The sequence below is a fragment of the Condylostylus longicornis genome, unplaced genomic scaffold (genome assembly GCF_029603195.1).
Source record: "Condylostylus longicornis isolate FDR11 unplaced genomic scaffold, ASM2960319v2 ptg000044l, whole genome shotgun sequence".
In the NCBI taxonomy this organism is placed as follows: Eukaryota; Metazoa; Arthropoda; class Insecta; order Diptera; family Dolichopodidae; genus Condylostylus; species Condylostylus longicornis.
Window position 1 is genome coordinate 250685 of NW_026578013.1, and position 144179 is coordinate 394863.

The 144179-nt window shown below is 25.0% G+C and overlaps 5 protein-coding genes across 5 annotated transcripts; 3 read left to right on the forward strand and 2 right to left on the reverse strand.

Annotated features, from left to right (window-relative positions):
* Positions 1-209: 209 nt before the first annotated feature.
* On the reverse strand, positions 210-10219 carry LOC129610370 (protein scarlet). Its single transcript, XM_055522935.1, has 9 exons — positions 9903-10219; positions 5478-5527; positions 4172-4308; positions 3575-4101; positions 3291-3501; positions 2988-3215; positions 2681-2922; positions 672-772; positions 210-385 (listed from the first exon to the last, which is right to left on the reverse strand). The coding sequence occupies exons 1-9, from the start codon at positions 10217-10219 to the stop codon at positions 210-212; spliced, it is 1989 nt and encodes a 662-aa protein (XP_055378910.1).
* Positions 10220-22385: 12166 nt separating this feature from the next.
* LOC129610198 (proton-coupled folate transporter-like) lies at positions 22386-26386 on the forward strand. The gene is made up of 8 exons (XM_055522650.1): positions 22386-22516; positions 24434-24637; positions 24701-24875; positions 24989-25284; positions 25349-25687; positions 25760-25952; positions 26042-26171; positions 26243-26386. Exons 1-8 carry the CDS (start codon positions 22496-22498, stop codon positions 26376-26378), a joined length of 1494 nt encoding a protein of 497 aa, XP_055378625.1. The 5' UTR covers positions 22386-22495; the 3' UTR covers positions 26379-26386.
* LOC129610199 (solute carrier family 46 member 3-like) lies at positions 22388-29897 on the forward strand. Its single transcript, XM_055522651.1, has 8 exons — positions 22388-22516; positions 27751-27939; positions 28013-28187; positions 28273-28568; positions 28643-28981; positions 29056-29248; positions 29344-29473; positions 29545-29897. Exons 1-8 carry the CDS (start codon positions 22496-22498, stop codon positions 29678-29680), a joined length of 1479 nt encoding a protein of 492 aa, XP_055378626.1. The 5' UTR covers positions 22388-22495; the 3' UTR covers positions 29681-29897.
* A 339-nt stretch (positions 29898-30236) lies between these two features.
* Positions 30237-43268, reverse strand: LOC129610459 (elongation factor-like GTPase 1). Its single transcript, XM_055523057.1, has 3 exons — positions 43243-43268; positions 42910-43094; positions 30237-30520 (listed from the first exon to the last, which is right to left on the reverse strand). Exons 2-3 carry the CDS (start codon positions 43087-43089, stop codon positions 30332-30334), a joined length of 369 nt encoding a protein of 122 aa, XP_055379032.1. The 5' UTR covers positions 43090-43094; positions 43243-43268; the 3' UTR covers positions 30237-30331.
* A 9040-nt stretch (positions 43269-52308) lies between these two features.
* LOC129610264 (protein giant-lens) lies at positions 52309-109790 on the forward strand. Its single transcript, XM_055522783.1, has 4 exons — positions 52309-52443; positions 108067-108857; positions 108917-109082; positions 109397-109790. Exons 1-4 carry the CDS (start codon positions 52375-52377, stop codon positions 109607-109609), a joined length of 1239 nt encoding a protein of 412 aa, XP_055378758.1. The 5' UTR covers positions 52309-52374; the 3' UTR covers positions 109610-109790.
* The last annotated feature ends 34389 nt before the right edge of the window (positions 109791-144179 follow it).

The following is a 144179-nucleotide window of genomic DNA, read 5'->3' on the forward strand; positions in this document are numbered from 1 at the left end:
AGAAAAAAAAACTTTAAATTCTTTATCTAATAATAATAACAATAATTTTATTTAAAATGTCCCTACATACGAATAAACATATGTTAATATAAAATGAAACATTCGAAAAAAAGAAAAAGAAAACAAAAAATTGAAATTCTTACAAAATAACAATAAATGCACTTTCACTTGTTTTTTTCCCTTAATAAATTTTTATTTACCCTATTTTATTAAATTCTCCTAGAGTTTCTCCATAAAAATAAATAGCCTAAAGTATGTAAACCCAAATATAGCATAAACATTGCAAAAATATTCCAATAGAGATGAAATTCATTAAAACTGTATTTGTCGAGAACATCTTGACCAGAATGTAAACATGGTAGATCATTGTTATCTTGAAAGCATGCTAAAAATAAAAATGAAAATGAGAAAAATTGAAAAAAAATTTTTTTGTTTTTCCTCATTGTTTATTTGTTTATATTTCGTATTTTTTAGTGTTGCTTCTTCCATTAATCTAATCAAATTTCATTATTTCACTAGAACTAAATACAAGAGAAACCAAAACAAAAAATATTTTTCCGAAATAAAAATTTCGAAGCAAAACAAAGACATACAAAACGAAGTAATTTTTTTTTTCACTCATATTTAAAGAGAATGCAGAGGAGAGAAGGTGTAAAAGAAAATAAACTTACTAATATTTTCGATTCCGACCCATTGTACTATACTCATTACTTCATTCGCATATAACATCCATGATAGATATTGTGTCCAATAGAAAATTGCTGGGATTGTGCTATAAAAATAAAAATATAAAAAATTAAAAAATATTTTATTTGAACAGACTTGTACTATACCTATATAATTATTAATAGTTGTTAATTAATTATAACACAGGGTGAGTCACCCCGAAAGCTTTAACAACAGTTGCAGCGCACCCTTTACAAATTCGTTGGTAAATTTAATAAAACAAAATAAATTTTTTAATGATAAGTTCGAATTTTAGAATGCATTCTACAAACTCTTCGAAAAAGTTTGTCTAAACAACAAACTGTATAACTGAGAATTGTGGGTAATTAAGGGCAATTTTGCACAATACTTATTTCTCCATAATTATAAATAAAGTATGAAATTTTTGAAAACAAAGTGACACTTCCATTGGCAAACATAAAATACAAGTAATGATAAGTAGCAGGTACGCAAACAATTAACTGACTTATGAAAAACAACACTTCAACTAAAAGGTACACGTGTTCAACTTTTATTTATCTAATCTAACATTTTTTTATTTATTTTTATTTTTTTGTATATAGGGTGTAAAAAATCATCGAAAAATAAAAATAGGCGGATTAAAACTGTCATCTGACTTATCAACTGTGAGAGACTTAAACCCAAACTAAAACTCACCTCGATGGGCATAAACTCCCAAAACTCGCAAAACTGATTAATTATTAATTTTGCTTTATCGTGTTTTTGTGCCTACATTCCATGAATGAAGACACGAAAGTACTGTCCACTTTATACAAAATTGAGAGGTCTCGTTCGTTTCAGTCTTTTTGTTCAAACCCTCTCACCTATAAGTCGGAAGACCTTATATTAAACTGATGTTTTAAAATCAATTTCTTATTTTCAATTATCGGCATCAGCCTTGCTAACAATAATTTTTAATATTTTATCGGTATCAGCCTTATTAACAAGTACTAATGAATTTTTAATATGTTTTTGTTTTTCTTTAGAAATCTTTCAACTAATATACAGGCACAGGCTTTGTTGCGGAAAAATTAATTTGGCTCATCCATCCAGAAATTTCTTGATTAAAAAAAAAACGCCATTTAAAATAAAACATTCAACAAACAAAATATAAAATGTAATTTATGTCACGATTTACGTCTTGTAGACCATCTAACAGTCGGGGGTCGAAATCTAATTTACATAAAATCAATAGTCAGCTGTAATTAATAATTACCTAATTTGTAAAGAGTTAAAACTATTTATATAAATTTTAAAAATATTTTCTTTAAATGCTAAAAACTTTAAATTGCCGACATTGTATTCCGGAAAGACTATAAATTTAACTAATAGTTTTTAAGCCATATTCATATCTATAGATATATTTTGATTTATACAAGAATCTTGACGCATAATGGTCCTTATTCTAACATAATAACACTTGGAACTAAAAATAAACTTTCGTAACTTTTCTGCAATCAAGAATGGATAAAATTTGTTAGAAAGTCGAGAAAAGAGAAAGTTTTTTTATAAGTTGTGTTGGTAAGGAAAACTTTTTTTTCTTCTTTCATAAATATTTAAAGTCCTTTACTAGATGTGTCGTTTCACAAGTTCTATTATATTATAGCAAGTACCATAGTTAATAGAAAGTTATTTCAAAATTATGTACTTGTTTTGTTGTTTATGTTGTAAGAAAATTAAAAGAAGGAAAAAATATTTCCGGATATTTTCTTAAAATTCTAAAGAAATCAAGAAAATTCTAGAACTCAAAAAAAAATTTCAATATTTTACGACATTAGCATAAAATCTGAGAAAATAATTTTAAACTTTTGAAACTATTTCCGAGAATGTTTACTAAAACAATTTGCATACTTGTAACCGCAGTACATGCAGGGCAAAAAACAAAAAAAAAAAATTGTGTAAAAAAGTTTTAAATAAAATTTTTATATTTTTTTTTTCCTTGTGTCCCACTTACCTTATTTTGATGAATATACCAGAAGTAATCATAAAAATGTAATCAATTGGTATTAAAAAAGTTATTGCTCTTGCAACCGAATTGAATGCTGTTGAAAACATTATACCACAAGCAGTTGATACATTCATAACAAGTATAACACATATTGTTGTTATACCAAATGCAAAAAATGTTGGTTTTAATCCAATTATCCAATAACAAATTATAACAAATAGAAATGGTTCAATAATTAGTCCAGGTAACTTGAATAGAAAAAAATATTTATACATATTTGATAATTAAATTCTAAAATTGAAAAATTTTATACCATTGCAAGTACATTTGAAAAATAATATTGTGCTGTACTATAAAGACCGGAACTTTTTTCTCTCAAAAATAATGGAAAACCACGTGGAAAATAATCCAACATTGAATACATTGCATTAAATGTATTCTCTGATATCATTACAAACAGAGCACCTTGTACAGCTTGTATTCCAACTTGTGTTAAATTTGTTGTACCGGCAAAACATAAACCTATTACAAGAGCTAAAACCTGTAATAAAATATATTTAGTCTAAGGATAGTCTTCATTCTCCTATATTACAAAAATTAAACCAAAAAAATTTACCATTTTTTGTAAAACTCTTAAAACTTGTACTGTTGGATCTCTAATTACTATTAGACTATTTCTATACCACAACCTATAGAAAGTTAATATCCAAAATGGTTTACGAAAATCAATTATTTCCGTTTCATATGGATAATCAGATGATTCGGCCATATGAAATTCTAAATTAACTAGCATATCGCGTTGTTTTGCTGCTTGACTAACTGCAAATCTACAATACAAAAAAAATTATATTATTATTAAATAACTTATAACTTTTCTTCCTATAGCATTTAATTACTTACACATCACATAAATATTGAGCTGCCCTTTCTGATGCTCTTTCATGCCCAGGATCCGTTGCTAATACACCAATAAGAAAATCAGCTGAATTATATGATTTTGGACAATGATATCCGTTATCAGCAAAAAATTGTAATGCTTGTTCTGGTGAACCAGTGAAAGCAACACGACCATCCGCTAATAATAAAAGATTATTAAACATTGAAAAAAGTTGACTTGATGGTTGATGGATTGTGCATAATATTGTTGTGCCACTTTTTGCTAATTCATAGAGAGTTTTTACAATTTGTTGTGCACTATATGCATCTAAACCAGTTGTTGGTTCATCACAGAATAATATAATTGGATTATGTAAAAGTTCACTTGCAAAAGCTAATCTTTTTTTTTCACCACCAGATAATACTTTTCTTTCATCACCCGAACCAATTCTTGAATTAGCACATCTTAATAAACCAGTTTTTTGTAATAATTTGTAAATTTTTTCTTTTCGTTCACGTCCTCTAATACGACGATCAAGTCGAAAATTTGCCTTCAAAGAAAAACGTGATTCAACAACGATCATTAGTAATATTACTATTATATAATTTTTATTTTATTACCATGAATGTTAAATGTTCTAAAACTGTAAGTTGTTCAATAAAAATATCATCCTGATGTACATAACCGCTTATACGATGCATAAATGGTCCAATTTTACGTCCATTCACAAGAATATGTCCCTGAACAATTGTGCCACCTATGTATAAAAATAATCTGATATAATGCGTGACAACAAAGAATTCTGACTTAAAATAAATATTATAAATTTAGTTATGACAGTTGAAGTTAAAGTTTGGCTTCTCATAGTTGTTTTGCTGGATTCTACCAGAAAGATTCTTTAATTAAATAAACTAAAATAGAAGAATAACTATATGTGCCCCTAAAAATTGATCAGCTGTATCCCTCTCCAATTTAGCGTTTAGCACCCATAAATGAAAGTTCCGATTTTATAAAAAAGCTATATGGGCTCTTAAGTTGTTTTCCAAACATCCGCTACAGGATATAGTGCATCAACTTTTAAAAATAGTCACAAGCAAAACATTAACCAAAACCGCGGTATTGGCGATCATTTTTGAAAAACTTCGAAAGAATTTAACACAGAACGAGTTTGTTAAATTATATTTCATATTTTTTTAAATATAATTTAGCCAAAATTTTGAGAGGCGTTTCCCAGCTTCAATTTGACCACATTAAAATAATGTGAATTGTACACGTATTATTAAATATCGGTTTTGTGGTGAGTTTGCGATATTGTTGCAATTTTTTTTTTATATAGCCTATAATATGATAACCTGTCATTAGAGTTACAGATCAATAAGATTTCTTTTACTGTCAACTCTAACCATAATGGTAATATTCAAAACTTTGGTGTATATTAAATTTCTCAAAAAGTTTTATACTATTTATATTAGTGACCATTTTTGCAGAGAAACCATATCAATAATTTCATTGGCACTCTTATTAAATAGCCGGTCAAAATTCATCTATTATTTTATCCTACAGCTTGTAAATCAATTCAACCACAATTATTTGTTATAGTATGACCATTCTATAAAGTACTGAAATAAGAAATAAAATTTTAAATATTTTTAAAATAAATTCAAATAAAAAATAAAAATTTTGAATCGCTATCTCTAACGTGATTTCCCGTTTCCAAAACCCAGCCATAAGAAGTTTACCACTACAATACAAGACGAAAACACGAATGAAAGAAGAATTACAAATACCAGATTTTGTAATGTGATACACGTATCGATATAACAAAATAAGATTATTAAACCGAATTAGAAACTTACTTTGTAGTTACAGATCTTAATTTTAAATTAATTTTAATATTACAATTTTCATATATTAAGAGTATATTACCAGGTTGTCTGTATGCTAACGCTGACATTAATGTTGTCTTTCCAGATCCACTGTAAAAAAATCAAAAGAAATAAAAAATTATAATTTTATATAAAGGCATAATACAAGAATATCAAAAAATTTGTAATATGAGCACTTGAGAATTGCATATTAACTGTAAATATTACGATATTAATTACAGTTTCATTTTCTTTTTTTAAAAACCTCAAATACAGACGTATTTGAGGAATTGTAAAACATTCAATATTTTGTATTTGAATAGATTTAAACTAATTGAAATGCCAATAAAAATTAATTCCAAATCAATGGAGTTGTACATTATCCTATGTGCATAGTGACATATAATTCTATGGTAATAGCCAATTGTATAAGGTGAGTAAATCGTGCCCAAAAATAAAGCTACAACAAAAACGAACAAAATTTTGCTTTAATAATTAATTTTAGTCCGATGGATTTTTACACATTTTTTGTTTAAAAATGTTAGACCTATCTTCAATCGAAACCATATTTTAGTCAATGGCAAAATCAGGGAACATTATTTTGTAAAATGAAAATTATTGCTCTTTTACTGTGCACATATTGCTCTGATATTGTAACAAATGAAATTGCAAATTAATAATACCTTCTAAACCTAATCCATATAATTGAAAAATGGCTGTACCACTAACATTATAGTATTTAGAATCAATTCGGCAAATATTTTTATTAATAAATTTTGCAAGATAAGATTAACGCAATATATTGGAAACAAAAATAACCCGTTTATGCTTATGTGCCTACAGTACACATATACCATGCTAAACTTTCCTCATTATCTCAAATAATCATATTCGATTGGTTGTATGTATGGATAAGAATTTATAGTTAAATTTTAAACATTTCTATCACATATACTTGCACATAACAATAACGAAATTTTAAATTTAATATTTTTTCATAATTCTGTGGTTTAAAGAAGAATTTATGTAAGTATAATTAGCAAATGCATATAACCTACAGCATATAACCGACCGCACGGTATGTTGTCTAGTTTAGTAAAATTGTTGCACAAAAATATGAAAATTATGCCTTTTAAATGCTTCCTTCCAATTGTAACGAAATTAGTAAGCTTTTAGTTCATATACCTAGAAAAGTTTAAATTTGGCTCATAATAGAATTTCGTTTTGTGCCACCTGAATTCCCTTAAAAGATTACAAGAACTCAAATATCAAATTTTAAGAAATTCCATTAATCCCTTCCGTGTATATGGTAAAAAAAATAAAAATTGGTGATCTAGTAAAAGTTCAGTTTTCGAGCCACTAATATTTTCAAAAAAATTTTCAAGTTCATTGTTTTCACAGAAATTCAATATTTAATTTCAAAGAAATTGATTGGTAATCGTTACTCGCGTAAAAATGTAAATTTGGCCTGTAGTAGAAATCCAATTCTCGAGACCTAACATATTTCAAAAATTGGTCAAAGCGTCTCACCCTTAAAGTAAACTCATATTTATATAAAATTTCATTAAAATCAGTTCAGCCGAACTTGAGATACTGATCTGGACTCATAGACCAACAGACATCTCTCTAAAAATAAATTATTTACGCTTCCCTAGCATTGAGAAACGTATTTCCGTCGGTAAAAGCCGCATGTGAAATTAGGTGCCATCAACTTACCTTCTCTGTCGAAGGCAACGCGGTCGGTTAAAAAAAATATATTTGGAATAAGTTTAGTTTAAAGTTCATATTTACTGCAAAAACTAATTTTGTCTTTTAATATTTATACCCAAACTTATCGATACTAAATATGATGCAAGTACGCTAATTAAGTTTTGGCAGAATAAAAAGTTCCACTAATAAAAATTAAGAAAGCTCACTTCAAAATTAAAATTCAAAAAATTATTAAATTTAATTCAGAAAATTGAAACTAAAACTTAAACGTATACATTTAATTCTTACAATTTTGTCCAAAAATAAACCTGACAAAATCGGGAACTGTCAGGTTCACAATTTATTGATATTCTCATTTATTTCTTAAAAAAAAATTATTTAAAAATGTTACAAACTAATTTTGCCCTAAAATAATTTCACTGAATTTACACAAATTTTAAATTTATAATAAAAATTTCCAAGAAAATGAAAAATATATTGCCTGCGTTTAGGCTGAAAACTAAATTTCATGGTAATTCAAACTGAGTATATTGTATCTAATATTTTAAATTTAATTATATTAGTTTACAATTTGTGAAATTCAAAGTTAGATAAATGAGGTACAGAAAATAATCTGAATTATTCAAAATTTATGAATAAAAAATTTATCAGTTTTATTATTAGAAAATTTCTTGCCAATTGAGGAATTTTCCATGGCAAGTTTATAGCAATAAATTAGCCATATATAAAAAATCAAATGTACTACTTTTAAAAACAAGTATAATCAGAAAAGATTTTGTAAACTTTTAATTTAATAATCTTGAAAACAGTACGTGAGATTTCAGTTGGTCATAACTTTCATATCAATATACGTGACATGTTATTGCTCTACATTAAAAAATCAAACAAATATTTTCAACAAATATTTATACAATAAATTTTGTAGCACTCCTCCACAAAAAAAAAGTACCTCCACTTTACAAATAATTCAGGTTATCTAATCATTAAAATTTAAATTGGATATTCTAAATTCTATTTTTGGTTTACATTATTAACTACGAAACTATCATAAAAAATAAAACCATCTAAAAATAATATGTCACAACAATTTACACTCCTACGTCATTATTAATTTCGTCGGTAGTTTTAAACAATAATGATAAAAATTTTTGGGAATTTATAACCGAATAAATAAATATACGTGAAATTATGAATGTCATCTATAAAATCTAATCTCGTTTTGTTTTTTGTGAAAAGTCTATTTTAAAAATTAATTTTCCGCTTCATTAATTTTTTTTTACTAAAATACACACCTATGGTTTAACACTAATACAAAATGCATACAAAATGCAATTTATTATTTCTTTACTTTAAAATTTAACCAATTTCGGAAATTTAAACAGTTTCAAGTAATTGAACTGACGATATAATACTAAAAACCAATATTAGCTCAAAAAAAAAATAAAATAAAATTTTTTATGGTAATTAAAATAATTAACACTTTTACATTGTTATTAACACATTGCATTGAGCACAAAAAAAAATGTTTGTTATATGAGCAGAACAGAATCTTACAGACTGTGTCATACATTTTGTCAATTATAATTATAATATTTAATAAAATACTAACAGATTAAATCCGGGCTACTATTTACCAGACAATTGAACTGAGAATGTATAAAACTATTATTCAGCCTGTACTAACATATAGCTGTGAATCCTGGGTGATAACTAAAAACGATGAAGAAAATCTTAAAATATTCGAAGGAAATATACTAAGAAAAATATTTGGTCCCAAAATAGACGAAAATCATGAATACAGAAAAAGAACCAAAAAAGAGTTGGAAGAATTAATAAATAGACAAAATGGAATAAAATTTATAAAATCACAAAGATTAAGATGGGCCGGTCATTTTCTGAGAATGACAGATGATAGAATGTCTTAAAGAATATATTCACGTGACACCGCACAATATTAGAACAAGAGGCGGACCAAGGTTTATATGATTCAATGAAATAGAAGGAGATTATAGAAAAATCAGTGTACACAGATGGAAAGCTATCGCTCAAGATAGATCGAAATGGAAGAAGATTGTGACTGAGGTTAAGGCTCATTCCGAACTGTAAAACCAAGAGATGATGATGACTTACAAAACTAACCAAAGCAGGACTTCAGAGGTTCATTCAAAAACAAAATATTTACACCTTCCAAGGAGTAGATTTTCCTAGTTTTTATAATTCACTTTGTCGCACCGTTTGAATTTATAAGTCGAAAATTTCTGTACAGCAAATCTAAATCCTACAGAGCGAAATTAATTTAAAAAATTTTAATAAATTTTCCTCCATTTCGACTATTACTCGTAACTCAGACAAAAATGATCATAAAATGCATGAGTTGTACTAGTAATAACTGAATTATACAAATGCACTCAATATGTAGATCAATTCCATGAGGTATAAATAAATTTATATCTGTCAAAATCTGACATATGAAATATGGCACCAAAACAATACCAATACTATCTTTTATACATAAACAAAACAATCAGAAAAATATTTGTAATAATAACAAATTTTTTACTTCAATCCATAAAAGAATACACTTTTGAAATAATGGCATTATTCAGAATTATTCAGCGTATAGCAATGGTGATACAAAGTATTAAAGGATATTTTTTATTGGAACAACAAAGAAAAACTTTTACAGGACGTGAAAATATAGAATATTCACAATATAGAATTGCATATAAAATCATAAAAATATATAACTATATATATATATAAAGAATATACATACCTTGATCCCATTAGGGCCATTAATGAACCTGGTTGTATTGCACCTGTAGAATTATTTATTATACGTTTTAAATCACGTAAATCCGATTGATTATGTCCAGTTGAATAAACGCATAAATCACGCCATACAATTGTTGCACCTTGTTCACTAGGTGACCATTTATTATAACTTCGTACTGGAAATTGTGTACCATTATTACTATTTTTATTATTACCATTAACATTTAATAATGATTCATCGGTTCCATTTGATTTTATAATATCCGTTTCATTGATTATTGTTTCATTTTTAAATTTTAATAATTCCAAGTCAGCCATATTGCTTTCTTTTTAAATTTTTATAATTAAATTTTTTTTTTTTTTAAATCATTTAAAATGCAATAAAATATTAATTAAAATTTTTTTCCAATTAAAAAAAAATTATTTTCTTTTCGATGCGTTTTTGAAGAATTACCATTATTAAAAACGTCATTACCGTTAAAAATCACGTAAAAAACTAAAATTTTATTTCATGCAATGGAATTGAATTTTTTTTAAAACAAAAAAATTAAATAGAGAAACGAAACAAAATTTGAGGTTCCAATGTATTTTCTTTATCTTCTCTCTTCTTTTTTGTCTCTTCAGTCTTCATAATTAATAATAACAGTGTTTATTTAAAGGTGGTAAACATAGTTATGGGACGAACATAATAATTATAATAATGGTATGTACAGAAATCTTATTGTTCCAAAACAAAAAATTTTTATTTCGAATCATTGTAAAAGTTGTCCGTTCGTTCTTTATTATAAAAATCTTGTTCTAAGAAAGTATTTGACACTGAAAATAAATTTCTAAAGCCATACAATCTTGTAGTTAGCGTCGTAACCAAAAGTCTCACATTCTCAATTATAAAAAAGCTCATACCGTAGCTGGTTCAAAAAGTTGAATCACCAGACCTTAAGCTTCGAAGAAGTTTTCAAATATTTCAAAGTTTTTGAAGAAATTCTAATTTTCGAATATTTCGAAGAAGTTTGAATTTTCGAATATTTCGACATATTTAAGAATATTTCTAAAAATTTGGAACATTCGAATTTCGAATTTTTATAATATTCAGAAATTTTTAAAATTTTTTCGAAATATTCTGAAAGTTTTATTAATCGTTCGAAAATTTCGAATTTTTGAAAATACCGCAAATTTTTGAATTTTTTTTCAAAATATTGAACTTTTTGAAAATTTCGAAAATTTTTGAATTTCCGAATATTTTGAAAACATAATACAAAAATTTTACCGAAAATTTATTGAAAAAATTTTTAGTAAAAATTCTGCATTCATTCATTCTGCAAAATAAATTTCTGTGAATAATTGAACTAAAACTTGTGAATAAAAATTTAAAGCTGAAAATTTACAATCAAATGAACGAAATTATTTTAAACATTCTGCAAATATCTTTTAAAACAAAATAAGCTTCATTCGTCTCGTCTGATCTGTGAACATAGGTAAAGTTGTTTATATTTCTAATACCTTAACACAAACTTTTCTTTTTGTAATTTTATTTTTCTTATATTTTTTTTTTCTTTAATGATTTATTAGTGTTTAGTTTTCAGAGATGTGATAATTTTGATAAATAAATTAGGGAAACTTATATATAAAAATAAAATGTCAAGAAAGTTCTTATCTTAATGATTTTATTTTTATTCAAAAATTTTAGAATTTTTAAATAGAAAGTAAAATTTTTTGTTTTGATAAAAATAAAAGATTTAAAATTTTATTTAAATTTACATTTCTACTAAAAATATAGACACATCCATGCATACATAGTACATCGAAATTTATCTAATAAAATTATTGTTATAGAGCTTACGAGTAACCCTTACATCTCTACTAACTTTAACAATATAAAAGCAATGCCATAATAATTTTTACTTTTTGAAAAACGAAATAAACAAAGTATCTATAGCTTCCTAAAATTAATACTTGAATAGTGTGACCTCTTTGATAGGAACCAGTAAATAAAAATGAACAACTTCAATTAGAATTTAAGATGTGAAAATCCCTTTCAGTAACATTGATTTAGAGTTAACTCCTTTTTTCGAGAATGCAAATTCTAGTTTTTACGATTTAATTAACTGGCTTATCTTAAATATAATATGCATTTAATTTTGTCCTGAAAATTCTTAGAATTGCAATTTCGTTTTTGTTCTACAATTAAGTTTTATTACGTTCTATTACGTTCTATTACGAGTATTCATTGAAATTCTTAAAAAATTACAAACAAAACGGAATTCTGTTATCACAAGCAAAAATTGCAAACTTCGAATTTTACCATATACTCGAATTCCCTAGAGTTTGATATATATTTTTTCAAAGATTCACTTTGTTATAAAATTCCACTTTGTTATGAAACTATAAGTATAAATTTGACTATACCAAATAGAATTCTTTACGTTATGTGTATTCAAAATTATTTTGTTAAAATAACAACTATTTTTTTTTAATTTCATAGCAATTTTGTTGCACCTTCCAATAACATAGCGTTATAATTGTAAAATTTAAATGAAGAACCAAAACATGTCATAATCTACTCTTCGATATTTTCTATGGCAAAAACATAATATACATATGTGTTATACTTTGGAAACATTAACCTGAGAACTTCATATTAGAGTAATAAAATTCAAGACAATTGAAAAAACAAAAACTTAGACAAAAATATCAAATTTCCTTGCAAATTTCTACATTAACATTGTTCAAAGTAATAGTTTAACACATTTAAATAAACAACTGAATACACATATACATAATTCAAATGGTATGTATGTAAATATGCAAAAAAAAAGAAAGAAACCCTTCAAATGTCAGCACACTTTTACTTTACTTCGTTATGTTAAAGGTATATAGAGAAAATAGTTACATACTTACATACTAAATAAATAAATTATAATATGAAGTAATTAATTTATAAACTGGAAATGATATTTTTTTCGATATTATTTCTCTCCCTCTCTTTTTCTCTCTCTCTCTTACACAACATAACCCAAAGTAAATTTATTACCCATAATATTCGTGCATCATTAATTACAATAAAAAATTCTTCATTAAGGGTATGATTGTTATGTTTAAATATAAAGTATGAAAAATCTTTTCCTCATTCAAATTTAAGAGGTTCATTAAAGGAAAATAAAGTGTTCCATAATCTGCGAAGAGATGAAAATTATAAAATTTGTGATTGACTGAAATTAAGATAGTTATTTTGATTCTGCTAGAATTTATTTCTTATGCTTTTAAAAAGAAATTTTACAGAAATTCTTAACTTTAAATTGAATATTAAATCAAAATTATCCGAGCTCAATTTTATCTACAATAGGGTAAAGAAGAGTACAATCTTTTGTAGTAATAATTCAAAAAATGTATTCAAATAATTACAAAATTTGGATAAATATTATTATGAATAGCATAAGACTCAATATAATTTCCTCAAATCCACATCTTTATTCAAATTCATCGTATATCACTCGTATTGAAAATAAATTTCTTATAACTCTACTACGTAAAGGTATAAAATATTTTTCATTAAACTGGAATTGAAAATTTTCACATAGCAAAAATTCTTTTTAACCTTAATGTCCTACTATACCATCACATACATAGATGGAAATATTTTCATTAAATTTTTATAATAAATCTAACATATCAATAGAAAATTTACTAGAGCAGCTAGCTTTCTAAAATATAATTGTATTTCTTATATAACACTTATATATACATAATATTCTGTATATTAAATATTTATATATATATATCTATACATATAATATTTACTTGTAATCAATAATTTGAGATATGCAAAACCATAAGATATTTAGGTGAAAATTGTAAAATTATACAAATGAAAGGTATTGAATTTCCTTATTAGTTATTACTTATTTTATATATAATTTTAAATATTCAAAAATATCTGCATTTTCATATTCATCTATAGAAAGAAAAAGCATTTTGAACTCTTTATGGATAAATAGAAGAAAAATTGAAAGGTTATTCACCAACAACTCCATTCATTGAATTGGAATTCTATGAAACTATGACCACATATTTCTATTAAAAATTTTGTATACTATTATTCCGTACAGTAATTACAAAAAATTTTCAACAAAGTTTTTTAAGAATATAATAGTTTTAAGTCAAGAATTTTAAATAATCAAATCTTAAATTTAAATCACTGGACAAAGCTTATTAAACACGAAAATTAACTCCACTTTGGCAGCATTATCACCTTCAACTTGGCTTTAAAATCCAACCTCAGTTTTACTGGTCATTGATTTACCTAGACGGTGGCCAGAATGCTACAGTTTTTTCTTTACACTAAATATTGAAAGTTATTGATATATGTGCTTATTTTTGTTGGTATTCAATATTCAATATACTGGATACGTGGGCGATTGTCCACACGGGCGATTTATATTAACATTTTCTTTTTATTTTATAATATTATATATTAAGCTATATATTATTAAGTACATACATATATTATAGTAACGTGACCAGATTTTGAAACCGAGGCCCTTCGGTTATGAGGCCGGGGTCATAACCGATTCCTGACTTTAGCACCATTATTTAAATTTTATATTGTACTTTGTTTTATATAAAAATTTTGGATAGCAGCTAATCGCGGGAAAAATTTGAAAAAAAAATGTTAAAGTATTCGAATGACTCATACTTGCAAACATATAAAATCCTTTTAATATATTTTTGTGTTTGAAAGAGGGTTTTTGAAATACTTACATAATTAAAAAATATTAACAAATAAAAAATATTATTTCCAAATATTAATTACTAGTCACATATTAATTAATAACCATTTCTTATAAGTTACACATAAAATTTACATTCTTAATAATTCCAAATAATATTTTTTTAAGTACAACACATATACACACATTCATGTTTAATAATATCCTACTTAGCAGCCCAATATACATGCTATTAATGTAGTAAATGTCACAATGAATGTTAAAATACCCAAAACTTAGCGAACTTTTTGTTTTCCAATTAAATTATTAAAAGAAACATGAATTTTATCTTAAATTTTTTATTACTAAAATATTTCACATGTTTTACTTTTATTCAACATTAAAATTGTAAATACGATAAAAATCATTTTACTAAAAGAATATTATCTGACCATTTTGGTGCAGTGGTAATGGCACCGGTCCTTTAACCGCAGAATCTTGGATTCAAACCCCGGTCAGGTCACTATAAAAATTATATTCAATTTAATAATAACTTAATTAATATATTTACAATATACTTATAAATAAGTATTATATTTATAATTTTTAATTTTAATAATATATTCAATAATATTCGATATTTAAAACTAAGAAAAATATACAATAAATATAAATATAAATTTATCTAAATATTTAATATGAAAATAAAACTGCGGCAGGCTAGTCATCTGCTTAGCTTGAAACTCTATAACGATATAAAACTAGGGCATATGATTGATTATGCACTAGTCCTATGCCTCTCCTAGGAGTGAAGAAAGGAAGAAAAAAGAATATTAAATCTAATTTAAGAAAACTGCAAAAAAAAGAATGGTAAATTAGATCTAATTAAAGGTAATAACAGAAATTTGTGAATACAAGGAAAAGAAATTCATCACTTCATGCTAATTGAAAAACAATTATATTTGTGGGTAAATTAGCCCATGTGCAATAGGAAAACGGACACTTATATTTTCACAAACCCATTTTATGGAATATCTTAATTTTTCCTATGTATGTACTTAAGGAACAAGAAAAGAAATTGTCATTTACTCAACTAAATTTTCATACTAAGTAAAGTAATTTATATTATGATTATGGAATAAATATTGAAATACAAATACAATTATTATAACATATACGTACATACATATATGATGTGTTTATGTGTTCCTTTATCCTCATAAAATTCCTTTCAAATAAGTACATTACTTCATTTTTGATTTGCATGCGTTTTTTCTTGAATTTTTAACCTGCTTAAAATATTTTAGTACAAATAAAATAAATTTTTATTTAAATTTGCATACATTTAGGCGAAGTTAAATCTTCTTTTCTGCTGATTTCATCTACAAATTTTTAAAAAATTTCTTATTATAAATTTCTTTCTCTTATTTCTTATAAATTTCGATTTGAAGTGAAAATAATAAGAAACCGATGAGAAGTTTACAAAATTTAGAATTTTATCTACATAAAAATTTTATATAAAATTTCTGCATTTAAATAATTCCTAATGCTTAAGTCAAAATCATTTTAGTACGCTGCCATTTTATATGAATTAACCTACTTAAATTATTTATTTTTCATCAACATCACAAATTAATTATGATGCTGAAATAATTTCATGCCATTAAAATTAAAATTAGTAAGTAACGTATAAAATACCTGTACAGTTTACACGAATTTATTAGAAAATATAGAATAATTTTATATTATTTGCAACATAAAGTAACTATACTAAAATAACTCTTTATCTCAATACAATGTCTTGATTATTAAAAAAATTTTTATACATAAGAGTCGCATTATTATTAATAATAATTTTTTGGGGTACAATTAAAAATTCTCACGTACAAGATAAGAGGTTTAATTGGGGCACTTAAATCAATGCATAAATGAATTGTTATCAAAATTATGGATTTAGATTACCACCTTTTTTATTTCTTTTCTTATTATCATTATTATTACTATTATTTAAAATTGTTTATTTTAATCAAACAACATTTTAGACTTTGGTATCTACGGGAAAATTAATAAAACTTTTACACATATCAAATAACAAAGAAATATAAAAAAAAAAATGACTTTATCAACTTTCGGATACTAGCTTACGTAAATTGCATCTAAATGCCATGTTTACGAAATTTTTATGTTTATTATTTATAAAATTTATGAATTTTTAAATAAATAAAGTTGGGTGAAATCAAAGGTTTGTATTGTAGCACTTTTCCCTTTGGCAAGTGAAAATACTTTTAGAAGCAATAATTCCGTGAGTTAAGAAAAACATATGTTTTAATGACATAGCATTTATCCTTAGCTTTCTGCATTTATACAAAATTTGGAAAAGCTTACAGTTTAGGAATATATTCTAGAAGAAAACCGATATTAAAAATTTGTAAAAAACGTATTTCACGGCCATTTTGTGTTTTTAAAGTTCAATTATTGCATACCTCAGTAGAAAAAGCTATTTTTATGCATTTGCAAAAATTGAAAATAGCTTACGGTTTCGCGGCAATTATTAGAGTTTTGGTATACTATAAGTTTTTACGAAGGGGAGGTGGGAGATAGATGAAAATTTCTTCTGCAGAAACAAGTTTCTATTAAAGATCTATGTTTAAGAGTGTTGAAGTTTTGTAAACATGTCCACGGATGGATGGTCAGATGGACGGACGTAAAGAGTGAGACATTTTTTTTTTCAAAAAATTTTTTGATAAATGCTTAAAATTATGAACGTAAGAATAAACTTTAATTATTCTTTTGAAGTATACTTGAAAGATAATTAAATGTACAATAGTTTTGCATGTTCTAAAATTAATTACACAAGAATTAAATAATAAAGTTTAACTAAAGGTTATTTTTGTAAAATTTATTATTAAAGCTATTTAAGAATTTAAATATACCAAATTTTTGGTTAATAATTTTAATGCTACCAATTTTATTGAAATCATAAAAGGTTTAACAAAAATTTTGAAAATTTTATTACAAAAATAATCAATAGAATTTTGTAGCTATATAGGAGTTTCAATCTATAGCCTCAACCTCTTACTTCTTTAGCACCTTTTGTATAGCCGCTTTCAAATTAGAATTTATTATAGGCTTTTCCAAATATTTTCCTGGCTTTAGTAAAATTGCTCATTTTTAATGTTATACTAAGAATTTAATTTATTATAATATTGAGAATTTAACGACCAGAAGGATATTTTTCGTAGCATATTAATTTTTAGGTAAGCATCTAGTTAAGCCAAATTTTAATCAATTTTAACTCTTTGAATTTTATTTATGAAAAACAACTGATTAAACAAATTAATACTATTTATCAAGATCTTCTTCATAACTGCATCGTGTATGCTCTCAAATCCTAATCATCACTGAAAAGAAAAGAAATGTGCATATCATACAATGTAATTTTAACCTAAATTATCGCTAATTTTGTTTAGATTTTAAAATAAAACTTATACAAAAGCAAAGATTTTAGAGCTCTATATAATTTTCTTATCAACAATAATTATAGTATTAGAAAAAGTATAATAAAAAATATATACATATATAGCTACAAGCCACTTCGGAGATCATTCAATAAGAAGATACCATTGTCAAACTAAACAATCAAAATAAATAGAAAATATAGTAATACAATCTGCAGAGCTTAATAAACGAGACCTCAATGAAAAAAAAATTTTTGATATGGTCAACACATGACTGATCATATTTCATAACTAATTAATTTTAAAGTGTTAATTTTAAAGTACAGTTTGACATAAGAATTGGCGATAGAATATGAAAATGCATTATAAAAGGTTAACACCAATAATATTAAGATAGGTGTAGGCTGTTATACGACATTATTTATGATAAATAATGTAAGATTGCCGATTTGGCCATGCAATTGACAGGTATTTACAGATTAATTTTTAAAAATTTTAATTTTTTTTTTTTATCAGGAATTGTAAGACTAAGATAATTTTCAAAAATTTCGTAAATTTTCATTGTCCTGCATGTTTCTTTACATACAGGTTAGTAATGACCCCAGTAAAGATGCAACTGTATTCTTTATTATTGTCTTGAATTTCCAACCGGTCACTATATACTGATTATCCAGTTACTGGAATCCGACTTGGATATCAATAGTATTTAAAATTTGTTTAGTCGAATTTGAATTGCACACAGACCAACATTTCAATATAAACATGTACAGTTTATTTGCTTTCGATTCTATTTCGAAATTTCGATTTGTGGTAATCACAATACCGCCCTTAATATAAACAATGAAGTTATTAAAAAAGAAAATAAATGAGATTGCAAGTTTTAGATAATTTAAACGCAGAGGAGAGGAAATTTGCACATAGTATTAAAAAGACATTTCATTAATACATGTTTTATATTAATTGACAAAGTGATATCTGTAAGTATGTATAGATGTACGTACGCATATTCATTTAATATTAATAATAATAATTGAGAAATACTCAAAAGAACGAAATATATTTTTGATTAGTCTTTGAAGCGGTTTCGGAGTGATCAGTTCAGAAAAATAAAATATTTCTGAAATAACGGTTAACGTGCTCGATTTTTTGTCGCTTTTTATTAACTGATAAGATTAATTTATAAAGAAAACAGAAAAGAAAAAATAAATTACATTACTCGACAAGTCTCGTGCGGTTTCATCTGTAATAAGCGTCTATAAATTCGTAATTATTATTTGCATTCGTCAATATTTTAATTTTTTTTTTTTGCAACTTCATCGAAAAATTTTAATTAGTCTGCTGTTATTTTAATTATTAATTATATAATTTTGTTTTGATTTTAAAAATTAATAATTTAAGTGCCGCTTAGAAAACTTTGCAGAATTTACCAAAAAGGTATACTTACTGAAATAAAATTAAATTGAAATATAAAATTATATATTATATAAACATAGTTACTAAAAATAAATTAAATTAATTAAGCAATAGAATTATAAATATAAAAAAATATAATTTTGAATTTACATGCGTGCTGTGCTATCAAAATCATTCTAATTGATATTAAGATTCGATTTTAAAAAAGTGAAAATCTTTGTTGAATATTTATTGCAAATAATTAATAACAATGCATAATTAATAATACATTAATTATTTGTTGCCATTGCATTTTGGAAGTCATCAAATAATTGTTACTCTGGAAATTACTAAATAAATAAGATTGTAGCACTTTATTTTTAAACAGAATCAGAATATTTTTGAACTAATGCATGATATCAGAGATTATTGATGCTATTTTAATAAACCGAACACATCTATTTAACAGTAAACATAAACAATACAGTCAATGACATCGCAAGGTCATTCAAAATTTAATTGATAAATTATGCTTTTTAAAAGAAAAAAACATGAACATCAAAATTAATTTATAAAATTGTATGATAAAAATTAAAAGTCTTTGGTGCTTTCAGAAATAATATAACAATATTAATTAAATCACTTATACGTATAATAAATTATTAAATATATTTATTAATTTTGTAAACGATATTAAATTAGTAAATTATTGAATCTAATATGATTTTTATGAGTGTATAACCGACCGCAATTTGCCGGTTAGTTCTGTTATTAAATAGAACTCAAATATTAAATTTATATAAAATTCGGCAATCGGTTCTTAAGAGAAATATCGGCCTATAGCGAAAGTTCAGTTTCGGAGTTTTAAAACCTCGAGTTAAAATATTAAATTTCAAAGAAATTTAATAAATATTTCTTTGACCAAATGCAAAAGTCCAGTCACAGACACCTAAACTCGTTCTAAAGCTAGGCGCCTTATCGAATTCCCAGAATACATTTATTATGGAAAATTTAAAATTTCAAGTTAATCTCTTTAATATGTTCTTAAAAATGATCAAAAATGTAAAATTGGACCGTTGTAAAGGTCAAGTAGAATAAATGCTAAAATCACATGAAATTTTAATACAAGTACATACATAGGTGGGCAAAATGTTCCATATAATATATATATGTGTTAAATATATAACACATATAAATTATTCCCACTATTATAAATTGAATAATTATGTTCATAGTTAAATTAATTAATTAATATTTTTAAAATAAATAATGTTTTTTTTTAATTAAAAATTGTAGCCTATAGTCGAATATGTCATCATTTTACATATTTTTCCGATAGGTGCTTAATATAACAGTTATGTTCAACTGTTATACGTACACTTATTATTTTATCATCTAATAAAATTGTTGTCAGCAGGATAAAATCATTCATTCCATAATAAAAATTGTGCTACAATAACAAAATAAAATTTCTCAAAAGAGAAATAGAAAAGCACGTGCTTTTCTTTAAATTTTTCTCTTTAATATACATTTTACTCCTATTCTCATTGTTTTGACAACGATTTTACCCAATTTTATTTGAATTATTGCGCAAATCATTAAAACATACTTATACTCAAATAATATTTTAGTCTGTGTTATTGTTGTTTAAATAAATACTACTAATATTGTACTGCGCAAAGAAAATATATCTCACGACCTTCAGAGAATATACCATTTAATATAAATGGCTCTTTATATGTACATATGTATGTACCTACATGTAACGCTACTTTAATAAAAATACATACTTGTTTTATGTAGTATTGCTGTTGAAATTTATTTTGGAGTAAATAAATAAGCACTTTTATAAACAAGGTATATGGGGGTTTTCGTTTCGTTTTTGATAGAATAACTCTAGCTTGTAGGTCATTCGAAAATTCACATTACGAGTACATACAAAAAAAATTTTAATTTCATAAACAATGTTATTTCTGTTATTTTCAAACAAAAGATTATTTAGAACTTTCAAAAATTTGTAGATTGCGTAAACAAAAAAAAAATTACGCCACGGCTTAGGACTTTTAGTTCTAAAGTAGAAGTTTCAACGCAGCGTGCATAAACGAAAACCCCATATGTATAGTGAAAACTGCGCTTATACTTTATAAATAAATGTTGTAAATCTAGTTTAGTTATAAGCACTCAACTAATTTAGTGAAATTGTTATGAGTAGCACAGTTAAGTCATACGGACTATTTTCCTTCAATAGAGTAAATTATCAAAAATGTATTGCATGTTCTAATATTAGTATATAGTTAGATCTCGTATTTATTTTGTTATTTTCGTAAATTTTTTGTAAATTTGGTTTTTTCTAATATTTTTTTTACATAAATTTCATAAAAAAAATTCTTTTACCTATTTATTTCATTCCAATACTATTATAATAGCACTTAAAATAAAGTCGTTTCATAACAATGTTTGTGCTAACTCAACATACGCCATACTATATAAAAACGTTATATGAAATATTGAACTCAAGTTTAAACGCTAATTCAACGCTGATTCAACTGCAAATTAAATCATCATAAGGCATAATAACAAAAATTATAAGCAACTCACTTTGAGCCCAGTAAAAGATTGATGTATATCCTATTATTTAATAATAGTTTTATCACTACAATTTCTCAGTTAACACTCTCCAATATAGTTAGTAACAAGTGCCACATTTTAATATCAACTTAAAAGAAAATTTAGTTTAATCAATTTAATAAAATTTTAAGAGTTAAAATGTTAAAGTTCTATGAAATTTATTATACATAAACGGCAACACTTTATATTATTATAATTTTCTCTTTTCTCTCATCAAAAATTTGCTTTGTATCCGTTTGTAAACATTTTAATTTTATTTCACATTTTTTTTTTCATTTTAGGTTAAGATTATCATGGAAAGACGACAGCTAGCATAAATACGAGACTTTTTTTTATCAATTTATTTTTCATCCAAAACATCTTAAAAATTTAATTTTATTTTTATTATTTTTTGTTAAAATTAATTTAAAATGTCTACAGATATTATAGAGGTAAGTAAATTAAATCCTTTTAGTGATTTCTTAATTCATAAAATTAAAAAAAAATTTTTTTGATTACTTAAGCAAAAAATCGAATTTTTTTTTTTACCCAATGTTATCTAATTGAAAGACTAGTATTTATATTTATGTTTGTGTTTGTGGTTGTGCGCATTATATGATAGTGTTGGTAGAAATTCTCACGCTTTAAAATGTCAAATTGTTTACAAACAAAATGTGTTATACATTATGTAGAAAAAACAGTAGGGAGACGAACATAACATTGTTTTGTTGTTTGTTTACTTTTATAGAGTTGCATTAAGAAAACATCGGGAATTAAAACAAATTTATAATTTCAAATTGAAAAAAAAAGCGCGAAAATTTAAAATTAAATTTTAATTATTTTATTTTAAAATAAGTAAATCAGAAGCACTTGTAAGTGTTGTCAATAAATATTTTTTTTGAAAAAGAATTTGTGTATAACAATATAAGAGTTTTTTAAACTTATATACGAAAATATAAAATAAAAATTATTGTCTCGCTTATATTTTAGAAAAATGTTGTATGTGTGTTTTTCTAATTATTGTGAATTTATTAAAAGTGTCTTATTAATCTTATTTAAATTAATTATAATATCCAATATAATAAAATTCAATGTGTATAGTACTATTGATGTGTGTATAGCACTGTAGATATTGGCTATAGTGAAATAAAGTGATTTTGTCTTGTACATATGTAATTGTACTTTGTCTGGTTGTATTCTGCCATGTGCGTACATCATAGGTCGTATATCTAACATATCAATGCAGATTTTAATTATCAAGATATTGGAATATTCTGCTTCTCAATATGACTCCTAATGAAATTTCAAATTAAAATTTTTTTTTTTTTTAAATTATGATTAAAATTTATTGAATTATTTCTAAAACCAATTCAAATCATGTAAGCTGTACAAGAAAAATCCGACCATGTTAAGTTTTCGAATTTTTTTGCAAATGCTGTTCTTAACGTTAGAGGCACAAAGCCAGCACAAAGCTTAACGGACAAATTAAATGTAAAGCTATAACCTTAAGAATGGCATTTTTAGAAACACCCTTTGAATACATGCGAAAGGTTTTTTATTTGATATAATCCGTTTACATAATATAGTGTTCCATCACTTCAATTATCACATTTCAGTTGCCAGTTACATAACAATTCTATAAAAATTATTTTAAAGTGAGGTTTGGAAATCAAACATCGTTCACACATTTTTAACAATTAAATATATAGACGTTATTAAATCAGATAAGATTCCTCAACATCCTTTGATAATATTTTTTCATTAGTCCTGAACTGACTATTGTTTTAATAGTCCTACACCTGACTTGTTATTCAGTCCAGGACATTAGTTTCATTATTTTATCAAAAAATAAATGTTCGAATCAAAATAAAGGAGAATGCATATTGTGTGGTCAAACATTTTATAACAAAAATTTTTTTTCAATTTTACAAAAATTAAATAACAGGGCCTTGCCTAAGCATCGTATATAAAATGCTTGTGCTATTTTGCTTTGAAGTATTATGTGTAAAATATTTGTTCAACAAAAGTTAAGTGAATAAAATAATTATGCAGACATAGCTGGTTATTGTCAGTCGTTTTTAAACAGTTCCGACAGCCATTTTAATAGAAATGAGTTAAAGTTTTGTGCTATTTCAAGTTCAAAGATGTTCAACTATAAAATATACAATAATGCTAATTACATAAACGTTCTATTATAATTTAAATGTGAAAAAAAAAATATTATTTAATGGCAATTATCGTTTATGCTTCTGAAAAATTTTTAATTTGTAAATTAAATCTTGGGCAAATGTAAGCTTTTATTCATGTCAATTCAAAAATTTCACTTACATATTTTGTGAACTAATTTTTGTTTTCCAAAAAAATTTCAGGTAAAATGGTATAAAAAAATTTTACAATGGTGTAAACTTATAACAATTGAACCAACAATGTTTCTTTACATGTTTGCTATTATGTTCACATCAGTTGTTGAACAGGCATTTTTTGTAAGGAAAGCATGTCTTGTAAATCATAATTATACAGTTGAAATATGTGATAATATTGTACATCATGAAGAAGTTAATATAAAAGTTCAAGTAAGTTTTATTTCTAAAAAGAAATCAATTATGAGTGGAGCGGTAATGCGTCCAATATTTTAGCATACAACTTCAAATTTTTTTCAATATGAAAGTATAGCTGCACATATATTTCCTATAATATTGGCTTTATTTCTTGGAGCATGGTCAGATAAAAGAGGTAGAAAACTTCCATTATTATTAGGATTAACTGGAAAATTTATATTTTATGTAATGATGATTATAAATGAAAATCAACGTAAGTTTTGTTTAGTTTTTTTAATGAATACATGTACAATTTCATTTATAAGGTTATTTCTAAGATTCTATATGTATTTCTTTTATATTTTAACAAAAATTTTGATTTTGTAGCATCATGGCCACTAGAATACGTAATATATACAGCAACTTTACCATGCTCTTTAACGGGAGGTGATATTGCAATATTTGCTTCAAGTTTTGCATATATAACAGATGTGTCCACATTACAAAGTCGAACAATTCGTGTTACAATTTTAGAAGCTGTAACATTAATAACAACACCAACTGGAGTTGCTCTAGGATCATATTTATTTCATAAAGTTTTAAATAAATCATTTAGTTGGATGTTTGCAATAACTGCCATTATGATATTGACTGCAATTCTTTACACATTTTTAGTATTAAAAGTTAGTTTCGAAATAAAAAAATTAATAAAATTTTCAAAATTATTTTCTCTTTTATTATTTTTAGTGGCAAAGTAATCCAAAACAACGATCTCTAAAAGAATTGGGATGTTGTGGAATTTGGCGTGATTATTTCGATAAGCAACATGTATTCGATTCAATAAAAGTATTAACAAAACGTCGAACTCAAAGCCGAAGATTATTTTTAATATTAATTCTATTCTCAATGGCACTTTATACATTTGTAAGAGATGAAAAAGCATATCTGTTTCTACATACACAACATACATTTGGTTGGGATGTACAAGATTTTAGTAATTATAAAACATTTCAATCATCAGCCTATATTGTGGTTCTATTCATTGCTGTACCAGTTATGAATAAAATTTTTAAATGGAGAGATACTGTAATAAGATTTGAAAAATTTTTATAATTGAGAAATATTTTATTTATTCAATTTTTTTTTCTCTTTTTTAAGGTCATAATTTTATTTGGATGTATTGCACATGCCATTGCACGACTTATTTATTTCTTTGCTGATACCTCACTTATTTTCTATTTAGGTAGTATTGTTTGTTCATTTGGTCCAATTGCTGGACCAGCACTAAGAGCATTTACATCAAAAATAATACCGGTTGTAGAAAGAGGAAAAGTTTTTGCTTTACTTTCTGGTAAGTTTTGTACTGGTCAATATATTACCTTGATCCTTAAATACTCCTTGATACTATAACGTTATTGATAAAAATATTTTTATTTTTAGTTTGTGACAATGCAGTTCCATTTATTAGTGGTGTTCTTTATACACAAGTTTATAATGCTACACTTGGTAGCATGGCTGGATTATTTTTATTAAGTTTTAGTTTTTTAATACTAGCTATTTGTTTAATCTCGTAAGATGAAAATTCAATTTAATAATTCATTTTTTTTTAATGAAAACTTTTATTATTTAAATTATTTTTAGGATAATTCATTTTAAGCTCGGCCATGATCCAATTATAATTACTGAAGAGATTTTAGATAACAAGAGTGAATCAGTAGCAAGTTTAGTTTCAGGAAATTCACCTAAAACCAATAAGGAATTGAATACAAAAACCTGAATAGATTTTCAAAGAAAATTTATAATATTTTTTAGGTTTAATGTTGCAAAAATGCAAATTATTTTTAAAGTGTTCAAATATGGAATGAAATCTTGAAATTTTTAAATATTTATAAAAATTGTGATAAGAATTTTGTTTTTTTGTTAAATTTTTTATTAATTGTTAATTAAGTAGAAACAAAAATGTTTTGATTTACATTTAAATAAATTAAGAATTTTGTAAGAATATTTTAAAAAGTATTGTTAAATGTCAATATCGTAATTATATAACATTGCCATATAATAAAATTATGACACTCACTTTATAGATTCCCCATTAATTTTCTTTTAATGACATAGAGAAATAAAAAGAAAATTTCAAATTCTAAATTATTTTTTCATATTTTTGCTTTATATGAGACTTCAGAATCGAAAAATTTGTGCTAAAAACAGAAAAGAATTGTGTTTAGTTGCTAAATTAAGAAATTATTTCATACTTAGTCCTATACGTAAGCATTCTATTTACTATATTATGTTCATTAATTAAATTAACTTACATGCACTATTTTTAGTAACGAACGCGTCCAATACTATTAACAATATTAAATTAAAAATAAGGTCTCCTGCTCTAAATTTGTTACAGCACATTTTAAGGAAATCTTAAATCTTTGAAAATTACTTTTCAAAATAGAAGGAAATTGGCATATTGTTGCAAGACTTTTAAGTAATCTAAGAATTGATCCAAAAACGTCAATATTATAAATTTTTCTAACGTAAAACTACAAAAATACTAAAGTATACTCAAATTTTAAGATGCTTTTATTTGACATTTTCAAAATTCTTAATTATTATAAAACATTTTGGATCAGTTGACATTTACAAAATTCTTCAGTTTACAAATTGAATCATAAAACTTTGATCAATGCTTGCGTTTTACATCCAATTTGGATGTCGTAGAAATTTTACGATATTTTGCAATATTTTACGATAATAAGCTCAATCAATAAATCTGTCATCTATTAATATTAAAGTTTTAACTGATTAATTAATAATTGACAAAATTGATTGACAAAACATTCCCTTAAGTCATTTCCAGATTCAATAATCAATCAAATTCATGTCAGTGTCAATATTTGAGCATTAACATTATTGTTACATTATTGCTTAACCGAATAAAATGTCAAAGATTATAAATTTATGACTTAGATAATGCTATCAAATCGTATATTAAAAAATTTCTAATTTAAAATTAATACAATTTTAGTTATACACAAAATATAACAAAAACATAAAATTTGATTATTCTTGAATTTCATTTCATGTAAATAATATTATTGAAATTTTTGAATATAATTATGTATAATAATTTATGTTTCTAATAATTTTTTTTTCAGAAAATTAAAGAATGGATACACTCAATTACTGTGGAACCAACAATGTTTCTATATATGTTTGCTTTTATGTTTACGACGGTAGTTGAACAAGCATTTTTTGTTAGAAAAGCATGTTTAGTTAATCACAACTATACAGTTGAAATATGCGACAATATAAAAGATTATGAAAATATTACAAAAGAAGTTCAAGTAAAATTTTTATATTTTCAAATTTAATAAAAATTTATTGAATTCATATTTGAAAATAAATTTATATTTATAGGTTACAACCTCCAATTTTCATCAATTAGATAGTATCGCTGGTCATATTTTTCCAATTATATTAGCATTATTTTTGGGTGCTTGGTCTGATAAAAGAGGACGAAAACTTCCATTATTATTCGGTTTATTTGGAAAATTAATTTATTCTTTAATGATTATTGTGAATGATAATCAACGTAATTTTCTCATTAATTTTATATATTAATATTTTTAGTTTTGTAATAAATTTATAATTCAAAAATTTTACAATTTAAATTTTAGCTACATGGCCACTAGAATATGTTATATTTACTGCTACAATGCCTTGTGCCTTTACTGGTGCTGATTTAGCTATTTTTGCATCATGTTTTGCATATCTTACTGATGTTTCAACATCCGAAAATCGAACTATTCGTGTTACAATTTTAGAAGTTGTTTATTTAGTAACTGTACCAACAGGAGTTGCATTGGGTTCATATATGTTCAATAATGTTTTAAATAAATCTTATACATGGATGTTTTCCATTAATGCCAGTTTATTAATTGTGTCAATTATTTATACATTTGTGGCATTAAAAGTAAGAAAAATTATTTTTTTTTTTTAAATATTTTTATTTAATTATTTTATATTTATTAATAAATTTTATTTTAGTGGCAAACGAATCCGCGACAAAGACCCTATAGTGAATTAAATGCATGTGGTTTTCTACCAGATTTTTTCGATAAACAACATGTTTTTGATTCTATAAAAGTTTTAACGAAACATAGAACACAAAATCGACGATCATTTTTAATAATAATAATGATAACAATGGGTTTATATACATTTGTAAGAGATGAAAAAGCATACCTTTTCCTTTACACACAATTTAAATTTAAATGGGGCGTCCAACAATTCAGTAATTTTAAAACATTTCAATCTTCAGCTTATGTAGTCGTTCTTCTGATAGCTGTTCCAATAATGAATAAAGTTCTAAAATGGAGAGATACTGTAAGTTAAATTCATAGCAAAATAAAATACAAAAATATTTTTTATTAATCAAACATTATTAAAATCATATTTAGGTTATAATTTTATTTGGTTGTACTTTTTATGCAATGGCTCGTCTCATTTATTTTTTTGCAAATGTTCCATACGTTTTCTATTTGGGTGGTATAGTATGTGCTTTTGGTCCAATAGCTGGACCAGGAATAAGAGCATTTACATCAAAATTGGTACCAATTAGAGAGAGAGGAAAAGTTTTTGCTTTACTTTCTGGTAATTTTTAAATCTATAAGCATTCAATCCAATTCATTTTCCTTGAATGGTTGACAATGAAATATGGTTAATAAAATAATTTTTTTTTAATATAGTTTGCGATAATGCCATTCCATTTATAAGTGGTGTACTTTATACACAAGTTTATAATGCAACCGTTGGAAGGATGGGCGGCATTTTTCTTTTAAGCTTTAGTTGTTTAGTTTTAGCAATATGTTTAATGACGTAAGCATGCTTAAATTAATGTATTAACAAAATATTGTTTTATAAAAATTAAATTATATATTTTATTTTAGAATTGTTCAATGTAGACTTGGAAATAAGAATATTGTGGTCACAGAAGAGGATCCTCCAACTGATGATAAAGATTCTGTTAGCAATATTATCGTAGAGAATGAAACTGAAAAAGATATTCAAAATAGAAAGATTTAATATTTGCAAATTTATGCAAAAATATTGTAATAATATTAAAATTTAAAAGACATGAAATACAAGGAAACTAATTAACAAAATATTATTTTGGCATCAAAAAGACATTGTTAAAATTTAGAAATACTGTAATTAGTTATTGTTAAAATTTAGAAAAAAGAAAAATTTGTTTTAAAATTATTCCGACATTTCCATAAAATTGTTACTCAAGGCACATGTATCTCATAGAAATTTTATAAAAATTAAATTTTTTTAAAAAAAAAATTATCAAAATTGTATTCTTATTTTTTACTGAGGTGATAACATTTTCCAAATTAAGACAATCTATCTCAAACTATCAAAACTAGAGCTATGTACCTGACTTTAATAATAAAATATTCTTTAATCTTTAGGAATAAATTCTCTTTAGTTGCTCAAGAATCAAAACTTCGTAAATCGCTTCCTAACTTTAAAATTCAAATTTCCATATTTCCATTAAAAACTTAAAAACTAAGAAAAAAAAAATTACACCTAATTGTTCTATTGAAATATAGATGTCACTTTTAAAATTTTTATGAGCTACTCCTATACATATGCAAATATTTTTAACAATACAATTGATTCAATTTTTATTGTGCAGCATTTTTACAAAGTTCTTCTGTCGTTTTACAAATTTTATTTATTTTTAGATAAAGTTCTTTGTTTTTCAGCTTGTTCCACAATTTTTTCTTCAACAAAAAGTCCTTTGCGACGTCTAACACTATCCATGTATAAACGTGCACGATTTGCAGAATCAGCTTTTTCACCAAAATGCATATATTCCTCTTCAGTTGATGGTACCCAAAATGGATCAATGTCGATTATCTAAAATTAATAAAAGAAAACAAATTCAAATTTTAATTAATCCTTGATATAATTACAATATCAAAAAAGAAACTAGTTAATAAAATACAGAAGTGTTTAAAATCGCAAAGCATAGAGAACGCTCGGAATTATTACAATTTTTAGCCAAATTTGAAGATCGAAAGAATCAAGAAAGAAACCCAAAAGAGAGAACCCAAAAAATTTCTATTGGTTACTTAGTAGGTATAAGAAAAATATTGAAAACCGTAAAGATAGTGTCAAAGTAATAAATTGCCTTAATCGCATAGATTTGTTTTCTTCTTCACCAAAAAAATAAATTAAAATTTTTATTTTTCTTCCGTTCACTTTTTTCATTTGTTTCCTGTTCTTTCAAATAACTTCAACTTAAAATACTAATATAGTAATATGAAACCTTGATATTATAAAAAATTCCAGAATATTTTTAAAAATTCTCTTTGGTTAAAAATTTATACATTCAACAATGATCTTCACATACCGAATGTATCTATAAACGCATTAAATTGTAACAGCAGAGCGTATAAAGCTTAAAATTAAAAGTTGAACCCAAAATTTCATTTTAAGTCTACGATCATTTCTTAGGCATATTATGGCTTAATGATTAAAATCGGTAAAATTAATTTTCTGATCTTCATGTATACTATTTCACTATAAAACAAGCCCTGTTTGATGTTACTGGTTAATAAACTAAATTAAATTTTGTGTTAATTTTAAAGATTCCGCATGTAATTATTGGACTTCCCAAAAATTTATCATTAGAAATAGAGATGAAATTCAAATTATACTAGGGGGCATCAAATTATAAAGAAAAATAAACTTATTCAACTGACACTCGATTAGATTACCAGCAATTTTTTATGTTAATTTGAAGGCTATATTATGTTAGACTGTCATTTAATATTCATATACATATATATATATAATATATACATACACACACATATAAGTAAATATCCACATTATAAAATTCGTAGAAGAAAAATCGAAATGTTTTACATGGGTAATTTTTAATTCTGATTTCTGAATAAAAGTAAAAGACAAAGTTGTTAGCAATAATTAGTGATGATGGTTAAAAGTTCCAGCATCTTGCAAATAGAACGGTAGGTTTAAATGGTTCTTCTCTTTCGCAGTAAATAATTATGATGACCAATAAGAAATTTATTAAGAAATTTATAACCGGAAACGAAATATAAACGAAGAGTAAGTATGATTTTCTCATAAATATTTTTGGATTCCAATTTAAAATCATTTAAATTTAAAATAAGTTATTTAATTAAAATATAAATAAAATCTATGAAGGTGAACAGTTGGTATTAAAAATTTGAATTTGAAAAGAAGAGCCTTAAAACATAGTCTAGAACTGAATTTTGAATTTAAAGAAAACTCACGAACGTCATATAAAACTTGTATCCCGAATTGAATATAATATTACAAATTTTCTTTTTTCTGATATTATAGTACTCTAAAATTTACTGTTACATCAGATCCTATTAAGAATAAGATGAAATTTCCATTTAAATTCTAATTAATCTAAAATGAATTTCAATAGAAAATTGTTCATTTTTACTTTAATTTTCCAATTAAAATATCACAATATTTCTCGAAAAATTTAAATTAAACTAAATTTAATCTATAAGATCTAAATTAACAAAATGCAATATACTGAATTTTGTTGAAAAGCTTTTGGATGAATTTTCCAAGTATTAAGTGAAATTTAAATGAAAATATCATTGCCATTTTGAATCATAATTTTCTTATAAAAGATAAAAATTCAAAAATTCTTACAAAATATTAAAAAATTTTCCAATTTCCACTGGTATTAGTCATTCATTTTCATTAAGAATATTTTTCCATCCAATATGATTGAAAATCTAAATTAATTTTTATTTTTTTAATAAAAACTTTGTTCATACTAGCTACTTATCTTTTTATAACATCTTCCAAATGAAATTTCATGCTTATTACTAATTATACGTATTTATTGAAAAATTTATACAGAATGTCTCGTATCTAAGTCGACAGTCCCACATAACATTTGTATAGGTTTTTTTTTGGAATTGTTACAATTTTTGTTTTTCTATAGAGAAAATCTTCACAACTCAATTAATTGTGAGTTGCAAAGACTTTTACTTTTTGAAAATTGTAAACATGATTCTCTTTCCGTATTAGATAATCGTATGGTTGCATATAATTTGGAAACTTGAGAACAAGGATTTTCTCAGGAATATCTATATTACTTATACCAGTCTCATATTTCGGAATCCTTATGACTTTAAAGTAATTTTTCATTTTAAAAAAAAAATCTTAATTTTTCATGTGACATAACATTGCACATAATTATGTATAGCAGTGCACTTAACAGCAGATATAAGACATTCTGTACATCATGTTTATTTACTGTTTATCATATAGATTTCTGATTGTGGTGACAATACCTTATCAACCTCTTTGACTCTTTTAAACTTTTAACTTAAAAAAACAATTTTCCTTTTACAAACGGCAACAATCTGTGAATTTGTTAAGAAAAACAGGACTAATTTCCAATAAGATTTCTAATACACTTCAAATGCAAGGTGATATTTAACACCCTGTACCTAATTATAGGATTAATATTTAGTGTTGTTCAATTACTAGAACTACCCAGGCACTTCTTACTTAAGCTTACATTTTAGTCTATTTAAGAATTAAAAGTTTCTTTTCAATTAAAAATTTTATAATATGCAAGTAATATAGAAAAAATTGCTTCCCTTTATACAGAAATTTCCTATCTTAATTTTTAAATTTAAAAATCAACCAAGTTTCTCAAACTAATAATGTAATTATATGATCTTGTATCTATGTTCGTACTATTTTTTTTTTTTTGTTAATTAAAAATCTCATATAATATTATAACAAAATTTTTTAATAGTCTGACTGTTGCGCCTCTACACAAAATATATAGCTTTCTGTACATACATAAAAATTAGGACTGCCTTCAAAATCCGATCGTAGTATTTTTACTCTAATTTTGTGCATTATTCTTTTGTGGACTCAAATTGCATTTTATATATCAAGTGTTCCCTTTTTATTATTTCGTATATAACACAAAATATTTTGCTAATTGCCTTGTAAAAGTTAGAAGATCTTTTAGCAAAAGAGCTGTAGCAGATAACGTGGCATTTGTTTTAAAAACCAAGTTAATATTATTAGTGAACGCTTATTTTAGAAAACATCAAATTTTTATGTGATGCATACTAAACAACATTGAATATTGTCTAAAATTTTCTTGCAAATGCATAAATTTTCCTGACAAACTAACAAACTGGAGATACATTATTTTATACACCGCATACTTTTCTTGTTGTTGTTGATTTTAATTTTATTCCTCGATTAATTGCTAAATAACTTGCAAATTAACGAAATAAATTTCTGTAATTTTATTTTTGGGTTTAGAGTCTGTATGACTATCTCTCTGGAAATACTCCTACTTTAATTAATTAAAAAACCCCGCTTCCAATATATCAAACGGCAACTCTGATATAAAGACATAGTAAATCTGTAAATCCAAATTTGGTGAACCAATTATCTTGAAGGAGAGAAAAAAACCAATTTCCTGAAAGCAATTTGTTTTCATTTTTAAATTTAAAATAAAACAAAAAAAAAATCTCCACATACAGAAAATAAAAATTTTATTTAAAGGGTTTTTATAATCCATTCAAGAAAATATTAAAAAAAAAAAAGTAAAAAAATATAGGATTAAAAAAAAAATAACAAAAAGCAAAAAACACTTTTAGCCGCAGAAAACGATTAAAAAATAACTTGTAATAAAAAAAAAAAAAAAAATTTTTTTCTTAAATAACAATAAAAATCTACAGTAGCAAAACTTTAACAGAAATAATTTAAAATTTTTTTAAGACGTTTACCTGCCACTTAAGTATTTTCGCGATCGCTAAAATTTTATTTCTGTTTTTATGGTCTTCCTATACTGTACATACATACTTATGTATATATGTATAATATATATGTAAATATAATTATGTTTCTACATTTTCATGTTCATTTATTTTAAATGTTACGACGATCTTTTTAGCTGGTCAAATTGTTATACTTACATAGGTATACTGTGTTATTCTAGATCCTACACATACATACATAATATGTTTATTTCAGTTTAACTATATGAAAAAGAGGCTTTCATTCTTGAACACTATGGGATAATGATAATTAAGTGTAAATCTTTTAATTATAAAATTTAGAAATTGCTTGCTACGAGTATCTTCAGTTTCGACTCAAAATGTTCATTTGACAAAAAAAAATGAGCTAGAAAGGATTTGATTTGCAACATTCAAGATTCAAAATTTTGATGAAATTTCTAAAGTAAATTTTATTATATTTGAGAATGCAAAAAAAAAAACCGTTTGCAGTTCTAACTTCGAGAGATCTTATTAGTTAAAATTACGCTGCACTGCAATAGAACTATACTAAAGTATCGTTGCCAACAAAAAACCCTAGTGTAATGTCAATAACGTCTTCCTATAATTTTTCGACATTCTCTACTAATTAAGCATATGAATATAAAAACAGAAAAAAAAATTTTATGCTATCGATTTGACAGAACATCTTTTGCAATTTTACCATTAAAAACTGAATGCTGATTGTAGCAAACAACAAAAACGTACTACCAATTGTAGATCTTTGTTAGAATTTTAAACGCAAATTTTATTACCAAGATGGTTATTCTATGTCGCATGGCTCCGTATTTATAAGAATTTGCAGGAAAAATCCACAACCTTTTTTTTCATCAGACTGCAACTCGAAAACGGGCATACCTGCATTCCCCAACCATGAAATATTTCACTGGCAATTAATTAAAGAATCATGCCTGAAATTATTTGCTACCTTATGTGAATGACCCTGTATATTTGATAAGTTGAATATAATTCAAGTTTCGATTTTCCTAAACAAATTTTCTCTACATATCCTGCTTTAAATTTAATCTATTGTAAATTTTAATCGAATTTCTTAATTACAATTTTACGTTCTTAATACATCAGCCAATCAAAGAAGAATCAAGGAAGTTATTTGAAAATATCCGAGAATGAAATTTATAATCTCATTATCATAAAAGTTAAAACATTTTACCTTTAAGGCTCTAATATTATCTGATATGTCCCGATAAATTAGAATTTTTTTAAAAGTTATATTTTAGATTAAAATAAATGTGTATACAAACTGAAAAGAAAAAATTCCAGAAGCAAAATGTATGAATGAATATTTTGTAAAACATAAAAATATACACATATAATACAAACACATAATATTCATAAATTAACAAAATTTCAAGGATCTGACACTCTTAATGTCGTTTCACATCACATACAACTGATATGATTGCTCTCGGACTCATGTTAATGGGCTTTTAATAAAAGGTTTTATCATATAATATCCACATAGGTTCAAAATCATCTTTATTTTATGTTTGGTGTTATGTTCTGCTCTTATTATTGTTATTTTTCTTGTTATATCCTTTTGCATAATGAATTTTAAGATTTATTTTATTTTATGTCTTTTAGTATTTTCATTTTTATTGTTGTTGTTTATGTTGTTTTAAGTTTTTAAGTATAATTTTTTATTTTTTAAAATTAATTAATTCAATCTATACTCTAGTCAAAGAGAAATCAAACTCAGACAGACAAAATACGTAGAAGAAGAAACGTAGACCTGCAATTTTTATTTTTTTATTTAATTTTTCATTTTGTTCTGGGGGGATTTTTAAAAAAATTAAAAAAAAAATATCAAATGGAACCGGAAATAAAAGTCTCCCATCAAAATTAATTATAAAAGCGAAAATAAGAAAGAATGGAAAAAATACAAAACTTTATTAAATGAAATTTTTAAAAATTTCAAATTAAATTCGAAATTTGTAAGGAGTTTTTAAGGAACTGGAAATGGTAAATTAAATGGAAAGCAAATGTGATCAGTGAATTAATAAAAAATAAAGCTGTTGTTAGGGATTTTAATAATTTACATTGTTTGTAAATTTAAGAGATAAGTGAACAAAGGCGTTAACTAACATTTTGAGGAAAATTGAGCAGCTCGGATAGAACATCAATAAATTTCATATATTTTCAACTGTTATTAGTCTAATAGCTAGAAAGTTAATAGAAGACAAGATTGGCAGTGTACATAGGACTTAAATAACAAAATAACAAATAATATTATTACAATTTGTTGATAAAACAAAATGTGTTAAGATGCAAATAAATGTAATTAAACCCCTTTGTCCAATTACCGCTTCAATTTTGTGTTATTTGAAATTTAGTCCTTTAAAGCTCTATTTTTGTCAGTCTAACGCCCAATTTGAAGTAAATTTTTTCCAAAAATTTTTAAATTAAATTAAAAATTCTAAAATAAAAAAAAAAATTTTAAACTTTTTGAAGAAATTTCAGAGATTGTTTTAAAAAAAACTTAAAACTTAAATTCTTACACGCCTCATTTGCTATAGATTCATATTGATCATCATACGTCTGATTCAGATACATAGATTCAATCAGATTTCGGAGCTCATTTTATATAGTCACCGGATGAACATCATCTATTCATATTTAGTAATGCTTTATTAATTTTGTTAAAATGAAAAAGAGAATTAAGAAATGGAAATTCGAATATTTCTTATTTTTCTCAGTAGGATTTTTTTTATATAATCTATGCAAAAAAATTCAAAATGGAAGCTTAAACTTTATCACCATCGCTACAATAAAATTACTGAATTTTTCATCCGGCAATTGAAAACTTGTTGTTATAAGAGGGTTCCAAACCCTATTGAACATTCACCATGTAGAAAATGATAATATTAACAAAAAAAATCTCCACTAAGTTTCGCAAGTTTATGTATTTAAAATTGAACGAAATTTCTACACTTGTCGGTAAACAATTACATTTTTTATAATAAACATAATTATTATATTAGATCTGGAAATATTTAGCATAGATAGATCTGGTACCTATTAAATCTGCTAAACTGAATCGAAACTGTAATTACTAAGTTGAATATTAGACTAAACTCGGAATTAAGTTTTAATATTAAAGGAGTTAGGAGGAGGATAAAGGAGTTAGAAAAATTACTCAAAAAACAAATACGGGGATTTAAGAAACAAATTTGAAGAATTAGTAGAACTCGAAATTTTTTTCTAATCACATGCCCTATAATACCAGAAGCCTTCGACAATTAATTATTTCGATTAGTGATTTGGAATCTTGGGAACCAAAATACCAAAAGTAGTTTTTATTTTCATTTTCTATACCTCACATTTTACACATATCGGCCTTCGTGTCGGTCACTAATATTTTACAGCAATTTTATTATTTTGTTAGGCGAATAATAATTAAAAACAATAAAATTAATGAATTTATTTTTTTTTTAAATTGCATAGTATGCAGTCCGTATCTTAAAATTTCCTCGGACAACCATAATATTATAAATATACTATTTTTGTAATAATACTGTTAACCAAAATATAAATTTAATAGAATCATAACTTGTTCAACAAAAAAATAATAAATATAAAAAAAAACAACCGTCTTATTCATATTATGAATAAAAAAAAAACTACTCCGTACACCATAATTACATGTAAGAAAAGAAGAAGACTCTCGAAATGACCTAGAGCATTCATTTCGCTGTTCTTTAACTTATACACCTACCTACATACAAATGTACATAGATCATAAAATCATAAAAAGGAAAAAGCTATATACAACAACATTAACCACAAAAGATGAAAAACACAAAACATTAAAAAAAAAAAGTATTTTGAAAATAAAAGAAACCCTCATTTATTTGTAGTTTAGTTGATTCTGAAAATTGCTACTGCAGCCAGGCACACGTACACATCGCGTCATTTTTTTTGTTTTTAATTTGAAACCAAATATCACAAAAAAAAAACCAAGAAAAAACCCAAAAAAAAAAAGGAAACTCCAAAATTTTTATTTTTTTATTCACGTACAATTTTTTTACTGAAAGTAACACACAATAGTCATAAAATATACCAAAAAATAAAAAAATTATATTATAATAACTGACAAAAAAAAAAAAAAGTAAAAGAAAACCGGGCCTATAACTAAACTCGAGATTATTTATATTTAGCTTAAGATACACTTGGTTCTTATATTATCATTATTATTTTTATTTTTATTTTTATTATTGCTATACGTAAGAATATGATGAGCTACAATTATACTCTCCAGCAGCCCCATCGCAGACAAAAAACTTTGAAGTAAGAGTTTTCATTAAAGTTTATACTATCTTTATCTGCATATGTACAAATATATGTATATGTTAATATAAATTGTTCTCTACTTACACACATATAATACCATTACCAGGGACACAGTAACCCTTTATGTCATATGTATAATATCATAATTAATAAAATAATTATAATTAATAAAAATGTAATTTTTACCTAGAGCAAAATAGTGATTTTTCCTGGAAATCATCTAGTTTACAACCGAATTATCTGGGAAAGGGACATCGCACAAAAAAAAATTAATAAGAGGTAATTTGAAGACCGACTCGAAATCTTTTAAATCTTTTAATTAAAAAAAAATATTGTTTTGATTTATTGATTATTGCGGCCCCCCGAATGATACACATAGACCAACTAGGCCCGTTGTAGTACCGCCGGATCTCTCCCTTTCCACTCCTAATCCGAACCAGCCCAAGCTCCTCAAAAATCGGTTCAAATTCCTAACGCTTACATTCGTTGAAAAGCGTATTTTTTTTAAAAAATTTAAAAAAAAAAAATTTAATAGGGTAAATTTTTTAATAATTGACCACTTCGTGAAAAATTTGACATTTGTTTTTGACTTATTTCCTTTACGGCTTCTTCAGTAGTGCCTTAAATGACCAACAGTTTTGTCTTAAATAAAATTATCTTAGAGAAAATTTTAGCTTTTCATTTCATATTATATTTTTTTTGAATCGGTCAATTATGGAAGTTATAGCCACTTAAGTTGGTACATATTTCTGTCGAAACCAAAAATTTGCAATTTAAATTTGGGAGGTTAAATTTTTTTTGCGGCTCTCCTCCCACGGTTAATGTTTTTCATAAAATTGTCCCATCTTTCTGCAATCGAGATTATACCACGTTACAGGTTCTCCCATGAAAAAGCATTCCTCTAACTACGAGTACATAAAAGAAAGGAAACACTACTTCATGAAAATATGGAAAACAATTTGCTAATAATTTCTTTATCCATCTGTAACTCAGTATATAAAAAATAAAAAAAACTCAAAATAATTTGATAATGCTGATGTGCATTTTTTGTTTTATCTAAAATTAATCAAACGCCCCTGACTAATATATACTTTTTGGCTTCTACTCTTACCCGTGTATGCAAACACATTTCATTTAACAAAAAAAAAAAATATGAGTAAAGGTAACACAAAAAAAACTACATTAAAAAAAAGAAGAAACGTGGGGCATAAACAGATTAAAAACATGTCGAGACTCAAGAGTAATTTACGAATTGGCTACTGAAATACGTAGAGATTATTATCTTCTTCTGTTTTCATTTTTATTTTTTCATTATTATTATTATTATTATTATTATTTTTGAAGAGCCTCATCATTTCATCTCGACAGCAAATATCTTATGAAGAAACAAAAAATCATAGCAACAACAAAAAATCACAACAAATTAAATAACCAACTAAAATATCAATAATAAAATTTTAATCGATCTTTCCGACTAATACAATTAATTGCAATTTATATTACTCATTTCCTGTTTCATTTAGCAAATTTAGAGCTTTTGATAAATTCATTGAGACCCTCTGCATTTGAATTCGCCAGACCCGTAGCTTGCAAAAAGAAATGCGAATCAATTTATCTCCTCCTTCGTAAATCACTTTGATGCAGTCGTCAAACGAATGTAGAGTATCAATCGGAATGGAATGGTGATATATCGCAAGGGTCTTTCAGCGCGAATTGATTCGTCTTTGAATTTTGCTTACTAGCTTCAAATTGATATACATTTTCTGCGATAGGCACCATACTGAAGCACAAGTCACCACAGTGAAGCACCGTACATTAGCACGGGTCTCGTCACCATCGCTTACGAGTTAAAGTTAAAAACTATTATGAAAAAGAAAGAGGAACAACTACGGAACTTAGCAACATTTCGATGTCCATATAAAATATTCACATACACATTTGTACGTCTATGCATTTCAGTTGCCATTTGTCAGGCATATGTCTATGCATGATCGTTTATCTTGGTAAACATAAAATAGATTGGTAGATTATTTTGTCAGCAAAAAAAAAAATCTCGTCATTTAGAAAACAATTTCTTACAAAAGGTTTTTTTTTTAAACCTTGGAAAGAAACTCGAATTTTTTTATTTGATTAAAATACGTCAATATGCAATATAACAGTTTGTAGAGTCGGACAAAAATATTTGCCTAAAATTAATAAATATAAAAAATCCCTATTAAATACTAAAATAATGGTAACAGTCAATGGCAAAAATAAAAAATATTAAGAATATAAAATGAAAAAATAAACCAGTCAGCAGTCCGAATAAAATCTTTATGTATAGATTTCAAATCACAGGGTGACACTTTATAAATATTGCGGATACATTTATTTTGTTGAAAATAAAAAAAAACAAAAACATTTTTTTTAAGGTTATAATTGAACAGAAATTGTTGTTGATGATGGAATACAAAAGCCTTACAAAAAAATAAGAACAAAAAAATAGAAAAACAATAATAAATACACAAAAAGAAATGAAGATAAGTTTACAGGTAAAAATATACAGGTATATTCTTCAATTTCTTCTTTTGATCGTATTCTTCTCGCTCCTTTTAAAAAATTTTATTTTTTATTTTTATTATTTTTTTTTTAAATAAAGAAAAAATATTGTAAATCATTTCTTTTCAGTTCTGTTCAATTCTTTTTTTGTATAAGTTTTTTTTTTTTGGCTTGTTTTTCTTGTGTTTTTTTGTCTTATGAAGTGGATTTCAGATTTAAGGATTTAAAGAAAACAAAAAAAAATTTATTTATTTTTTTATATTTTTTTTTCTCAATTCTAAGGATAATAAAATAAATCAGAATATTGTGCTGCAATATAGCGTGACTTTCGTTAAATGAAAATCTAAATCATGTCCATCCGATACAAGAGTATAAAAGTTCATATTGCGTACATGTTGTACACTACATACACATATGGGCTTAGGCAAGCATACATATGTATGTATGGTAAGAGAAAAAAATAATAATCGTTAAAATATAATAAAATAAAATTGAAAGATTAACGCAGATCATGTGTGAGATGATCTTGAAATGAGAATAAAATTAAAAATCAATATGAATGGAATTGAAAAAAAAATTATGATGATGAATTTTAAAACGTGAAAATAATTTACATATGTATATGATCATTATTATGCACATGTTATTCACAAATCTACTTAAAATACTAAATTTTTTTTTTAATATTTATTAAAGAATCAATCATATTTTCAGAAGATGTAAATAAATTTAAATTGGATGGATACCAGGTTTTCACTCTTCAATAATTAATTTAAGGAGTTATTTTAATAAAACAAGGCAAAAAAAAACTCTTCTCTATATAGAGTTCTTTAGAGATTTTCTAATATTGATGTGTCGATAAAAAAAAAAACTTTATTATAACTAACGTCGCAATACGTTAGTTATTCGCATAACACCAACCCTAGGTCAAAAAGGAGGCTTATTGGAATCCAATCCTAGAAATCGGCAACCCCTCCGAAAAATCTTATCAGCAACCCGTGCCAATAGCGATATCCGATAATTCATCCAGCTTACAAAAGAAAATTCAACCAAAATATGCGTCTCTTCTTCCACATCGAGAACGGACCCTCGTAGAGAATCCTATTCACATCCTAAACCGCAGGCCCAAATCACCTCTAGTATTCGAAAGTAGCGATCGAGGCCTTATATTATTTCTTACATCACATAACGACCGGAGAACCTAGTGATAAAACAGATATCCTTTACACGAATAAATTTCTTTAATGGCCGGAGAGCAGACCAGTCTATTAAGTCGCTCCTTCCACCGGTCACCGTCTTTCGAACTCATCAGTTATCAAACTCATACTAAAACGAACTGCCTTTTGTACTCTTATAGCCATTTGATCTTCCAATTTTGTAATGTAAATTAAAAAACCTGCTTAAAGTCCGTGATAGAAACCTAAACCATAAACAGATCTACAAAATAATACAGGTAAATTTAGAATGAACTAGTTTCTCTCAAAAAACTTGAAAGTTATTCCTTGGACACTTGTGAACGCTCTACTAATTTTCAACGTATTTAATTTTTTTTATATTATTACATTATTAATTTACCTCCCAATGACTGAATACCAACTGTGGACATGCTAATCCTGATGTTTGTTTACGTATCTCTTGTGCAAAATTAAAAGATTCAATAACAGGAAGTACAGCTGTTACAGAAAAATTACCGCTACCGTGTATTAAATCACCAGCTAATATTCTACCATGACGTCTTCCAATAACTGCATACATTTTGCCTAAAAATAAAATTGAAAAAAAAAAATGTTAAAATATTGAATAATGAAATATAATTTGAATTTGATCAAATAATTATGAATAATTTTATTTGATCAAATCACAAAAAAAAGTGAAATTTTTACTATTTAAGGACTCTTCATACGTTACTTTAAGGTTAGATTCAAAAGCCCACTTTAAGGTAGACCTAGGCTATATACGAGTATGTTCGTTGGGATATCACTTGATTCCCATATCCCTATTCTAACATGAGCCAGTCTAAGTTTTAATAAAGCGTCGCATATAAAAGAAAACGTGGTCCTTTGGCATTTGGATTCGCAAGGTTCGTTGTTTAGAAAAGGAATGCACTCCAAAAAAATCTCCGCCTCACCTTTGCCACCTTTGGTAAACGAAGCTATTGGAAGGGAAATGTTTCATGCGTACTTGACGATGTCGCAAGAAATGACAGTGATAGTGATAAACAATAGAACCCAATATACAGTTCTTTTAATAAAATTTCTGAATTATAACTTTTATCGAAAAACAGCAATTAATAATAAATTATCTTTCCGACTATTTTATCATCAAGATACGTCTTGTTATATAACTGTAAAAACTGAAATTTCAAAATTTCTTCTATCAATGTTTTGACAGCAGTTTATATTTGCATAATCTAGTAAAGTAAAATTTTATATGCATACATGCATATGTACATATGTATACTAAAACTGTTTACAGATTTTTTTATTTTTCATATATCCATCGAATCATATCATTGTATATAAAGGGATGACATTAACAGAAAAAAGAGAACAATACAAAATACAAGCCTATATATGAAAAATTTTTCATTTTTCTATAAACGAACTCAAAATATCTACAAGGCAGAAATATCAAGCCCTTTTTACGCTCAATTTTCTCTAGTGCTCTATTATGTGTATAAGAAGTTATTGGTCAGTAAAGTGTGTACGCTGTTTTACGCTAGACAAAATCGAAAAATTTGTCTTCGTTGCTAACCCGGGAACATGCTTAATTTGATCCAATACGTACTCGCTAAGCTCTCCAAACATACAAACATAGATGTAATAATAATTTACCACATGAAATCGTATACGGTTTTATGCATCGAATATCATATAGTAACGGTAAAACTGCAACTACAACGTCTTTCATGCCACCTCTGGTGTGACAAAAATATTTTTCTCTAAAACTCTGACGTCATATCTGGCGTGACAAAAATATTTTTCTCTAAAACTCTGAAGTCCCCTCTGGCGTGAAAAATTAGTTATTCATGCATGCGCAATTCAATTATTGTTAGTATTAACATACGACATCAAAACCAGAAAAATTAAATCAGAGTTGGCCGAGAACAAATCAGAAAAACAATTATAGTGCAAAGATTTAAAGAATGCAATATTTAAGATTTTTTGAACTACATCTGGAAAAAAAAGGGAAGATATGCATGAAGGTGAAAATTTTGTTCTAGAAAAAATAAGATCTATTTGCTAATGTTACAAGAATAATGAATCCAAAAAGTGGCGTAAAAGGAAATTTATAATAGACCTATTTCACACTTTTTTTCTCTCTGAGTGTCCACACCAGAAAGTTTTGTCATGACAAATTAAGAATAGCATTTTTATTTTTTTTCACATTTTTATTTCAAAATTCAAAAATATTTGGTAGATAATATTTTGAGTAAAATTTCTCTAAATATTCTCACAATGTCACCGCCATCAAACACATACAATTCTTGTTATGCCTTGTGTTTTTGTCATGTAAATGTGAAATTTAAAAAAAAAAAATCTATTTTCTCATTTGAAAATTTCTACCGAACGATTCACAACATGATCTTCAAACAAAAATATAAAAAAGAAGCAAAAAAAAAAATCAATGACGTTTAATTTTCATGTTCCATTCTTGAATTATCTTGTTTTGTTAATACAAATGCACACAAACAAATGTATACATGTGTGTATGTTTTGATATTATGCTCTCATTTTCTAAAATATAATAATAATAAAGATCATTTAAAAATTACTCATTGTAAATGTGAATGTGTTTTAATAATAAATACTCAAATATAACTATATAGCGATGATAAACTAACACTATTATTTATATAAAAGTTGTTTTTTATATTAAAATACACGCACACAATCATTCATACATTCATATGTATGAACATTAATTCATTAAAATATATTTAGATTTTTAGAATCAATTTTATTATATAATAATGGGTAGTTATATATATATACATATGTATATTATGTACATACGATTTTTGTATTTATATATAATATATACGTATATATGTATATTTTCATCTTCATATTAATTATAGCATACACAGTATATGCATGTGTATATTTATTAAAATAAACAGAGTACATACTCGTATATTTGATTATTGTGTGTATTTAAAATGCATGTACCTATTCATTAATAAAATAAATATTTGTATGTAGGTTTATGCAAGAATAAATATATAATATATACATACATACATGTTAATACTATAGATACAAGTTTAGAAATATATTTCCATATATATGCATTCGTATACATTCAATATACATCATTATTATTAAATGTATGTACCGTGATACGAATACATACATACATTTTCATTTACGATATACATAACATAATATTTTATAGTTAAACCAAATGTATGAATGAATATTTTAGAAAAAAAATAAAGAAAACAGAAACAAAATAGAACAAGAAAAAATGAAGAAAAATGAAAACAAAAAATAAAAAAAAAACTGTTGTTTTTACTCCTGTCCTGACACAAGTCTTTGCATCTGTATTAGTGTTTCATTCAAGTCAAGTTCTGCTGTTGTTGTTTGCTTTCTGTTTTGTATTTTATCATAATATTATTTTGTTTTTATTTTTATGTTTTTTATCCATCCATCGTATTATTAAACACTATATAAGTCTGTTCGGTTGAAATTAGTTTGTTTGATCAGTTCGAAAAGTGAAGTTCCTTATTTTTGTAAGCGAAGCGTGTTGCGCACGTTTATTAGTTAAAAAACAACAGAAGAAAAAAAAAACAAAAAATAAAATTTTAAATATTTACTCACTTGTATTCTTTTTTTTTTCATGTACAATATTTAAATTGCAAAATAATTGTATATTTTAATATTATTAAAAAAATTCTTAGTGAATTCGAGAAAAATTATAATATTGAAGTGTGTGTAATTGCATTAAAATAAGTGCTTAATAGAGTTACAAAAAAAAATAATTATATAAAAAGGAAGAATTATTTATCGTAAATATAGAAAAAATACACCTATAAAAATATTTAAGAAAAGTGTGTATCATTTACATATTTGCATATATTGTACATACATACTTACATACTCTTGCGAATACACGTACATAAATTTGTATGAATGTACCAACAATATAAATTTAAATAAGAAAATTCAATTCTTAAGACGGTATGTAATATTCCTAAGAACGTTATATAAGAAAAAAAAAATCACTAACAAAAAAAAAAAAAAATGTAAGAAAAATCAAAGTAAAGGTGTTGTTTTTTTTATTATTTTATTTTCTCCAAGAAGTTATTAAAAAAAGTTAAAAGAAAAAAAAATTATTATTTTTTTGTTTTATTGTACACTCATCGTACTTCAACCTCATCTTCATTTTCTTATTTTTCTTCTTGGAATGGATGCTGACCTTTAAAAGGTTTTCTTTAATTTTTTTTTGTTTTTTTTTGTTTTTGATTTTTCACATTTACAACACAGAAAAATATTGTAAAGATTATTGGGGCTGATTGCGGTATAAAGATAGCGTAATAATGGTGACATAAACAACAAAAAAAATACGATACAAAATATTGTTACTTACAAACCATTGTAAACCTGTTAGTTAGTTATGCACCCAAAAAAAAAAACCGTTATAGATCCGTTGATTTTATGAACACATAAATTCGTCGTTTTTTTTTTTTATTAATTTTGGAATGTTTCCTCCAAAAATTTCATTTAAAAATGCATAAATTTTTTTCTTAAATGAAAAATATACTAACATACATACATACATAGCATATACAGATATGCATAATATGGGATTTACGATAAATATTTACCTGCCTATATAGATTTATTTTTTGTTTTTTTTGTATGTATGTCAGTTTGGTATTATGTGTACGCTTATATTTTTCTATATGTTTTGAAGATCTGTATTGAAGATTTTATATACGTATATCGATATGTATATGTATGTATGTTGAGTAGTGATAAGAACATGAATGAACCGGAAATAAAATCGAAAATATTCATTGATAATCTTATTAGTTTTTTTTTTTTTGTTTATTTTGTTTTTTTTTTATTATTATTATTATTTTTTTGTCTCCACGTTTTTCAGATATAATTATGATATTATAGTGAATATTGAGAATTAAACAGATATATGCAGGTATATATGTTTATGTAAGAGCATTTCTTATATATATATACATAATGTATATTAAGTATTGTAAACAATTTTTCAATTATTTATTTGTTGAGTTCTCTACATAATATACATATAAGTAATATAAATATAAATTTATGCAATTATTTCAAATACAGTAATCTCTCTCTTAAATCGGTTTTTGGACAGAAAAAATTACAATTTTAAACAAAATGACTCAAAACGAGGAAATATGGGTAGATACAATTAAAAATTTTAAGAGATTTAAGTACTTAATATCGAAGTGTAAATTACTTTACATATAATGATATCGATAAAATATAATAATTAAGTAATTTTGCAATAATTTTAAATTTAAAATAGAATGAGAACGTAAATTTGCATAAATTTCTAACTATACAATAATTTATAATTTAAAGCTCAAAATTTTTTATTGTATGTATGTACGTTATACTAATAATTTTAATGAATAAAATTGCTTATTATATCCGATATAATAATAGATCATATGAACATAAGTACCAAAAACAATATATCGTAAATTCGTTCGTTTATAAATTTTTTTAAAAATTCATCTTAAAAAATAATTCTGCGTTATTATTACAGAAATATTAAAGAAACTATAAACTTTTTTTTCGTCAATACTATTTAAATTTTAATTGATATTTTATTAGTTATATCAGAAATTTACATATTTTGAATTTATATAACTATAGGAATTTAAAATACAAAATAAGGATTTGATATAAAAATAATATCAGTATATAGAATTTATATGTTGTATACTTCATCTCCCTCTTTGACAAATAAAGTAAATTTATGCAGAAGATTTTACAATGAATATATACTTACAAAATATACTTAACATAATTATACCTAAAGTAAAACAAATATACCTACAACTTCACAAAATACATGTATATATAGAGATAGTTTTACATTATACATCATATGCATATAATTTGACATTGAAAATAATCAAAAAATAAAATGTTTTCAAAACTACAATATTCTTTCAATTAAAAAAAAAAAATGATTTTTATTTATGTAGCAAATTTTACATCACATATACCAATGAAATTTTAAATTATTAAATAAAAATTGCAATACTTATTGCATCTACTTCAATATTCATTAATCAAATATGATTTTCAATATCTCCTATATATATAAAATTATTATATATGTATAAGTAATATAAAAATATTGTATAAAATCTACGATATAGCTAAATAAAATTTATAACATTTCAATATTTAAATTGAAAATATTCATTGTTAAATTGCTGATACCTATATAACAATTTATTATACATATATTTGTTACTAATGTCCCCCCCCCCCTCGCTATAGTGTCATTTAGAATTTTATTTCATTTTATTTTTCATTCTTTTTCTGTATTCTTAATGACTTTTAATAGTTATTTTTACACAATTACTTATATACAATATTGAAAAAAAATATGAATAGGTGGTTATAAAAGTAGTTAAACTTATATACAATTTTATTGCCAGTATATAGTTATATAGGTATACGTGGATATGTGGGTACAATTGTTCTTTCGTAAAAGTATGTTTGAAAAAGCTAAAGTAAGAAAAAATCATAAATAACATAACATGTTAATAAAAAGTTAACAAGCATTTCAAAATAATTGCATAAGCACATTATATATACATTATTATTAATTAGTTATCTATATGTGCATATCTTCATGCCATGTCTAACTAACTAACTAACTAACTAAATGTTTAACTAAGTACAATATTTAATTTTTATAGTTTTAATTGACTTTGAAAAGACTATAATTCTATATTGAATGTTAGTTTAGTAGAGAGACGACTATCATTTTATTTTTTTTTTGTAATGACAAATTTAATAGAAATTATTTTCGATTGATTCTTTTTTTTTTATTTTTTAGTTAATTGGAAATTAAATAATCAAATAGTAAATAAATATTCTTATAATTATAATATTAACATGTTAATTTATATAGATAATTATGAACATGTTAAATAATTATAAAGTTTTTATTATCTTATAAGTACTTAGATGAAAACAAATTAATAGATATTCTTTGATTCTAGTTTGTGTAAATTTTCGAGTTTTTTCGTAATTTCTTGTTGAGATATTGCGGCTCTTTACAGGCGTATTTGCTTAAATAATAACATTTATTAATTTATAAACAAATATTAGAATAGATCCGTTTTCACTAAAACTCTTGCAACTCAAGAAATGTCATTTTCTAGTTAAATATGAAAATTTTTTTATTTCATCTTAGACAAAAACCATATTGATTAGGTAAAAGAAAACCGTGAATGTGCTGATTTCTTTCAGTATTACATGCGTTATTAGGTTTTTCATCTTACAGGGTTTCTTTTCATTGGAAGTATAGATAACAAAACGTTCAAATGTTAAGTCTTTTGATATTATTTTGTTATAAACTGCAAATTATCAATTTTCTGTATAATTCGACCAAAAAAATTTTGAATTGTTAGAAATTTTTAACATTCGAACCATACATACCTATAAATAAGTATAAATGTAATCGTTTTATGGAGTTAAAGTTTTTTTTTAAATCAAAGAAATATGGTATTAGTTGATTGTTATCGTAAAAATTACTAAAACAAATTTCTCTAATTAAGTATTTATAATCAATAAACACCAAATTTTGATTCATTTTCCGTACTCAAGTGACTTAAAACACTAAATTAAAATTTGTATCGGAACTCTAATTTTGTCTTCCTTGCATATTTAACAATTAAAACTTACAACTTCTTTCAACAACAATAAATGTAATACAATAGAATCTGCATATGGCAAACCGTTATATACGAACTCTACTATATACTAAAACTTAAAGTAGTACATTTTATAATATTAGGAATATCACATACCGCCTTATAATTTTTTTATATAAATGTAACAACTTAAATAAATATTTTATAAATTATTAAATTTCATGTTCCTTGTTTATTCATATAGAACTTAAATTTCTATACAAGAAGTATAGAAAATTCTTTAATATTAAATTAAAGACCGGTAGATATCCTTTAGAAAAAAAAACTGTTAAACAAAGAAAATCAAATTAAAAGAAAAAATTTAAAACAAAGACTACTAAAATATTAAATTACAAATAAAAAAAATTTAACATAAAAAAAATAAAATTAATAATTAACAAGAAAAAAAAATATTAAAACACATTTTACTTGCACCTCACTAACATCTTAAACAAAGAATAAAAATATAAGTATATTACCTACTGAATTCGTACAAGTTCACCACTTATGTGTATAAAACAAGAAAACAACAAATCACAACTAATTCAACGAGTACAAAAAAAAAACAAAACAACAAAGAAACAACAGCATTAAAAAAAAACATAAAAATTATAAACATTGTAGATAAAAAAGCGCGCCCAAAAATAAGATTTTCACATTACGGTATTGCCACATTAAGTACAAAGAGTGTACACATGCAAGAGAACGCATAATTTTTGTTTTATACAAATACTTTTATATATACCTGTCCGAGGGTATATAATATGTATAATAAAATATAACAATAAAAAATAATATTAAAACAAAAATAATAAAAATTAAAGCAATATACAGTGAAGCCAATTATTTATAATAAAAAAAAAACCAAAAACAAAAAATTCAATTTTTTTGCTCATTTTTGACGTGTCAACCTAATAATAAAGTTAATTTATAGGGAAAAAATATATACAGGTAATATAATAATACTTATATTAAACCTACACTACTATATATACACATCCATAACCTGTATGACAGTTATATATACCTGTTGAATACAAACACAAAATTTTTTCAAAATCTATCAAAGAAAAGTTCAGTAACTGAACAGCTGTAGTAATTTAACGAGTTCACAAAGTAAATGAAAAAAAAAATATTCATATATCTCATACTTAACAAATAAATAATATACGTATTATTGTGTGTATGTACATATAAATATCAAGAACATGTGTGTTGAGCAAAATCTTAAACAGTAAATCAAGGTTTAAATTTATAATTAAATTTTTCTTTTAATATAAAGTTGTTAGCTTTAAAATAAGTCAGTGTATAACATTAATAATATTGTATTACATATTACACTATATATATTACATATAATAGTTTAACATTCATATGATTTTTTATTTAATATAACTATAATTTGAAAAACAAAAAGAGAGGGGGAAAAATATAATATATAAGTGTCATAAAGTTTTAATAAAATTCTGTTATACTATATAATATAATAACAGTAAAATACAACATAAAATTTATAGCTACATTTTAATGTGTACATACATTTTTATATACGTTTATTCACATAATATATAAATTAATTTTATATTTTAATTATTTAATTGAATTAATTAAAATAAAACCAAATAAAATAGTGGCGAAAAAAATACAAATAATTGTATAACACAAATTTTATCATATTATATTATTATAAACTTTAAAAAAAAAAATTTAATTAATTTTATTTTAATAATAACAATAATATAAAATATTTAAAAATGTATAAATTAAATATAATAATATTTTCAATATTAATTTATTTTATTAATAATTCATTTGGTACAAATTTATTACCACTTGAAGTATTTGAAATATCATCAGCTGCAGCTGTTGTACAACAAACACAACATCAACTTTTTAATGATAATAATAATAATACAAAAATAAATAATAATATTAATGATAATAACAATAATAATAATAATAGTAATTATAGTAGTAATAATAATTTATATGAAAATAAAAATTATAATAAAACTTATATTAATATTAATTTATTAAAAACAATTTATAATAATTTAATATCAAATAAAGTTAAAGTAGAACATCATAATAAAAGATCTAGTCGACAAATGTTAATTAAAGAAAAATTATTAAATGATGAATTATTAATGCCACATCGTATATTATATCAAGTTGGGGTAAGTATTAATATTTTATTTAATTTCAGTTTTTTTATATTAACTATTCTGTACTTAAAATATTTTTTATTGTAAGTATATCAAATTTATATACATTTAAAAAATCTGTATAAATATTTTTAAACAAGCGTTCGCTTGAATTGTTTTCTTGGATCACCAAAAAAAAATTCTGGTCATTCCTAATCAGCAATTAAATTCTTGATTTACTGAAAAATGACACTAGGATGGTTAACTTTTATTATATTGTAATTTAACGAAACAGATTACGTCAGGTGTTAAATATGGATTTGGACAAATTTTGGTTGATTGTTTTCTAATTGACCTCTTACCCATTAATCGATTGAGTAGTGTTTTTGGCCGTAATCCTTATTTGGCAGCTGATTTTCGAATACTTAAGTTATTATTACGGATATCTGCAAAAGCTTTAGCTAAAATATCTGCGTTCATTATTTAAACAAAAACAAGGGAATATAAACAATTGATATCTATAATTATTAATTTTTTCATTATTCACATAGAATATTCTAGAAATTTAAATCCATAACTATGTATAATAGCAAAATTTCTAAATAAAGCTTAAAAATGTACTGAAAACTAATTATTGATCAATATTGTATACCGAACGATTCCCAAAACTTTCATATAATAATTCCTTAAATCTTTATTTTTCTTGATCCCTTCCAAATTAAACAGTACTCTATTATTTTCTAGGTGAATTTGAACCAACTAATTAGCTTTTGAATTATCACTAGGACGGACGAACAGACCATATACTGACAAAGTTCATAATAAATGACTATATAAAATCGACTCAAAATCAAATATAATTTAAAAGTGTTATACATATACATCTGTAATTATATATATAAGATATTTAAATACCTATATAAGACCTATAATTATATAGGAGCGCTATCTTCTTTATTCGTTACAAACGAAATGTAAATTAATTCTATACCTTATTAGCATATTTCGTATGGGCATACTAGTTAACTTTTAACCTAATTAAATTATCAAAATTACACATAATTTACGAAAGATAACTTGCAATTGATATACATATATTATCTTACACCACACTTATATAACATATTATAGTAAATTTTTCACTTACGATGGGAATTTTCTTTTATAGATTTGAACTTAATTTAAATTGATAAATAATTTTATGTAGCTATATGTCAATGCCCATCAGATAAGTTAATGACATCAATAATCTAAATTTACTTAATTATATTAGAAATGCAATTATTATAACACAACCTTAAGAACTTATATAAGTAATTTATGGGACAAAGATAATAAGTGTGAGAAGATTATAATCAAAATTGTCTTATTGATTTAATTATAGGTTGAAAATAATTGTCCTATTTTTTTTTTGATATTTCCTATGACAAATAATGTACAAATACAAAATGATTTAGAAAACATTAGCTTAAATCTAAGTAATAAGTAAACATCTACATTATATGTTGAGCTAACATAATGCAAGTATAAACGTTCTAAGATGCAAGCATGTTGACAAATTGACTTATTGAAATTGATAATTTTTTTCCAACAATATTAAGTAACAATTTATAATAATTGAGAAACCGAACGCTTTTAAAAAAATTTATAACAAGATTATGATTTATATGAAAATGAACTTTTGATTTACAAAAGAGCTGCGAGCATAAAGAATAATAATTAAATTATGGCCTAATTTACTAGCACTCATAATTTCCTTTTAATTAAATATCAATAAAATTTAATTAAGAAGAGGCAAATGTATATATATGTATGTACTTATAGAAAAATTTATGGAATAAATTAAAAATTATACTGATTCAGCTTTTTCATTTCAAATTTATTAGAAATAATAGCAATTTAAAGAGCAAGAGAACAAAGCTTGAGTAAATTATAGAGATTTTATTACTTAGAATGGCATCTGCGAATCTTAGTTAGAATTGCAATGTGTTGCAAGTGAATCAAATGAAAATTATATGTGCGACTCATTATCAATTAACTGGATTTAATTACTTTAAAAGAAAACTTTGCAATATGGGTACTTCACTATGGAATAGAAAATGGACTTGGTTTTGCACATTCAAATTAACCGAATAAATTATCCACTTTTCATCAAAATCGTCTTCGAATTTCGTCAATATAAGTTGATATACCAAATTGAGTATAACACAATTTTATATCACCAACTGCAGCCAACGATTACATAATTAATTTATAATTACTTTGAATGCAATCAATTTAAATTTATTATTCATTCAATTAAATTAAACGAAAACCTTTTTAACAATATTATTTTGTCTGTCTTCATTTCAATCATATACAAAAATGTAAATTCATACATTTAAATTTACAATGTGTACAAACACATGTATAACACATTTTTAACTTAAATTACTTAATCATAAAACTGTAACTAACCTAAATAGTTTAATTGAAAATAATTGATAAAAAATTATTAAAAAAAAAAACAAAAATCACAATAAGACGAAAAAAAAAACAATTTTTTTTTAAACGTAAAATGAATTAAAATTAATTTTATTACCACCTCTTTATAATTCAGTTCATTCAAATTAACGTAAACGAGAACAAAAACACACACACACACCAAAAAAATAATAATAATAATTTAAAGCCACCTGCTCATTATTATTACAATATTGTTATTACCTGTGTTAAAAAAAAAACGAAACAAAAAGTAGTAACGAGAAAAACGTTTTCATTTTTCAAGAATAATAGTTTTAAAATGCTGAAAACAAAATAAAGATAACGTGGGTGTTTACAGACAAAAACATGAATAATTACCACTTGGCTTGCACTTTAGAGCACGTCAAAAATTCTATACACAGAAACATGAAATGAAAATTAAAACAAAACAAATAAAATCTTACAATATACGTTCAATATACTCACTTTATACCCTTACTATACATACATACTTATAATAACAAAAAACAATACGCATTACATAAACATACAAACACATATAGATCTTCTGTTTTACTGTCACAAAACGAATATTTAATGCATAATTGCGAATAAATTAAGTAAGAAAAAAAAATATACACAAAGAACATAATATTTTTCTAACCATACGTTTACACTAGCGAAAAATAAGTACCATACTATTGGGTACAAAAAAATTATGTAGTAACAGAGAAAATAGTACTTAAATTGATGATTCCTTTTATTTTAATATTTTATGTGACTGTATTTTTTTTTCATATAACATTTCAAATTTTTTCATTATTATACAATTCTTAATCTCAATTCTATAAAACATAGACTGCCTTCTTATTATAGGATAAACATGTTATGTACCGATGTTTCTCTGGTTACAATTGAAAAAATTTTATAAGACATATATTTTCAATCGTAAATCTTATATCAAATTCTCTTCTTCTACAGTTTAATCTGCATTTTGACAGAATTTAGTTAAAACATCTTAATTTTGAAGTTAATTAATAGCTGTTTAAAGTTGTTTCGAAAAATTAATCTAAATTTGAATTCTTATAAAAGTCATCTGTACATTCGATTTAAATTTGATCTACGTGTGGATAGAATCACCTTATTTGTGTTAGAAATTTTTTACATTAAAACCCTGAAAACTTTAACTTTTTTACATTTTCTCGATTTATCAAAATTTTTCTGTTAACCCGCACTGATTATCTAGCTTCATTATAAAAATTGTAATGCATTACACTTTTACTCTAATCTACTATTACACAGCAATATTTTTGTTCATTTACTAGAAATTATGCAAAATACATAATGTATGAATGCTTCTTTTTTTTTATATTTTATTTTTTTGTAATTACATATGTAATAATAAAATGTGTACGGATATTTTACTCCTAAGCATTACAACTTGTTTACTGTGGAGTAAAAAATTATCATAACAGCAATAATAATAATAACAGTAATAATGATAATAAAAATATATAAAATTAAAAATGATAAATTGAAAATTTACATAGCCTATGTTTTGAATAAAAAAAAACTAGAACAAAAAAAATGGAGTTTTTTAACACCTCGTTGTACCCTGGAGCCTTAAAATATTTTTTGTAAGTACTTGTATGTATAAGAATTTTTTGTTTTTTCAGTTTATTTAGGGGCCATCATATAATTCGGTATTTCAGTTCAGTAACTTTGATTACTCTCCAAATTGAAAACAATAAATTGATGGTGGTTCCAACTAATGGCCGTTATACCGTCAATGACGTCGTAGCGTATGATTCGACAACAAATTTTTGTTCTACGATTTTTGTCAAAAATGTTTTTGAAATACCATAAATACCTTGAAAGACAAAGTTTTTAAAGCCAATGCAGTTATCAAGGTCAATCTAAGGGCAAATTAAATGAAAGCCATCTTTCATGCTTCTATAGAATACTCGTATAACAATGTCCATTAGAGGGTTTCAAACATATAGTGTTTATCCTTTTTTTTTTCCTAAATTTAATCTGGTAGAGCTTGATGCGTACTTTTATGTCATTACTTGGGTAATATTAACAAATCCAACATTTGTCAGAACTTATATTGTCTTGCAAACTTATAATTTAGATTACAAGTAAACGTTACGATAACCACAATAAAGGTAAAAAGTGACCAAAAATATGAATTGCCCATGCGTTTGAATGATAAAAATTTATGAATGTCATATGGCACTTAAATATAATTAAGTTCTTATACAACTATTTCTATAATGTATAAATTCACATTATACGCAAATTCATAATACTTCTTATACTTCTAACACGTGTAAAATATTCAAGAGTAGGCTTGAGCATAATATAAATATTTCCTCTTTTAAAGAACATGGTTTGTGTACCTAATAAATTGTTTACTTATTGAGCAAACAAAATGCATCCAAAATGCAATTTCTTTTAAAATATATACACGAATATTTACCAATACTATTCTTTCAAAAGATTTAAAATGAGAAAAAAAAATCAAAATATAAAAAATAGTATAAAAAACAATTTATGAGTTCAGATGAAAAAATGAGTAAAAAAAAATGGCTTAAAAAACTCCTTCGCATCATTTTTCTAATTCGATCCAGTTGTCTTATCTAATTTATCTTATATAATAATATAATAATGGTATGATCAGAGATATAACAATAAGCTTTATAAGGTATTCAAAATAATATTTTTTTTTGTTAGATTTTAATAAAATGAAAATGTAAATACGGTATAAGTACGTACTTATAATGAATAATATAATAGGAAATAGTTTATGTAGCTTATAGAAGCTCTTCTGCTTCACTTTTCATGTCAAACTAATAATATATAGGAATATGAATCTACATGTAAAGGCACAATGTTGACAGATGTCAGATAAAAATTGTGCATTTTCAAAGTTATTTGTGTATTTACAGCAGCACGTATACGTCTATTCTCATATCGTATAATATAGTTATACGCACAGTTTGTACAATAGAATAGAAAATATTAAAGCAAGTCCAATGAAAATAGAATAAAAATTAGAAATATTTGTAAAGGATTAATGTCAAAATTGTTTAGCTCCTACCTAATTTATGATCAATAAAATATTACGAGGGTGTTTTAATGATTTATAGAGATTTATATGAAGAAATGCTAATTAATTTTTCTTAAAACGATTCCTAATCAAAAAATGTGAAAAAAAAATTAAATATCCAAAAATTATAATCAAATACTTGATTTAAATGTAAATTTGCTTTTATAGAATCAAAATTTAATTTATTGTTTCTGAATTCAATTATATTAGTTATGAATTTCCCAACCCCCATTAAATAGCTGTATTAAAGAAATTGATAAGAAGCTACAGTAAATACGCATAAATTTTTTCTATTGAAACAGAATTATATACATTTTTCAGTAAAATACTTACAGGATATTTTAGAAATAAAGATCTAGATTAGAACGATTTTCAGTATTCTATGTTCCATAATCTATATAATTGCTTTTGAAAATTAAACGCTTCCGAAAATGCAACCTGTAATTTAAATAATCTATAAAATTCGCTGTTATCTCCAAAACTAATCGAGTTCTCTAAAATCCGAAAAATATACACTATCATTAATTACTCAGAATAGTTTAATATATAAATACTTAGGATTGTCAAATCTTCTGTTTACTACAAAAATCGAATTATTTTCTAAAATATTCATATGTTGTTAGTTACACTCTTTCATTCTTATTTTAATTTTTCCACTTCCTCCCCAAATCCTAAGCATAATTACTCACTTAAACACTTTAATATTAAACATAATCTCTTATACAATAAATTTTTACATAACCATTATTACAGTTACTTAAAAATGATCACAGTTACCTAACTAAATATTATTTTTTAAGAAGAAAACCTAAAAAAAAAAAACAAAATCTTTACCAAGTTAATTATGTAAAATTGTTGTGAAACAAATTGATTGAATAAGCTTAAAACCCACTATTCATTTATATTTCAAATCAAAAACTTTCTTCATCATTTTAAAATCTATATAACCATAATAAGTATGTGTAAGGTGTTTGTATTTTAAATGTATAACATAATACCCAAAAGAAAAAACAAAAATTTTTTAAATAATTTAAACATAAAAATGAATTAAAATATTAAGTACAACCTACAACATACAAGTATACTTATATATCAAGTATGAACAACTATGTTGATTCCACATTGTATGAAAAAGTCAAAGTGTAATTATTAAAAATTGATTACTTTATATATGTAAAAGGTAAAAAGGGGATTTATACCGAAAAAAAAAAAACTTGATCTCAAAGGATGTCATAATCAGAAATTGAAAACCGTATACCCAACAATTTTCCACACAGATATAACAGATATGTATAACTATAACTAATATCAAATATAGTCAAATATAATTGCATCTCTGTATGTAATTACTTAATAAGAGTAAAAGAAACTTAACTAAATATAGTGAGAAAAAACAAATTTTTAAGTAAGTAATACTATGGTTGAAGAAAAGTAAAAAAAATTAAGAGGAAATTGTAATACGATACAACATTATGAGCACTTACTTAATTATTACGAAGGCACGATAAAATACGGATAGTAACTTGAAAATAAAATCAGAAAAAAAAAAAAAATTACATTTATCTTACGTAGCTATTCTTATTTTTTAAAATTACTCAAAAAAAAAAAAAATTACTTAAAATTATTGCAATTTTAGACTTCATACAATTAAACGTATAACTTACTCTCATACTTATATTTTTCACATTTATTTTCATGTAAACAGTTTGTGTTGTATATCAACATTTTGCATTATGTTTTATCGATACAAAATTGTATGTATGATTACGAAAAATGACACGTGATATAATATTAATAAAAAAATTGTAATTCTCTGTGGTAAATATAACAATAATGAATAGAGATCACATTTTCATCATACTTACTGTATAAAAGTATAAGTATAAGTATGATGAAAATGTGGGAAGTTGATAATTACATGGAAAATTACGCGTTCAACATAATATTATTAAATTGTATTTTAAAATGTTACTAATTTTTTTTTTGTAATTTAAAATAAGTACAAATACAGTCCTTATTATATAGATGCAAAATTAATAATATAAATTAAGAAATAAATGTTCGAAGAGAATCATTAATAAAATTATGAATTTATTTTTAAGTAAACACATGCACATTTTTGTTCTGATGCATAATATACATAGGTAGTTCGTTCGGAAAAATAAGTGTTATACTTACATAATATTTAAAATGTTAATGAATATATTAAGTTAATTTTTTGTCTTTAATGCAGGAAAAATTCCAATAGAATTAGATTTAAAATTAATTGCTTAATTTAAAAATTCCTTGGTAATGTTATATTTTATTATTCGAATATTTGATGTGTATAACAGTAAAGATTCGAACTACATATAAGTACTACATAGGTACATATTTATTATGTAATGCATATTTCATGTTAAACACCAGTTTTTATAGAGATGTCTCTCTCTCTCTCTCTCATGTATATGATTGTAAAGAGGAGAACAAGGTACTATACAAAAATTCGAAAATAATGAAGGTTATTTGATTCAGAAAACATGAATTCTCTCTTTCTAACTAAAATTTTGAATAATTATTAGTTTATATTTAAACGTAAAATCTACCTTAAAAATTTAATTTACATATATACGAGTGGATAATTAAAATATATTTTCTCGAATAAAATAGTAATTTCGAAAAAAAAAACATTCTAAAACTGAGCGATTTTTCTGAAAAAGTAATAAGAACTGAGTCAAATATTATTATAGGTGTTCTGACGTCCGTTTGTATAACAAAAGTGTTGTTATTTGAAATCATTGAAATTTTTGGAATTTTTTAACAAAAATACAAAATTATTTTAATTTTTTACCTATTATAAGGTATACAAACCGAATTTTTAGAATTCCAAATTTTTTTCAAACCTTCAAATGAATTTTTTGTAATTAAAATTATATTTGTGTTTTTTTTTTTGTTTCATAATGGTAAAAACGCAACTATTAAATTGGACGGAAAAAAAATACATATACATACATACTTTAATATCAAAAATCTAGGAATTTTGACATTTTGGAATGTGCCTAAAAGAATTTCTGTTTTTTCTTTTTATTTTTCTTTTTTTTTTTTTTTGTTTCGTTTTATTTACCATCATTGTCATTATCATCTTAATCTTAAATCTCATCATCATATTAATATATACAAATATGCATGTACAAATATACATAAGTATATTAAAGTTGGTATCATTAAAAATCTTGGTGTATACACAAGACAACAACTATACAAAAAGAAAATTACAATACAAAATAGTCGGCTATAACCAAAAAAAATCTGATGTGGTCAGCACATAACCGACCGCAATGTGTATTGTCTAGTTAAGTGAAAGTGTTACAGAATATTATAAAAATGTCTGTTAAATACTTATTTCCAATTTTTAGGACATTAGTAAGCTTATAGCTAACATACCTAGAAAAATGTAAATTTGGCTCTTATTACCCGAATTCCCTGAAATGCTCGCCAGTTAGTTTCGGTAACAACCAGAACTCAAATATCAAATTTGAAGAAACTCCATCAATTCGTTCCGTAGATATGGTGAAAAATGTAAAATCGGCCCGCAGATCAGTTTTCGAGCCCTGATCTTTCCAAAAAATTTATATGTTCATAGTTTTCATACGAGGAATTTATATATTAAATTTCAATGAAATCGGTTGATTATTTCTCTTTATATACACAAAAATGTATATTTGGCCCGTAGTAAACGTCCAGTTGCTGACGCCTGATTTCTTCCAAAAGTTAGGAGGTTTCATCGCCGATAGATCAAAACTTATATATGAAATTTCAAGTAAATCGGTTGAATATGTTCTTCAATATGCTCAAAAATGTAAAACAGGCCCGCTAAAAAGTGCAGTTCCCGAGGCCTGATATATACCAAAAGTTGATCGATCCGTCCCATGGTGGAAATAAACTTACATATAAAATTTCATCAAAATCGGTTCAGCCGAACTTGAGATACACGCGTGCACACACAGACCGACAGACGGACAGACCGACAGACCGACAGACCGACAGACCGACAGGTTGCTAAAAATAGTTTATTTACACTTCCCTACTATGGAGAAGTACGTTCCCACCGAAAACTCGATATGCAAAATTTGTTGCCATCACATAACCTACCTATTGTTTACACAATACGGTCGGTAAAAAGAGAAGAAAAAAATAATTCAAAAATGGTAACATCACCATTATCAACAATGTGTAGCCAGTATTTTCATCATTCATCAATCAATATCATAATCATCATCATTATAATATCATAATCATTTCCATTATTAAGTATTATATAGGAGATGATTACATTTTTGGGAGAACGCAACAAAAACTCTTACTTATATATTAAAATAACTTTCTACGCATGTCAATCAATGAAATTATCAAAGGAATTTGGCCTTAAAAAGAATTTCAGTATTTTTTCTTTTTTTTGGATTTTTTGATTTAAATTCATTTCTTTCGTTCACATTTTCCTCCAAAACGAATAAACAATAAAAAAAAAACTAATTGATTTGAACGTTTTTTTTTTTCTGCATAACCAAAACGAAAAAAAAAAGAAAAGTCCAAAAATTCTTTCATGCAATCTCATCGACCTTTAAAAGATTTCGAGTGTACGTAGATATGTATGTAGTGTACTATAAGTGTATTCCCATTAACTCCCATAAGAAAAACCCTAAAAATTCTTTTGTAATATTATACATATACATATGATCCATGTATGTTTGTATATATTTTTGTATCTACTCTGTGGTATAGTGCACCGTATCAATCGTACTTAGCACAGAAATGAAAAAAAAACAAAACAGAAAATTTTAAATGAATGAGTCAATATGGTTCAAAGGTCTGAAATGAAAATTTGTTCTTATTTTTTTTCATTTTGATTTTCTTTTAGCTTTTAAGATTTTTTTTGGCCTTTTAATTCATCTTACTTATTGAACAAATGTTTTAATTTTTTTTTTATTGACTTATAAAGCACCGCATTCTTTCTTTTTTTTTCTGTTGAATTTTCTTTCTTGTTTTGGCTTTTTTTTTTTATAAATGAAGAATTGCTTTTCGTACTAGAATTAAATTTTATTAAAACTGAAATCATAGAATTAAGGGAAAATTTAAGATTATAATTGTAATTTGAAAGCTTAATCGAAGCAAAGGAATAACAGAAATTATTTAAAAAGTAATTATTTTTGCAGATTTAAAATTCTGTAATGTAAAATTTTGTTAAAATCTGGTAATTGAAAATTTATACAATTTCCCAGTATAAGAGTTTGAAAATATAGAGCAAAATTGTTTTGAAAAAATTTAAGATTGGAAATTTGTGATCAAATTTTTTCATTACAAAAAATTATAATTGGATTGAAAAAAGCTAATTGTGATTTAGCCAATTTCTATAGAATTAAAATTTTTTAAAAATTAAGATTTTTTTTTAATTCCTCACATTAGTAAATTTTTACAAAAATAAATACTTAATACTAACAATTATTTTTATATTCGCCACACTGCTATTCATTATGGTATTTGTTAAGCCACGTCATGTGGAAGAATTATGAACATACTAAATAACTTCCTTTTTATCTTTTGAATTTTTTAAAATGCTCCTTGTATACAATAATTTTTATATTTTTAAAAGTTTTATTTGACATTTCATTTGAATTTAACTCTAACTATCGAACTATTAGTATCGAACTATTGTAAACACATAAATTTAAATAATGTATCAAACTTTGGTAAACGTGTCTTAATTAAGTCGATATAATCGACATAGTTGAATCGATTAATTTTGTAAACATATTTGATATTTAAAAATTTTTTATTATATGTAGTTGAGTTCTGTATCAGTTCGATTAGATAAATCAGGTGCAGTGGATGTTAACTGACCAATGTGAATAAAATAAAAGAAAAATTTTGTATAAGAAAAAAGACGTCATATTGGTTTTAATTTTTTGTATTCATATGATCGCACGTTCATCTATTTTTTTGCACCTTTGATAAAGGAATTCGGCAAAAAAGTTTATCCGAACCGTATTATTTAAATATCTTACATCAATTTAAAAAATTATAAAATCTAATTATTACTCATATTTTAATTCACTTTGGATCTTAGTATACAATTGTTTATTTTATTCACAAATTATTTAAGAAAATACAGTCATCCCTCGCATGTCATATCTAATACTATTTTCTCAGTTTTAAATCAGTTTACTACTCGTAAAAGTTTGACCTTTTTTTTTTATAAATAATTCCAAAATTCATTGTTGAAGAATTCATTTTTCTTATATAAAAATTAGGTGTATGTGATCATTTTCATGAGCTTGGTTTTGAATAATTCCGTACATTTTCGACTTTAAAACGAGCGAGTACTGTATTTTTTTAAAAAAATTTTTAATTAATTTTTTTTTTGATTAAATGTAAATGAAATATTCATACATAATATAAAATTATATATGTAGGTACCTACTTGAATATTTTGTTTCATATTTTGTAATGATATAAATTCATTCAAATAATAAAATAATAGAAAACAGATCGGTTATATTACTTATAAATTTCAATCATAAATCAAAAATTAAATTGTTTGGCATTAAAATAAATAGCACAAAATTTTTAAAATATTTGTATAATGTTTTTATACAGTAGAGTATCATATAATTAGAGTTTTTGTGCTATACGCTACATAATATTAAAATATCCTTCAAACAGTTTCGATATTTTACGAGGTTTACACATAATTTATTGCTATGGCTTTTCTAAATTCATAGAAGAGATATAATTTTTCATTGTTTCAATTGAGTAAAAATATTTGAAACCACTGGAAGACTTGCACCTAATAAAGACCTAATAGAATGCGTCACATTTTTAAACAAATTACGAAAAAAAATCTTCTAATCAGGGTTGCAAATTGCATCAGGCGGTATAAGTCGTTGACAACTTTCTAATAATCGATGGTTATAGCTATGAATATTATGAAAAGTTTTCAAGTTTTAAGATTTTAAACTCATTTTGCATAATTATTTAAAATTTTATGACTTGATATTTATGTAATGGCGCAAAATTTCTAGTTGAGTTGTTCATTGTCGACTTAAATCGAAGCATGCGGACAAAAAAATGTTTACCAATTTCATAGTTTTTCTCTTATTTTCGCGTTTTCATGTTCTATATTAAGACGTTGTAATAATGAACAAAAATTAAAATTATTACACACTTATAAATTATAAGAAATGCCAGCTATTGCGTTTTTCATTTCTACATATATAATACGAGTATATGTACGAGTGTGTACCCATAAAAAATTTACATTATACGTGTTCCTTTAAGATCTACCGAGTTCGGAAAAGCTTTTGTCTTTCATCTATAAGCTTTTTGTTTTTTTTTTTCTTCATTTTGCTCTATATTTTTGTATTTTTTAATTTTGATTACTTATTCCTAAAATTATGATTGTTCTATAAGATAAAAATTCTATATTCTTCCATAAGTACTAATGTATGTAAATATGTACATATGTATAAATTATTCTGGGAAATTGTTCATTCTTTTTATTTTTATTTTTCATTTTAACTCTTTTAATTGATGGATTCATTTTTTATTTGAGATGGGATGTTTACTTATTTATTGCTTTTTTTTTCGATTTTTTTCTTAAAAGGCTTTTGTATTACAAAACTACATCATCATTTTTTGTGTTCAATATATTGAAATTGAGCCCATTAAAATTCCACAAAAATTAAAAATTAATCATTGAAATCATTCATGAAAAAATTAAAAATAAAAATAAAAAAATAAGAAATAAGCAAAAATTATGAAGATGAATTATTAATGGGTCTATGACGTATTCTGATTACATTGGAATTTCGTTGTAAAGATAAAAAAAAAAAAAAATTAAATTTTTTTTTTTTTTTTTATAATTTTATTTTTTTTTTGGAATTAAATTTCTAATAAAATGGGAAGTTTTTTTTTGTAAACTGTTATACTCGTAATTATATTACATCATTCCTATTGTATATGAAAGAGTCTGTACTTATGTGCATGTGTGTATATGTGTGTATAGATAAATAAAAATCTTAATATATTAAATTAATGTGTAAAGCAATAATATCAAGTACACAAACAAGATATTTGAAATTTAATGGTTCGCACTTGAATATTTCATAATTATTAGTACTTGAATATATCAAAAATTTTATTATTAGTTTGGTAAAATAAAATTTGGGCCAAAAAACAAGTTAAATAGGGAATGCACTATAAAAACGAATCAAAAATTTCAAAACTTAAACATATTGTAGTTTTATGAATATAATTGATTGTCACATACATGGTTACGTATAATTTGTTAAAATAAGTTAAAAACAAGTAAAAACGTTTCAGTCGGTATGAACCGATTGAATTATACCCTGCACCTTTCATTGTTGTATAGCAATTACTCAAACCTGTGAAACAATTCTTTAGAAACTTCACGGATATGTCTGATCTATAATTGGACACACAACTGCCAAGTTTCATGAATCTAACTTTATTACTTTTCCAAATATTCAAAATAAGCTTTTGGACTTCTATGGGAGCCACTCGAACCTGTCAAGCAATTCCACCAAAACTTCAGAAATATCTTTGACCTATAATTGGACACACGATTGCCAAGTTTCATGAATCTGACTTTACTATTTTTCCAAATATTCAAAATTAGCTTCTGGAGTTGTATGGCAGGTACCCGAACCTGTCAAGCAATTCCACTAAAACTTCGCAAGTATATCTGATCTATAATTGGACACACAACTGCCAAGTTTCATGAATCTAACTTTTTTATTTTTTCAAATATTTAAAGTAAGCTTTTAGACTTGTATGGGAGCTACTCGAACCTGTCAAGCAATTCCACCAAAACTTCAGAAATATCTTTGACCTATAATTGGACACACAACTGCTAAGTTTCATGAATCTGACTTTATTATTTTTCCAAATATTTAAAATAAACTTTTGGACTTGTATGGGAGCCACTCGAACCTGTCAAGCAATTCCACCAAAACTTCAGAAATATCTTTGACCTATAATTGGACACACAACTGCCAAGTTTCATGAATCTGACTTTATTATTTTTCCAAATATTTAAAATAAACTTTTGGACTTGTATGGGAGCCGCTCGAACCTGTCAAGCAATTCCACCAAAACTTCAGAAATATCTTTGACCTATAATTGGACACACGACTGCCAAGTTTCATGAATCTGCCTTTATTATTTTGCCGAATATAAAAAATTTGCTTTTAGAGTTGTATGGCAGCCACCCGAACCGGTGCAGCTATCTCATTAAAATTTTTAGATCATGTGTAGAATATAATTGGACACATGTATACAAAATTTTATATTTGTACCTTTATTAGTTTTTGAAATAATTAAAATAAACTCTTTGAGTTGTATGGCAGCTACCCGAACCCTTTGTCCGAACTGGTCCAATAACAATAGGGTTCGTCCTTGGCACAAAAGAAGCAACTTGTGAAAGTTTGGTGTCGATTGCATTATTCGTTTTTGAGTTATCGTGCGATCGGACGGACGGACGGACGGACGGACGGACGGACGGACGGACGGACGGACGGACGGACGGACGGACGGACGGACGGACGGACGGACGGACGGACGGACGGACGGACGGACGGACGGACATGTCTAAATCAACGCAGAATTTTACGCTGAGCAAGAATATATATATATGTCCATACCGCAGATGACTCCTTCAAGTAGTTACAAACTCCATACCAAAGTTAATATACCCTTCACGAAGTGCAGGGTATAATGATCATTAGTGCGTTAAGACAATTACTCCGATCAATTGATAAATGGCAAAGAACTTTATTATCCCGTTTATTGCATTGCTGTTTGCGTTACTAAACTCATTTCAGCTACAATAACAACACCTTATTATAAATGATTTGTTGCAAGATTGATTAAACCAGAAGGTGTAAATTTGTCTGCAAACTGCGGTTTTTTAGTAGACTAAATGTATAGTAGACAAATCAAAAATGGATTAAATTTTTCAAATTTCAAAGATTTCCGAGATACAGAAATTTTAATCAATATTCAGGAAATTTATTTTTACCGAAGCTTTTTTGCTTATAACTTCCGTTCCGTAGAAATATTGGCTTCAAACAAACTGTTTTTAAAAAGTCTAGTACTCGTATATGGGGGCTTCAAATTAACATTGCTACTTGTATTTTATGTACTTTCGGAATACCAAGTATTATCGAACTTTAGAAAAAAAATGAATTTTTCTCTCATTTTAATTTTTTAGTTTTCTCTAAACCAATAATTTTGGACGAAATGTCTTGAAACTATGAAATTTTTATTTTCAGAATTTTGTCCAGTTGCTTATTTGAATATATTAAATTCATAATGAATTATTTTAAGATGGTGTTAACAATAATTTACAAATTTAATTCTAAATCTTAATTTCATATTTTTATAGTATTATATTTGAACTATTTATGTATATATTTATATAGCAATTGCGGAGCATCTTCTTTATTCGAAAAGTAAAGTGAACATTTTATACAGCAGGAATACTTGAACATTTTAGCTTAAAAATTTAATAGAAACGCAATTAAAACGTCAACGTCATTTATTTGCGTTTTTATTTTTTTTTTTCGTAACAATAGAAAATAAAGATGCGCACATTTTTATACGATTTAATTATTAAAAAGAAATTTTTTTTAGAATTACACAAAACAAGATTTTCTTTTATCTATGTATACAGTGACTCTTTGACTTTAATTAGTAATTTTGAATTACCAATGGTAAAAAATCTAAATTAGTAATTAAAAAAAATTTTTTTTTTCTTATGCTTACATGATTTTCTTCAAATCATTAGAAAATGAGTTCATATACTTAAACATTACTTATTACGATGTTTACGTTCTTTATTTTATTTTATTCATTCTCACATTCACTCATTCATTCATTCATTGATTCATTCATTTGATCATTCGATCATTTTTTATAAAAACTCATTTCCGTATAAAATCAATAATTATTGAGTTTGTATCCGAGTTATTTTCTCTATTCATGTTGTATATTTTTTTTTTTGTTCAAACAAAACTTTAATTATAAAAATTTTCTATGGAAAATTATTTATTTATTAAAGAAAAACTTAAAATGTATTATAAAATTTATTTTATTTTATTTATTTATTTATGTACTCTGGTGGACAATAGTATAATGTATAAAATAGTATCTAACAATAATAAATGTATTAAACTTATATCTATACTAGTATGCAATATGTGAAGAACTATTTATAAAGTCATAATATATATATATGAATAAATAGATTACTTATATACGATTATACATGTAATACAATAATATCGATGGTGAAGCACACAGATATGCTAAGTAGAATACTTAGAATTTTTAGTAGCATACTTAAAAGGGAGCGTTTTAAAACGTTTGCAAATTAGCGAAAAGAAGCCGGTTAACTATAGAATTCCGTTGCATAACTATACTTTAATTAGTTTTGAATTTCAAATAAAGTTTTTTTTAATAAAATTTGAGTTTTTGCACAAAAGATCCTGCACTTAGCATATTTGTATTTCATCAGTATATCAGTTTTTTTAAGAGAAACATTCTAAGAAAGCTCTTAGCCTTTTTTTGCTATTTCGATCTAACACTGATCGTATTTTTAAAATACTATGCCGTTATCGGAAACTAATACACGTACGTCATTGAAATCTATATAATATAACATAGAAAGAGGGCTGTTCGAAACTAGTATTTGTGCAAAAAAACATTATTTTAAAACGCATTTGCTACTTAGCATATTTGTGCACTTCACCATCGATATTGTCTATTCATTAACAAAAAAATCTATATATATATAGTTGAATAGAAAAACCAAAACTCCATTCATCTTTGTAACGTACATATACTCTTTGGCTATTGTATATGAATTTAAAAGAAAATATAAAAGAAAATTAGAGAAAAAAATCCAGATTTAAAATATTATTGTGGAAGAGAAGAAAAAATTATAATCAATTAAATATTTATACATATATATGTACATGCTTAATGATGTCATAACATAATGTATATGTCATTTTGTTTACATATATAACACACAATTGCACACGTTAAATTTTCTATATAAAAATTCTCAAATCTAATAAATATATAAAATTATAACATTGATTTTTCATTCATAAAATATAACAAAAAAAAAAACAAAACAATTCAAAATAAATATATAAAGGCATCACTTAAATTCACAATAGTTGTGTTTATCATTCATTATACTTACTATTGAAAAACAAAAAAAAAACAATTTATATAATACTTAATAAGGTTACCAAATTAAACTGAACATAAACACATGAAACCCCAACTACATTTTTAATAACTGACCAATAAATATTTTGTGAACAAGTTGACATTTAGTATAACACATTTGTAGTGAAGTAAGTAACACTTTTGAATATAAATACTTTTTCTTGAAAAAGTTTAAATATCGTCTTTTAAAGTAATTAAAGTAATTTAATTTTCAAATTACAAAAAAAAAAAGAAAATTACGTGACTGAATACAAATTTTTATTGTCTTAAATTGGTCCTTATAACGGGTTAAACATTAATTATTTGTAAAAATAAAAATGTTTGCAAATTACAGTCAAAATTCTCTATATCTTGTACTGTCTACACGAAGAATTTTCCTTTAACTTAACCTTTACATATTTCTGTTTAAGTACTTAGCAATTTGATATATTTTTTCTTTTACATATTTTAGTTTCTCTAACACGAATATTCTTGTATAGTTCGAACTTTTTTCGGATATTTAAAGAGTTCGGAATAGATGTTTTACTGTTCCACATATACGTTGTTTATATTTTCATTCAGTTTTTTTAATAAAAAGTGCGTGTCTATTAATTAAGCTTAAAATTTCTCGTTATGTAAGAGAAATTATTAACAAATATTCCCTTTACTCAAATGTGTATCTATATATATTAAAGAAATATATTTATTATTTTAAATTGATTATCAAACTTTTATATATACAGGCTTCAAATAACACGAAATGTAATTTTGAAATGCTATGAAATATGAACAGTCCATCAAATTATACACACACTTTTATGTTTTCGTCATTAATTTAAAATGTTTTCTAATTAATTCACATCCATACTCCATACAATAGAGGATTACCTAAATTATTTTTATTTCTGAAATTATTATTCTAATTATAGTTTAATATTATTATTCAATCAAATATAAATCATTTGAATTTGTTATTTAAAACTGAGCCTATAAAACCGTTTTATGCTGATTTTTCTTAAAATTAATAAGTTCTCATTATAAATAAATTCATTATTTATTTTAAGATTTTATCCATAAAAATTCTCCCATAAACTAGTTGTTTTATTTTTTAAATTCTGTCAAATATTAGCTCTTCAACTGGAAATTAACAAAAAAAAACCTTACTACATAGTTCCCTAGATACCCTAGATACATAGTCCCTAGAACACATAGGGACCCTAAAAACCCTAGATACATAGTCTAAGGAGTCGTTTTAAAATTTGGTGCTAAATACAGAATGATTTGAAATTGTACCCGTATTAGTAATACAAAATAGAATTCTTAACTTCTGTCACTTTGAATTGCATCAGCGACCTATGTTACGTAATTCTTTTGAAGCAACTGAATTAACTGAGTTGAATATTGTAAAACGAGTTGTTATTGTAACCTAGATATTAAGGCTTATTGAAAATTTTTTTAACAAAATCAATATAAATATTTTTATAGCTTTCAATTTCATTACCTTATTACAAAATCAATAATTTATTAATTTAATAAACAAAAATTCTTAATTCTCTTTTTTATTAAAGATATCTGGCAATCCCATTTTACTATTAAAATATTTTTATTGAAAAAAAAAAAATGGTACACACATAATCCGTATTTATAAATATAGAAAAATAATATACATACATACATTAGAATATACATATACATACATACACACAATATATGTATGTAGGTATATACCATAGACATTGTTTTAAATATGTGAATTTATTTTGTATAGTTTATAAATAATTATTGTCGATGATCAACAGCTTGCTACATATTATTACCTATTTTCTACTTATATAGAAGTTATAGATAAAAATTTATTTTCTTACACAAATATACATATACATATATGCACATCCATTCATACATATTCAATTTCATGTGTATTATATACGATTACGATATATTTTTAGTGTTGTTGTTTGTATATACACATTTTATAGCTATTCCGATGATGCTGATGATGGGGTTCAATCGATCGTGTTTTTGATTTTTTTTTTATTATTATTTTTTATTTTTTGTATTTTTTTCTTCTGAATTCCATTCATTCGACCAATTTCATTCATAAAACTTCTTCAATAACAATTTTTGTTGTGTTGTTTTTGTTTTTCTATATTTATTTTTTATCTCTCATTGTTTTTATTGTCGTTAATATTTTGTTCCTTTCTTTTTATTATTTTTCTTATTATTGTTATTTTGTTATTGTTTTTGTTATTATTGTTTATATTATTATTTATTATAGTTTTTATTATTTTTTTTTCTTATATTGTTGTTGTTATTGTTATATTTTTTTTTCTCCTGTTCAATATAATAATAATAATATGTAAGTGTACGTGCATGTATGCATTTTAAAATTCTGTTATATTATTGCGAAACCAGTGTATGTATATTGTTATTTGCATCGTAATTGTAGCTGTAAGTAAATGCATTATATATACATGTATATATATATATATATATATATACATATACCCATGTATACTTATGACTTATAAAAGTACACTTAATTTTTTTATACTTATTTAGAAGAAAACTGAATTGGAAGTAGAAACAAGTTAAGGAATAAAATTAAAAGAATAAAAAATGAAAAATGTATAAAAACCGTGCAATTTAGCGCGTTGCTTTATAACTTTTGAACGGGTTACTTTAATATTATTATTTTTTCTTTTAATTTTTTGCTTTGTATATTCATTTTTATTTTTTAATTCATTAGTTTAATTGATAATTTATTATTATTATTGCAGCGTTATTATTTGTATTAAATGCATTTATGAATATTACTTTATGCCCCCCTCCTTCTCCTCACGGCAGTGGGTTGTAAACTAGAACTTATGAAATTTATCATTATTATTATTTATTATATATTACTATTATTGTTATTATTATTATGAACTATCACCTTTTTCTTAAACTTAAAGAAAAAAAAATTGCATACAATAAAATGCTTTATTAGAGTGTTTAGTCATTGCATTATGTTATGAGTCAGATAAAAACTTTTAAAATACAAATATGATAGAAAAAGTACAATTATGAATCAGTATGATATTAAATAGGAAAAATCTTTATAGCAATAATCGGTTCCTTTGGATGATTTCATTAAATTAAATAGGTATACTTTAAAAATAATTAGAAAAACTGTGGCTTTCAAAATTTTTTTCTATTAAATTCGTAATTATGATCGTATTATTGCAATATTTAGAAATTATTTCAAGCTTTGGATTATTCAAAAGAATTGGTTCGATATTTTTGTTTTTAAAATATATATATATATATATATATATATATATATATATATATATAAGGTAAGTGTAGCTAATACTGACAGTGGCGGTAACACTGACATATATGAGGTTTTTTATAATTATTAAGAGATTTTCTCTATACAGCATATATATATATTTTTATTTCTAGATTAATTCAAATTATCGCAATACTTCCTTTTATTTAGTTTTGAAATAACTCCAAAATATTGAGCATAAATCAGTTTTGTTTCCATAGACATAGCAATGGTGGGTTGAATTGGAGAATTTCTTATACTTTTTGCTTAATTTTTCCGATTTTGTTTTTATTGATTTTTGACTTATTTGAGGGTTAAAAATATATGTATTTATATTAAATTAAATATTTTGATTATTTTTTATCTTATTTTATAAGTAATTCGGAGTAAAAACATTAAATAAATAAGAATTTTAACAAATAATTTCTGTCAGTATTAGAAACATCTAAAATTCGACCATGCTTCTATTACTGACATATGTGTCAGTAATACGTCAAAAATCCGTATTTTTATAAATTACGTCATTTTTAAAATATTTAAATTTTTATTTTCGTATTTATTTAATTAAAATCGAATTTGAATTTTCTTTCTAATGTCCGAATTCTGACACTAAGAATTTACTACAGGTTCGGAGTATTTTACCTTTAAAAACTGGTGTCAGTAATACGATCTAAAGAGGGTCAATATTATGTACAAAATTATGTCAGTATAAAGTTTTAATTTTGATATTCATTTTAATTAATTAAAATAATTTTTTTATACTTTAAAATTAATTAAACTATTTCTGTCGAATAAAAATCGATTACATTTGTGAAAACCTATATCTGACTACGACCTTTTTACCTTTTTAATAGTGATATTCGTCTAATAAATTGTGTATCAATATTGTATTCAATACTGTCAATAAAACAGTACAATTCGGTTTCTAAAAAAATGCTTTAAAATTACAGTAAACGTTAACGTCATAGCAAATATCACAACGGAAATGGTTCTCTTTAAATAAGAAAAGTAGTCCTTTTTAATAACCAAAATGTTGTTCTAAAAATTGAGAATGGGTTGCTTTCGTTACGTACTGAATACATAAATAGTTTTTGTTAAAGCAAAAAGCAGCTTTAGAATAGGCTTATTAGCAGCTTTAGAATATATTGATCTGATTTCTTATAATTTCGTGTGATATGGTACATCATATTTTAGGTATTATTTATAAGAATACATTTGTAGCAAATATTACTTATAATACTTTATAAAACATTATGTCATTTCGAATTAGATTTTCATAAATTTCTTTTAAAAATTTTTATTTATTCATTGTTGCATATTAAGACTACTAGTAAAAGTACATTCTACAGTAATAATAAATTCAAATCAGCTGAATTTCACATATTTTTACCTTTAATTCAATAAAAAATATGTTTTTTATTTTTGTTTGAATTATATTTTTATTCATTTTTAATTTTTTTTGAAATAAGATGAAATATCCGTAGAAATCTAAATTATTATTCCATTTTTATTTAATATTATCATTTTAACCATTTTAACCATTATTCATATATAGAATATAGATTACAGCATATGAAATTACATTGTCAGTATTAGGAACACAAACTGTCAGTAATAGACACAAACATTTGCGGTTATGTCAATATTAGGAACATTTTTGCTTTTCATTTTTAATCGAAAAATTATGAATTAAAAAATATTTTGATTAAATAATTTTATAAAAAACATTATTCTCAATTATCCAAATTATTCAAAAAATCGGAAACACGATCATTTATTGTATCCCACATATAAAATATCTCACGCCAAAGTTGAATTTGTTGCGAAGTATGTCAGTAATAGGGACACTTACCTTATATATATATATATATATACTAGATAATAGCCTGGCACAAGCATTTTAGTATAGCAAAATAAACAACACTTAGTCAACAAACGTGATTCTCAGTTACTATAACTGAAACCGTCATTATTTATAGTTGGAAATGGAAGAGAAAGGAAAAGGGTGAGGAAAAAATAATATTGGTAGTATTAGTTCAATATTACATTAAAGTAAATTAAAATTTAAACAGATAAATCCAAACGTTTACGACTACTGTGCGGCAAGCTAATAGAAAGTGTTACATAAACTAGGAATAAATTGAGCAATGTCACTGTATAGTCTGACCTTGAGCACCCTCTTGTTTATGGTCGCACAAAAAACAAAGTTAATTTCGAACGCGCCAAAGATTCATGCATTCAACGTCCATACTAAGACGCGGAACATTGAAAAGTTCCGCGTGAGTTACTGAGATTCTGAATTGGTTCTGATTGAACCGTGAGTTACTGGAATTTTCCCTGTAAAAAATTCGACCCAGTAAAGCCGGGGAAAATACGCTATACTTCCTATATACGTACATACGTTATTATACACCTTCTATACTTCAAAATTTATGCATTCATTTGATTTCATTAAAATACTAAAGAAATGACATTTCATCAGAAATGTTTGGGAAGAAATTTAGAACACGCTTCTCACATTTGTTAATGAAAACATGTACCTAAGCATTTTATATAAGAATTTAAACAATGACATAAACTAAATGACATCGCGCACTTTTCTTTAAAACACTTTGTCGCAATCTTGAACACACGCGTATTTTTAGATTATAACAACGACAATGACAGTAGTTTTATAGTAGATTATATTTTTTTCAAAAAATTTATTTTTAAAATCAAAAAATATTACTTAATAATATTGATGATCTCTAAGAAAAAAAAACACAAAGAGTTAAATTCTCTTCATATACAACATGCGCCACATATAATTTTATCGCGCTATGAAAAAGATTAATATTGCGCGTGTAAAAATTTTTTTTTTTGCGCTTAGCGAAAACGTCATATGCAACGGATTAATAAAATAAAAAAAAAAAAACATATGAAATAAATAAAAATTTAAAACGTAAAAAATTTTAATTCAGAAAAAAAATTTTTTTTTTTTTTTCGAAAATTCAAAACAATATCTCATAATTTATTATTAAAATTAAAAGGAAAACAAAAAAAAAAAATGAAAAATAAAATTCTACATCCAATGCTTTTCAAATTCCAAATAAATAATGAATTCAATATATTGGAGACTATTTATAGGTGACCTTAAAAAATAAATTTTAAATGAAAACAAAATATATGTGCACAATAAAATAACCATAAATATTTTATTCCCATTTATCATTCAGTCTTTCTTCTATACTTATATATATAAAATTATTCAAAAATTTTATATTTTGCTCTTGATTTTCGTTTTTGCTTTCTTAAACGTTTAATAAAAAGTTTAACAGATCGTTTACACACGATAGAAAAACAAACCTAAACCTATTGCAATCATCGAAATGAGAGTTGCTCTTTAATTAATAATGATCAATTGATGAGCCACCTGATAGAGTAAGATATTCCAATAAATACGCTACTTCATATGTCACTGTATATTACAAACTCTTACCGAGTAGCAACGTCAGAAAGTGAATGACATGGTACTCGCAAGTCACTGAAAATTATATGAGCTCTCAAAATACCCTCTTCGGCAAACTTCTCATTGAAGAATACACTGTTAAACAACTCTATAACCTATATTCCGTTAATTAGATCACTCGATGTGATGGATTGTTATTAAAAAATCTTGTAATTTTCTCAAAAATAAATTCGAAAATTCGAAATTTTATACAAAAAATCACCTGAAGTGATGCGACTAACAGAATTAGGCGACTATTTTAATGATATCTAAATTTTTAATAAATCCAAGAAAAATATAATTCCGAATATTATTAAATTAATAAAAGAAATTACAAAACAAAATCAAAAATTTTACTTTTTCATAAAATACCAGAACCCCTTGTAAATGTCATAAAAATTTTATCTGTCAAATTAGTTGCTTAATATACCAGATTTTTCAATTCGATTGTCATTTGAAAATATTCATTTAGGTATGTATATTGCAAAAATTGTGAATTAGCTTGGATGTCTGCAATAGAGCATGCCTTTACTTCCAGTGACTGTACTTTACTCATAGAAAATTCATTAGCTTTTCAATCTTATTAAAATATTTTTATATATTTTTGGCAATTGCCTTAAAAATTAATTTTATTTTGCAGAAACTTTAAAATGAGAAAAAATTATTTTAAAACTGTCTAAGCGGTTGGCGCATCTAGATATAGATGTTTACTCGAAAAAGTTGTCTTTTTTTTTTTCATTTTTAAATAAAAATTGTCGTATTATAAATTTAAAAGAAAAAATAAAGTAAAAATAAGTATTTTTTTATTTATTTTTAAATTTTAATTTTGTTGGTTTTCAAATTCTAAATTTTAGTATCACAGTAGGATAACCATTCTGTCGCCAAGATATTCATCCAAAAAAAAAAAAAAACTGAACAAAAACAAAATTCTGATATCTTTCATCCTTTAAAATTTTACAATGGTTTTAGTTTTTTTTTTTTGTATTCTTCTTGTATTTATTTTAATTCTTTTTTTATGAGTGAACAAATCAGTGGTCACTATTGTCGCCATTTTAAATTTATATACATACATATGTATATGTAAGAACAGTAGGTTCTGAAAGTATAAAAATACATAGCTAATGATTCACTAAACAGCAAGGGATTTTACTCCTGTCCTGCTGCTACTCCAAAAATAATTATATAAGTGCACATGTATACATTTTATATGTTCTTTTTTTTCTTTCTTCTTATTTTTAAAATTAAGTATAACATTTATAACGTTTACATATTATTAAAATAAAAAAAAAAATACTATTATACTCGAATATTTATGTACTTACATATTTTTATACATATATACCAAGATTTTAATATATCAAATATATATGACGACAATTTATTTAAACAAACTTATACAAATGTATGTATGTGTCTATTTATGTATGTAGCTTCAATTCCAAAGGCAACAAACATTTTTTATGTTCAACTCTACGTATATGGAAAGAAAAATTTTCATTCATAAAAATTTTTCAAAGGAGACCATCGTATTATATTTACACTCAGAAAAATTTATATGAAAATAATTTGATTTTTGAATTTTTATCGGAAAAGTTGGAGAAGTATAAAATTTGAATATCATGAACTGAAGCACAAGATGTGTTTTATGCAATTGATTTTCAAATTCAAAGAAACACAATTTAATTATCTAATTATACGAAGAAGATTGTTCAACATAAACAAAATGAAATCAATACCAGATGGTCAATATGTCGAAAAAGATTTCACTTAGACTAGAACAAAATAACCTAGAAGTATAAAATCCTGTAACATTGCAGCCAATTTACTTACTTATGCAAAACAAGAATTTTATTGATCACCGAACGTATTCTTCAATAAGTCCACTTAGATCTGAACAACATGTGCTCTCAGTTTACTGTTGTACAGATTTGTTACCTGCACAAAATGTGGGTTATAAAACTATGGTACGATAATGCTAGTTGCTTACAAACGAAACGTGAATTTAAAGAAAAAAAAATGCTATAATTGGATAATTTTTTCTGAGTGTCTTTGAAAAAAAAAAAACTTGTATACATTTACTTCTTTTTTAATTTTTTACCGAAAGCAAATATTTAACGCGGTCATTTATCCATAGTAAGTTATGTATGTATGTATGTGTATATACAACAGTGGTATATAATGTATAGTAATAATCTATGTATATTGCGGACACTACATGGTCATAACTGCTATCAAACCGCGCCATTTACCATTTACCTTCAAATGCTTGTCTTGTTTTCTTATTGTGCGCTCTTTTTATTTTTTTCGCTCTTAGTTAAAAGTTGTTTTCTTATTTTCCGGTTTTTCATTGTGGAAAAAAAAAATTTTTTTTTTTCTTTTTTTTTTTTTTTATATTTTCATTCAGAAATTGAGTGTTTTTTTATTATTTTGTTGTTTTTTGATTTTTTCTTATTCTTAAAGTTAATTCATGACTTTTAAACTTAAGTCCATTGAACGATAATATTAAAACAACGACAGTAAAAGTAACAAATACAATGATAGCACACAGCATCAGTAAATTAAATTTTTTTTTTCTTTTTTCGTTCTTAATAAATGTACCAAGGTTTTTTTAAGACAAATTTTTAAGTAAAAATTTTAGAATAATGTTTTTAAGATTTTTAATTTCATTATGAATGTTAGGGTATATGTTGTTATATATATTGAATATCAATAAAATTAGAATTGCCTATAAATTGCACGGGTTATGGGAACTAAAATAATAAATATTAAATCATATTAAGACAATGAGGCTGACATATCGCCTGTCTTATTTACACCAAATTTAAAATACAGAATGTGAGAATAATATTTTAATTGTTCCCTGAAATGTGAAAGTCGCTCGAAAGTTGAAAAGATGTAGCCCGTATAACAATCTTCGAATATTCAATGCAATAGTGATCAAAATCCAATATCAATGCCTAAGTTATATATACATTTTAAAATACTTCAGATGCGTCTTAGAATATTTTGCTTTTATTTCAAAGGAAAGGCACAATTACATACACTATTATTCCTTGATGATTGTCCAGTGGCCATTTTATATCAGGCACATGTTGCTTTCAATATTTTGTGCACTTTCTATATGATTTTCATTATTTGCTCTATTTTATTTATCTGTGACTCTATAAACAATAAGATGTAAATTCTCGTTTTGAATTAAGAAAAATAGATCATCAGATGACGGAAGTTTCAGGAACAATAGTAAAATCTAATACGTCCGAATGAAAACATGTTCTTTTTAGAGTTCAAAATGTGGGTCCAACATTTTTATTATAGATTCATATGAAATTTTTTTTAGAAAGCATTTATTTTAAACGTTTTCACCTTAGACGCTTTTATGCAATAAAATTTCATGACTTTGTTCAATTTGTTGCAAAAATTATTTGAAATGGGGCTAACCTTACATTTTATTATTAAAATTTTCTTTCCTTATAAGTTGTATGTGTTTGTAATGGATCTACATATGCACTTATAGCTAAACAACATAGATGGAAGCTAAAAGATTACAACATTAAATACGAAACAAAAAACACTAGAAAAATCTTACTAATAAAAACAAAACAATAATAATAAAAATAAGCAAACAGCACGACAACAATAGTTAAATGCCATAATAAAAAAAAAAAAAAACAAAATAAAATTCCAAGTCAACAATAATATAAAAACAACAATAACAACAGCGACAAGGAATACGGTAACGAACAAACAAACAAACAAATAAAAAAAATTAACTTCTTTTAGCGGATAACAATAACTTTAGAAATGTTGTATTTTAATGTTGCCAGAAGCATGCAGCGCGTGCAGCAATTCTGTTTCTTTTTTTTTCGTCTGTTTTATTATTTTTTTTTTTTTTTTTAATTTTACCTCATTTGTTTTGTATTTAAAAGAGTAAAAGAACAATTTTTCAAACTTATACATTTTTTATATCCAAACACATGTACAAAACACAAAAGCCCTTTTTGATGGTGACTTAATTTTTGATTTTAGTTGTCTTCAATGTTGAATCTTTAATATTTGCTTAAGAAACTATAAGAGCACTAATGCAATTATGTTATAAAGGAATAAATGATATTAGCAATGAGCTACAAAATTTAAGAGATTGGCATGATCGTAAATAAAAATTTACACAAAATCGCTTCTTGAAGGAAATCACAAAATTGAATAAAATTTAATTGAATGTCCGTGACTTCAAAAATGCGCTCACGACGTAAATTTTACAAAATATCAAATTCCAAAAAGTTCAGTAAAAGCTCTTGTGTTTTACACTTTTCCTAAATGCGTTTTATACGTAGTGGAGACGTAAAATGAAAGTAAATCGGGTATTGAAAAAATCGAGCACGCTTTTCTTATACCTTGTCATATAAATGTTGCCAGAAATAACCGATAAAATAAACTAGCATATATTTTCAGAAATAAAGTTCTATATAGTTATCAACTTTTTTTTCCTAAAATGCAGCATAAAAATGATATGTTTTTAATGATGTGGTAACGTTTTATAATAAAGTTGGGTCAAACCAATGGTTTGTATTGTAGCACTTTTCCCTTCAACAAGTGAAAATTCTGCTTTTAAATACAGTCTATGTATACCTATCACACTATTAAAATTATTTTCATTCATATACAAAACTATTCCAAGGATTGCATATATTTAGGATGATGCATATATGCAGTCTTTGAAATAAAGCAAAAATTAATATAAAAAGGGGTTAACATAATGCTCGATTTTAAGGGTTAATTGTGTGAGTTAAGGAAAATAATTATATTTTTTAATGTCATGGAATTTACCGTTAGCTTTTTGCGTTTATAGAAATTTGAAAAAACGTGCGATTTCGGAAATATAAGGTGTCAAAAATTCAAATTTTACAAATTTCAAGGGGCGATAACTTGAGAGGGGGTGGAGATGGAAAAAAATTTTCTTCTAACGAAGTGAACTATTTGTTTATGTCTAAAAGTTCCCAAAATTTCAAGCTTCTACAAGCTGGGGTCTAGAAGAAAAACGACATCAAAAATTTGGAAAAAAAGGACTTTAGATAACGGTAAATTTGAACGGCCATTTTGTTTTTCTAAAGTTCAACTGTAGTATACCGCGGTAGGGAAAGCAAGCCGCTGCCTTTCTGCGTTTGCAAAATTTCAAAAATGCTTATGGTTTCATTGCAACAAATAGTTAAAAAAGGCCATTTTTAAGGTTTTGGGGGGGTATAACTTCTAGAGGGGGGGAGATAGGTAAAAATTTTGTTCTACGGAAGTAAGTTTCTAGTAAAGATCTATGTACATATAAAATTTCAGCTTTCTATCTTCAAGGGTGTAGAAGTTTTGTAAACAAAAAAAGTGTCCACGGACGGACGGACGGACAGAGTGAAACTAATAAGCACTTTTTTCAAAAAATTTTTTGGAAAAGTGCTAAAAATGAACATCTGAACAGAACTTTAAATTGAAATTTTTAAATAAACGTCAAAGTTGTATTGATATGATAAAAATTGTATTCCAAAATGTACGAAAAGCTTTAGTAGTTTTTCTTACAATGTAAAGGTATTGAAAGCTCTGAAACGGTACTACAATCGTATTAATACCGTACTTAAATCTTTTTTAAAGTATTATTGAAGTCACGGTGTTTTAAATTCCAAAAGATATTTTAGAAACTACATAAATTATTAAACGCTATTTTTAAATTCATAGTCTTATATAAGAGATTTAGAAGTAAACTCAGCAATCACATTTAAATAATCGAATATCATTGAATATTTTATAGATTGTTATAATTTTTTAACTGAAAGTTGTTTGAAGGTCAACAAAGATGATTAAGCCATTAACATTATATTATGAACTTATCACACTTTCTATAAAATCTAAGATATTAAATCTCAGTTAAAATTCTAAGCATTCATAAAATCTAGTATCTGAGTTTAATGATAGTCGAATATGTAAGTATTGCTTAACATCAAGCTGTCTAACACGCAAATAATATAGAATTTGCTCTATATTCGTATCGGATTTATTATAAGATTTTTTTAAAATAAAATGGCGATAATTAATTTTTTTTGTAAAAGCTTTGAAGAACGAACTTGTATTTTTTTTATAATTTGAACGTGAAGTCTGATAATTCACCATTAGATAATTTTAGTCTGATATTTTATAAATACTCATAGTTATCAGATTTTGCTACGACAACCATAAATAGAATTTAATATTAGATTTTGTCGTTCATGTAACGATATCTCAGAGTATAGATCGTTAAACGTTTTTTAGTCGTCCCTGTGTTAATTATATTCCTAAAAATATGCAAAACGATATTATTAATTATTAATGCAAAGTCTAAGTTACTTATATTTTATTATTAATTTTTAAAATAAGAGCAACTAATGGAAATTTCTTCATACAAAATGCAAGCAGATGGATGATGTAATCAAAGAAACGAGTCAAGGCAGAGGAACCAAAGATTTATGAAGTCTAACAGTTGTATGAAGAAATTTCCATTAGTTAATAGCAATACGATTTCTTACAATGCTTCAAATCATGCTTGATTCGAATTTTTCATTATTTCGAACCTTAATAATTAATAAAATCAAATGCTTTTCAAATTATACGAATTTAGAATTTTTATGTTCGAATTCGAAATGAAAAAACTAGCTTATGTAGTGAACATTATGATAATTACGGAAGATGCGACTGGTAATTCTTCATCATATACGACAGATTTTAATTAATATTAACCACCTTATATATTTAAAAATCAGCGTTCGGATGCACATGCAATAAAAAAAAATGTTAACAGGTCTTCTTGAATTTTGGATTTTCTTCTTTTTTTTTTATTATACTGTTAAAGTTACTGTTCCTCTTCTACTGCTACTCTGGCTCTTCTTCATCATATATATTTTTTTTAATTTTGTCTTCTTGTTTTCTTTTGTTCTTATAATATTCAATCTTATATTACGGATTAAGTTACCTTTAAATCTCAGATGATGAGCTTGATTTGAGATTTGTGTTTGGTTGGTCTCAATGTTGTTGTTATTTTCTTGTTCAGTAGATTGAGTTTTATGATAATCCCTTTTTTTTTTATTCTAAATTTTTCTTACTTTTTTTTTATTTGATTTGTAACCCATAGTCTGTGTATAGTTTTGGCATATGGTCAAGAACAAAATTAAAAAAAGTTTCTTGTTTCATTTAATTTTTTTTTATTCTGTTCTAATTTGGATTTTTTTTTTTTTGAGATGAAATTATTCTGTTGATTGGTAGATGGTCATTTTATCGGAGATGATGACCATTAGCTTAAGACACTTATAGTACTATAACTATATGCATGTATATATATATAAGAGAATAAGAAGAAGAAAAGGAAAAAACACAAACTTAAGATACTATTTATAGGTTCTTAAAAATTAATTTACTCTGTTTATCTTTTAGTTTTTGTTATTTTTTGATTTTTTTTCTTAATTCATCATAACAGCACCAGGGTTCAATAATTTTATTGTTAACTATTTATAAATGTACACCTATACACACATATATGTACGTATGCATCATTTTATGACTTTAAGCTTATAGTATGATTGCATGGGCTTGTGTATGTATGTATGTATGTATACTTATATGAAGTATGTTTAGATAGAATGTATAATTGATTTGATTGATGTTTTCTGTAAAATTTTATGATCATTTAATTTGCTTCAGAAGTAGAAGAAGAAGAAGAAGTAGAAGTTATAAAATAAAAAAAGAAACCTCATACTGATGTTAAGGTGAACACTAAATAAAGAAGTTGAAGATGAAGACGAAGAGGAAGAAAGAAAAAAAAAATGAAAACTTGTTTGAGAAAAAACAAAGTTTGAACAGGATGTGGTTTTTTTTTATGGTTTTAATTTTTTTTTTTAATTCTACTCTGTTTCAGTTCTTGTTTGTTTTTTTTTGTGAGGCTTTTAATCTTTAATCAAATAAAAGAGTAAAAATTATCAATGAAGAATAAAAAACAAAAAAGACAGAAAATCATCCCAACCAATCAAACCAAAAGAAAAAAAATCATAATTACTGTAATATCAGTATCGAAAATCAATAACAGAAGTTTAACAGATTTTATTACAAAATATCATTACAAAATTTGTCGGTATATTGAGGTTTTCAGGTACTTTTTTTTTTTGTTTTTTTTTTTTTTTTTTGTAACCAAAGGTTTGATATACGCGTATATTAAGAAAAAACAAACGCTCCATATGAAGGTCATTTCAAAATTTATTTTAGATATTTGGTTTTCTAAACAATATTGCAGATTTCAAAATGAAATGAAGCAAACATATTTCCAGATTCAGTTATTAAATTACAAGATCGTGCTGATGAAATTTTGCAAGGTAAAATTATTGATTAATCTTGGGCGGCAATTTCGCTTAGTTTATTGACCAATTATAAGTTTTCTGTTTTTTATTTTCTAACATACGTTATTAAATTTTTGTACAAGTTCAAGATCCTAATGGTAATTTTTTATTAATATTAAAATAATAAGTGTATAGACCAGTGTTTCCTAACCTTATTTTATACGCGTCTCTCTGACACATCTAAGATTTTGAATGGCTCCCCTTATTATGAAAAAATATATAATTTTATACCTAGATTCCTCTATATGTATATAAAAAAAAACGGTAAGCGGTAATAAATATTTATGGAGAAAATTTGAATTTGATTTTATTTAAAAAAAATTATAAAAATTTTATTTTATTTAATTTTTGTATTAAGCAGAACAAATGTTTGCAAAATACTGATTAAACTGTTCAATACATTTGCAAAATGAGAAAAAAAAACTAAAGTAATCCCAAAAAAAAAAAAAAATATACTTTAAATAAATAATTAATAAAATTAAAGCAAATTTTCAAATTCAAATCAATTACAAATAATTCAAAAAACTAATCAATTCAATAATTGCATACATTTAGGATGAACAGTGAATAGAATCTTTGAAAGAAAACAGAAAAAAATTTAAAGAGTTAAGATAGTGCTCGAATTTGTAGGGTTAATTGCATGAGTTAAGGAAAGCTTTCAGTTGCGAATATTTTACCAAGTTTTAGAGGCGATAATTTCAAAAAGGGTGGAGCTGGACAGAATAAACACAGACGGACGGACAGGGTAAAACTAATAAACGCTAATTTTCTGAATTTTTTTTGGAAAAATGCTAAAAAGAAAAAATCAATGTAATGATTGTGCTTGATGTTAGCTTGATATTTTTTTGATGTCTAAATAATGTTTGTTTTGGTTGTTTCATGCAATATTAACTTGCGTGACAATTATGATGCTTGGCTTAAGCAATTCGTCTGATATTAAAAATAATGTTGCATTTCACAGTATATAAAAGCAAAATATGTAGTTGTACTTATCAATTGCAGAAATTCTTTTCAAAAAATACCTATAAGCATAACAAAAATAATTTATCATATGTGTTAGAGTGTATAGATAATCAAGAATTTCGTGGTAAATAATATGAACCATTATAAAATTTACAATTAAAATACAGAGAAACCAAAACCAAAAATTCTTTCTCTTACACATACAAGAAAACATAATTAGTTAAGAAAAGTATTCCAAAAAACCTCAAAGAATTTTCTATGTGTCGAATTAAAGAAATTTCGCTTTAAATTTCCGTATTTTATTAGAAGAGTTATTTCAACTAGCTATGTAACTATTCAGAGATCAAATAACATACTTGTGTACATACCTTCATATGTACAATGAAATTCCTTTTGTGGTGGCGAGTATTTGTTTTCAAATATTCTATAATTCTTACACAGATATAATGCAATAATATGATAATATGAACTATGTGAGCATGTGCATGTGGTACAGGAAAAATATTAAATTCCATTGGGAATTATTTAATAAAATCATACCATATACAAATTTATTCTCATATACTTGCATACATAAAAAAATAACCATAAAATATTTCCTTTAATTTAATTAAAAAATATATAAGAATGTTAAGATCATTATGATTTCCAATACAAAATTATTTAAATTTCATTGAAAAAATTTATTTTATTTTAAAAACCATTGAATATACAAAATAAATATAGGCGACCATTGAGACATTTTATATAGATTGATACATAATCAGTATGTGTAAGTTTGTTTAGAGCTAAGATTAAGTTCAGAATTTTGTATTAGAATCAAAAATAATTTTTAGAAGTGACTTTAAAAAATTCCAGAAATACCTATACATATATATGCGCTCTATGTAGCACAAATATTTCAACAAAACTTATTAATTTTTTAGTAAAAAATCATAATAGGTATTTACACATATTTTGTTATTCAATTGAGTTGCTAAAAGTCATTGTATGCGCAACCATCGGTAAATAAGCAAATAAGAACATATTATTTTAACTTAAATTTAAAACTTAAATTTTCTGCCTTCGGATTGACTTCTAAAGTAATACTAGAGAATAGAATATAAAGATTGTTTTTCTTCCTGTTTTAGGAGCTTTTATTGGAAAATAGTTCGTTGTTCCATCACAAATTATTGACATCGTAAAGTATACAATTCGATTACATTTCCAGCCACGAAAATCCTGTGTTCGTTTTATAGAGGTTTGACTCTAAATATTATTACATTTAATAATATGGAATTTTTAAAAAAATATTATGGTACTTAAGTTATATTACGTTCTTCGTAACAAATAACCCGTGGATTTTCGCCATATTATTCTTCACAATTCCTGTTTGCTATAGATCTACTTATGTTCGGTCTTTGACTGTTATGTTGAAATTCAATTTTTTCAACCACATAACTTCAGACTTTATATATTTAATTCCGTTGGTCTTTAAGCCTTTAGATATATTTTTTTTTTCTATGTCTTAATCTTAATAATTATCCTTTTTTTTTACGAAATTTTTTTTTCATGCAAATAACTTAAATCAAGTGAGCTGGAAAACCCTTTTTTCTTTTTATTTTTTAAACACATACTTCTTATAAAAAAAAAATTTAATTTTTTTCCCATAATTATAATTTTTTTATTGTTAAATTTTTCGCAAATGCACCAAAACAAAAAAATTTTATGTTAAATGAACCGAAAAATTACTTGAGAACAAAAAAGTAAAAAAAAGGGTTCCTTTTTTTTAAAAAAAAAAAGGCATTGTAACAAAAAGTTTTTAACTAACGAGCTCATTTTCATTCATAATTTTGAAGTTGCATACAAAACATAAGTTTGAATATTTTGTAAAGGATTTGTTATTTTTGTGTACAATTTCATACGTAATAAATATGCAATAAGATATCTGAATATGTATGTATGAGTAGATTTATAAATTTTTGAAATAATTTTACAAAAATTCGATTTAATTTCGAAGTCTATGCTCAATTACACAAAATCGTTTGAAAAGGGATGTCGTTTGGGCTCCGGATGGAGCTCTTAATTCCCTTTCGTTTACATGTGCTCCGATACTCAATTACTCGGTAAAAAGCCTCAATTTTTAAACTACGTATACAAAAAACTCTTTTCGAATAAGAAGGGTTTATGCCTAAGAATATTTTAGTACATGATTTTTAGTACATATTTTGTACAATTCGAATATAATTTAGTACACTTAGAAAAAAAAATATTTTCTGCAATATGCAATTAAAATTTTGTAATCTTATACATTAACCGATGAACTGCAAAAGAAAATTAACCGCGAGAAGCGTTTGTCTTTTTCAATATCATACGAGTAACTTAACAAGTTTATGTAATACAGTCATGTATAATACACAAACTTAAATCAAATCCCATTCAAAAACTTATTAAACACGAGTCAAAAATCGAAAGTTTTCTTTTCTATATCAATTTTGATTCCAGATTTGTGATGGAATATCCGGCTTTGAAAGAAACTTCAATTGAAAATGTTTGCCCCCATTCCACAAACACACACATTTCTTATTTCATCTTTACATTACATTCATAATAACTTAACGACTAACGAACATTGAATATGGCGTGTGTCTTTTTGATAGACGTATGAAGTTTCAAAAATAGATTGGTCGTCATTGAATATCAAATTACATAAAAATTTCGCACTCAATTGAGTATAATCAAAATATTAATAGGCATATATGTAGTTTTAGAATCTCACGCTCTCTTTTAATCACAAAAGCTCAATTTTGTTTTTGCAAAATCGGCCACTTTGTGAAATTATAAAACGGCAACCCTGCTATTGATTATCGTGAGGGAGTGATACTGCTTTTGAACAAAATGGTTGAATATTGAATATTGGATTTTTATATACTCGTATGTATATATGTAAATTTTCTTAAATTTAAAAGGAGAGGAAAACAAAAAAAAAAAATTTTTTTTTTCTTTTCTTTTCTCATTTTTTATGTAAATTGTGACCTCATTTATCTTTTATTAATTGTTTCTTTTTCTCCCCCTTCTTTTTTATTTAATTGCAGCATGCATGATAATAAATTATTTTTTACTCATTTTATTTTTTTCTTTTTTCTCTTTTTAATTTTTCACATACTTAAAATTCTTTTACAAATTTTTTTCTTTCTTTTTGTCTTTTTTTTTCACACAAATCTCATCATTTCATTCATAAAAGAGAAGAAAAAGTAAAAATAAAGACGAAACAGAAAAATGAGAATAAAAAAAAAAAAGAGCTCAACTCAAAACTCATTATTATTCATGAGCACAAACAAACTAACATGAATTCATGTATAGATTTTCCGTTATTACAAGACAAAAGAAAATGAAACGAAAAAAAAAAAATTCTCTTCGGTAATATCCTCTTTCCTTTTTCTTGTTTTTTTTACTCGTTCTTTTGTTTGTTTTTTTTTCTTTTTCATTCACTAAAGAATTTATGTAAATTTTTTGGTTTCAATATCCTTATATAAAACTGTTGAATGTGTATTTTAAAAGAGCAATAATGAATTCAAAAAAAAAAAAGGAAAGGAAAAATTTTTTATTTGAGTAAAGGGTGCAATGCAATCATCATTTTACTTTTCATAATTTTTTTTTTCCAGTGTAAAATCAAGATTACAATGTAGAATACACATACAAACTTATTATTAGTTTTCAGTATTTATGTAAATTTTTTTTGTATATTGTCATGGATATGTCATGGAATTTTGTTTTTTTTTTTTTTTTACTGTCAAAAGCACGACAATTCAAAAAAAAACGTAGAACAAAAACAAAACATTACTAAATTCCGATGTTTAGCATAAATAACATCAATTGTTGTAAAAGTCTTCTTTTCATTCATAAAAATGGGAAAAACACGAAAAATAAAAAAAAAATACCAAAAAAAAAAGTTTTTTTTTTTTCATTCATAAAAAAATTTTGTTAAAATTTTTTTTTCTTTTCAATGAATTCAAAAATAAATAAAAACGAGAAAAAAAATAGAGTTGACCTTGTCAACTCTGTGATACCCGTACGAATTTGTTATCCTATGTGCAAATAAAGATGCCATAACTGACTAAGGGACACATTAATTTATGCAAAATTTCAATACTGTCTGTTTTTCAAAATACTGTGCGTGCCAAACTACTATTTAAGTTGTATGGCAGCTACCAGAAAAAGCTAAGAAATTTTAACAAATTTTATCAAAAACATTGGCCCTACTAATATATTCATTTGTGTGAAATTTCAATACCACAGCTTTTACAGTTTCTGAGATATAGCCAAATAACTTTTGAAGTTGTATGGCAGGTACCAGAAGGAGCCAAGTAATTTCAACGACTTTTATTATATAATTGGCCCTACTAATATATTCGTTTGTGTGAAATTTCAATACCACAACTTTTATAGTTTCTGAGATATAGCCAAATAAATTTTGAAGTTGTATGGCAGCTACCCGAACCGGTACCCCGATCATGTCCAATTTAAATAGGGTTCTGGCACTTACTACAATAAATCATTTGTGAAAATTTGGTGAACTTAGCTCAATTAGTTTTTGAGTTATCGTGGGGACGGACGGACGGACGGACGGACGGACAGACAAAGCTAAATCAACTCAGAATTTGACGCTGATCAAAAACATACACTTGAGTCTATATCTAAGACCGTTATTTCTTAGCGTTACAAACGGTAAGGCAAATTTAGTATACCCTTCGAACATACGTTCGTACGGGTATAATGAGTAGGAAAAAAAAGAATAAAAAAAATTTTTTTTTTGAAAATATTTTTTTGAAACGTCATTTATGACACTAATACCATCGGAAATAAAAATAAAGATATTATGAGTTGATCCGGCCAACTTGAACAGATTTGTGCGTTCTATTTTGTAATTACTTATTGTAAATAAGAGCAGCGCAGTTAATATCGCCAAGATATTCTGCTTCATATTCAATATTCCTATGTGTATGAAATTTCCTGAAATTTTTCAAATTGGTTTGACATTATAAGATTCAACTAAGATTCTAGTCTGATTCCTGAATTATCTGAAAAAATATATTTTAAATATTTTCAACATGTTCTCAAAATAAATTTACGTCAATATTATCAAAATAAGTTGAAACTTCGATTTCGAAATCGTTGTCGCTGAAGCTCTACAATATTGAACTTCCTCTATGGAGAAAAAAATTATCTGAAATCATTCACTAGAATGTTACTTGATGTCAATTCAAACAAAATTTCAATATCAAATCTTGTATTTTTCGTCTTCTTTGATAACTTGTTTCAAATTAAAATATTTATTGAGTTAGTTTTAGTTTGAAATAGTCGTAGAGGAATTATTTTCCTGATAAAGAACAAAAATTTAATTTATTAACAATTTTACAGAGATTAGTTTACTTAATATTCCAAATACCGTAATGTAGACGCAACACTGACTTTTTGTTTTTTTACGAGAAATTAAAATTATTTTGGTTATATGTAGGCATTATGAACGAAATTCTCAATACTTATGTGAAATATTCTACACCCCTTTTTGTATAGTGTGTATATGGAAATGGAATGGATTTGACATTAATAAATCTTTATATATTGTTAAAATATCAAATAATAATACGCAATATGAGAACAAAACATTTATACATACACACATATTAAAAATCCACTAAAAAAAAAAATAAATAAAAAATATTCCATAAAAAATAGGCAGGGGTAATAATTTAGGATTAAATATCTTTTACATAGAATCCATTATCCATTATCCATCATTATAATAATGTCAATCATGATGATGATGATAATCATTATATCAATATAATCTACATTCAATATAAAACGGATTTTTATTTTTTTTTCAAAAAAAAAAGAGAAAACAATAACAAAATTTACAAAGAGAAGATGAACTGAACCATGCAAGTGTTCTAGATTCATATTACGTTAAGACCGGACATCCGGTGCAATGCTGAGCTCTTATAGAAAAAAAAAATCACATGTATATATATAAGAGAAACAAGAAAAAATGACAATAACAAGAGCCAAGAAAAGTAATAAAGACGATTTGTTCTTCTTCTTCTTTAAAAGATATTTCAAAAAAAAAAACAAAAAAAAAACGATATAACAGAAATAACAACGATATTATAACAAAAAATAATCCTAAACACAATACAGACAACACCAATAACAACACACCACACCACTATTCAAATATTCTCATGATTTTCTATTTAATCCAACAACAACAATGACATACAAAACTTAAGCGACAAACACAGAAAAACAATACAAAATCGAAGTTTCAAAGTGTATAAGAGAAAGAGAGAGAGGGAGAGAGAGGGAGAATATTATTTTCTCGGATAGTGTTGATCTTCTGTTCCAGAAAGATTATATTTTGTTCCATACTCTTTTACTTTTCTTTTTTTCTTCATAAAAATTTTAATCAATCAATAATTTTATGATGATCAACCAAATACCTTTTTGGTGCCTTCTCTTTACATTATACAATTTGGAATATATAAAATTTTTTTATCGAATATTCAAAATAATTTTACCTTCCACAGTTTATTGCTTTTACATTATTATCTATAATTTATCATTTAATTTGGTTTTTATAGAGCTACCATAAAGAAACAGAAAAATGTGAAAGAGAAATCACTGTAAAATCACTGTAAACCATATAACGATCTCTACGGAATTGCAATGTGCTAAGTGAAAGGGAGACCTTGGTGCACCTGCTGTGTCACTGTCCAGCATTTAATAGAAAAGAAAGAGAAACTCTTGACATGTGCACATTTAGAACACTGGCCGACGTTTGGGGCTGTGACATAGGAAAATTCCTATATATTAGAAAGAGAAATCACCAGTTTTAATAAAATCGCAGCATAGTGCTACCTAGATCTCTTTGATTGTTATAAGAAGTGGCATAGTCTGGGCCGTAGTCCATACGAGATGTGCAGCCTAAATCTAACCTACCTACTTAAAATATCTCCGAAAAAAAATTATGAGCTTAAATTAACTTTCGGGTTTAACCATAAAAAGAACTTGAAAGGACCATTTAATAACTTCATTAGTAGTCAGTAAGTGCTAATGGCAAAATTTTCTGGGATTCTCCTCTCTAATGTTTAGAACTAAAGCCGTCATATTCTATAAGGCATCAGAATCGTCACAAGAATAAGAGAAAAAATTAATAGCTCAAAATTTTGTCAAAAATCTACTTCAGTTTTCTTGATCATAATCATTCACTTAAAAGAGACGCCACTCCAGTAATGACATCTTTAGTATTTTATCATTAAATTAAATTTAAACAATTCATATATGTATTAAATTTAGCAAATTTGTGCTAAAGAGAGGAATTGGTTCTAAAGAATGTGTAATCACCTTTAACGAATTTTGATCTATGCTGTATCTCGCCTTTTTACATACAACAAATTCTCCGCATAATTCTGCAACAATTTTGAATTTATTTAAAAATGTTTTACTGAGTACGAGTAGTATTAGTGACGTTGTTTTGTTTTTGTATTTCAAAGAAGTGACGTTGTTTTGAGAGCAAATAACAGATTTTTTTTTCTTACCTAATTTGAGATTTTTTTTCTCTTCCCATCTCTCACTATTTTGAATTTATTATATGTGAAATTTTCTTAAAAAAAGGATATTTTTTGAGATTTAAAGATAAAAGCAAAAAATTTTTTTGCCTCTCATTTTTCATTTTTTTTTTTTTGTTCTTCCATTCCTTTTGAAGAGAATCGTCGTTATAATGCTGCGTGTGCCTGAAGTTCGGTGAAATCGTGTTTTTTTTTCTTCAGTTAAAATCAAGGAATATACATTACACACATGCTGTGTAATATTTCCAAAAGCAATAATAAAAGAATAAACACAAAAAAAAACAAGAAAAATAAGAACAACAACAAAATAATTTTCGGTTCTAAATAAAAATATAAAAAAAAAATATACGCTGATAAGGGATAACTGAAAAAAAGAAGGCAATTTTCCCACGGTTCTGATATGCAGATGTTTGAATTTCTTCTTGTACACATAGAAACAAACAAAAAAAAAACAAAACTGAATAAATTAAAAAAAGATGATTTTGTGTTTTTTTTTTAAATTTACGATAAATCTACAAACATACACACATAATTATGGATTTAAGTTTGTTTACATAAATGGGTACACACTCATTGATGAAATACAAGAAGCTACAATATGCGCCTATAAATTACATGAATCTTTAAAATACTTTGTATATTTACGCTCAAGTGTGTAAAATAAGAAAAAAAAAACAACGTAAAATACTATAATTAGGCCATTTTCTTTTTCGGTACAATGCAATGCAACATTGTTGAATTTAATCATTGCACAAAAGGAATGTTCAATACAAAAATTATAGGTTGTCGCGCTATACAAATGCGTAAGTAAAAAAAAATCTGATGTGTTCAGCACATAACCGACCGCAATGTGTATCGTCTAGTTAAATGAAAGTGTTACAGAATATTATAAAAATGTCTGTTAAATACTTCTTTCCAATTTTTAGGGCATTAGTAAGCTTATAGTTAACATACCTAGAAAAATGTAAATTTGGTTCTAAGTAGAGTTTCGCTTTGTGCCACACGAATTCCCTGAAATGCTCGCCAGTTAGTTTCGGTAACAACCAGAACTCAAATATCAAATTTAAAGAAATTCCATAAATTCGTTCCGTAGATATGGTGAAAAATGTAAAATCGGCCCGCAGATTAGTTTTCGAGTCCTGCTTTCCAAAAAATTTATATGTTAATTGTTTTACTACGAAGAATTTGAATATTAAATTTCAATGAATTGGGTCGTACTGAACGTCCAGTTGCTAATGCCTGATTTCTTCCAAAAGTTAGGAGGTTTTACGGACGAAATGAAATTTTAAGTAAATCGGTTGAATATTTTCTTCAAAGTGGTCAAAAATGTAAAACAGGCTAAAATGTAAAAAAGTGCAGTTCCCCGAGGCCTGATATATCCCAAAAGTTGATCACCCGTGCTATAGTCGAAATAAACTTACATATAAAATTTCATCAAAATCGGTTCAGCCGAACTTGAGATAGGCGTCCGACAGGTTTCTAAAAATAGTTTATTTACACTTCCCTACCATGGAGAAATGCATTCCTACCGAAAACTCGATATGCAAAATTTGTTGCCATGACATGACTTACCTATTGTATACACAATACGGTCGGTAAAAAGAAGCAAATCTCTTCATTTGACGCTTCCAATTAGCCATTTACCTTTTATGAAATCTATTTTGTTTGCTTTGTTTTTTTACCATTTATTTTAATAAAACTAGTTTGAATAGATATTCAACAAGTTTTATAGAGTTTCTGACTGTTTCAAACAAAAAAAAAAAATTAATGACAACTAATGTAAGTGATTAAAAGTCGTTAAAATAGAAAGTACTTGCAATTTTTTTCTTAACTTATAATTTAGGGTAATTAATTGTGTAAACTGAAATTTTACATTGACATTATTTAAATAAGAACTGTATATAAAAGTTTATTTTGCCCTTAGGAATGACTATAAATTTGTCAGACAGTATAAACTAAGCAAGTTGATAACTTAGAATTCATTGCGACCGAAGTTGTGTACATTAAGAAAATATTAAGAAATTTTAAGAGCAATCATAATATTAAAATAATTTTTTAGTATTCCGGTATGACATTTTTAAATATCTAATTGTTAGAATATTAAGAGTCAAGAATATAAATTTGTAAATTTAATATAACAAATCTGATTTGTTCAGGGGGTAAATCGACCTGTTTAGTTTTAGGAAATGTGTAAAGATGTTTTAAGAAAATGTCCTTTACACAAACAAACTACCAAAATTAGTTAGAATACATAAAAAAATGTAAATTTGGTTCTTAGTAAAATTTCACTTTATGCTATTCCAAATCCCTAAAATGTTCATTAGTTAGTTGTGATAGCAAACAAAATTCAAATACTTATCAAATTTCAAGAAATGCAGTCTGCTATAATTCCCTATAAGTGTGGTCAAAAATATGAAATCGACTCTTATAGAAAAGGCACAGTTCGTGATACCTGACTTAGATATAAATTCGGTTCTTAGATATAAAGTCGGTTTAATCCACAATGAGGCACACAAATAAATCCATGAGACCCATAAGTGAGGCAAACCAACATCTCATTAACAATAGTTTATTCAAGCTTTCTTTCTATGGAAAAGCGAGTTTCCACTGAATGGCAAGAATATATAACACAAAACCTTATACAATTAATATAGCCTTGTATGCTATTTATCCGCAGAATAGTGTTTAAATATTTTTCGTAATATTTCAATGCAGATTTTTTGAATATTTTAAATTATATCTTAACATAGTCTTTTCTCTAAAGAATTTATATAAATGACCATACACTTGCATAATACTTTGGAAACGATACGCATTTACATTTTATGTAAATGAATATTTTAAAAGTAGATACAATTCCATACTGATCACGCTCTAAAATCGACGAATCCAAGCTTTGAATATGAATCTTCAGTAAATGCATTTCAATATTATTTATAGAGGATATCTATTAGCTCAAGCAGACACGTAAGTTTTAGTTTTGCAACTGTTTGATTACTTTTTTATGTATTCCATAGGTTTATATTCGAGCACGTATACATGCAACTGTATGATCGGATGCAATTTTAACAATCAAACAATTTGTAATTTTTTACAAACTAATTACAATTTTTACTTAAAGCAATCGTTTTATATTAATGTGGTAGTTAAGTTACTTAAGTGAATGCGCAAAGATTTTACAATCAAACACCAATTGCAAAACTAAAAATTGCATGTCTGCCTGAGCCCTATGTCTACAGTTGTTGTGCGATCATATTTAATTTATATTTTTTAAACAGATTCGACATTATTATTTTAAAGCATTCATCCCATATTCAAGTTTTTATGTTATTCTTCCTCCAAAATTATTTCTATCCTTTATGAAATGCAACACAAGGTGAAATAAAAAATACAAAAAAAAAAAACAAATGCAAAAAGCAAAAAAAAAAAAATTTCTAAAGAATTTTTATCCTTCTCAGGTCAGGTGAACATTAAAACATGAAAAAAGAGAACAAAAAATTGAAAATAACATGGAAAAGAAAAAAAATTAAGAGTGCATAACTGTCAGTTAACATACACCCTGTACATTGATTTATTTAATTTTAAAGACTTTTTAAGAACTCTTAACATTTTGTTCATTAAGGGTTCTAGACCAATTTATGTTTTTTTTTTTTTCTTAATTCTTTTTTGTGTTCCTAATAAACTCATGGAATACACTTTGTTGTTAAATGACTTCACAATAACAATCAAATGTCATTTATCATTTTTTGGCAGGTCTTTTAAAAAAAAAATTTTTTTTTTTTTTTGCAGTGCATTTTAGGGTGCATTTTTCATTAGAAAATTTAATTTATTTCTTTTCAACTTTAAATATCATTTTTATTGTAATTATCACCTGTTTTTTTTTTTTTATAATTCAAAGGAATTTAAGAATTTTTATATGAAAAATAAAAGGATCCAAATTTAATGAAATTCTTATGAAAATTGTACGAAATTTTAGTTTTTTAATTAACTATGAATTGAAAAGAATGGTGAAGGGACCTGTTTTTGGAATATTTTTTTCATAAATATTTAATGATGATATCAAGTGGCTATAAACATAATTATAAAAATATTTTAATATTAAAGAAATTCATAAGAATAAAAATTATAAAAATATTTTGGAATTAATTAAACAAAAAATTTTTTTTTGGAATTTAGTTTATAATTAATTCAATCCTTCAATCCAAACGTTTCATTATCCAAAACTTTAATAAAATTTGAGATAATTAATAGAGAATTTGTAGTTTTCAAGTGGGAATTCGTAATTTCGGTTAAATGAAATTTTTGAAGATTTCAAATGATTTTTGCCAAAAAAAAAAAAAAATTTTTAAAACTCTTACTAAAACAGTGTTAAAAGAATTGATTTTAAAATTTGCTTGTTAATAGCTTTGTATTTTACTTCTTAAAGATGCCTATTATCAGGCTCTAATAATGTTTTCGTAATATAAATGCAAATTTTCATATAATCAAAATAGGTTTCTCTAAAAATTTGTGAAAAATTTTTCTCATATTAATTTATTCACCCTATACTTAATTTTCTGAATTGGATCAAACTGAAATTTTGCTCGATAATAAATTGAAATTTATATCAGCAATTCCAACATCGTCATAGTCCATTTAGATTTCTTTCTCTTGCTACCAAGAATTTATTTCGAAAATTATCGATTAAATCGAATTTTGTATGCATACAGTAATGAATACAGTATGTTCTTATAATTTTATAAATTCTTAATAATTCGTAGATTTCTTGTTCCCGCATTAAAATTTGGGATTGCAATGATTCCAATTGAAAACTTTTGTAGCGATGCCAGAAAAAAAAAAACCAAAATTTTAAATTGCATAGTCAGATCAAGCATTTACATTTATTGAGAAATGGTGATATTTTGAAATGAGGCTTTTAAGGACTATTATAACAAAAAGTCTAAACATAGCATTCTTTTAATAAAAAAAAGGTTGGTCACATTTTTCAGTTTACTTTTAGACGGTCGAAAATCCGATCAATTAAATTTCTCAATATTTCTTTTTAATCATATTTAATGTTCTTTAATTCGACCTTGGACCCTTAGAGCTTGGCGTTCGGAATTTGTGAAATTTTGAAGTGTTTTTTTTTTTTTTTTTGTCAAGAGTTCGGTTCTTTTACATTAGCAAACGCAACACTGAAAAATAATTATATAATATACGAATACATACTGTACCCAAAATATATTTTTGGATAGTAATTTGAAAACCTAAGTAGAACAGATTAAAATGCGCTTGTCATTATAATTTCACAATATTTCTGATACAATTTAGAAATGTTTCAAGAACTAAATTTATTTAAAATATTTACTTATGAAAATAATATGGGGCAGTTTTCATTATATAATACTCGTACATTATGTGAGGTACTTCGTGGTAATAAGACCTACTTAAGAGAAAATCATAAAAAAAATCAAAAAATATCCAATTTATTTTAATATAGCGGTAATGATTTTTCAAAAAATAAAGTTTTTTTAACAAATTACTCCACTTTTAACAAAGAAAACATAAAATTATAAGAAAGAAAAAATAAAATTTCAAATTTAGAATAATTTTGTACCTTTAAAATTGCATTTTTAAATACTTTTTTTTTTGTATTATTTTTAAAACTGAAGGTTTCGACGAATTTATCCTTTTTAATTGATTATCACCCTTATGATTGATTCTTTTTATCCGTTTAAAACTGGTATTTCTGGTATGTCTATAAATAATATTTCAAGTTTCGAACAAAGTGAATGATTAAAAAATTTGAGACGCGCACTCTGAATTTCTCTTATCAAGTTAATGAAGGCAATAATGTTTAGCAAAATTTTTGATTGGCCTTATATTAAACTCAAGGAAAAATATTTTTTTTTTGCATATTCTCAAAAACTCTTTTTTAATCTCAAATATAGTGTAAAAACCTTAAAAAATTGAATTTTAACGTTTAATGGTAAGAAATACTTACAATTTTTATACCCGTACGAACGTATGTTCGAAGCGTGTACTAAATTTGCCTTACCGTTTGTAACGCTGGAAAATAACGGTCTTAGATATAGAGACTCAAGTGTATGTTTTTGATCAGCGTCAAATTCTGAGTTGACTCTGAGTTATGGCATCTTTATTCGCACATAGGATAACAAATTCGTACAGGTATCACAGAGTTGACAAGGTCAACTCTATTTTTTTCTAATTTAATATGTAATTATATAAATGAGAAAAAATATGCGTTCATATTTACGTAAAGAACAACAATAAATACGCTAATACGATGTTCAAGTAATTTGTCCTTGAAAAACGTTGTACGAACCGGTGTCGTCTATGAAATTAGTATAACTAAGAAAAATTGTTCAATAATCAAACATTTGTCAGTTTTTCGGCGTTTAGCCGAGAAAATCACCCGAAAGGCCTTATTATTACGAGGTACCTCATATATCGCGATATGTGTGCTGATGAAAATTTATAAAGATTTTAAAAAAAATATAGGAAAACATAATTTGGCATATAGTCCAAATTTCAATGATAACACGAATTTAAATATTTCGGTATAAAGATTTTTGACTATTTCGTGAAACACAACAACTGCTTAAGTCACAAATTATAACAATAATTTCAACGATATTTTTTCTTAAAATTTTTTGTCGACACATAGCCGCATACAGTGTACATAAAATTTTTAGAGTAAATCAAAAAACTGTTGATCTTCTCGTCATCAATAAAAAAGCAATAAATAAAAAACAAAGTTGAATAAATAAATAAAAAAAAAAAATAAAACCAACTCCAAAAAAAATTATGAATGAATTAAGAATGAATGAATGAATGAAAATTATAGTAAAAAATTCCAATGCTGAAACTTATGTAAAGCGTAACCAATATATAGATTCCCTTCAAAAAAAAAAAACTCATGAATGAAAATTTTATTAAAATCAATGAATGAGCACAAAAAAAAAATTGATGAATATGACACTTTAATTTTTTTTTTCTACATGCACATATTTCCACATAACACATATACCTATACATACATACATATTACTCGTATATAAAATATGTTATTTGTGGTATTTATGAATGAATTTCAAATAATAATTTAAATTATGTTTACGTCTGAGATTTTTAACATTCTTTTATAATTTCTTTTCATATTTTACTCTTTTTCTCTTGTTTTTTTTTTTTTTTTGTTATTTTTTGATTACGTTATTCATTTTCTCTTCATTGTTTTCTTAAAAGTTACACCCATAAAACTGTCCATTTAACACCATTCAATATTACAAGAAAATGAAATAAAAACAAGAACAAGAAGAAGAAGAAGAATAAGAAGGCGAAGAAAAAAATTCATTCATAAATTTTTTCTAAAATAAAAAAAAAAACTTAAGATATTCTTAAGCCCCTTTCAAATTAATAAAAAAAAACAGAAACACCATAAATCGAAAAACAATTTTCAAAGATAATTTTCAAACGGTTTATGACCTTTTCTTCCGGAATGTCTTTTATTCCGATTTATAAAATAAAAATTTTTTTAACTTGTCTTCTTAAAGAACATAAAAAAAAACTTACGGTCGTTATATACAATTTCCCTCTGCTACAACAAAAAAAAAAACTAAAACAACCTTATGACCTACGTTCCTATTAATCAGAGTTTTTCTTACATAAGAGTTTTTAAACATTAACATTTTCCAATTAATGAAGGGAATAAAAAGCCTTACAGGTTTACACCTGCGATTTTTCTGCTTTTCTCATTTTTTTTTTTCTTCTTTCTTTTATTCCTTCAGAAATACCTTTACTAATGTTTTAGGTATGACGAGTAAAGTAGTCAAAGAAAAAAAAAACAACAAGACAACCTAAAAATTAAATTTCTTAAGCCTATTATAATTTATTATATATTTGTGTATAACACATATATAGGGCCGGAAGTCCGGAAGTAATTTATTCGAGAACAATAACAAAAACAATTTTTTTTTTTTTTTTTTGTACAACACAAAATTAACCCAAAACCTGAAATAAGCAGCAGCAGCAGCAAAAAAAAAAAAAAAAAAACAATTATAAATAATGTTTAATCAGTTAGAAAGAGGAAGACCTTATTAAAAGAAAACAAGGAAAACAAAAAATAAATGTTATAAAAATTAAAAAAGGATTTTCAAAAAAGAAAAGGGAGACCATCTTAACTAAAACAGTCAACTAAAGTAATAAATTATTCCTGTACACATATAAATTAAAAACTCAAGAAAAAAACTGTTTAATTATAGACCCTTGTCTTAGACTAGATCCAGATTTTATGTTTTTTTTTTTATCTTTTCAAAAATTCTAAAATTTTAGTTTTTGTTTTTTTTTTTTTTTTGGATTTATTTCCTATTGTATAGCTATATATATATGAGGTATGTGTAAGAGTAGAAGAATTTTGATTTCTGAAGAAGGTTTATGTAGGCAATGTAGGAAGAAGGTATGTAGGCAATGGATAGGGTTTTTAAATATAAACGGAAATCGATAATATTTTTTGGTTCGATTAAATTTTTTACATTATTTTTGTTATTTTGGGAATTCTAATTCTATGAAATTTAATAAGATTTAAAAATTATGGTTTGATATTCATTATTGTAGTGTATTATAATATTTATTATGAGATTCCAAACTTTATAGAGTATTAACATAATCTTTATCTGCTGACGATGAGTCCGTAACACTGCAAGATTTAAAAAATATCAAATTAGCATAAGGAAAGTTTAGGTTTTTTTTTTTTGCATATTGAAGAAAAATGTACGATGTTTGTTTTTAGGTTTCTGTAATTATGTAATGACTAAAAGATCTGAACAAGAAAAAAATAAAAATTCGTAATTTCCATTACACTTGAGCAGTCTGACGTGAGACCAAACCAGCAGCAGTATTTCGACAAAATTTGACGTTAAATATAATTATCAATTAAAGTATTGTTGCCAATTGAAAAAAGAAATAAACAGAAGAAATTTTCGTCGGTTAAGAAGCAGAAAGCATTAAGTCAGGAAACTGTGTTTTGAGTTAATTCAATTTGAAAAAATCGTAAAATTGTAAAACTAATCAATTAGTGCAATGGGATTGGTTTCTTTAATTTCTGGATTTATAAACTATATTCTGGATTTGCATGATTTTTTACCACAACAAAGATTATATTATTCTGATTTAATTCATCTATGAAATCCGAATTCTCAAAAAATGTACTTAGTGCTTTCTGCCTTTAAACCGACGTTTTTTAGTAATCAAGGGCACAAAATTTCTAAGAAAAATATTTTAATTCTAATTGCTTTTAAGCTGCGACTAGTAAGTTAATGCCTTTCACAAATGAGTACTGCCATTACGTACTAATTTCTAGATAAAATTGTAAGAGTATTTTTGGAAGATTGAAATTTCAAAAATTCTTTTGAAATATTACAGCTTGTTCATAATTCGAAAATATTTTACAGCTTATATTTATATACATAGTATAACGTTAATATGAATTTGAACTTTTTTCTCAAGTATATTGTATAATTTCTAGTACGTACGTAATTCTACACATATACAATATAATGCCAAGCAAAGAAAACAATGTTAGAATTTAATTGCTAGTATATTTTATATACTTAGTTACCTAATGTACCAATTAAATGAAAAAAATCTGATATTCACTAGTAGTTAGTTTTAATAAAGCATATTTCGATGACGCCAGATTTTACGCCTAAATTGTAAATTTTATGATTTTTGGAAAATTTCTTATTGGTTATGAATGAAATGTTACTTGAACAACCAAAAATTCAATAATGGCAACGTTTTCTACATACTTAAACATATTCTGTTAGTCACATCCATTGAGGTCATGGAATATTATTGAAAAATATTTTGATTTTCAATATAAAATTTTTAATTTCAAAATTGATTTTATTCTGAAAATTTTAAAATTTTTTCAATAACAACCCATTACATCTAGTGACGCGACTAACAGAATGTAAGTGAATAATGTATATATATATATACACTTATATATATTTAGAAAAATATATTTCAATTTTATGATATTTGACGTCTATTTAAAATTTTTATTCAATACAAAAAATTTTCAACAATAATAAAAAATTAAAATTATAAACTCAACTATTATACAAATGAAGCTTTAATGTAAATATTTTTTGTTACCACCCTGAAGATAATTTTCTTGGTTTTTTTTACTTTAGAAAGGAAAAAACAGAAACCCTTAATAATAATTTTAAATAAATATGTTTCATACATGTGCGTATGTACATACATGTATGTAATTTTTATTTCATAAATCGATATTTTTTTTTAATTTTACTTTTACTTCCGATACAAGATTAAGTGTTATACTATTCATTGTATATACATAGACAATAATTTTGTATATTAAAAATTTCTCACGGAAATTCTCACATGAAACCTTTTTTTAGATCTTGTTTTTTTTTTATTGTTGTCTTATTGGTTTTTTGTTATTGTTATTATTATGGACCATTATTAAAATTTTATTTATATTTATTTAGTTATTTAACATGTTCCTATATATAGTTCCTATACGCATCTAAGTGTAATATGCCTTAATATGTACAAAATCATATAGGCATGAACGCAATCATATTTTTCTTTTTTGACGTCTTGCCTTATTAATGGTTCATTTTTCCTTTCTTTCATAATTTTTTTTTTTTTTGGTGGTTTCTTCTTCCTAATTTCCAGCTTCCTATATTATATGTATTTATAATTTTTATATTCAATGTAATCTTTGTGTATACCACATTTGAATTATAGGTATCGGGAGAAAAATTAAAAAAATAATGAAAGAGAAAAATATTTAAAAATTCCAAATAAAAAAATTCAAGTTCCGGTTTGATTTTTTTTTTTTGATTCTATCATCATTTACTATTAAAGTTTCTTATATGCTTTTTTTTATTTTCTAAATAATTCGTAAATTTGTTTTTTTCTGAATTTAATATTTAATTCATTAATATTACTAAAAAAAAAAATTGTTTATTAGAGGAAAAAAAAAATTATTTTATTAATAACACCAGATGTATTGAGAACATATTATTTCTTATACATGCATACATACATAATAATGTACATATAAAGAAAGAGTACAGTTTGTATAAAATTCTCTAAAAAAACTAAAAATATTTTCTAAAATAATTAAAAATCCCAAACATAAAATTAAAAAATAATGAATTCAATGAATGAGTGAATGAATAAAATGAACGAATCAACAAAAAAAAATCAAATCATTTCTCTAACTCTCAATATACTATTTTTTATATGGAAGTAAACATAATTATAAAATAACAAAAAAGAAAAATAAAAACACAATATGACATTAAAAAAAATTCACTTCCGATTTTAGAATACTTCCGATATTTTATAAAAATTATAAAATCATAAAAAAAATAACAAAACGAAAAATTAATCCTAAATATGTAATTTTTTTGTTCGGAGAGGATGAATAAATAGTGAGAGAGAGAGTGAATTTGAATTGAAATAAATCAAGGTATTACTCTTTAGTCTTTAATCATTAAAGACAATATTATAGCGTTTTTTTCATTGTTTTCACATTTTATTATATGAGAGAATTAAGAGAGAGAGAGAGAGACTCTTATAAATTCCAATTAATTTATTATTGGTAGCAAGGTAACAGATTTGCTACCTTCTCAGATATTATTTTTAATTATTTTATACTATTATTTTATTTAAAATATTATTGAGAATTATATAATTATATTAAAATCGTGATTGATTAAAATGTTTTTAAATATTCTACTGTTTCAAAAAAAAAACAACTGTCTTATAATTAAATTGAATTAGCTTTGATATTTTGTCATTATTATTAAAATTCTTCTTGTTCTGTTTTCTCTGTATTTACAAAATTGTATAACGAATTAAAATTTAGAATTTACGAAATTTCATTGTTTAAATTCACATTTCGAATTATTTTATAATATTTATTAAATAATATTGCTGTTGAATGTATTTTTAATTGATGCGGTTCTTTTATAGTATAATAACACTTCAAATTATTTTGAATTAGTTTTGGAAAAATTTGTATATGTAAACTCTGTTATATTAGGAGTTTACCGGATTCATTTACCGGATTATATTTGCAATGCAACTGCTCTTTTTAATTACTGATCTTGTATAGACTATTATAATTCGGAATTATATGCCCTCAAATGGAAATATTATTTGAGATTTTTTCAAATGGAATATTTTTTATCAATATTTTTTAATATTCTCAAATGGAGACTCCATTTTATTTATCTAAACTCCAAATTATTTTATTTATATATTCAAAACGTCAAAATAATTTTCAATCAATTATGATACAAAATCATAAACACTTTCAATTTCTTATTAGTGACAACACTAATTTTAAACTCAAATAAAACCGTTTTGTTTTCCTTTTCTTGCTTTTCTTCTCTATTATCATAAAAGGAATGGAACAAGGCTTTAGAAGAAAAAAACAAAAAAAAATTTTTTTTCCTTAACAATTGATTTTTAAATAGTTCCGGAATTTATTTTTCACATACGAGTATATACAAAAAATAAACAAAAAATTTATATAATGTATGTGTGAACATGGAAACATTTGGTCATTATGTCACACAGAATTTTGGTTTCTTCTTTACACATATTAGCAATCATGCATATTACAAACTCAGTATGGTATTGATTTAAGTAATTTAAGCCATTCAGTTAATTTATATATAGAAAATCAAAGTGGTTAAAATGAAATGACAAAGTAAATAAAAAAAAAAAATCACGTGTTTTTTCTCTTTCAATTGCATAAGTTTCTAAAATCATTAAAGAATGTTCACGAAAAAAAAACAAAGCACAACAAAATTTTTCGAAAACTGGCATAAGAATTTGTAATGAATGTGTGTGTGTGTGTACAAATTTATTTACATATTTCATTATGACCTTCTAAATCCCAATTTGATTTTACCTAAAATAAAAAAAAAAATTCACATAAGTTCTTCCGGTTTAGTAAACAACGAAAACAGAACAAAAAAATCAACAAGGAATAAAACGGAATTAAAAAAGAAGGAAGGAAGAGATTTTCAAGTACGTTTTAACCTATTTTTGTTTTTTTGTTTTTCTTTTATGAATACACGTTTTTGGGTGAGAAATCCTTCAATTTTTTAATTTGTTTTTATTTTTAAAATTTGCCTTTATTGCTTATAAAGAGGAAACAGAAGGTCATTTCAAGGATATTAAGAAAAAAAAATTTTTTTTTTAAATTCGTACATTTTTTTGTTTTGATTTTGTATATTTTACTTGGAAGGAAATGTTGAAATAATAAGGAAATATTTTGCAACTGTTATGTAAGAATTTTTTTTTATATTAATTGCACCGTTTGATTGCTTATTTGCATACCATAAGCTTATAATCAAGCGTGCACACAATACGCAACTGTATGAACTGTAAGTTTTTAAAAAATGATTGCAATTTTTAGTTGTCTCAATCGATTTGAATCGACGCCAGAAGTAGTTTAGTTGCGTAAATATGCCTGCAACGATTTTACAAAAAATCATTAATTGTAAAACTAAAAATTGAATATTTATCTCTGAGATCTTATAGAGCACTTAATTAGACAGCATAATGTTGATTGTTGGCTCAAACTGTATTATATCTGTATGATATGACTATATGGATCATACAGTTTGTATGATATCATACTATACAATATATTTATTTGAAATCAAACAAATTTGACTAAAATCTTATAAAAGTTTTTGTGCCAACATCTTGAAACAATGTTCGACATCCGATTATGTTCGATAGAAAAAACAGAGTGCTATTAATATGTTTTTTATATTTTTTCTTTGTGACAGTTCGTTGACAGTTACTGTTATTTTATAAAGCCATTTGAATATCAAATGCGCCCATTTTGGCATTTCAATAAATGTTTGCATATAATATCATTTTTTATTACTTGTATAATTTTTAGTACACTTAAACAATTATAATTAATTTAAATCAAGAACTAAAACAATTTTTGTTTGTTCTTATAATTATAGGAATCAGAAGATGATCTACCAATATGTTCACCAAATGCTGTCTGTTCTAAAATAGATGTATATGATATACCATGGATTGAAAGACAGTGTCGTTGTCCAATCATTCATATATCAAATAAAATTCAAATACATCATCATCATCATCAACAACAACACTATCATGAAAACCCTAATCAAAATTCATTAAATCATTTAAAAAATAATATTAATTTAAAATCATCGTATAACAAAAATCAAAAATATAATAATATACAACAGAAACAAAATATTTATGATTTAAATGAAAGAAATATTGAAGATATTCATATTAAGAGATTTATGCAAAAATTTCAAGCTGTTCATCGAGATGATTTAATATTAAATGAAAATGATTTACAACAAAATAATGAAGAAATTGAAAAAAATCATCAATTACATTTAGGAATTACAGCAACAAAATTACAGCAGCAACAACAACAACCAAAAAAGCAACAACAACAACATCCAAATTTATTTTTAATACATAAAATATTACGTAAATATCCACAAGAAAAGAATGATGCAACTTCATCATCATCATCATCATCATATACAATAAAAAAACGAGAATCAAATAAATTAAGGCATTCAGGACGTTTTGGTCAAAATCATAATAGCAATCATCATCATCATCATCATCAACATCATCGTAAAGATATAACATTTCTTGGTGGTTGTCCTAATGATATTAGAACTGATGATGGTTTTACAATATCTGATAAAACAAGACATTATAAATTATGTAGTCCAGTACATAAATTGCCATTATGCGAGTAAGTGTAAATAATAATTTAATTTAATTAAATAATAATTTTCCTTCTTTTTAACATAGTTCTTATTCTGATTTTACATGGACTGTAACAACAATGCCAGAATTAAATATTACAGAACAAATTGTACATTGTAGATGTCGCCCAAATTCAGTTACATATTTAACAAAATGGGAACCAAATACCCATTCAGGATACACTTATTATTTTGCATGTTCACCACAAAATGTAAGTAAACTTAAAAAATTGAATTGTAATTAATTACAGTATAACAGTTTTAAAGTATTAAGAAAATTGAAAATGACTGCATATATAATAATATTAAGAACATAACAAATATAATACATTTATACATAACAGTACATTAAATGACATTTTAAACACCAAAAACAGCAATATTACCACAATATAACAATTTAATACGATATAACCGGAGATAATTATATTTCTCGTATAACAAATAACATAGAACACTGTAAAAAATATTTTATTATAAAAAATGATTACAAATTGTAATTAATGCTTTCATATTTTATTTATAGAGACTCCGATGTCAACGAAAAGAACCATGTCGATTATTTACGTTACGACAAAGACAAGAACATTTAGATGAAGTAAATACAAATCCATTATGTCAATGTCCAAGAGATCATAAATGTCCAACACATCATACTGATTCTGGTGTTGTAGCAGGTGAAAGTTATATGGATGATAATATTAAAACGTTTGCTGGTTATTGTATGGCGAATGATTAATTTTAAATAATCATTGAATAGTTTTAGTAGTACCATTTTCTAATAATTTTTACTAGTACTTTTTTTTTTCTATTTTATTATTATTATTATATTTTCTATTTATATAATGTTATTGTATTATGAAATGCTATTATTATTTTTAAAAAAAAATAAAACAATAAAAAAAAATATTTAAATTAAATAAATTTAGACAAAACAAAGAATTTATTCGAATACACAGAGAAAAATATTTTGTTTATTTGTTTTTTTTTTTTTTATTTTTTTTATTTCTTATATACACTAGTAGTATATAGATATGTCATGTAAAGAATGAATGAAGTTACGTTTGACAATAGATTCTTTTTTTTTTTATTTTTTTATTATTTCTTACTTTATTTAATTTTCGAGTATAGTTTTAAATAGTTCAATGTAAATAATTTAAAATATTTTAGTAATTGCAAAACAAACAACAAAGCTTTTTTTTTTAGAAATAATTTGTAAAAGGAAGCCATTTTGAATTTATTTATTTATTATATAACAGTTATAATAATTAAAAATAATAATTATAATATATTAAATATTTTTCAACATTTGTGGGATTTTGTAGTGTGATTGTAGTGGCTCGAAGAAATTCTCTGTTTTCGCTGTAAATGTAATTTTTGAACACTGGGTTACAAACTCTGATTCTCTAATAACCATAAGCAGTTTGAATGTTCATTTTTTTAAGACAGTACTTTCTTTGGATTTCTAACAATTTGTACCAATTAAATTTAATATGTACATATGTTTTGATCAACAGCTTTACAAATTATGAAAAAATTTGGTAATCTTTTGAATAAAAATGTTTTGCTAGATTTCGTAGTTTTTTGCAAAATTAAAATTAGGCATTGCCACAAACAGCTTATTATCACAATTATTGTCATATTGCCACGAACAATTTTTTTTAAAATAAAATCCCACTGCCATTGAAATTATTGAGTATAATACCACTTTAAATAGACCAAATACGTACATAGCTGCTATTAATGGCATTAATTTTGATAAAAATTTTTCATTATTATTAATAATAAATTTAAAAAAAAATAGTATTTTTAATCAAAAATAATTAAAGAGTAATTTATTAAAAATTTTAAATCAGTTTCAAAGTAAAACTACAAAAATATTTTTAATTTCTTCCAAATTTCATCATTTATCTTGATTTCACTTTGCAATTGTCTTCTAAATTTAGAGTTTTATTGTAAAATTTTCATAAAATAAGACAATAAATTAAAATCTAATCAGAAAATTCAAGTAAATATTGAAAATTTTTACAAATATTAATAATATTCCAAATATAAAATTTAAATAGTTAAAGCCATTAATAAAATATAAAATAAATTATACAGAAAAATATTTTGTATATTTTTTAATTTATACATATTGCATGTATATACAAGCATTCCTATAAAATTGTCCAGAATTAAAATGCGGCGTCTAAAATTACTCGATTCAAAATCTTTTCATAAAATTTTTTCAATATTTTGTACAGAAATATTCATAAAATTTTAAATATTACAATAGAGGAATGCCTGTATATATACGCACACTGAATATAACACATATAAAAATATTATATACTATATAAAATAAAATATGTATGTATAAATAATTAAAAAATTCTATGTAAAAAAAAAAATATATAGTTAGTAAGTACCTGAAGACAAATAAATAATTTAAAATAATAATAAAAATAAAAACACAAAAAACAATTAAAAAATGTAAAAATTTTATTTTTAATCCTTAAGAATTTTTTATTATGTAATATTAGAAATTTAAGTAGAAATTAGAGACAGAAAAAAAAAAAAAATAAAAGCAAAAAAAAAAGGATTAACGCATTCCCTGTCCGCTGAGTCACATATGGCGCAGGAAACATGCGCTTGATAAGCACTGATACGTTCCTGAACCATATGTGCGTCAGGGGGTATATGAAACTTCTAAGGCAAATTATTCGACTGGACGTAACGGAACTGTACAGTTTCTGCACTGGACGTGCTATCCTATGACTACAAAAAACAAAAAACAAATTATTCAAAAAAACCCTGTTTTGCATTTTTTTGTTGGGACAGGGAACATGTGCTAAAGAAAAGTTCATGTAACCATAAAGAAATCTTCCATATTTTATAAAATGAAATTATTAAATTGAATACAATTTTCCTATTCCTATATTATAGGCGTATATTTTAAACAAATTAATGTAAATATTCACACACACACATATATACTCTTATAAATATATATATATACATATATAAATAAATAAATATTTTATTTTTCTTTAAATTATTCGTTATACTTTAAGACAAACGAAAAAAAAAAAAAGCAAAAAATTTAATGTACATTGAAATTTTATTCGATATAAAAAAATATTTAAAAAAAAAATTATTTAATATAAAATTAATTGATTAAATTACAAACAAAAAAAAAATAATAACAAAAACTATGTAACAGACAATATTTTAAACCAATAATTAAAATAGAAGTAAAATAAAAATATTCAAAAGAATTTTTTAATAAAAAAGAAAAAAATATCCTTGATATTTTTTTTTATTATAGAAGAAATGTGTTCCCAAAAATTTTAAAATAAATAAAAATAAAATAATGAAAATAAAGAAATTTTATAAAAGATATACAAGATTTTGTATTAAATTTCAAACACGAAATATTCAAAATAGCAGGAATATTCGTAAATAATTGAAATATATCACAATTCAAGAAGAAATATGTGGGGGACAAAAATGCTTAAAGGAAAGTTGAAGACAAAAATTGTTAAATTAATTGAGACAAAATTGATAAAATTTTGCTATACTTAATTACTACAAGATTTTTGCAAATTGCAGTCATACTATATTTGAATTCTCGAAAATAGAAATTTTAAAATTGAAATTGGGCTTAAGATACTGAAAACAATGTTTATAATGTTTACTTAATTAAATTTTAACAAGTAAAAACGTTTCAGTCGGTATAAACCGATTGAATTATACCCTGCACCTTTCATTGTTGTATAGCAATTGCTATACAATTGGACACAAATTGCTATAATTGGACACACGACTATTTTTCCAAATATTTAAAATAAGCTTTTGGGCTTGTATGGATGGGAGCTACTCGAACCTGTCAAGCAATTTCACCAAAACTTCAGAAATATGTCTGACCCATAATTGCACATAAGACTGCCAAGTTTCAAAAATCTGCCTTTATTATTTTTTCAAATATTTAAAACTACCTTTTGGACTTATATGGCAGCTACCTGAATCTGTTAAGCAATTCCACCAAAACTTTAGAAATATGTCTGACCCATAATTGGACACACAACTGCCAAGTCTTATGAGTCTTGTTTTCTTATTTTTCCAAACATTTAAAATTTGTTTTTGGAGTTGTATGGCAACCACCAGAACCGATCCAGGGATCCCTTTAAAATGTAATTGGACACACGTGTACAAAATTTCATATTTATATCTTTATTAGTTTTTGAAATATTTTTATTAAACTCTTTGAGTTGCATGTCAGCTAACCGAACCCGTTGTTTGAATTGGTCCACTTACAATAGGGTTCGTTCTTGGCACAAAACAATCAACTTGAGAAAGTTTGGTGTCAATTGCATTATTCGTTTTTTGAGTTATCGTGCGATCGGACGGACGGACATGTCTAAATCAAAGCAGAATATAACGTTGAGAAAGAATCGTATATACATGTCCATAACGCAGATGACTTCTTCAAGTAGTTACAAACTCCATACCAAAGTTATATTGGCCAATTACATAGGTTTTTGTTGAATTTTGTCGACTTCACTTTCGAAAGTGTAATATTGTATGTTTACAGGATTAAAGTTAATTTCTGTATGTTTTAAAATTTTTGCAAATAAGTATTGAGTATCAATGGCACTTTTTTAAGTGTTTAATATTCAAGAGGAACTTATAATGATATTGTTAATTTCCGGTATTGATTAAAATTCTAAATGCAAAATTATAGGGTTATTGAGTTTTGGAAAATCGCGTAAAATTTTAATTGCATTATTATTCTTTATAAATACTTATTTTTTTTTAAATTATTCGAATTTATGCGTTTTTATAGCAAATTGAAAGTAAAATTAAAATTTTTACAGAAATTGCATTACAAAAAACCGCATTAGTTCTCAATTTATAACAAGTATAAATTGTGGAAGCAAAACATTCTTTTTTTAATATTTTGTTAGAATATTTAAGATAACCAATAATTAGGTTCAATACAGTTTTGAAATAAAGACCATTTTATCGATCACAAATATTACTGTGAAAAGAAAATATACGAGTAAATTTAAAATTGGCATTTATACAAACGAAATTTCATCTTCTATTTTTCATTAAATAATGTTAAATTTTTAACTTACACTGAGATTTGTGTGTAATTTGTATTACATATATCCGTCATTAATCTGTGATTATGAAAATGCTTGACTTACCTGCAAAAATAAAAAAAAAACAATATTTTAATAAACATTTTCTAAACAATTTGGAAAAATTTTAATTAGGCAATATAGAATTCGTGCAGAAAATTTTCAAGTTTCTACCACAAACATAAATTAGCCGTATTTTATGCAATTTATTTTAATTTAACAATCTTTAAATAAATCCACAAATTTCGTTAAAAAAAATCTTGCATACTTTTAGGTGAATAAGGTTATTCTTTTGCATGTACTCCTTAATTTTCTATCAGAATGTAGATGTCACTTAAAACGTTTGAGTGATTTAGCAAATAATTGATGTATGAAAAATTGAAAATTGTTTTATTTAAAAAATTAAGAATATTTTTTTGTTCAAAAATTGAAATTAAAAATTTTATTAGAAAATTTTAAAAATTAGTTTTAAATATCCAAATAAAATACTAATACAACAGGTAATTGGAACAGTTGTCCAGACTTATCTCACTCCAAAAAATTTGTGTCTGGGAAACGGAACGGTGGAGTATTTATTGTGTGAATTTAAAGCGGTGGCTTGCCTGCGACTGAGATGCTTCGCAAGTGGTTTTGTGACCCCAATAGAAGTCTCGTAACTTGAAGTGGCTGCAATACTGCAATTTTTCAGGGACCTACATAGAGTGCTGATGTAGGTGCGAATGGGAATCACTAAATATCATATGGGTGGACGTAAGACGGGCCTAAGGGCCTCGATTCCCAACGGGGTCAAAAATTAAAAAAAAAAAATTAGGTTAAAAATTAAAAGACATCGTCTCACGTCTAATTTATAAAGAGGTTATGAAGGACAGGATTTTAACTAGTTTGACACCTAAATGAAAATGAGATTTTAACTATTGTAAGTAACCGAATAATAATTATTTCGGTTACTTACAATAGTTCTTTAACCCTTCTACAGAATATGAAAAAAACTGCAACATTTACTATACGCCTAAGTATCTAAATACAATAATTGTTGTTTAGCAAACCAGACTATTGCCATATTTTAAAAATTAAACGAGAAAAATTCATGAAAAATTTTACTTTCAATGTGCTAAAGATGAAGATTAAATGTAAAAGCAAGTATAAAGATTAACGATTAGAATAAGAATTTTTCTTCATCGTTCCAGTCGTGATTGCAATAACTATAGTGTAATAAAATGTAGTAGCACCTAAATATTTACATTTTTATTTAAATATTATCGTAATAATTTTAAATGAAAATATTTTATTAGTATAAAGCAGGATATAGAAAACTGAACTGTGCTGATATCAAAAATTATTATTTATTTACTAGTCTATACTTCCGTATCTACTACAATGTGTATACTATAAGAATATAAAATGTTGCAAAATTACTAACATTTTATAATAAATTTGAAATATTTTCAATGAAAAGTATAACAAAGAAATACGAAAACCATAACTCTCCTTAGGTTATTCGTACGGAAATATTCTAGAGAACTTGTTGAATTTAGTTCATTGTTCTTTAATTCTTATCCTTAAGCAAAAATTACTTTCTTGATATATGCGATTAAATCGTATATACAAGTACAATGTTACAATTTAAAAATTTAACATTTTTTAAAAATTACATAACCAGATTAACTTTACATAATATGAGGGCAAGTTTGTTACACATGGTAATGCATTCAGTTTTGTCTGTAATTTTTCAAGGGTGTTTTGGGTGGAAATACATTTGGGTGGAGATAATAGAGCAATTTTTGGTACTGCTCAATGTTATACTTCAATTGAAATATGTGAAATTTGAGTTGAACATTTTTAAACAAACTTAAAACTGAAATGTATAGTGCAATTTTTTAATAATAGCGAAGCCCCTGCATTAAGTATGTAACGAAAATTTCTATTTGGCGAATAATTGAATTGGAATGAATTGAATTTAATTAGCAACATAATTTAGATTTTGGTTTATTATTGATTTTTATATTAAGCAGTCTCTGAAATAAGGACAAATTTTTCACATTTCAGCTTTCTGTTGCATATTAATTTTTTTACATCGGTTAATAATTATGAAAGTTACAGCCATTTAAGTCAATACCCCTTTTTGTCGCAATCAAAAATTTTCAACTGGAATTTAAGGGGGTGAATATTCAAATTTCGAATATTCCATCAGGAACAATCTCTTTTTCCACAAAATTATCCCAACTTTCTGTCTCCAAGAGCATATACGGGTTCACTCCGTATATTCAGCCTTTATGACTACTTCTCATATACCAGCGTATCCAAATAACTTTCAGTAAAATACAAAATTAATTTTTCACTTAAACAATTTCTTTATAATTTTAATTAATTAAAATTTAAATAGAAAATTTTCATTTAAAAAAAAATCTCTAAAATTGTTCTTCGCTAGCATTCGCCTATCCCTTTAATTTCATTGTCATTCAAATTATTAACAATTTTTTTTTTCTACTTTGCATACTTTGCATAAACAACTTGACAAAAATTTAACGGTATTACACTCTAATTACTGCCAACATTACTGTTCTTTATATTTCTCTCATTTTCTTAAAGTGTGTATATATAGAGATGGCAAAATAACAAAAAATTAATAATTAAAATATTAGCATTTTGTACGTGGATAGCAAAAAAAAAAAAAAAGAATAAAGAGAAGGTTAAAGAAGGAGAGAATGGAGCAAGAATAAAGGAGGAAAAGTGCGAGCTATGAATGAAGAAATCGTATTAAAAAATGATACGAAAATAATTTGATTTTCTTTTTCATTCTTAACTCAAGATAACTTGGATCAGTTGTAAATTTTTTTTTTCTTCTCAAGTTCCCGGTATATACGAGTTTTTTTGTTCTTTCAACTTTAACTTGGAATATTTTCATAAAAATGTTAAGACTCTTTATAAGTATCTGTAAGTATTTAGTTTAGAATAAAATATGTGCATATAAAAAAAAGCAGAAATTCTGTGCTACGAAAGGAAAACTAAGAGAAGTAAATGGAAATCTAGCAATAAAGTAAAAAAAAAAGAATTAATAAATAAAAAATTTCAGTAGCCAGTCAGCTACCGGTCATTTATCCATGTTAAATAACATTTTACTAAACAGAATTAGAAAAATTTTTTAGTTAAACGGGCCTCCTATAGGGTAATCATTTCATATTTTAATTATTTCAAAATTTTAAAAAGCGAATAAGATAAAATTTCCAGTACTTGTGATTTCATATTCAAAATCTCTATATTTCGGCCATTTACAGTGATTCGAGGTTTCGCAGTCGAACGACAGTGAAATAGTGGGAATATCAGCCATTGGTTATGCAGAACTAAACCAATTAACATAAATTATTTTTGGAAAAATTAATATTATTGGCTTATACATTAGACGTATTTAACTGTTATCCAGGTTAAAAGGCATTTTCAATTGAAATATTCGACTAACATAAATTTTTAAAATGATATTTTGGGCATTTAATTTTCTATGTGTTCATATTCTTAATATACTTGAAGTCAATGAACATCAAAATTGAGAATAATAGACACATTTAGTTCTATTTGAAATGAATTTCTATTTTAATGAATTTCTGGAGGAAATTGGATGAGTGGATAAATTCATCAAACATTTTGAATGTTTCCATAGTACAAGGAAGTTCATATAGCACAAATTATTGTTGCGGTAAACGTTTTGTTCAATAAGTACATTGATAGCTTTTCTCACTATTCTTCTCATTCTTGTTTTACTTACCGATACAACTTTATAAATTTTATTGATATTATTCATTAGAAAACTTCATTAGACATACAGGTGAGGGAGGCCAGCCTACTAAAAATGTTATATGGAATCCAAAATGATTTTAGTTATAATGAGACGAGTGGCCTTACATTTATACAGTGGCCTTACATATTTATACGATCTAAAGATTTTCTAACAATTCATTTAATAATCATAATGTGCATGAAATAACTAGGTCTTTTGAAGAATTACTACTCCACTTATCAGATAACACAATAAAGTCATATTGTTTCTTCTCCCCATTTATGGCATTGCAAATGGAAAATCAAATTTTTTATACAAACTAAGAAATTGTTATTTATTAAGTAAAACGTACATAAGACGTATGTATAAAAAAGGGAACAGCTATATATGTGTAGATAGAATGAGAAAACGAGAGATTTTTTTTTTGATACCGTTGATCGACACTTTATTCTTATAAGGTTTAAATGCTTGGCTAATATGCAAAGTTGTTATTGAAAATTTAATTTTAATTTTTTTCTGTTTTTTTTTTTAAATTCTTAATATCATTTTTATACCAAACTTAATTTCATGGCAATTTCTGTCTAGAATAATTAGAATAATACGATAAGTTCTACAACAAGTGATTTAATGCACACTCACATAATAATTATTAAAAAACTTGGTTAAAAAATGAATTGTTTGCGATCGCAGTTACTCATTGATGCTCGTAATTTTTTTTTGTGTTTTGTAATTATTAGAATAAATTAAAGACAAGATTAAGGGAATAAAAATAATTAATAAAAGAACAAAAAAAGCTTCAAAATGAATTAGATGAAAATTAAATCGAAAAAAAAGTGCATTTTTTAAGAAAATTTTTACTTAACGGCACAATTCGAGTCTTGCAGAGCAATCTCATATCACATTTTTATTGGCCTTATCAAAACATAATATGAAATGATAATAAATAGTACAAATCTAACCGAATTTGTAATTAAAAGTATTAACTGAACAATGAGGCTAGTCCTAATCCTAGTAAGTTGGCCACCCATGAGATATAAGAAACTCCAAATCATTTACAATAGCCAATAAAAATTCTCGACAAAAGTTATCCCATTTACTTGACTTGCAAGCTCTTCTTAAACGAGTTATAAGTTAATGGGAAACTTTGTTTGAGGTAGCTTTTATTCTACAGTTTTTAAAGCCCGTTTTTATAGAGAAATTAATTAATCTTCAGAGCAATAAACATTATTTTTTTGGTAGCCCAATATAAAAATCGTTTGCAATTCAAGCCTTGTACTAGCCATATTATGGCATAGGGGAGGTACCTATACAAATTTTTTGATAATAAGTAATTTCAAATTGACTCTAACTAAAACTAAATTAATGTAAGTATATAAAAATGCTGAATCCGATAATTAATGAAAAATTAATTACGAATACAATCTATATGTATTTGAAAAACATATAGATATGTAATTCTATTCACAATATCACATAAGTAATATGTCGTATGTGATATTGTGAATACTGATAGAAAAACTATTTTCGCAAACATGGAATAAATAAATTTACATATTCCATAGAAAAATCAATATGCACATATGCGCTTACTAAGAACTTGAATAATGTCAACTAGTTAATTGTCGGTCTAATTTCGTTTCATAAATTTACTAATTTTAAACTTGAATTTTTTTTATATAATAAAATTAATCTAAAAAAGATTCTCAAACTTTCAATAAAATTGTCGTTTTTTCTTCACAAATTATTTACGAATTTATACGATAATACTAAACGGAACATTGAAAAATTTCAAAGTTATTTTAATTTATTCGAAAAGTAAGTTCGAATGTATGGAGAATTTACACATTATTTATGTCCCAAAATTTTGATTGTTTTATTTAGACTCCAAGAGGCAAGCTTGAATTAAATGAGCAAATGTCTATAAACGTATTCTTCTAAGCGTAATTGGAAAGAAGAATGCACTCTTACTTTTTTCAATTTGTTTCCCTGTATCATAATGTTAATCTCATTAAAAACCGACTAATTTCCACACCTTCCTAAGCAAAATGATTTATAAGCGTAAATTCAATTTAATTTTTTCGAAAAATTAATAGAATAATAGACCTAATACGAAAAAATATTATTAGCACTTGGGAATTCAGTGAGTAAATAATATTCACTAATTCTCCGAACATTTAATACGTAAAAAATTGAGAAGCAGAATGAAAGTCACAATCTTAACAACAAACAAATTCATTCAATTGGTAGATTGAAATCGAGATTTAAGAATCACTGACCATAAAATGCGAGTTTTATTACTTTAATAATCTAACATAATAAATTAATTTTAGATTACGAAATTTTGTCCATAATATTCTTTTCAATACTAAAATTGAAATCGTTTCAGAAAAATTTTATGTAAAATTAATCATTTCTAATTTATAGGCAATTTTCAAGAAATCTCATTCCAGTCAGTGTTCATCTTTAAATCTATAATAAAAAATATTTTAAATTTAAATTTTCTGATTGATTCTATAAACACATTTTTGGGTCACATATACCATTTCTATTGATTTAAAAGTTCAATATATTCACCAATTTTTATTACAGCTTTCTATATCCATTAACAACATTAAATCTTTGGATTCTGTAATTTTAACATTCATTATGATTATAAATATAAAATAAATAATTTTGAGTGAAACAGAAGAGCAAAATAAAAATTATAATAAGTGATTTTTATTATGTTCCCAAATTCCCAAAGGGTTCCCAAATTAATTTTTCATTAATTATTGCAATAAAATTTTTAAATCGCATGTTATTAGAAGAATCTTAGGAGGGTTTGTCGTGATTTCTTCGTAAAAATAAGATTAAATCAGAAAAATATTAATAATCAAATTAATATTCTTATTCGAAAACTTGTGCTATCTTGTAAATTTGCAGTTCTAGTTGCCGTATTATGCAAATTCTTTACTTAATATGAATTTGCTTTTTTGTGCGCATAATTGTCATGTAGTTTTCACAATTACGTATTCCATTTTCATATTATTATCACCAGTATTTTAGCTACCACGAATGACAATGAATTGTTCTTGATGTTTAAACAAATGAGATCCGGGAGTCAGTATGAGAATAACATAACTCCTTTGCAGAAATATAAATACCCAAATTCAAAATATGTAAAATTCTACAAATTTCTCTCCAACTAAAGCACTTCCAATTTAAATAATTTAAATACCACTCTCTTTAATTCAATATAAATTTGAATTTTTGAAATCATTCTAATTCCCTGGAATCCATTCTAATTCACAAAATTTCCAAATAAATTATTTTAACACGTTTTTCCGTAACAAATAACGTTATGAAAATGAAGAATACTATAATGATTTCTAGTTTTTAATGCGACATTGAAATGATTTTATAATAACTACTTAAATGAAAATCTTTAATTATTCAATGAACAATAGTTTCGTGACTCTCAAATTCTCGTGTTTATTTACTGCGGAGAAGTAGAAACATTTTAAAGAAGTAGAAAATTCAATCTCTGTTAAAATCTTTCTTCATCTAATTTCCTATTTCTCACCAAATATAATACTGATTAATTATTATGTTAAACTTGAAGAATAAATTTTAAAATCTTTAACATACAAAAATATATTCTCTTTCTTTTTCATTGTTTATTATATTTGAAAATGTTATTTAAATAATTGAAAATTCAATAATGTATATTTATTAATTAATATATAAATTATAATATTCATTCAAAATTGTATAACCTGATAAACTAATTTAATAATGTTAATTTGCAAAAATGTTCGAAAAGAAGGCAATGTAATTTTCATAATTATAGAGTTGGTAACTTATTCAATCATACTCGTAAGAGAAATAAGAAATATGAAATATTACTCAATAAATTAAAGAGAAATTAAGAGAGAGGAAAGAGATATAAAATCTCTTGGGTACACGTACATGTGAACTACTGTTTTAACAGTGTAAACTTATCTTTAGGCTATAAGAGAATAGAGATTTAGTCTCAGCTTTTATTTTGAACTTAGTAAACTTGCTTTCCGAAATTACAGGTCTCTCACTTTATTTCAATTTGTATTACAATTCATTCGATTGCATTGTAATCGAATTTATTAGCTCTTTTAATTTCAGATTATAAATTCTGTATATAAACTAAAGCCAAGTAGAATGATAATTCAGACTCGTTTGTATATTAAACAACTATAAATAACTAGAATTGAAATTAGACATTAACACAGTTTGGAATTAGAGATTAACAACACAGTGTTCAATTCCCGACTCTTTTTTATATTCAATTATAGTTGATTTTAAAACTCCTAAACCGCGTTATTTGGTAAAATACGAATACACTTAGCTTTTTTGATATTTGAAGTCTTCTATCAAATAATTATTAATTAATACTGAAACAGTTATGAAAAACTTAAAATCCTCTTATTACAAGAAAGTAGTGAAAATTCTATTGAAAACTCATTAATTTTTTTCGCACATTTCATCAATTTCAAATTTTAATTCATTGTTTTTTTTTTTTAGATTTGAGTTTTAATTTCAAAAAAATTTCATATCCAATAACATTTTATTAAATAGAAAATATCAATCATGAAATCTTCAATTTCATTCTTATACTCGTATCTATAAAGATCTTAATCTAAACTTGATGAGCCTAACACCCATAACAATTAAAGAGCATGAAAAATAATGTCTTAATGCCTATGAATTTCATTGAATGCGTGAGAATTTAATTCAGAATACAAAAATTACATTTTGTTTTCAATATTTTCTTGAAAAATAATAGCGAATAAAGTTCCTAAAATAGAATAAGATACACTAAGCAATAATATAATAAGATATATAGAAAATGAAGTGAAATATTAGTAGGACAGGTTGTTGAAGAAAGAGTGAATAAGAAGTTTGTAGAAAAAATTAAAATTTCGTAAGCCAGTGAAAAAAAAATTGTTTAATAAATTAATTGTATACATCTGGTTACATCTATTAATTGACAGTCTTTATAAGTTTAGGTAAGCAGAACCGAGCTACATTCTACTGGATGCGGGAGCATACGTTTAGTAGTGAGAAGAGCATTCTGGAGTTTGGTTGGAAAAGACAGATTCGGAGTTATAGAGAAGACGTCCTGGGTTGCTATAGACCAAGGAACTTCTAGGCGATTACGATCATAAACGGTATAGCAAAATTATAGGAATGTGTAGGAAGCAAGTGAGAATGTTCTCGACTAACAGAATATTGCCGAATTAGAGGTCACATAAGAAGATTGTGCCTGGAGGGCGAAGACAATCGCATATTAAAAAATTAAGTAAATTCCGATACAACTGTCCGATGAGTGTTTGACATTAATAATTAAGGTAGTCGTTAAGTGGTTATGTCGTCGCAGTAAAAGGGCTGCGGTAAATTGACCCTCAATATACTCGAATTTGCCAGAAGCAAACGTCTCGAGGGAGCACGTTATTTAATCTAATATAGTCCATTACTAACTTTGAAATTTTTTATACAATATTTGCAAGAAGTAGAATCTCTATTTAATGAGCGCGCAATGCAACCTATGTCTAGAGAACAATTATCAATGAGAATAATCTCTAGTCAACAATTTTGTTGACAATTGCCTTTATATTTCCGTATTATTAACAAAACTTATAAAATTTTAAACATACTGATTATGAATTTTATAAGTGCATTTCAAATTTTTCAATCAAAAATGGGTCTATCACCCTGTCGCCATGTACAAATATTTTAAAAAATAGCAAACAAAAAAAAAATTGTAATCATTGCCGCCAATAAGATTCCCATGTATTGTTTTCTTCAAATTTCTTTTTAATATCAAGAAAGCATACAAAACAAAAATCTAACCGACAAGATCGTTTCTTTTTCTTCTCATTTTCTTCTTAATTTCTTTATCTCGCAAAATTTAATTTTAATATGAATATGTCACCGTATACCGCGCAAAGTTTCCTATAGGAATAACAGAAAAAATAAAATATTTTCACTATCATACTAAGCTATACAAATTTAGAATATAAAACCCCATTTTGTGGGTGATCATATTTTATTTTAGGTTTTTATTTCGATTTTTTTTTTAAATAAGAAAAGAAAAAACAGAAAGCCAAAGATTTCCATAACTACTAACCTTTAGATTAATGCCATTATTTTCTTTTCTAATAATATAGCACACTTGTATTGGCTTTATTGGTAGCACATATATGTAATTATGTGTGATCTTTCAATATATCATCATTACCATCATAGACCTTTTGTATCTTAATACGCATATCTTATTCTTATATATTCATGATAATCAACTTTTAAATAGAAGACACACACAATAGGAAATCGCCAAAATTAAGAATAAATTTGTGCACACATTTGAGAGAAAGTGTGCCCTGTTTATTTTTGTCTTTTTTCATTTTTTCATTATTTTTCTTTCTGTTTCCACCATTGTTAAAGTTATTTTTTATGGTTTTATTTTTCTTCAATATGTATAAGCCATATGCATAACGATGGGAATCTTTTACCATATTAAAATATCAAAAAAGAAAACTCTATATGTACTCTAGACATACCTATACAGTATTATAAGAGATAACGAAATAAAAGTGAAGATATCGCTATCATCTACGGATCTAATGTAATTACAGATTAAATTTTGCATCAATAATACCATTAATGTATATGTATATATGAATATGTGCGCAGACATTTAATTTGACTACAATAATGTCTTATGATCCCAACTTTAATATCATAATTTTAATGACATTATAAGTAAACTTAGACCGATAGGTAAATTACCTGTTAATCTTTAGAGTTATCGTAAATGGACAACACAATTTTTATTATTATCTAGTATTTTGCATGATTAAAATTAGAAATTTAGTTTTAATGTGTGTATGTACATACATATTTTTAATGGGAATATTATGAAATTTTCAAATCATCAGTAATTTTAATAATTTTCTAAATTTTAAGGAGACATGTGAATAATAATTTTTTGTTTAATTTCGTTAATGAATCTTATACTTGCTTATATTATGTTAATTTTGTATTTCCAATAAAATTGTAGATTTTTTCATATTTAAAAATATTAAGTTAGTTGATCTTCGTTTTTGATATTTGAGGCTACAAGTCAAACTTAATATGTATTTAAGCTTATACTTATATTCGGATAATATTAAAAATTTAATCATAGACAAATATAAGGTTTAGAGTTGAACTATTTGTATATAATTTTCAGAATGTTTACGTTTCAGTCCTGAAAATGTTTTAACTCCATTAGACTAATTTCTGTGGAGCTTTTTTGTAAAGTAAAGTCATGTGAATTAATAGTCGTTACAAAGTAGAAACACAACATTAGTAATGAAATTGCTGCACTCCATGTTGTAATGTGTCAGCGAATTCTTGATAATTTTAATTCTCGTATGACAGCTCATGTAGAGGTGCTCATGGTAATTTTTCCTATATAATTGTAATGAGGTGTGTTTTTAGTAAAAATAATGAAAAATGAAAATTTTTGCATATTTTATTTTGAGACAATATCTAGGCGCCGGTTAGCCACCATATTTTTGGGAAAAAATTTAGAATTTTACAAGTTTAACTTAAATTAATTAATAAACAAAATTTATATGATCTATATTTGCTCTGTTAAATTCTCTTTTTCATTAAATTTGTAGCAAAAACAAGTGCACTCATACACTTACTTTTAGTATAAAAATTTCAACTTCCCTCATTGAATGTTTGCATAGAATTTTAATCAATTTTCGAAACAATTTTCCCTTCTGCGCTCTAAGCGTAGGTCAAAATTTAATTTTAAAGCAAATAATTTAGAGGGCAGAAAATTTTTTTTAAATATTTACAGATATATGTAGCTATACATATATGTATATTGCAATTTTTATGCATTAACAAAAGCAATCGATTTCAGTCTATAAAGCTCATTAAATTCAACGAAAAATAGATCTATAACTAAAATTTAAAATAAAGCAATGAATCCAGCTTAATGCGAATCTTAGTATCGGAAATAGTTGTAAAATATATATGTAAATTAAAACTTTGCTAATAGTCGTGTCCTCAGAAAAAATTCTAAATATAAAAATACATGTACCTATACATAAGTTAGGAAAACTTAAAACTGACTGATGGTTAAAACAACGAATGTGCAACCTCTTATTCTAAAAGATTTTTTTTTTATCATTTTAATAATTTATTGGAATGAGGAAAATTTCTGACTTAACTATAAACTTCTCAGCACCACATATGCACCTTAATACCTTTAAAGATTTTGTTCATCATCACAATGGGTGATTTACTTACTTTTCAACATTGATTATTCTCAACAATTTACTCATTTTTTTTTTTATTTTTGTCTTAATTTTATAAGCACGTACGCTTCCTACTTACATTCATATACGGCTACATGTATTTAGGTACTTACCTGTATGTATTCAATTTAAAAAGTGAATTTCTTTTATGACATATAAATTAAATGTGCGGTAAAATTCTCACTTAATAACACAAACAATAAAAGGGTAAGAAAAGAAAAAAAAACAATTCATTCGCTATTTAATAACTATGAGAATAAGGTCAAATATACGGTAAATAAATACAATTTATACATAAAATGCGTATGTAAGAGTATATATATACATACACATATATAAAAAACCACTTGCGCGTAATTTTATAGCAAATCCGAAAAAAAAATATTATTTTATAAAAATAAAATAATTTATTATTAAACACATAACACATAATTAAAATTATTTTTTTTTTTCTTTAATTTTTATATGTAATAAAGTTGGGCCAAATCAATGGTTTGTAAAGTAGCAATTTTCCCTCCAATAAGTGAAACAGCTGCTTTTAAAAGCAACTTAATTTAAAAGTTAATTACGCAAGTTAAGAAAAATAATTATATTTTTTGATGGCACAGAATTTTCCATTAGCTTTCTGCATTTATAGATATTTGGAAAAGCTTGCGGTTCCAAAAATATAAGTTATCAAAAATTTAAATTTTACAAATTTCCAGAGGTAATAATTTAAGAAAGGGTGCAGGTAGAAAAAATAATCTTCTAACAAAATAAATTATTTGTTAATATCTAAAAGCTGAAACAATTTCAGACTTACATGTTACCGTCTAGAAGAAAAATAATATCAAAATTTAGAAATAACGAATTTCCGATAACGGTTAATTTTAACGGCCATTTTGTTTTTTTAACAATCAACTATTCTATGTCAAAATAGAATAAACTAGGCACGACTTTTCAGTGTTTTCAGAATTTTCAATATTTTTGCAGTGTCGTTACAATAAATAGTTAAAAAATGAAATTTTGAGGTCTTTGATGAAAAAGGGAAGGGAGATAGGTAAAAATTTTCTTCCACGGAAATAAGTTTTTGCTAAAGATCTTTTTGTGTACAAAATTTCAATTTAATATTTTCAAGAGTATAGAAGTTTTGCAAACATGTTTACGAAAGGAAGGAGATGAAATGAAATTAATAAGCACTTTTTTTCAAAATTCTTTTAGAAAAGTGCTAAAAATTAATATCTTATTTTATAAGGAAATTAGTTAGCCGAAAAAAGGTACATATAGGAAATGAAACTAATAATTTTAATTTTAAAATTTTAGAAATTTTTCAACTACTCTTGATTTACTGTTATGTATTTAACATAAAATTAAAATAATAATTATGATTAAAATTAAGAAAATTAACTAAAAAAAATAAAAAAAAAAAAAATAATAATTATAATTTTATTCATAAATTAATTAAGAACCATGAAATAAGCTAAGAGAATCCCAATATTCTCACAAATACATTCAAAAATTGATTTCGTATAGAAATTTAAGCATAGTACTCAAGAGAAATAAGAGATTTTTTGATGTCAAATTAAATTGTCCACAATTTTGACATTAAAATTAAAATGAACTTTCCTTTGATTTTTATCAAAAGAAAAAATTTTTAACATGTTTTTTTTTTTCGCACATCTTTAATTCTATTGCATAAAATATTAAATTTCTTCCTATTGTAATATTTTTCCCCACAATATTATTTAAGATTTTTACAACTAGAGATATGTACACCTTAATATAATCATGAATGACTCTATACAAATTTTTTTTTAAATAAATTGACAGAATAAAAAAAAAAAAAAGATTTTCTTTTGAGACACAATTAATTAGCAAAAATTTCATGGATTAGGTAGTCAAAAAGGAAAAAACAAAAGAATTATGAATTTTAAAATTTGAATTAAAAAAAAAAAGAAAAAACAAAAGAGTTTTGTATTGTTGGTACTTTTGTTTTTCTTTACCATTTTCTTAATTTTACCAAAAATGATACTTTTTTTTATTAAAAGGAAAGTGAATTTTTAAATTTTTATGAAAAAAAAAAACTTTCATTATTGCAAAAATATTTAGGTTGACCAATAATATATGAAATTATCTTATATACTTGTACACCACAGCACCTATTTATTAACTTGTACAAAAGCCGTGGTTAAAACAATATGAGAAAAATGAAAATTAAGCATGTATTTTGAATTTATTACTTGAAATTATCGCAGAAATGTTTGCTGGTAGCGCATATACGGGGAATTTAAATTTTTAGTAAGAATCTAGATACAGTCTGTTTTGAAAATTGATTATTAATTGAAAATTGATATTTTGTCTACTTTGAAAATTGATTATTAAATTATAATAAAAATAGTTTTAGAATTGTTTAACAAATTGTTAGGGTTTTTAACCAAATTTTCAAAAGTTTATCGTTATTGCAGCTGAAAATTTTAAAATAATTTCAATATAAACAATTGAATATAAAATATCAAGAATTTATAGAAAAATCAACTGGTTATGATGGTTTATGTTGTCCCACTTTCAAAGACTTTATTTTATATTGTTACTAGAAAAGACGGGAAATTTATTTACCTAAAAAGAATATTGTTCCATTTTGTAAGGGACACAGCAAAATATTGGCTAATGATTGAATTCACGTTTGCAGTTCTAACAAAGATCTGCAATGGCAACACGTTTTTGTAGTTTGCTACAAAAAATCATTCCGTTTTTATTGTAAGAACTGCAAAAAATCTTCTGTCACATTGATAGAATAAAAATTTTTTCTGCTTTTATACTCATGACCGCAATTATAGAAGAAATCTCAATTAGTCGAGAATAAAATCCAAAAATTTTTGATATCCGAGTTTTTGTTGGCAGCGCTGTTTTAGTAGTTTTATTGTAGTGCAATTTTAATTAATAAGATCTCTCGAAATTAGAACTTCAAAACGCGAATTAAACTTATGTTTTTTAATTTACTTTAAATTAAATTTTTTTATGATTTTATAAAATTATTCAAAAATTTTAAGATCAACAATTATTTAGAATTAATTATTCATATTTATCTAAAATTTTATCATTTTTTCTTGCAATATCAGCAGTTTATCTACAATATCACAATTTATGTCCCTAAATTAACCACTTTTCAAATTGAATTCAATTTTTTTAACATTGTCATTGTAGATTTGTAGATTTGTGCAACGGGGGCAACAATGCACCGCGATCACGTATAAGGATCTATTGCGCGCCCCCACCCGAGTGCGGGGCATGCCCTACAACACACGTTCGAAACCCACCCTCCTGATGAACCCAAGCAACTTGTGAGGACCAGAAAACCGTAACTCCGCCACCGTTAGAGCAAAGCCTCCCAGCACCTCCCCCTCCTACGAGCAAGAGCATCACACTAACATTGTCATAAATTTGATCTGATAATGATCTAATAATTGTTTTCCAGAACAAGTAATTGAATTTCATTAATATAAACAATGAGGTGAACAATCAATAATAAAATGATGGTTGCAATTGCGATTATCCTTGCAAAGAAACATACCAATTTCATTGCATTTTATGTTGTATTCATCCAAATTCGCTATAGATAACACTTCAAGTGATAATACAAAAATTATGACATTTTCCGAATAATAAAAATTCTGAGAAAAATTGAGATTCTATTATACCATGACTTTAAGTAATACACCTTAAACAATTAATACCAATTAATCTTACAAAACTTTACGAATACTCAACTTTTCTTTAAAAATTTCAAAGACTTTGTGAAATAACATTTTCTGCTGTCCAGAAAATATTCTTACTTTTAATAATAATTTATATTTTTTTATTAGTATACAAGGGTATAAAATCATCAACGCAAATAATTTATGGATGCTGCACCATTAAATAAATTAATTCTTAAATAATCTCAATTAAGTGATGCCACTATACATATATTTCCTTATGGTAATTAGCATGTCATTGAACCTTAACATTTTTCTACACTTTTAAATTATTCAGCAACAATAATTACCTGTTAAAGAAGATAGATAATAATTTTCTATTAATTTTCCTAAAAAAAATTTAAATAATTTTTTTTTTTTGTCTTTCCCATATTCACCTCAAAAATAATGATATCCCGTAATTAATGTTGGAAATTTAATAAAAACCTTTTTATTCCTTATTGTTAATATTTAAAATTTTCCTAACACATAAATATATTTAAATAGTGAAAATAATTTTACTTGCTCTAACATTTTAAGAAAATTGAAAGTGAAATCGAGCCATACACAAAAAAAAAAATTTCTCTAACTAAAAAATGTAATTTAACTTTTATTTTTCAACTATTTTGTTTTTTTTTTTTTGCACCGAAACACTATATAACTATCATCATTATCATTTGTAAGTTAGAATTAAGACTTTATATTATTTCAAAATTTAATCTGATATCGTAAAATATAATAATTTTCTTTTTATAGTGTAATACAATATATACTTAAAATGTACTTTAATATTTTCAATGCTATGCTGCAAAAAAAAAATTTACATTTTCACGCACAAATATTTTAGTATTCAAATTTTTCTTTTTCGAAAATTGGAATAGCGTTCTTCTCTCTATATATACATTATATCGTAAATGGACACTGTAATTTAATGTTTTTATAACTTTTATTTTATATAATAATAGTATAAGGTAACAAAATCTACCAAAAAAATAATACTACAAATACACAGGATATATATACATATATATGTATATATACACGTCTGTATGTTAAAGAATATTAGACCTCATATAAATTTCTCAAGATAATTTGCCAAATCTCTATTATTATGTCTTGATCACCTTAAAAAACAAAAATTATTCTATTGTACATTATTGTACCGTGTATTTGTATGTTTATGTACGTGGACCAAACATAATAAAATAATGAAAATTTATACCTTACGGTAATAATGCAAAAATAATAAGAGAAAAAAACTAGGTTGTAAAATTTTAAGAAATTTATTAAGAGCACATTTCACTTCTTGTTCTAATATTTAATTAATTAACTTAAAATTCTTTTAATTAAATAAATATTGCATATATTAAGGCGAAGAACAAAGAGAAAGATAATATCAATAATATTCTCTTGAATTTTTGTGAGTGTGTCAAATTTTCAAATTTTTAATATTTGTAATGTCTTGTTTAATATTAGGTTAAGGGCTACAAATGGCATTAGGTATAAAATATCGTTTTTGCAGTTGCTTTTCTTGCAGTTGTAATAATTTTTGAAAAAATGCTAATTATCCCTCCAAAGGGATTTGTATTGGATGCCGGTACCTTAAACAATTACCTAATTAAATTAAATTTTTTTTTATTATTTTACATATTTCTTGTAATCAAATAAGGGGTTTTTACTGATTTAGAAGACGTGTAAAATTCTAAATGAATGCAATTATTTCTGTGGTTTTACAAAAAATGCTATCATATTACAGAAGCTAAACATGAATTCTATAAAACATGCCTGAAATAATGAATAAAATTTTAGCATAATATTGTGGGGTTTAATCAAGAAAAATACCTTAATAAATGCGAGAAGTTTGTTAGAATAGTAAAATTGATCAAAATATAAAAATGCGGTTTCCTTTCGTGAGGATGCGAATTCTCAATAAACAAACAAGCAATGCTTTTCCGATCACATTTACTTTATTTTCAAAATCAAGGTATTTTTGTGTATGTATACTTACCCTATTAATGAGCTAATGAGCAAATACTGAATAAGCAGACGGACTTGCCATTTGAAAAAAGAATTTTCTAAGAACATTTTTTTGTTTTTGCAAGCTTTTCTTTTAATATAAGAAAAACAAAGTAGAAAACGCTATAAAATATTAGTTACCTAACAAGCGTTCATGAAACATATTCCACCATTTTCCTAATATACACACAGACTTATCCATAACAATAGAGGCAACATTTTAATAATAATGGTTTTTTTTTTTATAGTTTCAACCAAATTGGTATGAAAAGAAAATTTTTTCTTGAATTTTCCTTATTTTTCCGCATTTCTATTTTCGGCATTTTTCTATTTAACCAAACGATCCGTTGATATAGTGATCTTTGTCTGGGTGCTATTGTTGTTATTCATTTTCATTTTTTTTTTTGTTTTGTTTTTCTTGTTGTACACAAGAATTATAAGTTTTCTTTTAATTTTAAAGTTTTTGTTTTTCTTCTAGTTTTTATCTTTTGGTAAGTCGCTTGTCTTATATTCCTATATTTTAAACTAAGTTCAATTTATTCTATATGATTAAATGTATACAACCTACACCTTTAACATTGTCTTAATCTATTCTTAATATCAAAAGAAATTTTTGCATTTTTTTTTTTTTGCTCAAACCAAAGCATCTCGCATATCTTTGGTACTATTTGAATGCTTTTCAAATGTTACTTGAATTTTGGTAAATTTTTAAGGCCCAAAATAATGAGAAAAAAAGTCGTGAATAAAAATACAGAAGAGGCTCTTAATGAAAATTCTTAATGAAAATTTTGAAATTTTTCCATAGTTTTTTATTTTTATTAAATAGACTTTGTTGTAATTTGTATACAAATTATTTTTAAATAATGGAGTCACAAATATTTGTTTTTCACAATTATTTCCTATTTTCGTTTTTATATTATTATAGTAGACAATATATACATATATTCAAATTAAATATAATAAAAGATTGGATAAAGTGGATGAAAAGAGAAATACGAAAAATTAGGTAAATTATTTTTTAATTTTATTTAATTGTATATAGATTTTATTTGTATTTTAAAATATATTTTACATATTTATTAAGTTTTAATGAGATTCTACTTAAAAAAAGAAGAATTGGGATAAATATGGTAGCTATACACACAACAGTAATATTGAATTAGTTCATACTTTCTTGTAAATTTGTTAAAATTGAGATATAAATGTTATTAGATCTGTTATTTTATAAAAATATCAGTATTCATTGTTCATAAAAAGGTTGCTGTAAATGAGCTCTAATTATGATTATTTATTAATAATTAAATTAAAAAAAAAAATAATTCTAGCAAATTAAAATTAAATAGATTTCCGTACTCGCTATACAATAACTTTTATAAGAAATTTGTGAAAATTTGATTAACTCTGCTCAATGCGTTTTTGAGTTTTCGCTGAGAAGGGATAGAACGACAGACATATTTAAATGGACTCAGAATTCGACGTTGATCAAAAGCATATCTGATGAGATCAGACTTCTCCTTCTTAAACTTACAAATGGGTAAGTAAATTTATAATATCGAACATTTAAATTTATAATATCGAGTTTTCGGCCTTGGAACATTCTCTCGTAAGAATATATATTAATACGGTGGTTATAGATGGCAATTATACCACCATGTAATTTTATATTAATAACACTTTTATTATTGTTAATTTGTTTTATTCAAATTTAATTATTAAATTAATTCTTATTCTTATATATTACAAATTTATTTATATTATAATTAATTATTATAATAAGATCAATAATTAATATTAGAATCACTATACTTAGTGGCACTTTACATTACACTATTGCACTAAATAATAAGAAGGAGGAAAAGGAAGCATATTATTTTTATAAGTAGAATTTTACATAGGTAGCGGTATTTGTAGGGAAGATACGAGAATATGATTACGACATATGACATTAATTACAATAATGACCATTACGAAAATAAGACAAAATATGTTTTAAAAAAAAAAAATTATTATAAAATTAGTTCGAAAATCGAAGTCTAGTACAAATCATTTTCATATAATTTTCTGAAAATTTTTCCTGGTTACATCCTTAAATATCTCCATTTAATTGGTTCATACTCAAATTACCCTAAATATTTCCAATTTCTCGTTAATAATAATGATCAAATGTTGCTTTTTTATATAAAAAATTTAACAATAAAACCTTCACTAAATTCAAATTTATTTGACATAATTTTGTTAATTGCAGTAAAAATTAATTTCAATAAAAACGAACATTTTAATTGTCAGAACACTTTTAAAAATTTTATATATTTTCTCTTGGTTGTTTTTGTTTCAATTTCACTTAGTAAATGTCAATAATGTCACAAAATTATCGGAACTGAAAATAAGAACAAATAAAGTTGGGTCAAACCAATGGTTTGTATTGTAGCACTTTTCCCTTCAACAAGTGAAAATTCTGCTTTTAAATACAGTCTATGTATACCTATCACACTATTAAAATTATTTTCATTCATATACAAAACTATTTCTAGGATTGCATATTTTTAGGATGAACGATTTATGCAGTCTTTGAAATAAAGCAAAAATTAATAAAAAAAGGGGTTAACATAATGCTCGATTTTAAGGGTTAATTGTGTGAGTTAAGAAAAATAATTATATTTTTTAATGTCATGGAATTTACCGTTAGCTTTTTGCGTTTATAGAAATTTGAAAAAACGTGCGATTTCGGAAATATAAGGTGTCAAAAATTCAAATTTTACAAATTTCAAGGGGCGATAACTTGAGAGCGGGTGGAGATGGAAAAAAATTTTCTTCTAACGAAATGAACTATTTGTTAATGTCTAAAAGTACCTAAAATTTCAAGCTTCTACAGGCTGGGGTCTAGAAGAAAAACGACATCAAAAATTTGGGAAAAAAGGACTTTAGATAACGGTAAATTTGAACGGCCATTTTGTTTTTCTAAAGTTTAAATGTAGTATACCGCGCTAGGGAAAGCAAGCCGCTGCCTTTCTGCGTTTGCAAAATTTCAAAAATGCTTATGGTTTCATTGCAACAAATATTTAAAAAAAGCCATTTTTAAGGTTTTGGGTGGGTATAACTTCTAGAAGGGGGGAGATAGGTAAAAATTTTGTTCTACGGGAGTAAGTTTCTAGTAAAGATCTATGTACATATAAAATTTCAGCTTTCTATCTTCAAGGGTGTAGAAGTTTTGTAAACAAAAATAGTGTCCACGGACGGACGGACGGACGGACGGACGGACGGACGGACGGACGGACAGAGTGAAACTAATAAGCACTTTTTTCAAAAATTTTTTTGGAAAAGTGCAAAAAAACATACTTATAGTAAGTACAATTAAATGAGAAAATTTAAAATGATTTTTTTTCTTCGCAATTCTCTTCCGGATTTTGTTACTCGTATTATAATCAATATGAAATCGTTTTTTTATTTACAACATGAGAATCGTAAATGATATTGTCTTTATATCCAGTCAATTAAATTTGACCCTTAATTGTTTTAGGAAATGATAAACTCCATAAAGTGAATATACATACGTATGTAAGAATATTAAAGAGAAATGAAAAAAAAGTAAAATGAAATTTTACAGCACATTAACTATGAATGTGACTAACAACAACTTCAAACGTTACATACTCTCTCTCTCTCACTCTCTCTACAAATGATCAATATATAAATAATATAAAAGATTGTGTTTTACGTCTCCGTTCCGTACATGTTTATGGTAAGTATTGTATGTTTAAATAAGAATTTATATTGCGCATAATACTCATTGCAAATATTACAGGAACTAAACATATTTCTTATTTTACTTGTACATTTTATGAAGAACATGCATTCAAATTACTACAACAATTTATGGGATTAGAAATTTTTTATTTTTTTACTTTATATTTATAATAAATTTTTGTAAACAAATTTTAAGACACAAAACAAAATATGTATGTATGTATACTGTGTGAATGTATGTTGTAATGCATGAATGCAAGTTTTCCTATATTATGTTAGACTATTGAACATCTCTTCAATAGCAACTATATCATAATCGATTTTTTATTATAAAAACAAAGTAAAAATAATATGAAAATTCTGTGAAAATTTCCCGACCATATTCGAACTTACTCAAAATATAGTTTTTGTTTTAGATTTTAATGATCACTAGTTTTACCACTCAAATATAAATGATGTATTTCATAATTACGCTAACTTCACCTAAAAGCTGGGAAAAAAATTCTTGGAGAATATGTTCTTTAATAACAGAAATCGAATATACGCTATTACGCATCCGAGGCTAACTCACTAGATTCTGTTTCCCATACGCTTTGATAACAAAAATTTACGTGACCATTTTGCGCTCAAAAAAGAGTGTGCTTACTTATAGCTCAATTGTAAATTGTGAAAACAAAAAGCCTGATTAAATGGAAACTGTTTAGAGTAAATTAAACTCTCAGTAATAAAGGAAGTACCTTTCGGTTATCTTATAGTTTTTGTAATCCTAATATATTCGAACGGGAGAATCAAAAATCAACAAAACAAACAAAATTCTGAAAAAAAAAACATGAAACACTGAGTACACTGTATTTTTTTTATGTTTTACGTTAAGAAACCAATCAACCCAGCTGCATTAAGTGTACTTGAAAATAGAGAACCTGTGAATATTTTCAGTTTTAGTTAAAATCGTACGTTACCTATAGATATTTGTAAAAAATAAAGTTGAATCAAACAATAGTTTGTAAAGTAGCACATTTCCCTTTCAACAAATGAAAATACTGGTTTTAAAAACAATTTAACTATGTACGACATTATTTACGACACACTTTCATTGACATACAAAAAAATTCAAAAATTGCATATGCCTTGGATAAGCAATGTATGCAATCTTTGAAATTAAATTAAAAATAAAATAAAGAGGCGTTTTGTAGAAATTTGGAAAAATTTGTAGTTTCGGAAATATAAGGTTCCGAAAATTCAAATTTTAAAAATTTCAAGGCGCGTTAACTTGAGGGAGGTGACAAAAAAATATTTTTCTAACAAAATAAATTATTTATGAATATCTAAAAGCTGCCAAAATTTCAGACTCCTGCAACTTACTATCTAACATTTGCAAAACAATGATTTTAAGATAACGGTTAGTTTTAGCAGGCACTTTGTCTTCTTTTTCGTCAATTAAGTGGTACGGCAGTAGAAGAAAACTGCCGAAACTTTTATGCCTTTGAAAAATTTAAAGAATGTTTATGGTTTCTTTAAAATAAATGGACAAAAAATGGTATTTTTAGAAGTCTAAGGGGCTATAAATTTTAGAGATGGTGAGATAGGTAAAAGTTTTCTTCTGCTTAAATAAATTTCTAGTAAAGACTTATGAACAAATGCAGAAGGGTGCAGAAGTTTTCTGAAGATGTCCGGCACGGACAGAAGGACGGATAGAGTGAATCTAGTAAGCAATTTTTTTTTTTTATAAAAGTACTAAAAAGGAAGCATACACTTTGATGGGAATAAAAATGTACTTTTCGATGGAAAAAAAAGCTAATATAAATGAAAAAGGAAGAAAAAGAAAAAAAGACAAAAATTTCATTTCAATTTGTTGCACAACACTGTTTAAACATCAACAAAAAAAAAATTTTCCATATAATAAATTTTTATTTTCAAAGTTAAACTCATAAGTCGAAAGTTACTATGTGTGTACACTCTTTGCGTTTCAGCATTACATTTATGCTTGTGTACACACACACTTATATTTTAAATGAAAAAAAAACATAAATTTTCTTTTATTTTGGGAAGATTGCAAGCATAGTAATAAACTAGCAATGCACAATCAAGTTTAAGGCACGACATGTGATGTCGAAATGTAAGTATAAATGTGTGTGTGTGTATAGATTGTATTCACCTTTTTCTAATTTAAATTTCCTTATAGCATGCAAAACTATTTCCTTTAACCACCATGTCAGTGAACATAAGCTAAATTCGGTAAGTTTAATAATAAATTGGTTGAGGAGAATTGAAATCGAACTTCATATTAAAAGTCAATTATTGTTTTATATTTCAAAGCTTCTAACATAATCGTATCAATTCTAGATTTATCAAAATTATTAGAATTATCGAAACTTTTGTTTCGGACTGGGTGGCAAATCTCAAGGGTTTTCGAATTCGAGCGTTTTTAACTAATTTTCACGAAATTTTTACTTATCTAAAGTTTTTGGATTATAACTTCCATTCTGAAAAAGATAAGAGCTTCAAACAGAGAGTTTCAGAAAGGCTTGGTAAAGGACTTAAAATAGAAATGCTGCTGGATTCTGTATTTTATGTACTTTCGAAGCACCAAGGAAATAAAGTTCAAACTTTAGGCAAAATCAAATTTTTCTCTTGTTTTATTTTTCCAGTTTTTTCTAACTAGATAATTTTGTAAGAAATTTTTTTTTATAGCTTTAATTTAAGTCCTCAAACATTAAAAAATTTTTTATGGTAAAGAAGATATAGCAATTCTATGTCAAGATTGTAAAAGCAAGGGTTTTAAGCGTTGCAATTATCATTAATTTTAGGTGACAATAGTCAATCGACCGACAGAAACAGTTGACATTTTTAAGAGCCGTTATTTTTTTACAAAATCTGAATTTTAATGTTTTCATTGAAATGTAACAAATAATAATAAAATTGAAACGAAATTTTATACAAATTTTTAATTTGAAAAACAAAAATTCAATTTAAAAAATTTGAAATTTTTGAAAAGAAAAACTAAAATTTTGTATTTGGAAAAACAAAATAAAAATCTAGTAATCAAAAATTTTTTTTCGAAACTTTTCTTGGTAAAGAAAATTGATAGGTTTTTAATTTTCGCCAGTTTTTATAAGAAATGGTACCTATATGGTTTGAAATTTTTAAATGCATTTTTCTCAGATTGGGTGCAATTTAAAAATTTGAAAAAAATATTTTCGAAATCTGGACACTATTTTGCATCTGAAGATATTAAAATTATCCAGCTGGAGCGAATTTTTAAAGACATGCCATACAAATTTTGACAATTATTCTAATAGAAAAAAAATTTTTTTTTTCAATAGGAAAATTTAATTTTGTTGAACAAAATGGAGTATGTAAATGATTATGTTATTAACATTATGAAGCTAATAAAAAATTAATAAATAATTTAATGGGATTAATAAATTTCAAACATATTTTTACAAAAACTAAATTGGCATACGGTTGATGCAATTAAAGAGGTGTTCCAATAAAGCAATTGATCTAAAATATACAATTGAATAGAAATAGATTTGAAAGAAGAAAAACATAAATTTTTGCCGAACTAGGCGAATTTCATTGGAGAATTTGGTGTTAGCTTTGAGAAATTTGTAAAATATTTGATGAAGGAATATTAAATTGAATTAAATTTTAGTTTTATCAACATCTGGTTTGATTTTAATTGAATTTGTGGCTCACAATAATTGTGGTTCTTGTACTATATCTTCTGTAACATAAAAATTTTTTTAATATTTGAGGACTTGTATTAAAGTTTAAACAACTGGGAAAAATTCTATAAAAAAAGTTTAAGGTTTTGAAAAATTTTTTACGAAATTATCTAGTTAGAAAAAACTGAAAAAATAAAACAAGAGAAAAAATTGATTTTTCCTAAAATTCGAATACTTAGTATTCCGAAGGTACATAAAATACAGAATCAAGCAGCATATCTATTTTAAGCCCTTTACTAGGCCTTTCTGAAATTCCTTCTTTGAAGAGGGCTCGAATACAGAACTCTCACTATTCGATTTAAAACACTTAACCATATCTCAGGAACTAATTGAAGAAGTTTTCTTAAAATTTAATATTTAAGTTTTGGTTCTTAACAAAATTAACTGGGAAATAGCCTTGCAGAGATATTGGATCATGGAAATTGAATCTGTACTAAGAACCAAATCTACATTTTTCTAGGTATATTAACTAAAGTCTACTTTTCTAAGTTATGAAATTTCATAAATTTATACACACTTTAACAATGCAGTCGGTTATTTGATGTTCACATTAGATTTTTATTATTGGCGCTGCTGTTTTTTCTAAAAGTAAAGTATGTACAGGCACAAAAAGTTTTATAAAATTATCTAACTTAAATTGGATTTTTATGGTTTTTATTTTAAGATTTCTTTTCAAAATTTTCTTATTTATTCCATTGGCTTCAATATGCAATCTCGTTTCAAAATCAAAGCTTTTATTATTACAAATTTACGGATTACTGACAACAAAATTTTATATACATAGCTCTAAAAATATTTTTACTCAATCTGGTAACATTTTCCAAAAAGATTAGCTTTGAAGTCGAAGTCATTCAAAATTCAATAAAATTCATGAAAATTTATTTTTTTTCTCATATTCTTTCTCTTTATTATTATTTTTTGAATATCATTATTAGCGCAATATCAAAAGGGCTCCCTATTGAATTTCTTATCTATATATATGTATATATAAGATGTTTACATAAAATGCAACTTTTCAGCTACTCTTCATATTCCTAACATACATATACGTGCATACACAGAATATTAAAGTTATGTTAAAACTATAAAAATTATTATTTATGCTTATAACAAAAAAACCTTTTAACAATATATAATATAATATACACATATACATAATATGTATACACATAGTTTCTGTATATAATATGTATACATAAAATAGAGAAAATCGAAAATTTGTGTAGAATAAAATGTTCATCTTTATATTTTTTCTTTTGTTAGTTACTCTGACTATACCTTAATTCATCTTGTAGCTTCTTAACATATATGTAAAAATTTTATAGATGTATAGATAATTTTCACTATGTAAAAAAAAAATAAAAAAGACAATACTGACACTCTTGAGAATTTATTAGATTGTTACAATAGATAGGGGAGCGTCTTTTCCCTTTTCTTTAAAAAAAAATTTTTTTTTTTACGATATCAGCACTAGGGATCTGAATAAGTGATCGATACATACAAATACACGAAGTTACGTACTTATAATTATGCACGTATGAATATTTACAATAATATGTAGATGTACACACACACACATATTATTAAATTGGTAATTTCATGCAATTCTTATCAAAAAAAAAAATTAACAAAATTTTTACTTTTAATATAACACAGTATGTAAGTACATAAGAAATCTGTCAAAAATTTAAATTTTCTCATGGAAAGCTGTACCAAAAAGGGAAACATGTTAACTATATTTTATTTAAGGGTCAAGGAATCACTTTCAAAGAGTAATGACACTTTGATAATTAATATGTACAGGAATGCTTTAATAATTAAAAATTTCAATATTTTATGTGATTCTGTCTAACAAAATATACAAATCTAATTTCCTGTTTAAAAATTTTTTAAAGAAAATAATCAATATGTGTAATAGGCTCCTTGAATTATCTACATCAGCTGTGGGAAAAATGTGGCCCATGGGTAACATGCGACTGATTCAATTTCAAAATGCAACCCATCATTCTGCTTGCAAGAAAAAAAAAATATTCGATTGCAAACTATTGAAATTCGAAAAATTTTCAAAAAAATTTTTAGAACTTTGTGTATAACGGATATTCATAGGTACATAAAATTCTGTACTAATTTATTATTTCTCAAAACAAAACAATCAATAGAGTCAGTGGCAATGTCATTTCTGCTTGTACGTACTATAAGGAAGCCGAGTGGCCCATATACTCTTACTCACATAGTATACATATTTGCCCACAACCTACAAAAGTTTGCCGACGATTAATCTAAATGAATAGTTGAATTTTTAATTTTCATATTATTAAACATTTTAATTTGATCTGCATTATTTGTTATTGTATTAAAAGCTATAGCAAATATATTAAAATAAATTTGAATCAAACGCATAATTGACAAAATGAACAAATTTTGTTATAGATTTAAAAAGTACAAGTAAAATATGCAAAAACAAGTGCGCTAAAAATTTATGATTTTACAAAATAATTGTGTTAAATTAGAAAAGCGGAAATTCTTTTCATATACTTTAATTTCAAAGAGGGAGAGTGGGCGAAAAAAGAAGAAGCGTCTTTCTTCCATTACCATAGTTCTGATGGTAAAAATTTTTAGTTGGCGTCTTACCTCCGTTAATAAATAACTAAAAACTGTTAAAAATTTGAAATTTCTGCAACGCACTTTTTGATTTGAAATCTTGTTAAACTCATTTGTACTAACAGGGTTTTAAATTTCTTGGAAGCTTAACTCTTCTCTATTTCAAAAAAGAGTACTGAAAGTTCAAAACATTAATACCCATATACGATATGTATGGCAAGTGCAGTTTTAAATTAATTTCGTTCATTACATATAAATTAGTTTCATATACATATATGAACGCAAATATATTTTAAAAATTGCCTACATTTAGAATGAACAATGAATGCAATCTTTGAAACAAAAATAAAAAATTTAAAGAGGCGTTGACATATTGTTCGAATTTAATGGTTATTTGCTTTAGTTATAATAATGATTTTAAAGGGGGACGGGGAACGGACAAAGTGAAATTAATAAGCAATTTTTCAAATTTTTTTTTGGAAATATGCTAAAAAGAATAACGGAAATATGACAAAAAGAAAAATATTTTATAATTTTTTTAAAATCCCTATTCTTGATTCGATCAAACGATTTATTCACCTAAATTACGATAAACATAATCTACAGATGCGTAAATTGCAAAAATGTAATAATTTGCCTATGCCCATGGGGCAAATGACATGAAAACATTATTGGGAAGAATTTTATTTAAATTCTGGTAGGCACCCCACCGCACTTTTTTTATTTAAAAACATTTAGTTTTGAATAGATCGAATAAATTGAAGAAAGAACACAAATTGCAAAAATTCAAAAGCTTAAAATTAGTGAAAGTTTTTTTTTTTGTTTCTACATTTTTTTTTTTCTTATGGCATTTTCATATAACATAAAATACAGGTAATATTTTCAAAGGTAATAAAAAAAAAGTTCGTCATCATTGTAGCACAAGTCAGAACAACATCACAAAAACCATAAATTTGTTTTTTTTTTTCCTTCTTTAATTTTGAATGAAATTTTTATACTCAAAAATCAGGGAGATCAGTATTTAAATGATAAAGAACAAAAAAACAAATTGTATAAGAGTAAATGAGAAAGAAAAAAAATTGTAATTTTCTCATTAAATTTGTAATGATAGCAATAATTTTAATTTAATTTAAGTAACAGCAAAAAAATGAATTTTATATTTAAAATAACTTCAAAAAAAACCAAAAGAAAGAGTAATTGAACCATTGAAATTCAACGTCTAGTTAGTTAACTGGATATGACTTGAAACGCTTACTTAAGATAAGATATGGGAGAAAAAAACAAAAACAAAACAGCAGCCAAGAAACTTACAAATCAAGAAGGAGAAAGAAAAATTGTGACGTGCGATTGTAAATCATTCCAATAAGAATTTCTTAAAATCACCTATTTTCTTTCATTTTCATATACACTATGTTGTATTTTGTTCACAAGCATATACAGAAGCACACAAGCACTTAACTTCTGCTTTCCACTAAACTTTGTTTGTTTGTACTCATACAGTGTACTTATAGTCTAACAGTAGCACAATATTAAAACTTAAAAAGTCACATTGATGTTTAATGACATAAACGATTTCAACAAGGTAGTTTATACATGTTTATGTTATATGTATATGTACATATGTATGTAAACCGATGGTATGAGATTATAGGGATCATTTATGCTGCAATATGGTCCATTTAATATATTAATCATACAATTTATTTTTATTTTTATTTGCTTTTTAAACATGATAAATGTTATACATATGTACGGATTTATTTAACATACATCCAAACATAATTATTGTATACATGTATATGTACAAAATTTTAACATATTATAATACATTGTTATGCACAAATAACTCTATAATATGATGGTATATATAGGTATTTAACTTGTCAAATTCATTCATAACGGAAGTAAAGAAAAATATTTGTAACAAATTAATTTCTACAGTTGTTCTTGATCAACCTGAGGTTTTTATTATTCATGAAAATTTGGTGAAAATTAACATTCTCAATTATCAGTTATTGCATTATAAAGCATTTGAAAATAATATTATATTTTAGAGACGAAAAATTATATACTTTGTGTAGCAGAAATTTCAAAGAAATTAAATAACAGTAAAGTAAATTATAATAGTGTATAACAGTGTAAAATAGCGCCTTCTTAATATTTATTGTATTATAGTAAAGAAAAGCAAACAAAAATTGCAGTATCTTCAATAATTTACAAAAAAAAAATATTACAAAATAGAAAAAATAAAAGCAAAAATGGAAGCAACAAGTAAA

Bases quoted from the DNA above. Each gene is read 5' to 3' on its own strand.
- LOC129610199 (XM_055522651.1), top strand. From the start codon at position 22,496: ATGTCTACAGATATTATAGAG. The intron at 28,188-28,272 runs GTAATTTTCTCA...TTTAAATTTTAG, and splicing joins TATTGTGAATGATAATCAAC to CTACATGGCCACTAGAATAT. The intron at 29,474-29,544 runs GTAAGCATGCTT...ATTTTATTTTAG, and splicing joins TTAGCAATATGTTTAATGAC to AATTGTTCAATGTAGACTTG.
- LOC129610370 (XM_055522935.1), bottom strand. From the start codon at position 10,219: ATGGCTGACTTGGAATTATTAAAATTTAAAAATGAAACAATAATCAAT. The intron at 4,309-5,477 runs GTAATATACTCT...TTTTATACATAG, and splicing joins GTTAGCATACAGACAACCTG to GTGGCACAATTGTTCAGGGA. The intron at 2,923-2,987 runs GTATAAAATTTT...TTTCTATTCAAG, and splicing joins TTTCAAATGTACTTGCAATG to TTACCTGGACTAATTATTGA.
- LOC129610459 (XM_055523057.1), bottom strand. From the start codon at position 43,089: ATGTATGCAGTTATTGGAAGACGTCATGGTAGAATATTAGCTGGTGAT. The intron at 30,521-42,909 runs GTAAATTAATAA...TATTAATTTTAG, and splicing joins TGGTATTCAGTCATTGGGAG to ATAATCGACATTGATCCATT.
- LOC129610264 (XM_055522783.1), top strand. From the start codon at position 52,375: ATGTTAATTAAAGAAAAATTATTAAATGATGAATTATTAATGCCACAT. The intron at 52,444-108,066 runs GTAAGTATTAAT...TTATAATTATAG, and splicing joins GTATATTATATCAAGTTGGG to GAATCAGAAGATGATCTACC. The intron at 109,083-109,396 runs GTAAGTAAACTT...TTTTATTTATAG, and splicing joins TTGCATGTTCACCACAAAAT to AGACTCCGATGTCAACGAAA.
- LOC129610198 (XM_055522650.1), top strand. From the start codon at position 22,496: ATGTCTACAGATATTATAGAG. The intron at 24,876-24,988 runs GTAAGTTTTGTT...TTGATTTTGTAG, and splicing joins GATTATAAATGAAAATCAAC to CATCATGGCCACTAGAATAC. The intron at 25,285-25,348 runs GTTAGTTTCGAA...TATTATTTTTAG, and splicing joins ACACATTTTTAGTATTAAAA to TGGCAAAGTAATCCAAAACA.